Genomic DNA, 144,179 nt, shown 5'->3' with positions numbered 1-144,179 from the left:
CTCCGGTGGCCTGCACAGAGCTTTGACCTCATGATCACTTGGGCCTTCTTACCCAACATCGTCTCAACATTCTCTTGATCTCTATCGAGTTCTCGTAGCCATATTTTCTGCTGTTTACATTTTTATTTAATTACCAAGAGTGCCAATAGCTTTAACGGACGTATCCATGGACGTATTTTGGAAATCCAGCGAGGCGATGTCTGATTCAAAGTACAAATTGTTCACATGGTGTATTTCTGTGTCACACATTTACACTGATCAGCCATAACATTAAAACCAACACTAACTGTCCATTTTATCAGCTCCACTTACCATATAGGAGCACTTCGTAGTTCTACAATTACTGACTGTAGTCCATCTGTTTCTCTGCATGCTTTTTTAATGATCAGGACCCCCACAGAGCTGGTATCATTTAGGTGGTGGATGATTCTCAGCACTGACACTGTTAGTGTGTGTTGTGCTGGTATGAGTGGATCAGACACAGCAGCGCTGCTGGAGTTTATAAATACCGTGTCCACTCACCGTCCACTCTATTAGACACTCCTACCTAGTCGGTCCACCTTGTAGATGTAAAGTCAGAGACGATCGCTCATCTATTGCTGCTGTTTGAGTCGGTCATCTTCTAGACCTTCATCAGTGGTCACAGGACGCTGCCCACTCATACCAGCACCATGTCAGTATCACTGCAGTGCTGAGAATGACCCACCACCCAAATAATACCTACTCTGTGGTTCTGGGAGAGTCCTGACCATTGAAGAACAGCATGAAAGGGGGCTAACAAAGCATTTAGAGAAACAAATGGACTACAGTCAGTAATTGTAGAACTACAAAGTGCTTCTATATGGTAGAAACAAAGGTAGTTTTAATGTTATGGTTGATCAGTGTATATGAACTAAACTGCGTTCCATATTAATGAAGGAAAAGGAACTCTCTCTCACCTCTAACCAAAACTCTATTATTAATATGATTTATTATTATTATTTATTTAATCCTGACCAAGCCAGCTTTCTTTCGGAGATTACTTTACTCTTACAAGCCATACTGAATACTCTATATATAAGGACTATTACTTTGGACCATTTTTATTGTATTATTGTATTTGGTTTTAAAACAGCGAAACCCAATGTACAGAGCCTTCTTTTTTACAGTTTTTATTGTGCAAGCTCGAGGGGGAGGGGGGGGCGTTCCTTTTTTTAAATTATTATTGTTTGTCTGAAATGCCATTATACAAATATAAATTGTGACCTCAGATCGAATTTTTGGTTATTTGTGAATGGCGTACTTGCTTATTATGTGAAGATTAACTAATAAATGCAACCAAAAAAAACTAATAATAATACATTCAGCTTCATTTTTTGATTAAAAAAAACCCAAATCATTGATTTTTCTCTCTGTGTGTGTGTGTGTGTGTGTGTGTGTGTGTGGGTGGGTGGGTGTGTGTGGGTGGGTGGGTGGGTGTGTGTGGGTGGGTGGGTGGGTGGGTGGGTGGGTGGTGTTTCTTTGCATTACCATGAACTTTGCCTGGCTCACTGACATCCAGGCTATTCAACCTAACACATCAGACTTGAGGAATGTCAAACAGTGTGTTTTTTTTTTTTTTTAATCAGGTTTAGTTCACCAAGTAGACAGATTGACTCGACATTCAGAACAAAGAAGGTTTTTTACAGTAGTATCTTATCACAATGGGTGTAGAACGGTCAACATAACCCGGTACTGTACATACATACATAAGTGGGATTTCAATCATTCCTCGCTGCATGGTGTAAGAAGTGGGGATTAAGACAAGTGGAATGAAGGAATACATTTGATATGGGTGGTAATAACCAGGGCCATACTAAATTCTCGAAGAAATGTGCTTAATTTCACAGACTTCACAAGAAAACAGCCACATTTACGGTCATAAATTGAAAGATAAAATAAATTGAAGCTACAATACTGCTTTAACAGTTGAATGTAAACCTAGAACATCTCAAATACGAAAATTCACCCCCCTCTTTGTCCACAGAACTGGCTGGGAGCTGTCACCCGAGTCGTGTTTTTAGCTGCTTTAGCCTTCAACGTCTTGGATGTCAACATTTTGACTAACCTATTGCTAACTGAATTGCCGTAGGATTGCTAGGACCGCCTCATGTTGCAAATTAACCCTTAAACGTAAACGTGGGGTACTTAGGTGCTCAGGTGCTCAGGTTTTCGTCAGTTCGAAACTCAGCTCTGCCATCCGGCTGGGATGGGCAGCTACATGAACAACGATTGGCTTGTTGTTCATACAGGGCGGGAAACCAGATACGGACCTCGTAACTGATGTCGAGCGATAACGTGGACAGGGTGTGGCTCTCCGTACACAAAGCTGATCTACATATGAACTCGCCTTGTGCAGGTAGTCGTTTGATAGAGGTTTCATAAGGTCCTACTTACCTTTAGCCTTTTGGCAGCACTTACTGGACCAATAGTCCAGTATTTTAACCTCCGAGCTACAACTACTGTACTTTCAAGGTGGCTCCTGATGTCAGTAGTAATATGAAGTTTGACTATAATACAGATGTGATTGGCTATGTTCGGTGGGAGGGAGATGAGTCCCCGTCGAGTCTGCGTGATGGATTGGGAGTCCTGTCCTGTCCCGTCCAGTGATTCTGGCTACATCATCTATGAGATAACAGTGAGATAACCCCATCTCAGGTATGGTATGGAATAGAATGTGCAGCTTCAGATTTGGTCCATGATTTATTTGCCATATTGGCGATACAATTTGCTTCTGCTATGAAAGTTGCAAAAATAAATAGGCCAACAGTTCAAGAACAACATTTCTACACACACAATTGCAAGTCTACAATTTACAGTCTACAGTCCATAACATTATTAATAGATTCAGAAAATAAAGAAAATATTTATGCATAAACAGCAAAATTGTTAACAAAGTTCAAAATCAATCTAGATGTCTTTTTATGGATGTGCCAGACAAGCCACATACTTTATAGTAAAAGATCGCAAATGCTCATTTGGCCTGCCTGCAGTCCAGACCTCCCTTACATGTAATGTGGGGCAGTTGTAGCCTAGCGGTCCAGAGGTACTGGACTAGTAATTGAAAGGTGGCTAGTTTAAACCCTCAAGCAAGGCCCTTAACCCTCAATTGCTTAGACAGTATACTGTCACAGTACTGTAAGTCGCTTTGGATAAAAGTGTCTGCTAAATGCCAAAAATGTAATTGTAAAACGTCTGAACAGGGCGACGATCCATGACAATAGTATGGCCGACATCACCCACATAGACGCCCAGTTTTTCTGGGTGTTGCCAGACCTTATGTGACCTTGACCTTCAAGGGGCCGCTCAGGTGGCGCAGCAGTAAAAACACACGCTGCAACCAGAGCTGGGATCTCGAATACATCGTATCGGATCTCAGCTCTGCCTGCCGGCTAAGGCTGAGCGGCCACATGAACAACGACCGGCCTGTTGTTCAGATATGGGCCGGATAGGGTCTCTCTGCTGGCTGATTGATGGCCAGCAGAGATGAGAAAAGAGTGCTCTCAGGGTGTGTCTCTCCGTACACAACGCTGAGCTGCACTCGTCAAAGCGTAGGTGATAAGATGCATACGGCTGCTGCCCACGTGTCGGAGGGGGCGTGGGTTAGCTTCGTTCTTCTCAATCAGAGCAGGGATCGGCATTGGTGGAGAGGAAGCATGACGTTTTAAATAACATCCGTTACTGAGTAAAAAACGCTAAAAAAAAATCGCGGATCTTTTAGCTCGGTTCCTTTTAAAGAGCCGTGTGTATATATATATATATATATATATATATATATATATATATATATATATATAAAACGACTATCAGAAGCGCGACTCGGTTCCTTTGTTTCATTTTAAAGGACCGTTCAATAGAATCGAATCATTCTACGACACATCACTAGTGGTTATACAGTTTGAAAAAGTTTTATGGGACTAAAATTTCACATTATACAGCCCTAAATGTTTTAAATGTTGTATCAACATGTTTTTTTCTATTATATTTTAATTAAAAACAACTATTGTGAGATTTATATCCAATTGCAATATTGTTTGCATTACACAGAAGAGACACGCCCTCCTGCTAAGAAAGTAACTAACGTTTACTCTGAGTACATTTTAAACGAGTTACTTTTTACTTTTTACTTGAGTAGATTTTTAGACTAGTAATTTTACTCGTACTTAAGTAAAAATTCATTAAAGTAATAGTACTTTTACTTGAGTACAATATTTTAGTACTCTTTCCACCTCTGCTTAATCCAAAACACTTATATAATACAGAATATAATACACCAACACACCTTGATCTTAACCATTATTAATGGTATAAATGAACCAAAATTACCACAGTGTGTTTAGTGTTTTTACTACACTCATTTTTGACATGGTGACCCACACTGTAGTGAATGTAAAACCCCTCAGTCCCATCACATGACCCAATTCCATGGCGTTTCCATGGAGGCGCAGGGTACATGTGATTCCCAGAAAGCATGCTGATTTCCCACTAACCCCACAAACCCAGTAAACTGACCAGATTTTAACACAAACATGGTAAACCCGGGGTAATGTGGATGTAGACAGTGCAGTGGGGGTGATTAAGGACAGGACCAAATTCGCAGGAGTGCAGGGGCGGGGAAATGTTTGGTAAGAGAGATTTAGGAATTCAGACCTCACTGTTTCAGAGTAAAATCTGGGTTCGATCAGAGTTTCCCTAAACTTCAGATGAAGTAGGTGCCGCTGGATGAGAACAGCTGCTACGCTGCGGGTTTGATTCTGTTCTGTGTTTAGTGCCGCTTCAGGATGGACGCGACTAACCGGAGTTTTGATCCGAGTTGTGCTCAGCCGCCTCCTCTTGCTATCGACGTGATTCGAAGTAAGTTTGACATTATTTTTATTATTTTAGATAAAATATACACCCCTAACTTCACCCCAGAGAATTTATTTTAATTAGTAATTAATCCGTTTTTATTAATTTATTAATTTTAAATTATATTTCTGTGCATTTGGTTATTTAGTTCTTTTAATTGCGACCTCGCAAAGAATGACATTCCATTAACTGCCTTTAAAAGTGTGCATCATTTCATTCATTCACTGTCTGTTTTACCACCTATTTATTATGGTCAGGGTCGCAGTGGGTCCGATTTATTGGGCGAAAGGGAGGAAACACCCTGGACAGGTCGCCTGTCCATCACACACACACACACACACACACACACACACACTGCGTGGTTTTGAACTTGTGCGAGGAAAGGAAAGTGCAGGGAGAACATGCAAATTTCACACAGGGAATCGAACCCAGGCCCTTTCAATCCGAACTATGCCAATCCAACACGCTTTAAATATAATACACTAACACATTGTCATACACATTGTCATATACAATAATTTATTAGTATGGTGTAGGGCCTCCTTTTGCGGCCAATACAGCGTCAATTCGTCTTGGAAATGACATATACAAGTCCTGCACAGTGGTCAGAGGGATTTTAAGCCATTCTTCTTGCAGGATAGTGGCCAGGTCACTACGTGATGCTGGTGGAGGAAAACGTTTCCTGACTCGCTTCTCCAAAACACCCCAAAGTGGCTCAATAATATTTAGATCTGGTGACTGTGCAGGCCATGGGAGATGTTCAACTTCACTTTCATGTTCATCAAAGCAATCTTTCACCAGTCTTGCTGTGTGTATTGGTGCATTGTCATCCTGATACACGGCACCGCCATTGGATGCACATGGTCCTCCAGAATGGTTCGGTAGTCCTTGGCAGTGACGCGCCCATCTAGCACAAGTATTGGGCCAAGGGAATGCCATGATATGGCAACCCAAACCATCACTGATCCACCCCCATGCTTCACTCTGGGCATGCAACAGTCTGGGTGGTACGCTTCTTTGGGGCTTCTCCACACCGTAACTCTCCCGGATGTGGGGAAAACAGTAAAGGTGGACTCATCAGAGAACAATACATGTTTCACATTGTCCACAGCCCAAGATTTGCGCTCCTTGCACCATTGAAACCGACGTTTGGCATCGGCACGAGTGACCAAAGGTTTGGCTATAGCAGCCCGGCCGTGTATATTGACCCTGTGGAGCTCCCGACGGACAGTTCTGGTGGAAACAGGAGAGTTGAGGTGCACATTTAATTCTGCCGTGATTTGGGCAGCCGTGGTTTTATGTTTTTTGGATACAATCCGGGTTAGCACCCGAACATCCCTTTCAGACAGCTTCCTCTTGCGTCCACAGTTAATCCTGTTGGATGTGGTTTGTCCTTCTTGGTGGTATGCTGACATTACCCTGGATACCGTGGCTCTTGATACATCACAAAGACTTGCTGTCTTGGTCACAGATGCGCCAGCAAGACGTGCACCAACAATTTGTCCTCTTTTGAACTCTGGTATGTCACCCATAATGTTGTGTGCATTGCAATATTTTGAGCAAAACTGTGCTCTTACCCTGCTAATTGAACCTTCACACTCTGCTCTTACTGGTGCAATGTGCAATTAATGAAGATTGGCCACCAGACTGGTCCAATTTAGCCATGAAACCTCCCACACTAAAATGACAGGTGTTTCAGTTATTTTGACCAACCCCTGTACATATTAGTGTCCACTAAGAGTTCATTCTGATCAGTGGCTCTGTGGGTAGCACTGTCCCCTCACAGCAAGAAGGTCCTGGGTTCGATTCCCTGCCCGGACAGCCAGGGTCTTTTCAGTGGGTCCGATTCATTGGGCGAAAGGCAGGAAACACCCCGGACAGGTCGCCAGTCCGTCACACACACACACTTAGACCAGTTGTTAATAGCTCAAACTGACCTGACTGCATGGTTTTGACACAGGGAGAACATGCAAACTCCACACCCAAGTCCTTCTAACTGTGAGACTCACTGCACCACCGTACCTCAATTCAATATACACCCACACACTGTCATATACATAATACGTTGTCCACATCAGTGGTTCGGTGGGTAGCGCTGTCCCCTCACAGCAAGAAGGTCCTGGGTTCGATTCCCTGCCCGGACAGCCAGGGTCTTTTCAGTGGGTCCGATTCATTGGGCGAAAGGCAGGAAACACCCCGGACAGGTCGCCAGTCCATCACACACACACACACTTAGACCAATTGTTAGTAAGAGGTCATCCCGGTCAGGGTTGCTCAAAGCAAGTAGGGGTGGCACAGTGGCTCTGTGGGTAGCAGTCACCTCACAGCAAGAAGGTCCTGGGTTCGATTCCCTGGCCGTCTTTTCTGTGTGTAGTTTGGGTCGCAGTGGGTTCGATTTATTGGGCGAAAGACAGGAAGCACCCTAGTTCGTCAGTCCATCACGCATTCAAATACACACACACACACACACACACACACACACACACACACACACTAAGGCCAGGTTTTAATAGCTCAAATCGACCTGACTGCATGGTTTTGACACAGGGAGAACATGCAAACTCCACACAGAAAATACCCTGGCTGTCCGGGAAGGGAATCGACCCCAGACCACTGTGCCAACTGTACCTCAATTCAACACACTTTAAATAGAATACACCAACACACTGTCATATACATAATACATTGTCCACATCAGTGGCTTGGTGGGTAGCAGTGTCACCTCACAGCAAGAAGGTCCTGGGTTCGATTCCCTGGCCGGAGAGCCAGGGTCGTTTCTGTGTGTGTGTGTGTGTTGGGTCTCAGTGGGTCCGATTTATTGGGCGAAAGGCAGGAAACACCCTGGACAGGTCGCCAGTCCATCACACATTCACACACACAGACCAATTTTTAGTAGCTCCAATTGACCTGACTGCATGGTTTTGACAGGGAGAACATGCAAACTACACACAGAAACTGCAAACAGAAATTCCCTGGTTATCCAGGCAAGTAATCGAACCCAGACCACTGTTCCAACTGTAACTCAATTCAACACACTTTAAATAGAATACACCAACACACTGTCATATACTGTACATAATACATTGTCCACATCAGTGACTTGGTGGGTAGCGCTGTCGCCGCACGGCAAGAAGGTCCTGGGTTCGATTCCCTGTGTGTGGTCTGGGTCACTGGGTCGCAGTGGGTCCGATTCACTGGGCGAAGGTCAGGAAACACCCTGCACAGGTCGCCAGTCCATCACTCATTCACACACTTAGACCAATTGTTAGTAGCTCCAGTTGACCTGACTGCATGTTTTGACACAGGGAGAACATGCAAACTACACACAGAAGGGACTACTGCTCGGCCAGGGAATAGAACCCAGGCCCTTCTTGTGGAGGTACCATTGACATGATGCGTTTAATGGGATTTCACAGAGACAGTACATATGCTGTTTGAAGGGTGCAGTCCAACTAGCCGTATTAACTTGGGCACTGTAAAGTTGCCAGATTTATCAGAAAACCCACAATGAACCAATCATGCGTATCAGTTATTCACTCACAGAGAAAGTATCATCAGGGTAAGCCATTGCCTAGTCGTTAAAATACTGGACTAGTAATCAGAAGGTCGCCGGTTCAAGCCCCACCACTGCCAGGTTGCACTTTGAATGGCTACTTTGACTCCCAACTGTGGCATTGACCGATTGCAAAAGTCGGTGTGTCGCTAAAGGTATTGCTTAACCACGACCAAGATGTTGCATCAAACGGACCTTCTGGACCAGGGGTGTCAAACTCACGGCCCGCGGGCCAGATCCGGCCCGCCACGTCATTTTATGTGGCCCGCGAGAGCTTAAACGACTGTACGATTGTCGTTTTGGTTCGAGTCGTTACAGAGACGCGCTTATAATTTATAAATGCGCCTTTAAGTGCAACTGGCGACATCGTAGTCATGGCAACTAACTTTGACCTCGCTGAGTAGCCATGTGACTTTTACTGCAAAAGAACGCGAAGTAGCGTAGTCAGTAATGTAAACAATAATAAATAAATACAGATAATTATCTTGCAATATAATACCAAAGCATCGTCTGTAAGTAGTGGCGTTTATATTCTCAGTTGTTTGTAAATGTTTAGTGAGTATATCACAGTGCTTTAGTTACAAATTTACCGTAATTAAATACAATTGTTACTGTTACTATAGCAATTAGTATCTTCACACAAAATGCTAACTCGTTAGCGCTATTTTACGTTTGGTTAAAGCTCATATTGTACCAGATGTAACACTTGACTACAGCTGTGTGCTTGTACTGTATTAAGTTCTTTATTGTTTTTATTGTTTGTATTTTTACTTCATTTTGATGCACACAGTGTATCACACAGCTGAGAAGCAAATAAAACCGACTGTATTCTGAAGAGAGCTGTCTGTCTGTCTGTGTCTGTCTGTCTGTCTAGCTGAGAAAGGGGGATAAACTATTAGTGAGGGCAGAATGATTGTCTTAAAAATACACTGTAAAATCCTAAATAAACTGCATCTTTCAAAATGCATGCTGATTTTGTGACCTGCAAAGTGACACAGCCCGCCAGTAGATGATGTTACACATATTTACACATGATCCTAAAATGTACAAGAAGATAAGTAAGAAAATTAAGCATAAGGAGGAAATTTAATGAAAGTGAAAACAAGTTTGTGCTTCAGGAAGAAAAACCGGTGCATCTCTTGTGTTATGAGGCCGTGTCTGTGGTAAAGTAGGACGATATAAATGCAGAATTTAGCCTCCAAGAAAAACAACAGACTGCAATCACAGCAGAATACGTTACAATCGGCCCTTTGAGGGCCACCATAATGCTGATGTGGCCCTCGGTGAAAATGAGTTTGACACCCCTGTTCTGGACTGATGGGAATCTAGCGGCTTACATGGGGTTTTTCCAAGGTACTTCCATTTCTTTTCACCAGTGGGTGGATTGGCTACTTCTAGTGAAATCGTGAGTCTAAGTGTGATTCCCTGAGATGGATTGCAGTATAATGTGGCGTTCCCTCCCCCCACTCCATGACTTGGAATAGTTTCTGGGACTCGACTCTAACCTGTCCCAACTGTTTCTAACTCCCCAAGCCGTTATGTGCGGCTTCTTTTGAACATCATGAAACCCTGCCAGTTTATCCAAACCAGGGTGGACGCGGATGCTTCTGTCCCAGCGGTGAACGCGTTCTCGTAAACGTTCTCGTGAAACAATAGGCGTCTTGCCTCAGAGAAGAACGGTTATCGAGTCACATCTGTAAAAATGTTTTACTGTAAGATTCCAAGGGTAAACAGGAAAGGCTGGCACCGAGTGCCAATTTTTTCTAGGATCTGGAGACAATTGCCGTTTTTCCAAACTTCAGGGCTTGTAAACTTTCCGAGGCTCTGATGTCCTTCCAGCAGGACTTGATTACATCCTTAATGGAATACAGCCGATTCCTGAACCGCTTTGTAGCCCTTTGTGTATTTACTTTCTTCTGTATTTGGATTCCTCTGGAGGGATCAGATTACTTTCAGCATCATGATTACTTGGCATCATGATTACATTTTGTACTTCGAATCCCAGAGGTGCCAAAAAGCTGCCGTCAAGGTTTTGTGTAAGACCGTTGACCCTTAACTGGTCATTCATTATAACCCTAATTCTAAATTTGGTACGGTAGGCTGTGTGTGAATACAAACAACCAGCAATGACACCAAACTCAGGACACACTTTAGCGCCCGTCGATCATCCTCTCACTAATGCTGGTCCCTGCTCCCGATTGTGGAGGACGAGGCTGCTCCACGCCCCCTCCGACACGTGCACAGCAATCGAACATCTTATCACCTACAATTGACCAGTGCAGTGCAGTACAGCGCTGTGTACGGAGAGCCACACCCTCTACCGCACTCCTTTCCCATCACCCTGCAGGCGCCACCGACCAGCCAGCGGCGGTCGTAATCGCACTGGTCTGAGATAGAGTACCCATCCGGCTTTATCCCGCCCCTGTCTGAACAACAGGCCAATCGTTGTTCGTGTGGCCGCTCAGCCTCGATACGATGTATTCGAGATCTCAGCTCTGGTGAACACTTCCAGGTCTCCATCGCCATATTGCACTTCACATCTTTATACTTATTTTTAATTAGAAAGAGATATGGACTGCAGGCAGGCCAGTCTAGTACCTGCACTCTTATACAAGGAAGCCAAGCTCTTACAACATGCAAAATGTGGCTTGACGTCTTACCTAAAATAGCATGGATGCTCCTTTTAAAAAGCTCAGATCTTTTTGAACAAAGGCGTCACCCTCCACAGTCAAGCAAGCTTTACTTTGCCATATGATGCTGTCCAAGAAAGACCCCCCTGCTTTAAAGTTGGTACCCTAAAGCTCTATTGCCAAAGAAATAAGCTTTCCTGAGGAGCGTGTTGCATTTAAATGGAAATTGAGTTAATTGACCACGAAAAAGCCGCTCAGGTGGCACAGCGATAAAAACACGAATACGTCATATCGAGTCTCGGCTCTGCCTGCCAGCTGGGCTGGATAGCGACATGAACAACGACTGGATTGGCCTGTTATTCAGATAGGGGTGGGATATCAAAAAGCCGGATAGGGCGCCTGCACAGAGACGGGAAAAGAGTGCTGTCAGGGTGTGTGTCTCCGTACACAGTGCTGATCCGCACTGCACTCGTCAAAGCGTAGGTGACAAGATGCATACGGCTGCTGCCCACGTGTCTGAGGGGGCGTGGGTTAGCTTCGTTCTCCTCGATCAGAGCGGGGATCGGCATCGGTGGAGAGGAAGCATGATGCATTCGGGATGCAATTGGACGCACTAAAAGGGAGAAAAACGGGAGAGTCACAGTAAAGAATCCACCGCTTGCTGGTGTAAAGAAACCCGCTGTTAAGTGTACGTGTGTCTGAGGGACTGGCTGCCTTCTTCCCCAGTGTGGAAAGTGGTGGAATCGGCAGAGGGATCGAGAAAAGGAAGTAGGAAAAGACTAAATTGGAGGAGGAAATATCAGGGGAAAATATCAGATCTGGCTTGTGGCGGGTCTAAAGCAAACAGGAAGCCCAAATAAAACCTCAGGGATGCAGATGGAATGTGGCAAACTCATAACACACAATGAAGGGAGGTAAGGTTCCAACCCAGGACTATGCCTGCCGTGCCACTGTCGTGAATGTATAAGGTAGAAGGTATATTTGATTTTTTTGAGGCGGTCATGATCCGATGCCATCCATGGCTTAGTCTGATTCTGATTGGTTTTCTCTTCTTTAGGACTCGATGTCTTTGGTATCGTCCTGTACTCGGCCCTGACCTTCATGGCCACAGTTTCCATGCTGGTTTACATCGAGGAGTGTATTTACGTCTACAGGAACGTCTCCTCCAACAAAAAGAGCGCCATCATCTGGGTGAATGGAGCTGCCCCGGTGAGGCTTACTTCAAAATGTAAAGAGCCACGGTTCTTTGTGACCGAATGTATGTGGACATCCCTTTGAAGAGGGTTTGGCTCATTTAGCCACATTATTGTTCAAAGTATTTATAGACAAAATATGGATCAAAGTGGTAAGTGAGGCATCTGTTAGGAACAACATCTCAGGCATGAACAGGAGTGCACTTGAGGGCAGCCCAAAATGAGTTTCTGAAAGCCTGGACTTTTCATTATTTATAACAGTAAGAGGTCCTCCTAGTAGTCCACACCAAACTAAGACTGTAGTATTGAGTAAAAGTTGCCTCACTGTTTAGTACAGTAGTTTGCTGCTTGAGGCAGTATTGGAATCAAGAGCCAGGCCTTATCACCCAAATTGCTGGACTCAAACATGCCAACAGGGCACTGTGGAGTGTTCAGATTCATTGGGCACATCACAATTGACCGTGTTAGAGGGAGGGAGAGTCAAACAAGGTCTTCTCCATTTACGGCTGCGATGTGCAAACCTTCAGGGACTGTTCCAGGCTCCCGAGTGAGTCACAAGGTTTTGTGTTGGAACCAAACACTGGCAGGTGAAAAGAAACTGGGCAGATGTCAGAGAGAACGTGTGATTGCTTAGAATGGAGGTAGTGCCAGCGACAGGAGTTGGAAATGACTAAAATGTCAATTCCACAATAAATATACTGTGTATATGTATAGTGATATATAGTACTATACACCTGTATATATGTATACAGGTGTATAGTACAGTGCAATTTTTTTTTTTTTACTGGGGGTCAAAGCACAGGGTCAGCCATTGTACAGAATCCTTGGAGCAGAGAAGGTTGGGCAGAGATGGGATTCAAACTCTCAACCTTTCGATTGATAGCCCAAGTAGGCTACCACAGTACCACAAAATAAATTTCATATACAGTATATATTCCAAATTTTAGTGGTAGGCCTTTTATATTAGCCTATATATTAGTAATTTTTTTATTTTGTGTATATATATATATTAGGGCTGTCAAACGATTAAAATTTTTTATCGCGATTAATCTCAGAATTTCATATAGTTAATCGCGATTCATCGCATTAAATAAAATCTGTGTAAATGTTATAGAAAACAAGGATTTTTAAGTGAAATGTTACCATTAAAATGGTGAACACATTTTATGCTAAATGTACTTATGTTAAAAACTGCTGGGACAAGAGAAAACTGTAAGGGAGTTTTATTCACTCACATACTAGGCAGTAATACTATCCAGCAGAGACCCTTGACTTCCTATATATGTCAGATTGTAGGTTAAAATTTCTCCATCAGCAAACATTGTAGATCAGAGGTGCTTTAGGTGGGATAAGGCGTAGTTATTGTAACAGACTTTTCTGTGCTTGTATCGTGACAATGGTTTGATGGACGTTTCTACACGAAGTGAGTGTGTTTTGACCCTTTGGGGCTTCCATAGTTCATGGACTAGCGTGCTTGACTCCGGTATTCAGTGCCGTAACAGATTAAGTTAATAAAGTGTTTTGCTCCCGACAACTTGTGAATATACCGTGTATTTATTTCTTTATTATGCAAGTGCATCCCTACGACGCTCAGTTATATTATTTTAACAAACCGCAAATGAACAACGGGGTCAAGTCCGACATTAAAACGTTGGTTCTACCAGTCAAGTCTCAACATGAACTAGAATTTGCGTTAACGGCACTATTTTTTTAAATCGCGTTAAATTGAGATTGCGTTAATGCGTTATTATCGCGTTAACTTCGACAGCCCTAATATATATATAAAAGTCATTTTTTATTTTGTCTATATACAGTGGGGGAAAATAAGTATTTGATCCCCTGCTGATTTTGTAAGTTTACCCCCTTACAAAGACTTGAACAGTCTATAATTTTTATGGAAGGTTTATTGTAACAGAGAGAGACAGAATATCAACAAAAAATCCAGAAAAAAAAAAAAAGTTATAAATTAATTTGTATTTAATTAAGGGAAATAAGTATTTGATCCCCTACCAACCAGCAAGAATTCTGACCCCCACAGACCGGTTATGTGCACAAAAGGCACACAAATTAGTCCTGTCCCTGTATAAAAGACTCCTGTCACAGAATCAGTTTCTTCCATTCAAATCTCTCGACCACCATGGGCAAGACCAAAGAGCTATCAAAGGATGTCAGGGACAAGATTGTAGACCTGCACAAGGCTGGAATGGGCTACAAGACCATCAGCAAGAAGCTTGGTGAGAAAGAGACCACTGTTGGTGCGATAATTCGAAAATGGAAGAAATACAAGATCACAGTCAATCACCCTCACTCTGGAGCTCCATGCAAGATCTCACCTGGTGGGGTAAGAATGATTCTGAGAAAGGTGAGGTCAGTCCAGAATTACACGGGAGGAGCTTATCAATGATCTCAAGGGAGCTGGGAGCAGAGAAATGCTGGATAAGACCCCAAGAACACCATCCCCACCGGGCATTTCTCTGCCTCCAAACACGGCGAGTGGAGTTGATGCCAAAGAGCTCAATTTTGGTCTCATCTGACAATATCACATTCTCCCAAGCTTTCTCTGAATCATTCAGGTGTTCATTGGCAAACTTCAAACTGTACATGAGCCTTCTTGAGCAAAGGGACTTTTGTATATACTGTATATATACAGTATATATGTCATTTTTTATTTTGTTTATATATATATATGTCATTTTTAATTTTTTTATTTTGTCATGTCATTTTTTTATTTTTTTTTATTTATGTGTACAATATATATATACGTATATATATATATATATATTATAAGGTTTTTTTTTTTTTTTTTTTTTTTCCAGACACCACTGATCAGCTGATCTGAATGTCTTTGATCTGACAAAGTGTATACTGTGTTTTGTGCAGGTTATCGGTGCAATGTCATGTTTGGGCATGTGGATTCCCAAAGCTACAATGTTTACAGACATGACTTCAGCCACGTAAGTTGAGGGCAAAGGTGACACTGAAGGAGTCTGGTGGCTCTTTTGGGCTTTGGGGGGTGTTTTGCTAGCATGTGGGTCAACAAATATTAGTGGGAACAGTCACACACTGTAAATCTAAACTGGACACCTGCGTATAACACAGGGGTTCAGCTCCTGGGTTAGAGTCTGAACAAGCCCCGGTTTGGGGCTTAACAGGGACAGTCTCGTGATGATGTCCCCGTCCACAGGGCACAGGGGTCACTGACTTATTGCTAGGTAGAAAAATGAGATGAATCTTCGGCTGTGGCGTTCAGTCAACAGACATCAAACCAATTTATGCCACTTGTTAGAGGTTTTGTACCGATTTAGAAAGCACCCTCCAACATAATCAAAGCACCAATTTACCAATTTTATTGTGGTCCAAAAATAGTCCATTGCTCATTATTTATTAGCAAAAATAATCAATCAAAATCGTTTCACGTTTACGTTTTACAAAACCGTTATTATTAAAAGCCGCATTGTCTCCCCCTGGTGGTAGAAGCTCGCCATTGCATTGATGGAAATTTATTTCGAATTAATTTCATTCTATATCATTAAAATCAGGCATTCATTACCACACCAAGAGAGAAAAAAAGCATCTCCAGTAAGCAGGCAACAAGTATTTAGCTCCATTTGTTATACACTATATGGCTAAAACTATGTTAAGTTCTGAGGCATGTGGGCACCTGCTTGCTGGGGTCTATAAAATTATTGGCAAATGTTTTTTTTTATGTTATATTAGTAGAATTAAATCGACCAAATCATTACTCTTCTGTTTCAGATTTAAAAAATGTTATAATAATTTCATTTCATTTTCATGTTTTAGTATCACTATATTCACATCAGGGCTCAGTCCTATCAGATATAAAGTCAGTTATGTAAAGTACAGGGGTTGGACAAAATAACTGAAACACCTGGTTTTAGACCACAATAATTTATTAGTATGGTGTAGGGCCTCCTTTTGCGGCCAATACAGCGTCAATTCGTCTTGGAAATGACATATACAAGTCCTGCACAGTGGTCAGAGGGATTTTAAGCCATTCTTCTTGCAGGATAGTGGCCACTACGTGATGCTGGTGGAGGAAAACGTTTCCTGACTCGCTTCTCCAAAACACCCCAAAGTGGCTCAATAATATTTAGATCTGGTGACTGTGCAGGCCATGGGAGATGTTCAACTTCACTTTCATGTTCATCAAAGCAATCTTTCACCAGTCTTGCTGTGTGTATTGGTGCATTGTCATCCTGATACACGGCACTGCCATTGGATGCACATGGTCCTCCAGAATGGTTCGGTAGTCCTTGGCAGTGACGCGCCCATCTAGCACAAGTATTGGGCCAAGGGAATGCCATGATATGGCAGCCCAAACCATCACTGATCCACCCCCATGCTTCACTCTGGGCATGCAACAGTCTGGGTGGTACGCTTCTTTGGGGCTTCTCCACACCGTAACTCTCCCGGATGTGGGGAAAACAGTAAAGGTGGACTCATCAGAGAACAATACATGTTTCACATTGTCCACAGCCCAAGATTTGCGCTCCTTGCACCATTGAAACCGACGTTTGGCATTGGCACGAGTGACCAAAGGTTTGGCTATAGGAGCCCGGCCGTGTATATTGACCCTGTGGAGCTCCCGACGGACAGTTCTGGTGGAAACAGGAGAGTTGAGGTGCACATTTAATTCTGCCGTGATTTGGGCAGCCGTGGTTTTATGTTTTTTGGATACAATCCGGGTTAGCACCCGAACATCCCTTTCAGACAGCTTCCTCTTGCGTCCACAGTTAATCCTGTTGGATGTGGTTTGTCCTTCTTGGTGGTATGCTGACATTACCCTGGATACCGTGGCTCTTGATACATCACAAAGACTTGCTGTCTTGGTCACAGATGCGCCAGCAAGACGTGCACCAACAATTTGTCCTCTTTTGAACTCTGGTATGTCACCCATAATGTTGTGTGCATTGCAATATTTTGAGCAAAACTGTGCTCTTACCCTGCTAATTGAACCTTCACACTCTGCTCTTACTGGTGCAATGTGCAATTAATGAAGATTGGCCACCAGACTGGTCCAATTTAGCCATGAAACCTCCCACACTAAAATGACAGGTGTTTCAGTTATTTTGTCCAACCCCTGTATGTGGCTACTGTTTGGGAAAAGCCATTTCCCTTTCCTCCAGTATGACTGTACCTCTGTGCAGAAAGCAAGGTCAATAAAAACATGATCTGATTGGACAAGACTATACAGAGCCCTGACCTGAAAACCTTTGTTTGAAAACCACCGGGATGATTTGGAATGTTGACTGTGAGCAAGGCTTTCTTGTTCATCACAGGTGCCTGACCTCACAAGAAGGCGGTAGGGCTTTCATATGAACGGATTCTTTTGGACATACGGTGTGCATGGATGTAACTGAGCTTATATTAAATCTACCTTGTCGCAGGTACTTCGCGATCGTGGTGTTCAAGTTCCTGATCCTGATGATCGAAGAATGCGGAGGCGACGACGCGTTCTTAAAGCGCTCGGAGAATAAGACCCTACGGATCAGCACGGGGCCGTGTTGCTGCTGCTGCCCCTGCCTGCCGCATGTACCCATCACACGGTAATCAGCTCGCAATGATGATACATAAATCAAAACACATGTCTGGAAAGATAAAGAGAGACCTGAGAAGAGTCCTGAACATCCACACGTTAACAATAATGTGCTTAATAATTCACAGTCATTTAAATTTCACGTTCATTGGTGCAGCAAATGGCTCAGTTTTATTTTTTGCCAGTCACATGAATGGTAATAGTCATTGTACTTTTTTTTAGGCGGTCTCTATTTATGCTGAAACTGGGCTCATTCCAGTTTGCACTGCTCAAGGTGGTCTTCACAATCCTGTCAATCATCCTGTGGACCAATGGCAACTATGATGTGACTGACGTAAGTAGACCAGTTTTGGAAGCACACGTCGTACAGTCCTGGAAATGTATTTGTCACTGTTTTATAAGTGCATTGGACAAAAGTATTGGGACACCTCTTTAACAATTGCTAACAGATGTAAAAATCAATCAATTCTATTAGGAACTATATGCTCCAACAGTTTAGGGAAGGCGCTATAAACCTCTATAAACAGCTTTGGTATGAACTAGAACATCAAATGAGGCTTTTATCACCATCGGTTCCAGCCACGCGAGCGCTCTTTTTGACTATATGGGCACAAATTCCAACAGACATACCTGGAATAAAAAAAGCAAGCAACACAACAGAGCATAAACTCCCATCTTCAGACCTAAAACCAACAGTAAACAACTATATTAGAAACAGATGGCAGGCCGAATGGAATACATACATTGGAAATATGCCTAGATGTCAACACCCAACACACACGATCACAATACACTGTGTTTCCAATGTGTGACGGTCCATCCTGGATGCCTCCGAGCCCAGAGAAATCGACGTCGCTTCTGGACGGGGTTAACGAAAGGCTTCTTTTTCGCGCAGTAAAGTTTAAAGTGGCATTTGTGCATGTTTGCCCAAGTAATCCCTCACCCATGTGGTCATATCAGAACAGTGGTCCATCCTAGATGCCTCCGAGCCCAGAGAAATCGACGTCGCTTCTGGACATGGTTAATATAAGGCTTCTTTTTCACGCAGTAAAGTTTAAAGTGGCATTTGTGCATGTAACTCTGTATTGTAGTGCTCGGCAAAGGTTTGCCCAAGTAATCCCTCACCCATGTGGTCATATCAGCACAGTGGTCCATCCTAGATGCCTCCGAGCCCAGAGAAGTCGACGCCACTTCTGGATATGGTTAAGATAAGACATGTTTTGGATATGGCACCACTTCTGGATATGGTATTTGTGCATGTAACTCTGTATTGTAGTGCTCGACAAAGGTTTGCCCAAGTAATCCCTCACCCATGTGGTCATATCAGCACAATGGTCCATCCTAGATGCCTCCGAGCCCAGAGAAATCGACGTCGCTTCTGGACATGGTTAATATAAGGCTTCTTTTTCACGCAGTAAAGTTTAAAGTGGCATTTGTGCATGTAACTCTGTATTGTAGTGCTCGACAAAGGTTTGTCCAAGTAATCCCTCACCCATGTGGTCATATCAGCACAGTGGTCCATCCTAGATGCCTCCGAGCCCAGAGAAGTCAACGCCACTTCTGGACATGGCTTGTTTTTTGCACAGTAAAGTTTTAAGTGGTATTTGTGCATGTAACTCTGTATTGTAGTGCTCGACAAAGGTTTGCCCAAGTAATCCCTCACCCATGTGGTCATATCAGCTATTGTTGAGTGGCGGTTCTCGATGCAGTGCCGTCTGAGGAATGGAAGATCACGGGCGATCAGCTTAAGCTTGCACCCTTGGCCTTTACACACTAAAATTCCTCCAGATTCCTTGAATTCCTTGATTACAATCACCTGTTTGGAATCACATCATTATTTAGTTCTCTCACCTCATTACTAGCTCTAAATTGCCCCCGTCCCAACTTTTTTGAAATGAAATGTCCAACAAGCTTTTGGTCGGGTGTGAAAATACATTCGACCGTATGGTGTATATGTAAATGCATAGACGATGCCATAATTGTTCCTGTTCCGCAGATGAGCATCACTGGCGCCGCTATCTGGATAAACCCCGGCGTGGGCGTCCTTACCATCATCGCCCTCTGGCCTGTTGCCATCATGTTCATGCATCTGCGCAACACCTTACACAGCCTGAAGATCGTCCCCAAGTATGCCATGTATCAAGTAAGTATCTGCATTGCACTAATCCCTCACCCCTAATACCCCTAAATTCTTTATTAGCCCTATTACCTATTCTTGCCTATGTGTTTAGAACATGCAAACCAGTAATAAGCTAATATGTGTATGTAATTATACTATATGTAGGTCTGCTATAGGTAAGTCACTGGGTGTTTAGGTGGCCAAGTGGTCTATAATGCTGCCTGCCCTACCGTGCACCCTACAGGCACACCTGGTCGTGTTTGGACTAACTTAAGAGTGAATGGGTTGTTTAATAAAGTACATAAAATCTATTAAGTTACACTGTTTTGCCCAAGTAATCCCTCACCCATGTGGTCATATCAGCACAATGGTCCATCCTAGATGCCTCCGAGCCCAGAGAAGTCGACACCATTTCTGTATAACGTTAACATAAGACATGTTCTAGATATGGCACCACTTCTGGATATGGCATTTGTGCATGTACAGTGTATCACAAAAGTGAGTACACCCCTCACATTTCTGCAGATATTTAAGTATATCTTTTCATGGGACAACACTGACAAAATGACACTTTGACACAATGAAAAGTAGTCTGTGTGCAGCTTATATAACAGTGTAAATTTATTCTTCCCTCAAAATAACTCAATATACAGCCATTAATGTCTAAACCACCGGCAACAAAAGTGAGTACACCCCTAAGAGACTACACCCCTAAATGTCCAAATTGAGCACTGCTTGTCATTTTCCCTCCAAAATGTCATGTGATTTGTTAGTGTTACTAGGTCTCAGGTGTGCATAGGGAGCAGGTGTGTTCAATTTAGTAGTACAGCTCTCACACTCTCTCATACTGGTCACTGAAAGTTCCAACATGGCACCTCATGGCAAAGAACTCTCTGAGGATCTTAAAAGACGAATTGTTGCGCTACATGAAGATGGCCAAGGCTACAAGAAGATTGCCAACACCCTGAAACTGAGCTGCAGCACAGTGGCCAAGATCATCCAGCGTTTTAAAAGAGCAGGGTCCACTCAGAACAGACCTCGCGTTGGTCGTCCAAAGAAGCTGAGTGCACGTGCTCAGCGTCACATCCAACTGCTGTCTTTGAAAGATAGGCGCAGGAGTGCTGTCAGCATTGCTGCAGAGATTAAAAAGGTGGGGGGTCAGCCTGTCAGTGCTCAGACCATACGCCGCACACTACATCAAATTGGTCTGCATGGCTGTCACCCCAGAAGGAAGCCTTTTCTGAAGTCTCTACACAAGAAAGCCCGCAAACAGTTTGCTGAAGACATGTCAACAAAGGACATGGATTACTGAAACCATGTCCTATGGTCTGATGAGATTGTTTGGTTCAGATGGTCTCAAGCATGTGTGGCGGCAATCAGGTGAGGAGTACAAAGATAAGTGTGTCATGCCTACAGTCAAGCATGGTGGTGGGAATGCCATAATCTGGGGCTGCATGAGTGCAGCAGGTGTTGGGGAGTTACATTTCATTGAGGGACACATGAACTCCAATATGTACTGTGAAATACTGAAGCAGAGCATGATCCCCTCCCTCCGGAAACTGGGTCGCAGGGCAGTGTTCCAGCATGATAATGACCCCAAACACACCTCTAAGACGGCCACTGCTTTATTGAAGAGGCTGAGGGTAAAGGTGATGGACTGGCCAAGCATGTCTCCAGACCTAAACCCAATAGAACATCTTTGGGGCATCCTCAACCGGAAGGTGGAGGAGCGCAAAGTCTCGAATATCCGCCAGCTCCGTGATGTCGTCATGGAGGAGTGGAAAAGCATTCCAGTGGCAACCTGTGAAGCTCTGGTAAACTCCATGCCCAGGAGAGTTAAGGCAGTTCTGGGAAATAATGGTGGCCACACAAAATATTGACACTTCAGGAACTTTAACTAAGGGGTGTACTCACTTTTGTTGCCGGTGGTTTAGACATTAATGGCTGTATATTGAGTTATTTTGAGGGAAGAATAAATTTACACTGTTATATAAGCTGCACACAGACTACTTTTCATTGTGTCAAAGTGTCATTTTGTCAGTGTTGTCCCATGAAAAGATATACTTAAATATCTGCAGAAATGTGAGGGGTGTACTCACTTTTGTGATACACTGTAACTCTGTATTGTAGTGCTTGACAAAGGTTTGCCCAAGTAATCCCTCACCCATGTGGTCATATCAGCCCAATGGTCCATCCTAGATGCCTCCGAGCCCAGAGAAGTCGACGCCGTTTCTGGTTTGAATCATTTCACAATTAGCGGATAAATTAGTAATTAGTAATGGAGATTGGTCATAGGGCAATTGTAGCCTTGACTAGTAATCAAAAAGTCGCTGGATCAAGCCCCACCACTGCTAGGTTGTCACTGTTGGGCCCTTGAGCAAGGCCCTTAACCCTTAATTGCTTAGACAGTATGTTGTCATAGTACTGTATGTCGCTTTGGATAAAAGCTGAAAATGTAAATGGTCTTTTACTATCTACTGTACATAATAGTGTAAAAAGATTCATGGAATCTAATGAAAACTCAGTATTTATAAATCAAGCCAAGTAACCTCTGATGAATGTGAGTGACCTTCCAGCGCTCAGTGATAAAAAGAGCGAATGGGTTTGGGAGTACTTCAGAAACACACAGTCACCTAACACGGCCCGCCGCTGCATCAGGAAATGCAACCTGAAATCCTATTACAAAAAGAAAGCAGGGTTCTTTTCTTATTGTGACTAAAAAACCTGACCTCTGTCTGGTCAAATAGGGCTCGTACTGCTACCATTACAGGTAGTGGAGGTACACGAAGAATCCACCGCTGGCTGGGTAACAATAAGCTCTACAGCTCTCCTTATCCTATAGGAAACTGGAAATGATTATGCATGTTAAAACCTGATCATTACAGATCTGTATTGATGAAGCTTCTGTGGTTCTTTTCAGCTGATTTTGGTGCTCAGCCAGCTGCAGTCTGCCATCATTAATATTCTGGCCATGAATGGAATCATCGCCTGTGCACCACCGTACTCCTCCCAAACCAGAGGTTACTGTAAGTGCCATTTCAATCGCTTTTCATAATTACGTAACCTAGAATATGTATTCTAACATTTGAAAAGCAAGACCTCTGATTATTTTTGGTTTATCCAGTGATGAGTCAGCAGCTTCTGATTTTGGAGATGTTCATCATCACGCTCGTGACTCGGATGCTGTACCGTCGCAGGTACGACCCGCTACCCGACGAGCAGACCGACGAGGAAAAGAAGATGGTTCTCTCGACCGAATGTCCAGCATGAGAGGAGGAAACGGGTGCTTTATGTACTGATGAGCAAATTATTTTTATATTCATCAACGAGTAGATCTATTACATGGATTGTTTTGTATTTATCCATTAGTGTTTCCAGTATGCGTTGAATATTCACATTTTGTGATGTGAATTATGAAATGTTTTACATGTGTATGGGTTATAAAACCTGTTAACTATATTCAGAACGCACATAAGTGCACATTATAAGCAATAATTGCATAAAAATGATGAAATGTATTACATTTATTATTGTTATCTATATTCTTTTTGCAAAATGTTTAATAAATCTATACAGAACATAATGGTTAATATGTTTTTTTTTTTTTTTTAAATGTTGGGACATTTTGTAATGTAATACAAATACAAAGTAATACAAGAAAAATACAAAGATTTCCAGTGTTTTATATATATATATTTATTTATTTATTTATTTTCCCCCTCTTTTTCCCCCCCCCAATTTTTATCCCTCAGTCTAGTCGTGTCCAATTACCCTGATTGCGTCCTCTATACTGTAATCTATAGTCAGTACAGACCGCATTTTTCACCTGCACGAGTCGAGTTCATACACTTGGCGGGCATTGTGTACTGAGGGCAACACCCCCATCGGCATTATTCCTCAGCCCTGTGCAGGCGGCATCAGTCAGCCAGCGGGGGCCGCAGTCGCGCCAGTTATGAGGACCTATGATCCGACTTTCTTACCCTCTAACCCTGAACAACAGCCGATCGTCGTTCATGCAGCCGCCCAGCCCGGTCGGAAAGGCAGAGCTGAGATTAGATACGATGTATTCGTACTTTACCGCTGCGCCACCTGAGCGGCCCCGATTTCCAGTGTTTTTAATGTATTTCCACTTTAATGTATTTTGTAAATATAAAAAAATTGAATTTGATGCTTCAACACTCCAAAAAGTTGGGACAGATGCATGTTTATCACCGTGTGACATGACATTTCCTATTAATCACTGTTTAATGGTTTGGGAGGATGCTTATTGTTGCAGATTTGCAAGTGGAACCTTTGCCCATTCCTATGCCATCCAAGACTTCAGCTGCTCAACAATCAATAATCAATATGGTCTGATTCTCCTCTTCATGATACATTTTCAATAGGAGACAGATCTGGACTGCAGGCAGGCCGGTCCAGCACATGCACTCTACGACTTCAAAGCCACACTCCTGTAGTGCCCGTGTTTTGGGATCTGAAAATGAAACGGATGCCTAAAAAGGCTATAAACAGATAATTAAGCACTTCCAGTTAGTAATGTGAACTGTCACTATCCATTTTAAGTATCTGCTTTATGGTCAGAGTTGCAGGGAGTCCAGTGCCACCTGGAAGTGTGGGTGCAAGATGTAAGTATGCCCTGGACAAGGTGCCTATCAGTCGCAGGACAACATAGACAAGTTCGAGCAGCCAGATTATCGGAAGAAAACCCAGAAAAACAAGGGGAGAACATACAAAACTCAACAAAAGACAGCCAGACTAGGGTTGAACTCAGGTCCCAGGGATTCATTGTGGTATAATAAGTTGTTGTGATGTTTAAAACAGCCCAGTAAAAGTTTTAGTTGCTATTCGAAATTTCCTCTTGGTTTTGAAAGAGCCCACCTTGACCTTGACCATGACTAAGCTGTTTTTAAAGACAGAATCTAACCGTCGATAATATTATGTCACAACCAGCTGTGGACGTGCGAGCATACATGTGTACCGTCCTGCCTTGAGAAAGCTCTCGTTCCAAACCGATACTATTGTTCTAGGTAGTGTCCCTATATTCATACAAAAGCGTTCTAGTTATGCGTACTATGTAGTATAGTAGTATGTAGATTGCTACACAGCCATACATGTAGCTTTTAGGTTTCAACCAGAGCGGTAGAGAGAACAGAGTGGCGACACTCCCATAGGGAACCGTTGGAAAGGGGGCGGGACATATTTTCTGTGCAGCTTCCGGGTTGTGGAGCTCTGTATAGTTCCAAACATCCCATAGAGCCCCATTCATTTCCACTACTTATCAAGCATTTTTAGCTGTTTGTTGCTTTGTTTTAAAAAAAATAATGAATTTGATGTCATTAATATACGTAATACTGTTATTATTTAGCATTTGCTCAGCACTAAATGTTACATGTTTATCTTAATTAATAGGTATAACTGAATTTAGCTTAGTCAGCTAAGCTAAATTATTGACACTAGAGTCTTTTCACCTAAAATTGATTAATTAAAAGTTGATTAATCAAGAGTCTTGTTACAGAAATGATAATAAAACATCAGAGCCATAATAAATCATTATACTTTTACTTTCATTCTTAGGTACATTTGAAGGTAAATTTAGTTTAGTACTTTAGTGGAGGTAAAGAGTATTTTTACTTTTACTACTACTTTTACTGGAGTAATATGTTACCTTGGATATCTCTACTTCAACTCAACTACATGGTTTGTGTACCTTGTCCACCACTTACATTAGACAAAATGAACTTGTGCATATTCATAATGAATTAATTCATGTATTACATGTAGGAATAAATTATTACTTACTCATGAAATAAGACATGAATTAATGCTATTTCATGTACCTGCACTATAATGTTAAAGGTATTGGTACGGTAGTGTGTTTATGAATCTGTTCATTCAGTGCAGGTAAACCTTATGAATCCAGCCACATGGCTTAGTGTTTAACCAAAATGATTATTATTATGAATCCTCAGGAAAGTGAAGGGAGATTAGTTTATGTAAAAAACAAAACATAAAAAACTGTCTAATCTCTGTACTGTATATTGTCTCTACTACTTAATGATATCGCATGATGTAATGTATGCTAATATAATGTACTGTGTGTTAACAAGAACGACCTATTAAGTCATTATAAACATCAATCTTCCACTTCATATACCAAATTGATATTAAAGCAGATGCAGTAAATGTAAACGCAGTTGAAAATACCCAGAAATTGTACAAATGTTTATTATTTACTGTTTAATATTTCACTCACTGCTGCCTGTCCCATATGAGAACATGACAGCGCCGGGTTTGTTTGGAACTATTGGAGGGTTACATGAACCACGTGACCGCGTAGCGGCGAGATCAAGGAGTGTCGCAACTCTCTCTATCTACGGCTCTGGTTTCAACCTAACATGATTATGAATGGGCTGGTACGATATGCAAATTTTAACCAATCATAGGACAGTCTGGACCAATCCTAGTAACAGAGCGATCCAATCACATTGGGGTACCTCGCTCGCCAGTGTTGCTCGCTTGTGTACGTGATGTCGAGTGTTCAATAGAAGCCGTTACAAATAAGATAAGGTATTGTGTGAGGTATAGGAGCATTTTTAATAGTTTTAATAGTTTTCGCTGTACTAAGTAAGCCGCGGAAACGGAAAATGTACCCGATAATATAGAATACTGTCACGTTTTATAAACGGTTTTATGTCGGTTTTAATGTTAAAAACAATACATTACCTAGACGGCTCGTGAGCGGTTCATCTGAGTCGGTTCACCTGAGTCGGTTCACTTATTCGATTCACAATGAGGCTTTATGCGTATCTTCTGAATTCCTCAGCAAAGATCGAATATTACTCCAGATTTTCACCATCTCCACTTTCCATCAAGCAGTTTCTGGAATTTGGTGAGTATTCATTCAATATGATGATAGAATGATCGATGGTAAGGATGCTATACGTCTCTATAACACATCTGTCATATACAGCTGCACAAGGTTGTTCATTTGGGATGTGATCAGAAAACATTTGGGGTATGATCCGGGCTGTCTTATGATAATACATTATATCAAGGGTTTAGGTTCCCCTTACGTTGTATATACATACACACATTTGCCAGTTTCAGGTAAACCTGTCATTGGAGTATACAATATATGGGTATACAGTTACTGACTGTAGCCCATATTGGCTTCTACTACATACCTGGTGCAGAAGGGCTGCTGGGACCTCGTTGTCACCCCTGGGTAGTTTTGGATGCTCCATTACCAATGGGCTAGATTATTAATCCACTTACTTTTGTGCAGTAGTTGTTGTAGGGCGCAATTACATTTAGATTTGAGTCAAATTATGTAATTTATTTATTTATTTATTAGGATTTTAACGTCATGTTTTACACACTTTGGTCACATTCATGACAGACACGGTAGTTACTCATTACACAAGATTCAGAAACACAAGTCATGGACAATTTTGTATCTTCAATTCGTTTCACTTGCAGTCTTTGGACCGTGGGAGGACACCGGAGCTCCCGGAGGAAACCCACACAGAAACTTCACACAGAAAGGACCCGGAGCGCCCCACCTGGGGATCGAACCCAGGACCTTCTTGCCGTGAGGAGACAGTGCTACCCATATAGGGTAGCAGTAATAAAGGAGTGGATGTTGGATGGTTTTATAGGTTGGATTCCATTACATAATTTGGGCACGGTGGCTCAGCGTGCACGGTAGCACTGTCGCCTCACAGCAAGACGATCAAGAAGGTCCTGAGTCAAGCCGCTCAGGTGGCGCAGCGGTAAAGTACGCTTAGCTCACCAGAGTTGGGTCTCTAGATGCATCGTATCGAAACTCGGCTCTGCCTTTCCGACTGGGTTGGGCGGCAGTACGAACGACGTTTGGCTGTTATTCAGGGGCTTAGGGGTAGAGTCGGAGCACAGGTCCTCATAACTGGTGCGACTGCGGCCCCTGCTGGTTGACTGACGGCGCCTGCACGGGGCTGAGGGATAACATCGAGGGGGGTGTGACCCTCCGTGCGCGGTGTCTCTCGGTGTATGAACTCGGCCCGTGCGGGTGAAAAACGCAGGCTGTACTGACTGCGTGCCGGAGGGGGCGCACGTCAGTTGAGTGGCGTCCTCAGTCAGCGGTAAAAGGGTCGAATCAGTATAGAGGACACAATCAGGGTAATTGGACACGATTAGAATGGGGATAAAAGTTGGGGGGGGGAATAGATAATAAAAAAATAAATAAAAAAAAGGTCCTGAGTCTGGGTCTTTAGATTAGTACGAGAATTAGGCCGCTTCATATTTATACCCCATGGTCATGAAAGACCATGTTTTCCAAGTTATAAGAATGGGAAAATACTTCTCAAGCTTAGATCCTGTGTGACTGGCTAGCTGTTTATCGTCTCAACATCTGATCTGTTTGTACTGGCAGTTTTAAAATTCCCTGCTTAGGAAATACACACAGCTGTGAAACTTAATACCTTTTTTTTTCACGTGGCAGTCAAGCTTGCTACAGAGCGTTCTCCAAGTCACTGATACCGGATCAGTGCGATTTACCATGAGCTACCGCACAATGTACATGGTGTTACATTTCAACTCCTTTGCTTTTGTCTTCCAGGCAGAGACAATGCTTGCGAGAAGACCTCCTATATGTTCCTGCGGAAGGAGCTGCCCGTGCGCCTGGCCAACACCATGCGGGAGGTGAACCTGCTGCCGGACAGGCTGCTCAGCCAACCGTCCGTCAGACTGGTGCAAAAATGGTAAGCGGATTCGCGAGCGTGTGGCGCCGACCTTACGAATGCGGTCATGTGAAACGTCACGTGCTTTCTACCTTCAGGTACATGCAGAGCTTTCTGGAGCTGCTGGAGTACGAAAACAGGAACCCGGATGACCCGCATGCCCTGAACGAGTGAGCACAATCAGTTTCATTTTTACGTTTTTGGCTTGTATTTGATATGAAAGGTCAGCAGTCAGTGATGTGTGATGTCTAGTGGTTTCCTCTTTTGGGTCTTATAACACAAATTCCCACATACACAATACAAAGTCCTGCGAGAAAGCATCTCATACGAGTGGCAGACGAGTTGTTATAGCTGAAATGATCACAAAGAGGTCACTCATCCCATTTTAAACCCGTTTGTTTTTTAAATGGGGTGCCAACAAGCTCATGGTCAGGTGTCCCAATACTTTTGGCCGTCCAATTTGTGCTTGCAGGAGTCAAGTGTGGAGGGTTAAATGCTAAGAAACAGTAAAACACTTGCAAATGACTATGCAAATGTAAGAGTAGGATTTTTATTGCATATTTTATAAAACTGTCTGTCAGCATAATAGGCGTGACACGCCCTGGATTTTACCCCAGTTTCGACATCGCTGAGGGGGATTTGTGAACTGGTACTCTCTGTTACTGGTATTCATTCAGACCAGCACAGAGAATAGATATTTAATAACTGACTTCATCCAAGAACATCATGTGTTCTGTTCGGATAGTCTGTCCTCTTAATGGTTATTTTGTTGTACCATTAATTGAATCCATCCATAAACCATAGTGGACTTTGCCCTGATGTACTCCAGCAACCTGCTCATACAGAGACCAGTGCTAATTTCGAGGTCAGGAACACTTCTAAATAACCAGTAAATAGCAATTCAAATGGTGTAAGGTCAAAAAAATTGATGCCACTGTATACCTAGGGTTATACATATAATTTTCGAGGTCCAGTTGCTTGACACAGGTCATACAGGCTGATGGAATCCTATAGTTACAATGGTTAATTGTTTTCTAAATCAAATTAAACAGCAACATGAGAGTAAAATATGAAGAAAAGTGCTTTATTTGTCATATAGACACACACACACAGAAATGTAATCGTGTAAATTAAAGCAATAAGCCACGAGAGGCTGTGATTTTAGCACGGGGAATGACGTTTTTGGCCTAAAACTTCTTTCCCGTGCTAAAATCATAGCAGTAACGCACGGCCTCTCGTGGCTTATTGCTTTTATAAAACGGCGGTCAACATAAAATACAATAAATACAACAATTTTTAATTCATAAATGTATTCATCGTGTATAAACTTACAATAAAGCGCTCTTCCGCGACGCAAGGTAGTTCGTTTAACAGTGTTGCTAGGCAACATGAAGGCGAACATAACATAAACTTTTTCTTTTCAGTTGCGTATTAATATGGAATGATGTGAGGTGGTCCTAGGTGTGCGTTTATCGGGGATTTTACAACGGCTTCGAACGCGGCTCAGCCAATCAGATTTTAGAACCGGAACTATCCGTTTTATAAAAATATTTTAATCACCACTGATATCTGGGTTTTAATCTCGGCTTGTATCGACACAGACATGATTGAGTTTGTCTATAGGAAGTGACAGAGTTTCATAGAGAGACTTTTTGACTGGTCAGCAGTGGCCACATTTGCAGCAGCATTGAAGAACCCATTCGACCTCCCTCGGGCACAGCCAACTTTCTCTCTCGGATGCCCGGCCCGGTCCATAGCACAGCTGAGATTCTAACCCAAATGTAGTATGTAGTATTCTTCATTCATTTCATTGAATCAATGTTCTATTTTTAGCTTCTTGGAGGCTCTGATCGAGATCAGGAACAGACACAACGACGTGGTACCCACTATGGCTCAGGGAGTGATCGAGTACAAGGAGAAGTTTGGGTTCGATCCGTTCGTCAGCTCTAACATCCAGTATTTCCTGGACCGCTTCTACACCAACCGCATCTCCTTCCGCATGCTCATCAACCAGCACAGTAAGAACCTCAGAATACCTTCGAATATCATTCTGCTTTCAATCTAAACAGCTCCACTCCAGTCTGGTCCCATTTATGTTTTATGCTTATTACAGCTCTCCTGTTCGGCAACGACACGAACCCAGCACACCCGAAACACATCGGCAGCATCGATCCCGCGTGCAGCGTGGCTGACGTGGTCACCGGTACGACGCGTCTTACCCTTCCGGTTGTCATAGGATGTCGTTCTGTGGTCGGTGTTTTCATTCGAAATGTTGTGTTCGGTTTCAGATGCGTATGAGACGGCCAAGATGCTGTGCGAGCAGTACTACCCGTGTGCTCCGAAACTAAACATCAAAGAGTTTAACGGTACATCACATGGCTCTGCAAATAGAACTATAGAAGTAGTTGAATAATGTTCATTCTCTTACTGAAATGATGCTACATGACAAAAACGAACGCTTCCAGTTAGGGCTGTCGCGGTGAAAGAATTTCCCCGTTGGCGAGTTAGCCTGGCTCAACACCGCGGTATGCGATATTACAGGCATGTTTTCTGTTTTTTGAAAATGACTTAATTTATCTGGACTTCAGAGCTATATAAACAAGCTTTATCGTTAGGCTATAATTCTGTATATTATTTAAGCAATAGAACTCGAGAGGGAGTGTGCTATCGCGAATAACATCACGGCTGTGATTTGGTCGCAGGCACGAGCCGAAGGCGATAACACACGACCTCAAGTGTTCTATTGCTTATATACAACAGTTTTTACAAAATAAAGAAAGAAAATAAATCAAAGAAGCCCTGAATTTCATATTAAATATGCTTTAATATTGACAATACCTTCCGCCAAAAAGTAGTTCCACAACGAATATAAAGTTTAACACTACAAAGCAGACATCCCAAGTTGCAAAAATTTTAGGGAGGTAAGAAGAACAAGAAGAAAAAGGCAAGAACCTCTGAAGGGAAAAAAGAAATAAAAAACCTCTCGCACACACCAAAGGATTATGGGTGATAACAGAACTCTTAGGAGCTGCTAACTGGGCTATTAAGCTAACTGTTCGCGTTACAAACACATTAAAGTTCCCTACATAGTGCACTAGATTGTGTATCAGATCGTGGATTTATGTTCCCTACATGGTGCACTAGATTGTGTATCGGATAACGCATCCATGTTCACTACATAGTGCACTAGACAATTGATTTATGTTCCCTACACAGTGCGCTAGATTGTATATCAGATAACGGATTTAAAACGCAATTGGGGGAAAAAGGCTGTGTCGCCTGCGTGCACGTGTGAGAAGACCGTGCTGTTATCACGAATATCAGTCCAGTTAGAACGCTTCTCAACCAATCGGATTGTAAGGTCGGAACTACCTGTTGTATAATGCTTTTTAAATGACAAAGATGAGACAGCTTTAGGACAAATCAAATGCGTGTTTATTGTTAAATACAGAACAGAGCAAGGATGCGCAATAAGAATGCACGGCTTTTAGATATACACTGAAACGAAAAAAAAGCAAACTGTTTAGGCTAAATGGGGGGACCGTGCTTGGCATCCGTGCTCGATTGAGCCGTGCTTCATCCAGGGGAGGGGGGCGTGGCGGAAGCAGCGCTTGGCATATGCTCATCCATATTTAGCGCATCCAATTTCATCCCATCAATCATCCTCTCCCTGCTCCTGATTGGGGCTGACGAGGCCGTTCCACGCCTCCTCCGACACGTGCACAGCCAATCGACCGTCTTATCACCCACACTTGACGAGTGCAGCGCGGCAGGGCGCCGCATGCAGGCGCCACCGACCAGCCAGCAGAGGGCGCAACCGCCCCAGTCCTGAGAGAGTATCCCCTCCGGTCTCAAATCCCGCCCCCCCCCACCTGAACAACAGGCCAATCGTTGTTCATATAGCCGCCCAGCCTCGACCGGTGAAGGCAGAGCTGGATTCGAAACGACTCACCACCTGAGCGGCTTACATACTACATTTTAAGTTATTATTCGTTTCGATACATTTTTATTCAACGAAAAAATACATTTAAATCATTCCAGCAAGAGAATAGTTGCAGGCTGCAATGCCATATTAACTGTCATTAAGTGTTTTAGTACGCCAAGGCTGTTTGAATATAGTCTAAATTACAAGTATTTTATTGAGTGTGAACTCAATTTGATCATTAATAAACTTGCCTATAATTACTGTTGCCATTGTTGCTTGGCATGCCTTGCGGTTGGCTGGTTTATTGCGGTTACCGCGACAGCCCTACTTCCAGTTTTGCCCTGCTTTATAAGTTTGATGTCTGAAGTTTGAAGCAAGGCAGCGCACTAGGTATTCGAACAGACCCAAACAAATCCTGTGTTCCGTGTTCTGTTTGGCTCCTCTGACCTCTTAATGGCTCGTTTTTCGTTCCTTTAATTGTATCCATCCATAAACCAGTAATATTAGAGTGCAGAGATTAAATTTATAGCAGTCTTTATAATAGAATGGTAAGTTAAACGACAAGGGTCTAATATCCGCTTTGCCCTGGTGAACTCTGGCAACCTGCTCATAAAGAGACCAGTGAATAGACCAGTGCTACACTTGCTCGATAGAGCCTACATGGCCTTTTCAGTTCCAGCATGTCCGTGCCCCTGGCACAAAGCAAGGTCCTTTGCGGACATGGGTTATTGAGTTTGGCAGTGGCGTGCACAGAATGCTGTCTTTAACTTGCCACCAGTCAGTCCTTTTTGATAAGAACTTAATGAGCACAATTTCTGACAGGAAGATGTTGGGTGGGTGGTGGAGAACATTTATCCCAATTAATTTGGTACAGGATGTTCTAGTACCAGCTTGTACTCTTGGAAAGTTAATGATTACGACTGCTGATAATGAAATCCCTCGTTTGTTTACAGCGAAGGCACCGACGAAGCCCATCCAAGCCGTCTACGTGCCGTCTCATCTGTTCCACATGCTGTTTGAACTCTTCAAGGTGAGCTGGTTTATAACCGCCGGTTTCTAAATTTAGGCCCAAATGACATTCTTATCAGATCTGCTTCACCAGAGATGTACCAGGCTTCAACCTTTGTCCTGTTAATGATGTTTATTGCAGGGTTTTATAGTGAGGTATTGTTTAATATTGCGTTCGAAACACAGGTTGGGGGTGTCGGGTTGTTCAAATCGCTCATTATTATTACAGAGGCTTTCAGATGGCATGCTGTGCACTATTTAGCCAATCGATCCTAAAGACCCTGTGGGTAATGCGCTTGTTTGACCTATTGGTAGTACTGTCATGTGGCATGTGGTTTGGGACACAGCCAAAATGACCAGCATTCTAGGTGTGTCTAATATAATAGTGTTTTATAAGAATGAGACTTTCATACAACCCATGAAAAAAGGGTAGAAAAAAGGGTAGAAAAAAGGGGGGGGGGGGGGGGGGGTATTCAGGCGCAGGGTACAAGGTTTCCTTTCCTTCTAGCCTTAAACATTGGGAAGGTGTGGACTGGAGGGTAAATACAGGGTGGGCCTATGTGTATGTGGATACACCTACGTTAAAACCAAGCACACCATTGTTTTTCTTGTGAAATTCTCAATAAGTTTGATGTGTCACATGACCCTCTTCCCATTGAAAAAACTAAAGTTGGATCCAAAATGGCCGCCTTCAAAATGGCCGCCATCGTCACCACCCATCTTGAAAAGTTTCCCCCCTCCCATATACTAATGTGCCACAAACAGGAAGTTAATCACCAACCATTCCCATTTTATTTAGGTGTATCCATATAAATGGCCCACCCTGTAGAATGATTTTGATTGGCTAATCCTGTCTGGTTAACCTATTTGTTGAAGAATGGGGAATTCTAAAGAGCTCAGGGAATTCGGGCGTGGTGCTGTAATATGACCCCGCCATGCCAACATCCCTACTAGATATTCCATGATCGACTGTTAGTTGTATGTGTGTATGCTACTATGATGGTATACCAGCAGCAGGGTGGCACTGTGGCTCATTGGGAGGCGCTGTCGCATTACAACAAGATGGTCCTGGGTTCGATTCCCTGGTGGAGCTATTCGGGTCCTTTCTGTGTGGAGTTTGCATGTTCTCCCCGTGTCTGCAGTCCAAAAAACGTGCAAGTGAGTCACATTGGAGATACATGATGATATGTATGGGTGTGTGTGTGTGTGTGTGTGTGTGTATAGAATGCAATGAGAGCTACGGTGGAGCATTATGAAGAAAGTAAGGACGAACTTCCACCTATTAAGGCTAAAGTGACCCTAGGGAAGGAGGATCTCTCTGTAAAGGTCAGTCACACGAACACACGATCAGCCATAACATCAAAACCACCTCCTGGTTCCATTTTATTAGCTCCACTTACCATATAGAAGCACTTTGTTGTTCTACAATTACTGACTGTAGTCCATCTGTTACTCTGCATGCTTTGTTAGCCCCCTTTCACCCTGTTCTTCAATGGTCAGGACCCCCACAGGACCAGTGTGTTGTGCTGGTATGAGTGGATCAGACACAGCATTGCTGATGGAGTTTTTAAACACCTCACTGTCACTGCTGGACTGAGAATAATCCACCAACCAAAAATAACCAGCCAACAGCGCCCCGTGGGCAGCCTCCTGTGACCACTAATGAAGGTCTAGACGATGACCAAGTCCAACAGCAGCAATAGATGAACGATCGTCTATACATCGACTTTACATCTACTGTACAAGGTGGACCAACTAGGTAGGAGTGTACCTACCTAATAGAGTGGACAGTGAGTGGACACGGTATTTAAAAACTCATACCAGCACAACACACACTAACACACCACCACCATGTCAGTGTCACTGCAGTACTGAGAATGATCCACCACCTAAATAATACCTGCTCTGTAACGGTCCTGTGGGGGTCCTGACCATTGAAGAACAGGGTGAAAGCAGGTTAAAAAGGTATGTAGAGAAACAGATGGACTACAGTCAGTAATTGTAGAACTACAGAGTGGTTCTATGTGGTAAGTGGGGCTTATTTAGAGCTAAAGCATGACAGGTACTGTGTTCCAGCTTGCTGTGTTCCAAATGCCACAATAATAATGTTCTGTCTTTACTGTTGCAGATCAGCGACCGGGGTGGAGGAGTACCTCTGCGCAAGATCGACAGGCTGTTCAATTACACCTACTCCACTGCACCGACCCCCAGTTTAAACTCCAAGCGAGTACCACTGGTAAAGAAAAGCCACCGTTATGACCCTGTACATAGGAGCAGCAGTCTGGTCTGTTATGCTAGCCCACCACAGATGGGATCTGGGTTTGAATCTCAGAGGTGCTATCAATCGGCCGGCGTCTGAACAGACATAATCGGTTATATCTCAGGGTGATTTCAAAGCCCTGTCCTGACTTGGCGTCTCCACTGTTCCCCTGTAGATCCTGACCTGACTAATTTGGCAGGTACTAATTTGGTGCACGATTTACACAATGCCTTCTAATATTTTAACACTGGTTGCAAAATTGGTCCACATAGGGCTGCCCAGATGGGGTCCCGCAACCTTATTTGTGTTCTATGTAAGTATATGAGCCAGTAATAATGCAATCCGGTCTAAGAGCCGGGCTCATGTGGGAAAAGAATCCTGTATTATACGAGTTGGTCACAATTGGAGTCAGGTGGGCTTTGATTGATGCATGTTTAATAATACATGTGAACCCTATATATGACAGTCTATGGGTGTGTTCGAAAACCTAGTGAGCTGCCTTGTTGTCTTACTGCCTACACAGGCAGCTGCCTCAGTAGAGAGGATTCTAATAAGTCAATGACTTATAAGTCAGGTTAGCATTTATCATCTTGCCATTAAAACCAATGAATTGAGGTAGCACAGCACGCTAACATGTCAATATAGCCTCCCTTCAGGTACCGATAACGGTTACATTTCCTGACAAGCCCGAACTTGCAAATAAAAACACTCGGTACAAGTTTATACAGGTTAAAAATCAGTAATATTTTATTTACGTTTGATAATAACTCCATTCGTTTCTCCGCCCCGTCAGCCATGTTTATTCTTCTGTGAGAGAAGAGCACCCGTTCACTCGTTCTTGAGCCAAAATAACATTGGAATATTAAGATGCCTCAGTAGTGAGGATATTAAGGCATCTAGGATTTCGAACAGCCTCCTTCTCGGGAGGGTTTTTATTTCTTAGGGTCTTATATGAGCCCAGGCTGTTTAACAATATACACCAATGAGCAGGAACTAATGTTCTGTCAAAACAGCCTGGACACGCCAAGACATGGACTCCACTAGACCTCCTGAAATCCTGTTGTGTGTGATATCAGGACCTTATTGTTTCTGGACGACCCGACTCTCTTCCATATCTCCGTCGTCCAGTTCCGATGCCCGTGTGTCTATTGTGGGTGCTTACAGTGCTGGACAGGTGTTAGAATGGGCACTTGTGACTGGCTTGTGATTACACAGCCCCGTACGCCACCGTGTACCAGACCTACTTCAGCCCACTCGACTGGCTATAACGATTTGGCCTTTATCAAGGTAAATCAGGTCTTTATGCCTGGTCATAAATCCCTGTCAGTCACGGTCCTAATGTTTTGGCTCATCGGCGTATTGTACTCCTGTAAACAAATGTACATGTACATGGTTTAAATGCAGCTACATATGCAAATGAGCAATTCTTATTTACATCCATATTTGTAGGACTACGCACCATATAGTATTGATATTATTTTTTAGTATATCTATATTTATCAATGTGTGGATGTATTATTAGGTAGATGTACCTAATAATAATAGCTTATGTGAACCTTCTTGGTCTCTTTAGGCTGGATTCGGCCACGGTCTGCCCATCTCCAGACTGTACGCTCGCTACTTTCAAGGAGACTTACAGCTCTACTCCATGGAGGGAGTCGGAACGGATGCTGTCATCTACCTAAAAGTCAGTCCGCACTCGCTTCAAGTTCGTCAGAAGTCCCTCTCACTAGTGTGTTTTTCTGATTGTTGCTCTTATCTCTACTCCAGGCTCTCTCCAGCGAGTCGTTCGAGCGCCTGCCGGTCTTCAACAAGTCGGCCTGGAGGCACTATCAGGGAGGCCCGGGGGCAGACGACTGGAGCAACCCCAGCAAAGAGCCGCGGGACACTTCCAAGTACAAGGCGAAGAGATGAACGGCGTCCAGTACCACCAGTGCACCCATTTCTTCCCCCAACACCCACTTAGTCTAGCTTCGATCGCTACGTCGATACGCCACGTGTCCTGTGCTCGTCCGCGTTCCTCGAGCGGGACGTGTTCTCTTTTCATTCTGTACAGTGCGTAATATTTGTCACAGCGCCCCCTTGTGGTGTGGTGATCGGACGTCATAATGAAGCCAGCTGTAGCGCCACATAAAGGGCCCCTGTTTTACCTCGCTAGAGAGAAGGGAAAGTCGGGTGTTTTGGGTGATAAGAGGGAAGTTTCATGTCTGTCAGGGACGTGTCAGTCGGCTGTTTTATTAGTAACCATTCCGCATTGCCATGAAGAATTAGGGGGGAAACGTGAACGAGGGAATTTATTTAATATAATATAAATAATATAAAATTCAGCTGATATTCCGACTTCGCTGCACATTCCTGATTTAGCATTAATAAGGGGTGTAACGAGACACAAATACAAAAAAAAAAACATATACATGTATGCAGAGGCGCCATGACCAGTCGACCTCCCCCCCTTCTTTCAGACACAGCTAAATGTGCCTGATGGATGCCCTCCAGGTTGATAGCACAGCTCAAGTGGGTTAGCACATCAGTCCGCTGTGCCACCTGAGCTCCCCAGGTCTCATTTATATGTACATATAATCAGTTCTTTCATCTCATATCCGCCATTCCATTTGCTATCTAATCTAAGTTTGACTTGCATCAATAACTTTCGATTCAATAGAAATAAATATGAACGTGACACGTTACACCCCTTAACATTCCTGTTAAAATATAATTCATAACTACAGATTAGATCCATGATCAGTCTGTGACCAAAATATTTAGTTTAAATTTGTTTACTATGGTCTTTATGACGGACATGCGGTCCCACTGCTTTACCGTAACTCTGTTTTTTAAAGGCTAAGCGGCAAATCCTCTTACGAAAACGATACGGTTGCTTTGTCGCGTTGACTTGAGCGTGAACACTCAGATTTGCCAGTGTTCCGTATTGTACTTTGACCTGTCAAAGTGTCACTTATAAACGTATACCACTGGTTTATCTGGTGATATTTAATTTTTTATGCAAAAAACAACACATTTGCAGTTTGACACATTTAAAATGGCACTTGCAATCGAGTCCAGCCAACAAATAAAGTGCTTATTATTATTTAAATGCAGTTAGACAGGCTGCCAGACCGGTAAATTACAGTGTAAGTATGAATTGTGACTTGTGCTGGTCGAGTAGTGGAACTGCATGTCTCTTATTTGAAAAATGTGCAGGAAATCTGCACCTAGTTTCTCTATTTCATTTTTTGTTAAAGCGATTCTGGAAATAGACATAATTTAGTGTCAGATTTCTTTATTTATACAAAAAATTTGAAGAAGTAAATGAAGTTATTATAATGTGAAAGCAGTTCGAGATGCTACCAGTCCGGTAAATCACAGTGTGAGTATAAACAGTGACATCTGCCGGTCGAGTAGTGGAACTGCATGTCTGTCCTATTTAAAAACATTGCAGGAAATCTGAACCAAGTTGCTCTATTTAATTTTTTGTTGAGGCGATTCTGAAAATAGACATAATTTGGTGTCAGATTTCATTATTTATATAAAAAATAGAAGTAAAAAGTGCTTATTATTTGAAAGCAGTTTAAGATGCTGACGAACGGTAAATAACTGTATGAATGTGAATAGTGACATCTGCCGGTCGAGTCGTGGAACTGCATGTCTGTTTTATTTTAAAATATTGCAGGAAATCTGCACCTAGTTGCCCTATTTTATTTCTTGTTAAGACAATTCTGGATCTAGACAGAATTTAATGCCACAGGTAAACAATAACTGTATGAGTATCAACAGTGACATCTGCCGGTCGAGTAGTGGAACTGCATGTCCACATGGAAATCTGCACCTACTTGCTCTATTTTATTTCTTGTTGAGGCGATTCTGGACCTAGACAGAATTTAATGCCACATTTAATCATTTACAACCAATTAGAAGCATTACATTGATCATAAAGTATTTATTCGGTTATTATTATTATAACAGACATGCAAATAGAGCTTCGACTGCCATGTCTGCACATTTTGTTATTGTTTTAGAAAAAGTTTTAGTGTATTGCACATGTTTGTAGCAATACTGAGCTTCCCACGCAGTGCTGTTGACACAGCTTTATATTTCCACTATGAAGGACAGTTTACTTTTTGCTGTTTTAAATACAGTATAAGCAACCTGAAGTATAAATCTACAGTGGGGCCAAAAAGTATTTAGTCAGCCACTGACTGTGCAAGTTCTCCTACTTAGATAGATGAGAGAGGTCTGTAATTTTCATCATAGGTGCACTTCAACTATGAGAGACAAAATGAGAAAAAAAAAATCCAGGAAATCACATTGTAGGATTTTTAAAGAATTTATTTGTAAATTATGGTGGAAAATAAGTATTTGGTCAGTAACAAAAGTTTAACTCAATACTTTGTAACATAACCTTTGTTGGCAATGACAGAGGTCAAACGTTTCCTGTAAGTCTTCACCAGGTTTGCACACACTGTAGCTGGTATTTTGGCCCATTCCTCCATGCAGATCTCCTCTAGAGCAGTGATGTTTTGGGGCTGTCGCTGGGCAACACGGACTTTCAACTCCCTCCACAAATTTTCTATGGGGTTGAGGTCTGGAGACTAGGTCTGGCTAGGCCACTCCAGGACCTTGAAATGCTTTTTACGGAGCCACTCCTTCGTTGCCCGAGCGGTGTGTTTGGGATCATTGTCATGCTGGAAGACCCAGCCACGTCCTTCAATGCTCTCACTGATGGAAGGAGGTTTTGGCTTAAAATCTCACGATTCATGGCCTCGTTCATTCTACCCTTAACACAGATCAGTCGTCCTGTCCCCTTTGCAGAAAAACAGCCCCAAAGCATGATGTTTCCACCCCCATGCTTCACAGTAGGTATGGTGTTCTTGGGTTCTTCTTCTTCCTCCAAACACGACGAGTTGAGTTTTTACCAAAAAGTTCCATTTTGGTTTCATCTGACCACATGATATTCTCCCAATCCTCTTCTGGATCATCCATATGCTCTCTGGCAAACTTCAGACGGACCTGGACATGTACTGGCTTAAGCAGGGGGACACGCCTGGCACTGCAGGATTTGAGTCCCTCTCGGCGTAGTGTGTTACTGATGGTAGCCTTTGTTACTTTTGTCCCAGCTCTCTGCAGGTCATTCATCAGGTCCCACCATGTAGTTCTGGGATTTTTGTTCACCGTTCTCATGATCATTTTGACCCCACGGGATGAGATCTTGCGTGGGGCCCCAGATCGAGGGAGATTATCAATGGTCTTGTATGTCTTCCATTTTCTTACAATTGCTCCCACAGTTGATTTATTCACACCAACCTGCTTGCCTATTGTAGATTCACTCTTCCCAGCCTGGTGCAGGTCTACAATTTTCTTCCTGGTGTCCTTCGACAGCTCTTTGGTCTTGGCCATGGTTGAGTTTGGAGTCTGACTGTTTGAGGCTGTGGACAGGTGTCTTTTATACAGATAACGAGGTCAAACAGGTGCCATTAATACAGGTAACGAGTGGAGGACAGAAGAGCTTCTTAAAGAAGAAGTTACAGGTCTGTGAGAGCCAGAAATCTTGCTTGTTTGTGGGTGACCAAATACTTATTTTCCACCATAATTTACAAATAAATTCTTTAAAATCCTACAATGTGATTTCCTGGATTTTTTTTTCTCATTTTGTCTCTCATAGTTGAAGTGTACCTATGATGAAAATTACAGACCTCTCTCATCTTTCTAAGTAGGAGAACCTGAACAATCAGTGGCTGACTAAATACTTTTTGTCCCCACTGTATACAAATCTCATCACCAACCACTACAGTGTAGCACTTCAAAAAAGGCCTTTGAATTAATGAATTATTAGTTTTTTATTTTATTTAAATCAGTGATAGATTTATTTGTGTTCCTCAGGCAGGAATGTATTCGAAACAGGTCAAGAGAGTTTTTTTATTATTATTAATTTTTATGCATTTTATTAAGTTTTCTTTTTTATTTATTTATGTTTTGACTTGTTTTATAAGCTGAATCTCTTACGGCATTATTTTATCCAGATACGCCAAGCTGCGTGGAAACGAGTTCAGTTATCCAGTGGGAAAACCATTAGCATTATACTGACGGGTAGCTTTTCTTTATTTGCATTCAAATTTAGAGCAGAGCCAGACTGGAGCAGCGGTTCAGTCCAAGCCGTTCCCACGCGTACAGACTTGACGTCTGTCAGTTTGAATGGGGCAGGAATACACACTGGAAAGGCTCCACGCAGTTAAACCTAGGGGTGATTTAGAGTAGCCAGTTCACCATATGCATGTTTTGAGGTTTTGGGGTGAAATTAGAGCATTAGAGTAATAATGACATAATTTGGGCCCTCATGCAAGAACACAAACACAAACTACGATCATGTTGCTGTTCGGCACTCAATCTTCCATCGGAGCCGTCAGGTTATTTATAATAGTTTTAGATTGTCGTAGTTGGCTTCAGGTTTATTTCGGAACTCTGGTTGTGATCTGAAGTTGAGGGCAAGATTATAGTACCCAGATCCCTTTTTAAAACATTTGACGTCAGGCGTGAACATACACGAGAAACGTGTTTTATTGCTGTCCTGGGATGTTAATGATTATTTTCTGTGACTTAATGTCCAATACAAATCCTCTGTAAATCTGCTTTGTCAAGATATCCAATCAGTTTACTGTTTTCAAACTTGGTGTGAGACAACTGTTCCATGAACTTTTTATGGGTTTATTTAAAACAGCTCTATTTTGCTGGGGCAGAGAAGTCAATCCTAAGCTTATGTCCAGTAAGCATATGAGAACTACTGTACATTGGAGTGAAAATCCAAGACTGCTATGAGCGTTACTTAATTCCCCTGCAGTATGTACACATGCATTTATCTGTTCCTCTGATTCGCCGGGCATGCTTTTAATCTAGACTAAACGACTTGGACCTGGACATGTACTCAGTATCCGAAAGCTTCGTTCTAGTGTGCAGCTCCTGTTATTGTTATTACACAGTAAGTACAAAAAAAATGGTTTATTGTTTCACATTTGCAATTATTCATTTATACACTCCTATATATGTTTAAATAAGGTTATTAATTTATGAACCACTTCAAACAATAAAACTGTCCTAACCAATATGTCACACATCTTATTTCTATTATTCATTAGTGATGAGTTCGAACCCGGCCTGGTGTCTAGACAGACTCGATTGACTCTGCGATGATTCGGCGCCCAGTCTAGGAAATTCCCACCCTATGTCCAGTGTTACCCGGTGAAACCAGGCCTGCCCTGACCAGGATACAGCGGTTGATGGACGTCAACGTTTTTCATTATGCTTTATTTACACACAGAAGCTATTTCCACTGTGATAGAAAACGATGTGAACAAAACAACAGCTTAGAAATTTTGTACACAGTGCAAGGTTGCAGACAGCGCATTTAATGTGACCTCATCTACTAGAGCATTGCATTAACTTTCACAACCTCAGAGAAACCTCGGAGTGATTATTTTAATAGGGTTTCAGCTAAAGTCAAAGGTTTACATACGCTTGTAAGGAACAAGTAACAAAATAAACCCATAGGCTGCTGAAAGAATGAAGTTTGAAAAAGAATAGCATCTGATCATTTGGACTATTATTTCAGCTTTAGGTGACAGTTTAAGTCTTTGTGTTTCAGTCAAACTAGCCCTATTTATACAGCCGTAAAAAGTCACCACCTATAACCAATCATGATTGCTATAGGAATTACTGGGGCAATCTCTTGATGCATGCTCAATAATCCAGGTACACAAATCCACAAAGTTGAATCAGTCTGAGCTGGTGGTGAATAACCCGATTTGCATAACGACCGATCACCGCCCACTGCATAACAATGGAACCAGTGATCAGGTCCATATGCAAATCACAATGAGCATTAATTACAATGGCCATGTGTGCCTTTCACACAACAAACTTGTGTCCAGATGAACTGATTCAACTTTGTGGAATTACTGGGGCCATGTTTCCACACCACAAAATTCATCAAGTTTCCAGAAAACTTTACGGCAAAGAAGCAAAAGTGTCCGGTCATTCAGTAACAGAACAATTAAAATAGCAGAAATCGTTTAATCAAATCCGGGACTAATGGGTAGCACTGTCGCCTCACAGCAAGAAGGTCCTGGGTTCGATCCCCAGGCCCGGCGGTCCGGGTCCTTTCTGTGCGGGGTTTGCATGTTCTCCCCTTGTCTGCGTAGGTTTCTTCCGGGAGCTCCGGTTTCCTCCCACAGTCCAAAAACATGCAGTCAGGTTAACTGGAGACACTGAATTGCCCTATAAGTGAATGTGTGTGTGTGTATGTCTGCTCTGTGATGGACTGGCGTCCCGTCCAGGGTGTTACTGTGTGCCTTGCGCCCATTGAAAAGCTGGGATAGGCTCCAGCAACCCCTTCGTGACCGTAACTGGATAAGCGGATAAGAACGACCCTTACTGGTGTATGTAAACTTTTGACTTCAGCTGTAAGTTGTGTTGATAGTAGACCATCCATAATGGAATTAAAGGGAGTTACATGTAAACCACACAAACCTCTGCTAAAAAAGACCCTGTTTACACCTGGTCAAACTAGATATAGTTATGATGTAAGGAATTGGGATGTGTCATGATTATGATGTCATTAAGCTGGGTTTTAGTTCTGGTGTTATAGATTAGGATTGGTTTTGATGTATTGGGATGGCTGTGGTTATAATATTGATTATTTGGTTATATTTGGGGTGGGTGTTCATTATGATATATTGGATTTATTTCAGGTTATGATGTAATACGTTTTGGGTTGGGGTGGCATGGTCGCTTAGTGAGTAGCACTGTCGCAGGTATACTGTAGCAATTTCGGTTCCCAGGTGAAGTGGTCCATCGTATCAAATCTCAGCTCTGCCTAGCCGACTGAGGCTGAGCGGCCATGCCACCCCAACCCAAGCGTATTACATCATAACTTGAACTAATTCCAATATATCGTAATGGGGATCGAACCCAGGACCTTCTTGCTGTGAGGCGACAGTGCTAACCACCGTAGCTAGCCCTGTAAAGTGTTAGGAGGGCTTTATTATAATGAAATGTGTTGGCAGGTTATGGTATATTAGTTATAATCTATACATGGGGTGGGGTTTTAATTGTTTAGTTTATAATTCAATTACTTAGGAGTGTTTTTGGCTATAATGTAACATCATGGAAGGGTCTGAGACCGCTGTGTTATCCGTGCCTGAGCGATTCCCCCCCCCCCCCCGTCGTGTCCAATTACCCTGAATGCGTCCTCTATACTGATTCGACCCCTCACCGCTGACTGAGGACGCCTCTCAACCGACATGCGTTTTTCACCCGCACGAGTCGAGTTCATACACTTGACGGGCACTGTGCACGGAGGGCCACACCCCCATCACATTATTCCTCAGCCCTGTGCTGTGCAGGCGCCATCGGTCAGCCAGCAGTCAGCACCAGTTATGAGGACCCATGATCCGACTTTTTACCCCCTAACCCCATGAACAACAGCCGATCGTTGTTCATGCAATGCAGCCGCCCAGCCTAGTCGGAAAGGCAGAGCTTCGATACGATGTCTTCGAAACCCCGACTCTGGTGCGCTAGCGTACTTTACCGCTGCGCCACCTGAGCGGCGACGTGCCTGAGCAATTTTAAGGATGAGGTATTCCAAGTGTTTTTTTATTTTTTTATTTATACTTTGCTATAATGCTTCTTAGACCTCCTAAACAGAGTTGGCTGAATGTACGCCTGCGTATTTATGTGAGGAATTCCAATTCCAACATGATACACTAGGTGTAAACAGGGTCTAAATGAGTGGGTATAGCATTTTTATAGCGAGAGGCTTGATAGGTAGGCAATTTGTACTTAACTGTAATGATACTTTGTGAAAATAGCTCAAATAAATAGGGAATATAATTTTCTGAGAATGGGCTGCACACTTTCTACTGCGCAATTGATTGTTATAGCTTAATGAACTTAAAAAAACGGCCGCTCGGGTGGCGCAGCGGTAAAAACACACGCTGGAACACACAGCCGGATGGGGTCTCTCTCTCTGATTAATGGCGCCTGCACAGAGATGAGAAAAGAGTGCTGTCAGGGTGTGTCTCTCCGTACACAACGCTGAGCTGCACTGCACTCGTCAAAGTGTAGGTGATAAGGCATGCTGCCCACGTGTCGGAGGGGGCGTGGGTTAGCTTCGTTGTCCTCAGTCGGAGCGGGGATCGGCATTGGTGGAGAGGAAGCATGATGCAATCGGGTAATTGGACACGCTAAAAGGGAGAAACTTCAAAAGCTAATTTTGTATTATTTATCAGTTGTTGAACTGGGAAAAGACTAACAATGGACTAACAATGTATCATACATTGAAAAAAAACTCCCAATATATCTATTTGCATTAAATAAATAATTTAACAAGGTTAAAAACAGTGTTTAATGAAGAAAGCGTGTAGCTAAGCAAGGCTAAACTGGTAGCTCTGACACAAATCTCAGACACTAAACATCTCTATGCTAATTGGGTATCGTTCGGGTAAGTAAGAAAGTGTAAATTTAAGGAATTGGCTATTAAAATGAACAGGCCAAAACTTAAGCTGCTTTTTAAAAACACACGCTTGAACCAGAGCCGGGATCTCGAATACATCGTATCGAATCTCAGCTCTGCCTACCGCTAAGGCTGAGCGGCCACACGAACAACGATTGGCCTATTGTTCAGATATGGGCGGGACTAAGCCGGATGGGGCCTCTCTCTCATGACTGGTGCAATTACGACCTCTGCTGGCTGATTGATGGCACCTGCACAGAGATGAGAAAAGAGTGCTCTCAGGGTGTGTCCTCTCCGTACACGATGCTGAGCTGCACTGCACTCGTCAAAAGTGTTGGTGATAAGATGCATACGGCTGCTGCCCATGTGTTGGAGGGGGCGTGGGTTAGCAAAATAAAACAATATACAGTATATATATACTGCAAATAAAACAATGGACAGCTGAGGATGTACATTGCTCTTCATTACACTTCAGTCAAACCTGAGCAAAGGAGGGTCAATCATTCAGACAGTCCTGACCTCCTGTTAACCCCTTCCATTTATATCTACAGTACTCTTTTTAAAGCAGAAGAGGTATGTAATGGCTTTGTTATCTTCTCTACATAACCCGAAAAGCTCAGCAGGACTCGATGGATCCAGTATTGCGTACGATATATATACACGATTCCCATCAGGACGAGTCCTCCCTTCTCGTCCTCACTTCTCGTCCTCGTCGCCTTCGCTCATGCTGCTGATGGAGGCAGAGGCACCTTTCGGAGATAAGGGAGGCGAGGTTCTGGGGACGACCCAGCGCGATGACGGAGAGGGAGAGCGGGATGGAGAGAAGTCCCTCGGAGGACTGCTGCTGGGCGAACCCTGGGGTGAGAAGGTTTGAATCATGCGGCCGCTCCGCTCCTGAAACATCTGCTTCTAAAGGAGTAAAGACGAGGTTAAAGCCAAAATGTCAAAAAGTAGATACCCACTTAGCTGCCGAATCAACCAGTTAACCAATTAATTGACAATTGGGTTTAATTTTACTAGCCACGTCCAGGCAGAATTTTTGCATTTTCTCCCCGTTAGCGTGTCCAATTATCCAATTTTGCATCGTGCTTCCTCTCTGCCTATGACCGAGGAGATCGAAGCTAACCCACATCCCCTCCGAAACATGAGCAGCAAGCCGTATGCCATATCTTGCCACCTACACATTGATGAGTGTTGTGCCACCTAGCGTTGCATGCGGAGAGACACACCCTAAGAGCACTCCTTCCTCATCTCCGTGTAGGCGCCTCTAATCAGCCAGCAGAGGTCAGAATTGCACCATTCTGACAGAGAGAGACCCACATCCGGCTTTTTGTCCCGCCCCCCAACTGAACGACAGGCCAAACGTTGTTCATATTGCCACTCAGCCTCGAGCCGGTAAGGCAGAGCTGGATTTGATACGACGTACTCGAGATCCAGCTCCGGTTGCAGCGTGTGTTTTTTTATTATTAAAAATTAAAATTTAAAATATTAAAAATATTAATAAATAAAAATTATTAGGAATTATTACCAGACCTGTCAAACCTAAACATCACATAAATGGAACCACGCTAGAGGGTTTCAAACAGCATTCAAAATACAGATGCATTCAGAAACACAGGCATTGAAATCTACCAGTCTGGACAGGGTTACAAAACCATTGCTAAGGCTCTGGGACTCTAGCGTACCACAGCGAGAGCTATCATCCAGAAATGTAGAAAACTTTGAACATTGGCTCAATTTCAGAGGTTGGGTATTTGCTTGTAATTCTCCTAGAGATATAAAAAAACGCTGCAACCGGAGCTGGATCTCGAGTACGTCGTATCGAATCCAGCTCTGCCTTACCGACCGAGGCTGGGCGGCTGTATGAACAACGATTGGCCTGTTGTTCAGATGGGCGGGACTAAAGGTCGAAAGTGGGTCTCTCTCTGTGAGAACGGTGCGGTTACGACCTCCGCTGGCTGATTAGAGGCGCCCACACGGAGATGAGGAAGGAGTGCTCTTAGGGTGTGTCTCTCCGCACGCAACGCTAGGTGGCGCAACGCTCGTCAATGAGTGGCAGTGGGTGGCAAGATGCACACGGCTTGCTGCTCACGTGTCGGAGGGGATGGGGGTTAGCTTCGATCTCCTCGGTCAGGGCAGAGAACGGCATCGACAGAGAGGAGGCGTGATGCAAATTGGGCAATTGGACGCGCTAAATTGGACTTACCCACGTCCCATCAGGACCAAAGAGCTCCAAGAAGTTCCCGATAAACTCTCGTGACTTCTCCTCCCATTTCTGAATAAGGTCATGGCTCTTCTCCTCTACCCGGTACACAAAATGCTTGGACTTCTCCTCCACCGTCCGCACCTTCTCCTTCATCCTGTCCACCTGGTTCTGCAGCCTGTACTTCTTCTCCTGCAGGGATAACTCAGGTTAATCATTATAACAGACATGCTATGGTGTTTAAATGTGGTGCAGTCACCGTGGTGAGGCATTTTTACATTGATGTAGCTGACATTCAGCTCCTTGGCTGTGTATCCTCTCTCCAGATTGCGCCTGGCGTAGACGTCGTAGTCCCGCACAATACGGGTGATCAGGTCCGACGTGGAAATCCCTTCTGTCCTTTGAGTGGGTACAAACATACCTGAGACACTCACATGTGTTAGACCGGGCCTGGCACACACACTAACATACACACATGTGATATTAAGGCAGATTTTGGGTTTTAAAGGGAGGGAATCCTTTATTTGTCATTATACATACATGTGTACAGTACAATGAAATAATTTTTTGGGAGCTGGGGTCAGGCTCCCTCTAACAGGTGCCGTGATGAAGAGATAATCAGTGTTATTCACTTCACCTGTCAGTGGTTAAAATGTTATGTCTGGTTGGTATAAATATCTATCTATCTATCTATCTATCTATCTATCTATCTATCTATCTATCTATCTATCTATCTATCTATCTATCTATCTATCTATCTATCTATCTATCTATCTATCTATCTATCTATCTATCTATCTATCTATCTATCTATCTATCTATCTACATACAGTGGGGCCAAAAAGTAATTAGTCAACCACTGATTGTGCAAGTTCTCCTACTTAGAAAGATGAGAGAGGTCTGTAATTTTCATCATAGGTACACTTCAACTATGAGAGACAAAATGAGAAAAAAAATCCAGGAAATCACATTGTAGGATTTTTAAAGAATTTATTTGTAAATTATGGTGGAAAATAAGTATTTGGTCAAGTTCAACTCAATACTTTGTAACATAACCTTTGTTGGCAATGACAGAGGTCAAACGTTTCCTGTAAGTCTTCACCAGGTTTGCACACACTGTAGCTGGTATTTTGGCCCATTCCTCCATGCAGATCTCCTCTAGAGCAGTGATGTTTTGGGGCTGTCGCTGGGCAACACGGACTTTCAACTCCCTCCACAAATTTTCTATGGGGTTGAGGTCTGGAGACTAGGTCTGGCTAGGCCACTCCAGGACCTTGAAATACTTTTTACGGAGCCACTCCTTCGTTGCCCTAGCGGTGTGTTTGGGATCATTGTCATGCTGGAAGACCCAGCCACGTTCCATCTTCAATGCTCTCACTGATGGCTTAAAATCTCACGATTCATGGCCCCGTTCATTCTTCCCTTAACACGGATCAGTCGTCCTGTCCCCTTTGCAGAAAAACAGCCCCAAAGCATGATGTTTCCACCCCCATGCTTCACAGTGGGTATGGTGTTCTTGGGATGCAACTCAGCATTCTTCTTCCTCCAAACACGACGAGTTGAGTTTTTACCAAAAAGTTCCATTTTGGTTTCATCTGACCACATGATATTCTCCCAATCCTCTTCTGGATCATCCATATGCTCTCTGGCAAACTTCAGACGGGCCTGGACATGTACTGGCTTAAGCAGGGGGACACGGCTGGCACTGCAGGATTTGAGTCCCTCTCGGCGTAGTGTGTTACTGATGGTAGCCTTTGTTACTTTGGTCCCAGCTCTCTGCAGGTCATTCATCAGGTCCCTCCGTGTAGTTCTGGGATTTTTGCTCACCGTTCATGATCATTTTGACCCCACGGGATGAGATCTTGCGTGGGGCCCCAGATCGAGGGAGATTATCAATGGTCTTGTATGTCTTCCATTTTCTTACAATTGCTCCCACAGTTGATTTATTCACACCAACCTATTTACCTATTGTAGATTCACTCTTCCCAGCCTGGTGCAGGTCTACAATTTTCTTCCTGGTGTCCTTCGACAGCTCTTTGGTCTTGGCCATGGTTGAGTTTGGAGTCTGACTGTTTGAGGCTGTGGACAGGTGTCTTTTATACAGATAACGAGGTCAAACAGGTGCCATTAATACAGGTAACGAGTGGAGGACAGAAGAGCTTCTTAAAGAAGAAGTTACAGGTCTGTGAGAGCCAGAAATCTTGCTTGTTTGTGGGAGACCAAATACTTATTTTCCACCATAATTTACAAATAAATTCTTTAAAAATCCTACAATGTGATTTCCTGGATTTTTTTTCTCATTTTGTCTCTCATAGTTGAAGTGTACCTATGATGAAAATTACAGACCTCTCTCATCTTTCTAAGTAGGAGAACTTGCACAATCAGTGGCTGACTAAATACTTTTTGGCCCCACTGTATCTATCTATTATATATATATATATATATATATATATATATATATATACACACATACACACATATACTGTATATACATACACACATACAGTGTATCACAAAAGTGAGTACACCCCTCACATTTCTGCAAATATTTTATTATATCTTTTCATGGGACAACACTATAGACATGAAACTTGGATATAACTTAGAGTAGTCAGTGTACAACTTGTATAGCAGTGTAGATTTACTGTCCTCTGAAAATAACTCAACACACAGCCATTAATGTCTAAATGGCTGGCAACATAAGTGAGTACACCCCACAGTGAACATGTCCAAATTGTGCCAAAAGTGTCAATATTTTGTGTGACCACCATTATTATCCAGCACTGCCTTAACCCTCCTGGGCATGGAGTTCACCAGAGCTGCACAGGTTGCTACTGGAATCCTCTTCCACTCCTCCATGATGACATCACGGAGCTGGTGGATGTTAGACACCTTGAACTCCTCCACCTTCCACTTGAGGATGCGCCACAGGTGCTCAATTGGGTTTAGTCCATCACCTTTACCTTCAGCTTCCTCAGCAAGGCAGTTGTCATCTTGGAGGTTGTGTTTGGGGTCGTTATCCTGTTGGAAAACTGCCATGAGGCCCAGTTTTCGAAGGGAGGGGATCATGCTCTGTTTCAGAATGTCACAGTACATGTTGGAATTCATGTTTCCCTCAATGAACTTCAGCTCCCCAGTGCCAGCAACACTCATGCAGCCCAAGACCATGATGCTACCACCACCATGCTTGACTGTAGGCAAGATACAGTTGTCTTGGTACTTCTCACCAGGGAGCCGCCACACATGCTGGACACCATCTGAGCCAAACAAGTTTATCTTGGTCTCGTCAGACCACAGGGCATTCCAGTAATCCATGTTCTTGGACGGCTTGTCTTCAGCAAACTGTTTGCGGGCTTTCTTGTGCGTCAGCTTCCTTCTGGGATGACGACCATGCAGACCGAGTTGATGCAGTGTGCGGCGTATGGTCTGAGCACTGACAGGCTGACCTCCCATGTCTTCAACCTCTGCAGCAATGCTGGCAGCACTCATGTGTCTATTTTTTAAAGCCAACCTCTGGATATGACGCCGAACACGTGGACTCAACTTCTTTGGTCGACCCTGGCGAAGCCTGTTCCGAGTGGAACCTGTCCTGGAAAACTGCTGTATGACCTTGGCCACCATGCTGTAGCTCAGTTTCAGGGTGTTAGCAATCTTCTTATAGCCCAGGCAAAGATATAATAAAATATTTGCAGAAATGTGAGGGGTGTACTCACTTTTGGGATACACTGTATATATACTACAAATGCACACTACAAATGCATCTTACTCTCTCTGTTATGCTCTACAGTTTGGTCCCACTGTGGTTTACAATATGTAACATAAAGCCTCCACAAGGGTGCATTCACATACAAGTTTATTTTGTGTTTACATGCCAATTAAAATTCGTTCATTTAATTATTATTATTTTTCTCTGTGACCCATTTTTTGGCTCACAGGGTTCTTTAAACAACACTTACTTAAAGGCAAGGGGGGGGGGGGTATAAACTGAAACAAATAGTTGTTTTTCTCACCTGCTTCCTTAATATGCTTGTACACATCCTCAGATCCAGCTGAGGAGTACGGAATATCGTCATGTGCCACAAAATCAATCTGACAAAATGTGTCATTTAATTAATAATCAGTCCAGTAAGTATACACACATTTTTAATAGTATAGCTTTCGAGCTGACCTTGTGTTTCTCCAGGAACTCCTGAGTGAGGGTCCAGGGTGCATCACAGACCACCTCATCTACGTAGCGGCAGTGTCTCAGAGCTTCGTACCGCTCCTCCTCGGTCATCACCGTGAAGCCCTTGTACTTGTGAGTGAGCTCATCGCTGCACACTATGCATATAAATGCACATACGAAAACACACATATATCACAATAGGTAAGTACACCGTATAGAAGCACTTTGTAGTTCTACAATTACTGCCTGTAGTCCATCTGTTTCTCTGCATGCTTTGTTAGCCCCCTTTTATGCTGTTCTTCAATAGTCAGGACCACCACAGAGCAGGTATTATTTGGGTGGTGGGTCATTCTCAGCACTGCAGTGACACTGACATGGTGGTGGTGTGTTAGTGTGTGTTGTGCTGGTATGAGTGGATCAGACACAGCAATCCTCACTGTCACTGCTGGACTGAGAATAGTCCACTAACCAAAAATATCCAGCCAACAGCGTCCTGTGACCACTGATGAAGGTCTAGAAGAACCAACTCAAACAGCAGCAATAGATGAGCGATCGTCTCTGACTTTACATCTACAAGGTGGACCAACTAGGTAGGAGTGTCTAATAGAGTGGACAGTGAGTGGACACGGTATTTAAAAACTCATACCAGCACAACACACACTAACACACCACCACCATGTCATTGTCAGTGCAGTGCTGAGAATGATCCACCACCTAAATAATACATGCACTGTAGTGGTCCTGACCATTGAAGAACAGCACGAAAGGGGGCTAACAAAGCATTCCGAGAAACAGATGGACTACAGTCAGTAATTGTAGAACTACAAAGTGCTTCTATATGGTAAGTGGAGCTGATAAAATAGACAGTGAGTGTATGGCTGATGGCAATCACCACGTGTGCTTGTATGACAGGATGTGAAAGCGTACCTCCGACTATGAGGAACGTATTGGGGAAGAGATTCTTGGCCTGCATCAGAGCACGGGCGTGGCCAGAATGGAAAAGATCGAAGATGCCATCTGCGTAGACACGCACCGGCCTGTCCACTGTGAAATTAAAGGCAAGTTTTAATCAACAAAATCAGAGATTAAAGTATTAGTTTGAATTTTATAGGCCAATCTATGTCTCCTGAAGGTGGAGTCCCAATTCACACACTATTTACGCACTATGTTGGACAGAATATTGAAAGAAGCGAATTGAAACACAGCCTGAAAATAACTAGTAAACAATACCCAAGTAAAAAATTCCCAGATAACATCAGTTTAAGGTACAGTTTGTGCCTTGAAAAAAGAATGGGCTGTGTCTGAGGGAGAGAAGGCTGGATGGGGTATCACTTGATTAAAGCATTAGACTGAAGATCTGAAGGTCCGTGGTTTAATCTCGGGTTCAAGCTGCCTGCACAAATGAAAAGAAGAATACTTGAGTGTAGCGTGTTCCTCCACGCATAGGAATTTGTGAGATCCACCTCTGCCAGCGTAGATGTTATGTATGAGGCCGAGGTTGGCCATGCGGTGTGTGGCAGGGTATATCAGACACGTTTAAGGCCATTTCTGCCTCACTAATTCCCAGTTGTATAGACCTTCCCATAACGTCATGTGTGAATAAAGAAACTGGGTCAGTGTCTAAAAGGAAACCCTGTGCCAACACGGCCCCTGAGCTCCTGTCACAATAGTAGGCACAGCCTGACCGAAATCCCTCTCCGTCTGACCCGTAGTGACCCCTAAAACTAAAGCTCTCTGAATGGAAGGAGGAGAGATGAGACACGGCAAAGAAGAGATACTGAAGAAGGAAGAACGATGACTGACCGGGGGTGCCACGTCTGGCCTGTTCAGCCGTGAGTTTCTCATGGGGCGCTCGACACTCGCAGCTCGTCTCCTTGGCGAATAAAGCAGGTTCGGTGACAGTCTAAAGACAGTGGTGATGAGAAAATGTGTGATTAATACCTCTGACGTACAGGTACATTCGGTTCATTACGGTTCATTACATTTTAAATCCAACCTCTATTTATGTCACTTGAGGTTTCATGTGCCGACAAAATAACAAGACACCATTACAGGTATAAAAAAAAGTACACATTTATCCTATCATCAAGAGATCTTAAGTTTGATCCTGATTAGGCACTTAGAGCTAGTCTGTGGCCCATGTTTGCATATTTTTTTACTCCATCTGGCCCCCTGAATTAGACACATTTTAATGGATTGGTAAATTTTTACTATGCGTCCATAATATTATGGACAAAAATCTATTCTGCAGTACACTATACGGCTGCCTGTCCACTATACAGTGTTTGGACACATGACCATGAGCTTGTTGGACATTTCAAAAACATATGGTATTAAAATCAAGTGACTTCTATGGGGCAGTTGTAGCCTAGTGGTTAAGGTACTGGACTAGTAATCAAAAGGTCACTGGTTCACTGCCAGGTTGTCACTGTTGTGCCCTTGAGCAAGGCCTTTAACCCTCAGTTGCTTAGACAATATACTGTCACGGTACTGTAAGTTGCTTTGGATAAAAGTGTCCACTAAATGCTGACAATATAAATGAAAATATAAATATATGTGATCCTTCAGCTATAGCATCTCCTCTGAGAGGGCTTCATACAAGGCTTTGAGGTATGTCTGTGGGAATTTCTGTCCAATCAGTTAAAAGAGCTTCGATCAATTGATGTTCCGGTTCATCATTTCACAGCCGTTCAGTAGGGCTGAGGTCAGGGTTCTGTGCAGACCAGTGGAGTTTCTTTATAACAAGCTGTTCTTCATGTCTTTATAGAGCTTGCTTCGTGCACAGTCTTGCTGGAACAGGAAAGAGCCTACCCTAGACTGTTGCTGCAAAGCTGTAAACATAATTTTTTATATGATTGATTTATTATATCTGTTAGCAATTGTTATGGCTGAAACACATACATTAGAATAAAATAGAAGGACAACCAATACTTTTGTCCATATAATGTCATGACAGCTGGAAATACAGGTCCTATACAGAGCACTTACTCCTACTTGGTTGCTACAGGTCGATACACTGGACATCGATCAGCCCGTTCTCGGGTTCTCCTAAGTAGCTGGTGTCTGAAGACACCATTATTGCAATACATTAGACTGACAAAGCATAGTGCTAATGCTTCACCGGCTGCATAGGCACTATACTTCATATAGAATATGCTCATAATTGGTTGCTAATGAATGAAAAATGAATTGCTTTTTCTGATTTCCTATACATATCCATAATACGATGCAGAGAAGATAAATAAAAACACAAGACGTTTCGATATAGCATCTCTAGGGGTTTTAGTAAGGGTTTGAACAGGCCATTTGGGATTCTGTTGTGAACTTGCTGCTGTTGTATTTTAAAACGTTGTTTTATTGCGTAACCTTTTTACGCTTCAGCTCTAGCTCCTGGACAGATAACCTTCCACTCTCTTAAAGTATGTGGAAATCATCATCAGTGGTCACAGGACGCTGCCCACGGGGCGCTGTTGGCTGGATATATTTTTGGATGGTGGACTATTCTCAGTCCAGCAGTGACAGTGAGGTGTTTAAAAAGTCCAGCAGCACTGCAGTGTCTGTATAAATATACATATACAGTGGCTGCTCACGTATGTCCATGTAGACGACCGACCGGCTGATAGCACTGCTGGGATTTGAACCCTGGATCCCCAAATCTCAGCTGCGCCACCTGAGCGTCAAACTATAATAATAATAATATTAGTATAATAATATCATATTTTTTTTAATTATAATAAAAATTGCCCTACAAATGGCCAATCATCCAGGTCCACAACCATTCTTGTAATCCCTACATTAACAAGGCAGCTCTTCTTGAAGGATGTTAGTGAATAAAAAAAAAAGGCTAAGCTATAAATCTGGCACTACCACACAACATCTGCCACATGCACCAGATTAAAGGGGCTGTCAGGGACAATTGCAGTCCACCATGACATAATAACAGCCTAGATCATGTCAGCTGGGTGCACACACCACTCATTAGAACGCTCAGTGGATTGTTTTTAGCAAAGTTCAACCCCCCTAGAAGAAAACAGCATCCACACAGACCAGTTACATCACCGATCAAAGATCCACAAACATACCCACAAACATTAGCACAACAAACCGCTCCTGTATTACCGTCCTAGGCTGAGGGCAGGTGTGTTCCAGCTCCTCCATCTTCACCGGAGGCTCCAGAGACAAAGGCCCACAGATCCACCTGACTCTGACTCAGCATCAGTGTAGAGCTGCTGGTTTTCCTCCGGCTGATGCTGAAGATCTCAAACACAGACAAAAATCTGTTTGTGCTCCCCGTCTTCTGCCCCGCTTCCTCTAGTTCTGATTTAAGTGACAAAGGATAAATCTGTTCTGTTTCCTTCTATTAAGTGTGCACACACCCTACATCAACCATCACCAACCAGCCAGGAGAAATACTGTGTGTGCTGGAGCAAGGGCACAGCCTGGAAACAGCCAATCAGAAAAGGAGTCTGACTGCTCTATTTGCATACTGGATTGTGATTGGGTGAGCTGGATGTAGCACCATGGCTACCCACTGGTGAGTGTGTTCTTTGAAAGGCATCCCATCAAGCAAGCAGCAATGTTTTATTAAATAATAATAATAATAATAATATGAATGTATACTGCCTGTAGTGTTGATTTATATACAGTATATATATATATATATATATATATATATATATATATATATATATATATATATATATATATATATATACACACACACACTGATCAGCCGTAACATTAAAACCACCTCCTTGTTTCTACACTCACTGTCCATTTATCAGCTCCACTTACCATATAGAAGCACTTTGTAGTTCTACAATTACTGACTGTAGCCTGCTTTCACCCTCCTGTTCTTCAATGCTCAGGACCCCCAAAGGACCACCACAGAGCAGGTATTATTCAGGTGGTGGATCATTCTCAGCACTGTACAGACACTGACATGGTGCTGGTGTGTTAGTGTGTGTTGTGCTGGTATGAGTGGATCAGACACAGCAGCGCTGCTGGAGTTTTTAAATACCGTGTCCACTCTATTACACACTCCTACCTAGTTGGTCCACCTTGTAGATGTAAAGTCAGAGACGATCGCTCATCTATTGCTGCTGTTTGAGTCGGTCATCTTCTAGACCTTCATCAGTGGTCACAGGATGCTGCCCGCTATTGGCTGGATATATTTTTGGTTGGTTGACTGTTCTCAGTCCAGCAGTGACAGTGAGGTGTTTAAAAACTCCATCAGCATTGCTGTGTCTTATCCATAATACCTACTCTGTAGTGGTCCTGTGGGGGTCCTGACCATTAAAGAACAGGGTGAAAGCATGCTAAAAAAGCATGCAGAGAAATAGATGGACTACAGTCAGTAATTGTAGAACTACAAAGTGCTTCTATATGGTAAGTGGAGCTGATAAAATGGACAGTAAGTGTAGAAACAAGGAGGTGGTTTTAATGTTATGGCTGATCAGTGTGTACACACACTATTAAGACTTGACGTAACAGCGGCATCGTGTGGAAGTGAGTGGAAATGCAGCAAGCCTATCTAAATTCTGATTGGCTGTTTGGTTCTGCTACACTTCCCGTGTATGAGTTTTCCCCGGGAAGAGCATTTGGCGCGGATTCTGTTGTTTGGGCTTTTTCCTGTACAGAACTGTTTAAATTTAATAACCACTTAAATTGTAGCACATATGGCACCGGTTTCTAATCCAGAGAAGGATGCAGACGGTGGAGATTATGGTAAATATGAGCAACTCGGTGTTTAGTTTCAGTTATGCGCCTGTGTTGGCAGTTAGCTAACATAGCTTTGAATAGACTGTGCGGAACACCGTGAAATAATGCTAGTTAGCTGTTAGTTATTAACACTTCAGTACGGTTTACTAGCATTGTTTTAAATGGACTGTTTAAAACACAGTGAGCTTGTGGTACTAGTCGGTAGTTGTCTAACACCGTGGTGCCATTCACTAATTGCTTTAAACGGACTGTACGGAACACGGTGACAATACGCTAGTCAGTCAGTCGTTGGTTAACACCGTAAATGGGCTGTACGGATGACAGTTACTAGATAGTTAGCACCGTGCTATACAGTGTTACCGTGACTTTAAACGGACTGTACGGAACACTGTGACAATACGCTAGTCAGTCAGTCGTTGGCTAACTCAAACTCAAAAGAAGCTTTATTGGCATGACAAATAAGGACATTCGTATTGCCAAATCAAGTTAGAGAGAAATAATAAAAATAACAATAAGAAAGAACAAATATATACAAAAGTTACATGTGCGAAAATATAAAATAGAATAAAATATTAATAAAAACAGTGCAAAATAATAACAATAAAAATTATAATATTTACAGTAATGAGGTAGTAATAACGATCAGTGTGTGTGTGTGTAAATGGGCTGTACGGATGACAGTTACTTGATAGTTAGCATTGTGCTATACAGTATTACCGTGACTTTAAACGGACTGTACGGAACACTGTGACCATACGCTAGTCGTAGTTATTAATACGCAGTAAGAAACAGGGTGGCCTTATAGAAGAAGTTGTCAGGTAAATGACATTGTACCAGCATGTACCCTCATCCATATGGGGTACTTATTTGTATAATGTGAATCTTTATAGTGTGTATTATTACTTTTGACCTGTGTGAACTTGCTACTGAGGCTTTAATTTCCTTCAGGATTAATAGAGTCATGTCTATCTATATGATGGGTGTTAATTATACAGTCAGTAAATGTATAAACAAGACAGGTGTTTGGTTATTAGAATTTAGGACCATATTTCACTCTTTGCTTACATTCATGACCGGGCAGGTAGTTTTGTTTCCACATGATTCATCAGTTCAAGTTCAAAGTCAAACACCGTCAAGGCTGCATATCTTTGGACTGTGGGAGGAAACCGGAGCTCCCGGTGGAAACCCAACCACGCAGGGATGACTTGCAAACTCCACACAGAAAGGACCCGGAGCGCTGCACCTCGGAATCAAACCCAGTACCTTCTTGCCAGGCCGTTGTACCGCCACGAAAGTGCTCAGTGTCTCTCTGTCTCAGTCTGCATGTTCTAGATGTTACCTGTGTTTTATTTAATCTGAAATGATCAATACAGAGTTTAATTTAAAACTAGAGAATTAGGGTTGACTGTGAGCATCTGTTATCATATTGTACATGCACCTGCCTAATCTGGGGTTGATGGGATTGACCAAAGTTCTTTTGGGGAAGAGGGGGGCACTTTGTTTCTGAGTTCTAGTCAATCGCAGCCATAAGTAAAGGTTGAAATTGAAATTTGAGTGAAGCCGGTTTGCAGGGCCTCTTGAAATGAACAAAACTGTAATTTAAATGCTGTATTCTTTTGAAGTAAATTATTAAAATAGTAAATCACTGTTTGTTTACACAATTTTGACAAATGTACACTAGTAGAGCAACATATATTCATATTCATATATTCTGTACAATCTTTTATCATCATTAGACTTGTTATTGTAGAACAAAATACAGAAAAACAATTTATTTATGATCCTGGTTAACTGTATGGAGCACTGATCTGTATGTGATATACATTTACATTTACATTTTCGGCATTTAGCAGACGCTTTTATCCAAAGCGACTTACATTACAGTTACAGTATACAGTCTGAGCAATTGAGTGTTAAGGGCCTTGCTCAGGGGCCCAACAGCAGCAACCTGGCAGTGGTGGGGCTTGAAGCAGTGACCTTCTGATTACCAGTCCAGTACCTTAACCACTAGGCTACAGCTTGCCCAGAAAAAGTGTCTTTTTTCCATGACCAAGGCACTGCTGGGATTCGAACAGGCGCTTTAACCAACTGAGCCACAGCACCATATACAGAACATCCCAGGCATTTTGGCCATTCGGACAGATACCTGTCAGTGAGAGGTGTAGGTTGTGCTGGATTATAACAAAACACCTCTTTTACCTCCTCATGCTTTCCCGCAGATGATGGAGCTGCATGTGGACTCGCAGCGTCGCGGTCCAGGCGAGAGAAAAAAGAGAAAGTGGGCCGCAAGTCTGCCCTGGAGCAGCTGAAAAGAGCCAAGAAGGGGGAGAAGCTCAAATATGAGGTGGGTTCTGAGCTGTAATGTACTCTAAATGTATCCACAGAGTTGAATCAGTTCATCTGGACACAAGTTTGTTGTAGAGATACGTTTCGTCACTCAATCCGAATGATTTGTGTACCTGGATTATTGAGCATGCGTCAACAGATACTATAAATGTACATCACCCATACTACAGATATAAACCTTAACTCTGGATTTGTTTTTTTTATAGGTTGAGAAGATCGAGAGTGTATATGAGGAGGTGGATGAGGACCAGTACTCACGGATGGTCAGAGAGAGGCAGGACGACGACTGGATCATTGACGATGGTGAATCATTTACACAGTGTTCAATCTTTCGAATCCAAATCATCCAGTTAAAGGTTTAATGTTTATATTGGCTGTCAGTGATGTGCTTAAAAGAGAACGTTATTTATTTGTCAGATGGAACGGGATACGTAGAGGACGGCAGAGAGATCTTTGATGAAGATCTGGAAAATAATGCATCCGCAAAAGGAGCTAAAGGTACGTAAAGGTTGGCTGATGTTGCAAAATTGGACCTGCAGTTGGGTTTTGTTTATTATATCTCTGACATTTTCTTGTGAACAGGCAAATCGGGTGCTAAAGGAGCCGAGTCGAAGGATGCCAAGAAGAAAGTGTCAGTCAGTAAACCCAACAGTATCAAGAGCATGTTCATGAACAGCAACGTCAAAAAGCCTGCCGAGGTGAGTTACCCAAGACGTTTGAGTTGTAAAATAACCAAATAGACGTGCACCTTAGAGTTGAAATGCTGAGTAAATTGACATTTATTGGGTTGAGACCCATTAATACAGACAGCAAAGTTGGTACATAGCCATGTAATGCCAAGTTCACACTACATGAGTTTCCAAGTCGTCAGGTGGCTGTACAGTTCACACTACGCGACTGGATCTCTTGTAATCGGGAGTCTTTCAAGTCGGTGTGTATTTCACACTACACGACTGATCAGTGATAAGGGGTTTCACACTACACCATCCATCACCAACTGGAATCGCAGGCGAGCTTCTCAGGTCTTCCAAACTACGTTTTGTCATGAAGACAAACGCAGGAAGTGACGAGGCGTCCAAAAATGCACGTCAACAAGTAGCGTGCGATCAATGTTTGTGCGCCGATGTGCAAAAATAAATGAATCTGAGTGGATTTGGCTACGCGAACAGCATAGATTGTTCTATAGTGATTTGGAAATACTGTAAAACTTGTGTGTGTGCTGATGTATTCTGATATAAACTATATTATGCCCCTGTCCCACCTGTTTATAACTCCTTTTATAATGCGTTTCTCCTCACACCGTATCTTCATTGGCTATTTGACATAGCACTCATTGTCAGTTGGGCAACTCTGTCCGGATATGTGACAAGCTAGAAATCTTACCCCGGTCACCGAGTGCTCGGCGAGCGCTCGGCGAGCCGGTCGGCTTGAGTTGTGGAGTAGTTCACACACAGCGATTGAGAACCCGAGTTTCGATTGCCGAGCGAACGCCGAGTTGCTCCCGAGCCGTCAAATCTAGCGCCGACCAATAACAGTGTAGTGTGAACTAGGCATGAGAGACACTGTTGACTAATTGAACTGTTATTTGTAAACATCTGCTCTGCATTTGTACAGCTGTTGTATATTTGGCATTGCCTTGTGGCTTATGTTTGATCATTTTAGTCATGGAATTGTGGATAATAATTATGGGCGGAATTATGGGCGTCACGGTGACTCGGTGGGTAGCACTGCTGCTTCACAGCAAGAAGGTCCTTGGTCCGGGTTCTCTCTGTGTGAAGTTTGCATGTTCTCCCTGTGTCTGCGTGGGTTTCCTCCCACAGTCCAAAAACATACAGTCAGGTTAATTGGAGACACTGAATTGCCCTATAGGTGAATGTGTGTGTGTGTGTATGTGAGTCTGCCCTGCGATGGACTGGCACCTCGTCCAGGGTGTTAACGTGTGCCTTGCGCCCATTGAAAAGCTAAGATTGAGTGAGTGAGTGAATTGTGAATTATTTACCATGGCTGCACTTGGCTTGCAGAAAAATGTGGACCTGTCTAAAGACGACCTGCTGGGAGATATTCTTGAGGATCTACACTCGGAGGTAAAGTGCATCTCATGTTTCTACAGTTGATCCCTGTTTTTTATTATTCAACTAAATTTAATTTGCGTTTTGTTACTTTTAACTCATCTTAAATCCCTAGCTAGCATATTGATCTTCTACATAATATCAGAATGGAATCAAAACTCAAGATTGATTAATCGATGGTTGTTTTGTGTCCTGTACAGAAACCAATGCTTCTCACTCCACCTCCGGTTATTACGCTGAAGAAAAAGAAATCCCTGGGATCACCCATGAACCCTTTTTCTGTGAAACCCCAAACTCCCAGGTCACCCGCAGCTCCAGTTTCCAAGCCCAAGCCTACCGTCCTGCGCCCCCCTTCGACCGATCTCGCACCCGAAGCGGCTTCTAAACCAGCTTCCTCCGTCCAGCCCAAGAAGTCAAAGGTGGAGGAGCCTGAGGAAGGTATTCGCCTATTCGTAATTTCAGATACTGTCATACTATTTGTAATGAGACACCTTAAATATACGTAGGTACTATAATGCCGTTTCTTCGTTCAGCTGCTCATTCGTTAGATTTCGACGAGGTGGACTTTGACGAGCCGATGGATTTGGGTGGCGAGCAGCAGGACGAAGTGGAAGTGGACGTTAAAGCCGAGCCGGAGCCTGAAGTCATACCCAGTGTTGAAGTAGAACCGAAGACCGAACCTCAGGACGAAGTGTTGATGTGAGTCTCTAAGCGAATGCGCCCTGCCAGATGGTTGCTGCCTGTCTTGCGGTTCTGAATGCCGAATGTCGTGTGTTCAGATCTGGCATGGTGGGAGGGTCCTGCTGGGGGAAAATGGAAGAGGACGAGGCTGAGGAAGCAGCCGTGGAGGTGCAGGTGGACTCGAGTCAGCTTCCATTGGTGGAAGGAGCTGACGGAGAAAAGGTTTTCCGCTTTTACTGGCTGGATGCTTTCGAGGACCAGTACAGCCAACCTGGCAAGTGTCACTGTGCTTTTAACTGGTCTGCATACCTAGAGACAAAATGTTTCTGCTTACCCGTGTAGCTGTACATCATTTTGTACTGTAGAACAGAATAATAGTAGAATACCTTTGATCAGAAGTTTGAATTTGAATTGTTGGTCTGGTTGCAGGTGTGGTGTATTTGTTCGGAAAGGTGTGGATTGAGTCGGCCAAGGCTCACGTCAGCTGTTGTGTGGCCGTGAAGAACATTGAGAGAACAATGTACTTCTTGCCACGAGAACGAGTACGTTTTTAGTTTGTCGTTCATGTACGCTGTAAAAAGTATTTTTTAACACGTGTCTTATTCTCAGTTTATGTACCGGTTTCTATACTATGGATGCAAATTTTGCATTTTCCTTTCCTTTTTCTACCAATCTAGTCATGTCCAGTTCCCCGACCGTAGCTTCCTCCAGTGCTGTAGACCCCTGCCCTGATCAAGGATAGCCGCAGACCATCATGTGCCCCATCTGACATGCGTGCACTTGTCCATTTTGGAGTACTTCATGTTTTTATCTGTCTAATAGAAAGTGAACCTGGCGACTGGTGAGGAGACGAACGATCCTGTCGGAATGATGGACGTTTACCAGGAGTTTAACAGCCTTTCTGAAAAGTTTAAAATCATGAGGTTTAAGTCCAAGGTAAGTTCTGCTCCACCTGTGTATATATGTATACACTGATCAGCCATAACATTAAAACCACCTCCTTGCATTTTATCAGCTCCACTTACCATATAGGAGCACTTTGTAGTTCTACAATTACTGACTGCTGTTCTTCAATGGTCAGGACCCCCAAAGGACCACTACAGAGCAGGAATTATTTGGGTACTGGATCATTCTCAGCACCGCAGTGACACTGACATGGTGGTGGTGTGTTAGTGTGTGTTGTGCTGGTATGTGTGGATCAGACACAGCAATGCTGATGGAGTTTTTAAACACCTCACTGTCACTGCTGGACTGAGAATAGTCCACCACCCAATATATCCAGCCAGCAGCGCCCTGTGACCACTGATGAAGGTCTAGAAGATGACCAAGTCAAACAGCAGCAATAGATGAGCGATCGTCTATACATCGACTTTACATCTACAAGGTGGACCAACTAGGTAGGAGTGTCTAATAGAGTCTAATAAACTCCAGCAGCGCTGCTGTATCTGTTCCACTCATACCAGCACAACACACACTAACACACCACCACCATGTCAGTGTCAGTGCAGTGCTGAGGATGATCCACCACCTAAATAATACCTGCTCTGTAGTGGTCCTGTGGGGGTCCTGACCATTAAAGAACAGCATGAAAGGGGGCTAACAAAGCATGCAATTACTACAGTCAGTAATTGTAGAACTACAAAGTGCTCCTATATGGTAAGTGGAGCTGATAAAATGGACAGCGAGTGTAGAAACAAGGAGGTGGTTTTAATGTTATGGCTGATGCATATGTATAGAGAAAGATGCGTTTTGCAGAATGCATTTTTGATAAGACTGTTGTGTATTAACAGAAAGTGGAGAGGAGCTACGCATTTGAGATTCCAGATGTGCCTACACAGTGCGAGTACCTGGAAGTGCGATATTCTGTAAGTGTAAATTAGAATTAAATAATACACAAACCCAAAACAGGTGAGCGTATAAAAGAATCCAGCATAGACGCAGTTTTTGCAAGTGAAGTTGGGGCGTGGCTTTCCACTGTCTGTCTATAGTGCACCAAATATTAGGAAAAGGTTTTGGGAATCCAGAGAAACCTCAGTCTGTGTAGGGCAAAGCTGAAAAACACTGTGGATTTCTTGCAGGACATTTGGGCCTGTATTGAAGCCTCTAAATCGATGCCAATACGAAACTCGCTCGATTGTGGACAGTGTCACATTGTATACATAGCGGCTCCCTGATGCCCGCAAGTCAGATAAAATCTCCCGGAATCTAGAACGAGCGGTCAAGAGCGCGCACACACACACACACACACACACACACACACACACACACACACACACACAGGCGACACAGACTTTATTCCCGAGTGCGTATTATATCCGTTATCTGATATACAATCTAGTGCACTGTGTAGGGAACATAAATCAATTGTCTAATATACTGTCTAGTGCACTATGTAGGGAACATAAATCAATTGTCTAATATACTGTCTAGTGCACTATGTAGGGAACATAATAAATTATGTAATACACTATCTAGTGCACTATGTAGGGAACATAATAAATTATGTAATACACTATCTAGTGCACTATGTAAGGAACATGAATGCGTTATCTAATACACTATCTAGTGCACTATGTAGGGAACATAAATCCGTGATCTGATATACAGTGTAGTGCACTGTGTAGGGAACATAAACCAATTGTCTAAAATACTATCTAGTGCACTACGTAGGAAACATAAATCTGTTATCTGATATATAATTTAGTGCACTATGTAGGGAACCTAAATGCGTTAACTAATACGCTACCTAAAGCATTATGTAAAAAACATAAGTCTATTATCTAGTGCACTATCTAGTGCACTAAGTAAGGAACATGAATTCATTTCTAATATACAATCTAGTGCACTGTGTAGGGAACATTAATGTGTTTGTGACGCGAACAGTTAGCTTAGTAGCTCAGTTAGCAGCTCCTAAAAGTTCTGTTATCACCCATATGCTTTGGTGTGTGCGAGAGGTTTTTTAGCTTTTTTTTTTTTTTTTTGGGTGGGGGTGAGTTTTTGCAACTTGAGATGTCTGTTGTTTGGTGTAGTTTTTGATGTCTGTGGTCAAACTAACCCTATTTATATGTGCACATGAAAATCACTTTTAAAACTTGAATCTGCCGCATGTGCTGTAGGCTGAGATGCCCCAGCTGCCTTCTGATCTGAAGGGTACCACCTTCTCCCATGTCTTCGGCACCAACACCTCCAGTCTGGAGCACTTGCTTCTCAGCAGGAAGATCCGAGGCCCCTGCTGGCTCGACATCAAAACCCCCCGTGAGTCTCTCTTTAACTCCTAATCAAGTATTGGAAAAGAAACTGTATTTACACATCAGTTGATGGAATTGGATCAGGCCGGAAGAGTGTAACAGTTTCCACGTTCCTACCCAGAGCTGAGCAATCAGCCGATGAGCTGGTGTAAAGTGGAGGCCATCGCTCTCAAAAGTGACCTGATCACGGTGGTGAAAGACCTGCCTCTTCCTCCACTGGTCGTCATGTCCATCAGCCTAAAGACCGTTCAGAACCCCAAAACTCATCACAACGAGGTAAGACGATCGACTGTCTTAGGCCTGTTGTAGACGAGCTGTAGATTTTTAACCACTCGCTTTGTGCTTTGCTTTGTGCAGATTGTGTCCTTGGCTGCTTTGATACATTATAAATTTCCTCTGGATAAAGCGCCTCCACGGAACCCTTATCAGACCCATTTCTGTGGTGAGTGTCATGTTAACATTGTTCTGTAATCATCGGCATCCAAGGACATTTTGCTATTCTTGCCTAATGTAGAACTTCAGCTCGACAATCCATGATCTGCTTTGTTAAATATTGTGTTTTGAAAGCTTATGTGGCACCGCTACTCATTCCTCGAGTCTCGCGCCCACACCCACACGGATATAATTGGCTGCTGTAGAGCGGTTATTGCTTCTCCACACCATGCAGACATCCCAAGTCTCCCTGAAGTTCCGGGAGTCTCCCGCATATACATAGCGGCTCCCTGATGCACGCAAGTCAGATAAAATCTCCTGGAATCTAGAACGAGCGGCCAAGAGCAACACACACACACACACACACACAGGCGACACAGACTTTTTCCCCAATCGCATATTAAATCCGTTATCTGATATACAATCTAGCACTTTGTGTAGGGAACATAAATCAATTGTCTAATATACTGTCTAGTGCACTATGTAGGGAACATAAATCAATTGTCTAATATACTGTCTAGTGCACTATGTAGTGAACATAAATCAATTGTCTAATATACTGTCTAGTGCACTATGTAGGGAACATACTTCCCTTATCTGATATACAATTTAGTGCACTATGTAGGGAACATAAATCAATTGTCTAATATACTGTCTAGTGCACTATGTAGGGAACATAAATCAATTGTCTAATATACTGTCTAGTGCACTATGTAGGGAACATACTTCCCTTATCTGATATACAATTTAGTGCACTATGTAGGGAACATAAATCAATTGTCTAATATACTGTCTGGTGCACTATGTAGGGAACATAAATCCGTTATCTGATATACAATCTGGTGCACTATGTAGGGAACATAATTAATTATTTAATACACTATCTAGCACACTATGTAAGGAACACAAATCACCATCTAGTTATACTTTCTTGTGCACTATGTAGTGAACATGAATGCGTTATCTAATACAATATCTAGTGCACTATGTAGTGAACATAAATCCGTGATCTGATATACAATCTAGTGCACTGTGTAGGGAACATAAATTCATATCTAAAATACTATCTAGCGCACTTATGTAGGGAACACAAATCATCTAGTTATACTTTCTAGTGCACTACATAGTGAACATGAATGCGTTATCTAATACAATATCTAGTGCACTGTGTAGGGAACATAAATTCATATCTAAAATACTATCTAGTGCACTATGTAGGGAACCTAAATCTGTTATCTGATATACAATCTAGTGCACTATGTAGGGAACCTAAAGCCGTTAACTAATAAGCTACCTAAAGCATTATGTAGGAAACATGAGTCTGTTATCTAGTACACTATCTAGTGCACTAAGTAAGGAACATAAATTATTTTCTAATATACAATCTAGTGCACTATGTAGGGAAAATAAATCTATTATCTTTCACACTATCTAGTGCACTATGTAGGGAACATTAATGTGTTTGTGACGCGAACAGTTAGCTTAGTAGCTCGGTTAGCAGCTCCTAAAAGTTCTGTTATCACCCATATCCCTTGGTGTGTGCAAGAGGTTTGTAGCCAATTAAATTCATTTGAACTTCTCCTGGTCACTACTGGCCATAGCATAAACAAGTCTACACAGTCATAATGGCTATGTGTTGGGAGGAGGCGTTTGAAGCCCTGTGATGGATTCGCACCCTGGGAGGTGTGTTCCTGCCTTGTGCCCATTGATGTAAATGAAATCCACAGTGGTAGAAATTATTGTATGAAAAGTAATTTCTCTGTGTGCTTTAAATATTATATTTGTATTGTTGTGGTATGGATGGATTTTTGGAAGAAATTGTGGACGTTTCTTATTCACAATGCTTTCCTTACTCTTACAGTGGTGAGTAAGCCCAGCGACTGCATCTACCCCTATGACTTCAAGGAAGCCGTCAGAAAAAAGGTAGGTCTCTTCTAATGTAGGCTTTAATTTAATCACATGACCAGTCTAACGTTTGTTTTAACGTACACTTCTTCACCTAATCAGAATGGAATTGTGGAGCTCGCGGCGACCGAACGCACACTCCTGGGCTTCTTCCTGGCTAAGATGCACAAAATCGACCCTGATGTTTTAGTGGTACGTTGTTCAATCATTAACACATTGACAATCAGATTACGACTACATTGCAGCTCTGGCAGCTTTTATTCTTTTTTTCTTCCCTTTTTGTTTCATTAGGGTCATGACATCCTCGGTTTTGACCTTGAAGTGCTGCTGCAGAGGATCAACTTTTGTAAGGTGCCCTTCTGGTCCAAAATAGGTCGTCTGAGGCGTGCCAACATGCCCAAACTAGGGGTGAGCGAAACCAGACAATTACAGAGTAAACAGTGCTGTAAGTGTACTCTGTTTTATACTTTTTAACTTTATTTTCAGGGGCGTGGCGGGTTTGCAGAGAAGAGTGCCGCCTGTGGCCGGCTAGTGTGTGACGTGGAGATTTCAGCCAAGGAGCTGATTCGCTGTAGGAGTTACAATTTGACCGAGCTGTCCTCGCAGATCCTGAAAATGGAGAGAACTGTGGTGCCCCCAGAGAACATCAGAAACCTCTACAGGTCAGTCCAGAATGTTAGGTTTATAGTTTATACTTATACTATATATAGAAACAAGCTCACGATCAGGTGTCCTAATACTTTTGTCCTGAAGTGTTACTTGAATTATTATTATAATTATTTTTTATATGATTTTTCATTTTGGTGCAAATCTGACACCTGTAATTTTGACATGGGATGTGGTTTGTTATCCCCCAGTGACTCCCCTCACCTGCTGTACCTGTTGGAACTCACCTGGATGGACGCCAAGCTGATCCTGCAGATTATGTGCGAACTTAACGTGCTTCCGTTGGCGCTTCAGATTACCAACATCGCTGGCAACGTCATGGTAAGATCCCTCTTGCGTCCACATGGTCAGATACCAGCATCATGTTTTACCAGCAAAGGCAGCTGAATTACACCACAGGCAGCTTTTGGTTCACTAAATGAGTGGTAACATGGTGTTAATACACATCGAGCTCTAGGCCTGCCATGTCATTATATGCGGCAAGAGCTTAAAAGGTGTCTGATTGTCTTAATACATTGTACAATCGTACATAAACTACACCTTCCACAATGCATGTCAATTTTGTGACCCATGAAGTGACCCGCATCCCACATTCCACCACTAGATGGCAGCGTTTCCACATCGGTGTTCAAACTAAGGTGGTTTTCCAACAAGTGATGTTGAGAAATATCTACAAATAATCCCAAAATTGGCAGCACGGTGGCCCGTCTCACAGCAAAAGAGGTCCTGGGTTCGATTTCCAGGTGAAGCAGTCCGGGTCCTTTCCGTGTGGACTTTGCATGTTCTCCCCGTGTCTCTGTGGGTTTCCTCCGGGAGCTCCGGTTTCCTCCCACAGTCCAAAGACATGCAAGTGAGGTGAATTGGAAATGCAAAATCGTCCGTGACTGTGTTTGACGTTAAACTTGAACTGATATATCTTGTGTAACCAGTAACTACCCGTCCCGTCATGAATGTCTTACACATCTGATCTGTTCTCAAGTCTCGGACGCTGATGGGCGGTCGCTCGGAGAGGAACGAGTACCTGCTGCTTCACGCCTTCAACGAAAGGAACTTCATTGTTCCAGACAAGCAGTTCTTCAAGAAGCCTCAACAAAATCTTGTAAGCTATTATTGTTTAGTGGTGCTTTAAAACTCTTATTTTTATTTTTTTCTCTATTAAATAATAATTTATATTAATTTCTATTATGCATTCTGTCTTAGGGTGAAGATGAGGGTTTGGAAGTGGGGAAAAGCAAGTCTGGGAAAGTGAGGAAGAAGGCTGCTTATGCTGGAGGTCTGGTGCTGGAACCCAAAGTTGGTAAGTGTTCATCTGTTGGTTGCTGAGTTCATTTAGAAGCCACACGTATCATACAGATAAACCTGGTGTGTGCAATCACTGACTGTAGCCTGTGTGTTGCTCTGCACACTCTTTGCACACCCTTCCTTAACTGACCAGATGTTATTTGGGTAGTTTCAATTGGATGTGAAAATACCAACAACACAACTGCACCTGATGCACTGCTGACATTTCACTATGCTTGCATCATTACATTACTGAGGGGTCCATTGCCCAACGTCATCTGGTCATTGGGAGTCCTGTGTGGGTGTGCGAGGATCCTTTTTGATTGATTAATGGAATGAAGTGGGGATGACACGGTCAGTAATTGTATACCCAGTTTATTTGTACATACAAGAACAGTGTTCCTAATACAGTGCTCAGTGAGTGTATAAGACTTTGTGTATATGGGCAGTTGTAGCCTAGTGGTTACGGTACTGGTCCAGTAATCAGAAGCCTCACCACCGCCAGGTTGCCACTGTTGGGCCCCTGAGCAAGGCCCCTAACCCTCAATTGCTTAGACTGTATACTGTCACAGTACTGTAAGTCGATTTGGATAAAAGCGTCTGCTAAATGCCGAAAATGTAAATGTAAATACATATTGTGGGTAATTCCATTCTTTATTTTTTTGAATTTCCACTGTTTTAAGGTTTCTATGACAAGTTTATTCTGCTGCTGGACTTCAACAGTCTGTACCCCTCCATCATCCAGGAGTTCAACATCTGTTTCACCACAATTCAGCGAGAGGCGTCTAACTCGCGCAAAAAGACCGAGGTTTGTGTAGATCATAGTCGTACGTTTACGTTTAGTGAAATACAAAACACCTCTCACCTTTTTACCTTCTGTTTATAATAAATCAATAGGAAGACGACCCAGACGAGATTCCAGAGCTTCCTGATCCTGATCTGGAGATGGGCGTCCTTCCGAAGGAGATCCGCAAGCTTGTGGAGCGCAGGCGACAGGTCAAACAGCTGATGAAGCAGCCTGATCTGAACCCCGATCTTTACATGCAGGTAAGATCAGATCATCCAGATCTGAAGTCTGTATCAATTGTTAAGAAGGCAGATCTCAGGCTTAGGTCGGTAACTCCATTTGGGGTCACCTGAGGTGAAGATAGGGTCATGTTGCATGCATCAAACTTTTGAGTAATTCCATAATTGCATATTTTGATTAGCTTAATCTGTTCACTTGATTTAGAACTCAATCTACACGTATAGCAATGTCACCCTGGTGAAATGCGCCTCGCTTAACTTTTCTTTGCTGGCTGATTTGTTTGGTTGGTTTATAATGAATTGTTAGTCATTCAGTCCTCACTGGGGAATTTGTGATACTGTGCGAACCCACCACAACTGTATTACTCCGCTGACGCGTTGCCAGTAACGACAAGCTCCATGCACACAAACGCGCACGCAGGCGACACCGACTTTATTCCTGATCGCGTTTTAAATCCGTTATCTGATACACAATCTAGTGCACTGTGTAGGGAACATAAATCAATTGTCTAATTCACTATCTAGTGCACTATGTAGGGAACATAAATCCGTGATCTGATATACAATCTAGTGCACTATGTAGGGAACATAAATCAATTGTCTAATTCACTATCTAGTGCACTATGTAGGGAACATAAATCCGTGATCTGATGCACAATCTAGTGCACTATGTAGGGAACATAAATCCGTGATCTGATACACAATCTAGTGCACTATGTAGGGAACATAAATCCGTGATCTGATACACAATCTAGCACACTATGTAGGGAACATAAATCTGTGATCTGATACACAATCTAGTGCACTATGTAGGGAACATAAATCCGTGATCTGATACACAATCTAGTGCACTATGTAGGGAACATAAATCCGTGATCTGATACACAATCTAGTGCACTATGTAGGGAACATAAATCCGCGATCTGATACACAATCTAGTGCACTATGTAGGGAACATAAATCCGCGATCTGATACACAATCTAGTGCACTATGTAGGGAACATAAATCCGCGATCTGATACACAATCTAGTGCACTATGTAGGGAACATAAATCCGTGATCTGATGCACAATCTAGTGCACTATGTAGGGAACATAAATCAATTGTCTAATTCACTATCTAGTGCACTATGTAGGGAACATAAATCCGTGATCTGATGCACAATCTAGTGCACTATGTAGGGAACATAAATCCGTGATCTGATACACAATCTAGTGCACTATGTAGGGAACATAAATCCGTGATCTGATACACAATCTAGCACACTATGTAGGGAACATAAATCTGTGATCTGATACACAATCTAGTGCACTATGTAGGGAACATAAATCCGTGATCTGATACACAATCTAGTGCACTATGTAGGGAACATAAATCCGTGATCTGATACACAATCTAGTGCACTATGTAGGGAACATAAATCCGCGATCTGATACACAATCTAGTGCACTATGTAGGGAACATAAATCCGCGATCTGATACACAATCTAGTGCACTATGTAGGGAACATAAATCCATGATCTGATACACAATCTAGTGCACTATGTAGGAAACATTAATGTGTTTGTAACGCGAACAGTTAGCTTAATAGCCCAGTTAGCAGCTCCTAGAAGTTCTGTTATCACCCATAATCCTTTGGTGTGTGCAAGAGGTTTTTTATTTCTTTTTTTCCCTTCGGAGGTTCTTGCCTTTTTCTTCTTCTTGTTCTTACCTCCCTGAAATGAGTTTTTGCAACTTGGGATGTCTGCTTTGTAGTGTTAAACTTTATATTCGTTGTGGAACTACTTTTTGGCGGAAGGTATTATCAATATTAAAGCATGTTTAATATGAAATTCAGGGCTTCTTTGATTTATTTTCTTTCTTTCTTTTGTAAAAACTGATGATCTACGGCCGTGATGTTATTCGCGATAACACCCTCCCTCTCGTGTTCTACTGCTTAATTAAGAGATGGTGGAATTGTGGACGAGCAATTTGCCCGTACTCGCGATACTGCACTCTATGATGCCCTGTCTGGCAGGTGAAAAGAAGCAGTCGGTGACTGCATGCCATACAGAATGGGATAAACTGCCTAAATACAGGTGTGCTTAGCTAGTCCAGCCAGCCCCCTGTCCTGAAGGAGTTGATGCACTGTGTTGTGTTGTGAACTGTATTTGCCAGGTTTGAAATGAGCTGTAGTATTATTTGAACCGCAGTAGATCTACAATGCCTGGTAATCTCTACCAGGCATCATAGCCTTTAGTTCTGTGTCCTGTGGCAGCCAAAACTTGTTTGCAGTTTGTGGGTTGTACCTTTGGCTGCCTTTATGATCTTTTGCGTCCACCCACACTGTTTGTAACATTGCCTACAGTTCTGACCTTTTATGGTTGGCGCTGGGTTTTTAAAAATAGTCTTAATGTACGCATATAAAAACAACATACTAAACAATGTGGCAAGGGCTATGGACTTTACCCTTCCTGCCGTGAATATGACCATTGTGTAAACACAGAGTAAAACATCTAAATAAATAAGTACTATGGATTTTTTATATAGTACATCTAGAACAAATGAATATTTGTGATATATTTGATTTTCTCTCTGCAGTATGACATTAGACAGAAGGCTTTGAAACTGACCGCTAACAGCATGTATGGATGTCTGGGATTCTCCTTCAGTCGCTTCTATGCCAAACCCCTGGCTGCACTGGTCACTCACAAGGGTCGAGAGGTAAGTAACACTGTCTACTTTTTTGACCGCACAACTACACAGCATTATAGGAACCACAGCTTCATTTTTTAGTTGGAGCCAGAAGGGGGCAGCAAAAGACCTGCCTGAACAACCCTCGTTACCCTTTATAGTTTGGAGTATTAAGTCACAACCAGTTGTTTGAAGGCCTTTTATGGCTTTATCAAATTAATGCTATTTTTAAGGCAACAAAAGCCGTGCTTAAGATCTTCTCAAGTCTGATTCATTCATTCCAGCTGCAGATATGAAATCAACGATAACCTTCCTATGAAAAAAAAAAAAAGATGAACACCTGCCTTGAGCGTACATTTATTGCCCATTTTATGACCTATGCCTACCATAAAGAGGCATTGTGGTTTATATCGTGCCGCCTGTAGTCCATCTGTTGCTCTGTATACTTCGCTTCTCTTTCCTCCCCATCCATAAGTGGAAAAGAACCCCACAGGACCCCCCCACTGACCAGATATTATTTGGATTTGGGTGGTGGGCCACTAATAAAAGACTAGAGCAGGATGAAAAAAATCGTTCTAGTTTCTAACTGTATATTTATACCCAGGGTGAACAGGGCTTGAGTTCCTAATAAGGAAACCTGAGTGTTTTTGAGTGTTTGAGAATCCCACCAACACTACTGTACCTGATGCACTCAAATCGCCCTGTTTTTTGATTGACGGATGGCATTAAGTGGGTTGACGAGTCGTTCATAGCGACAGATAGACTACAGCTAGTAATAGTTTATCCAAACAGTGTGTTTAGATGGTTGGCGTAGCTCTTTAATTGGCTAATAAATGTGCACTTAAGACAGCTGTTGCTATTACATGTCTAATCAGGCATCACAAGCTTGTGACATGTTATTACCCATGAATGAGTAATAAGCAAACATCAAGACCAGTAAATAAAAGAGGCTTAATTTATTTTTAAGCTGCTATATTTCGAGCACGTAGTGGTTTTCGAGGCCCGTCAGTGGCGAGCGAGTGGACAGGATCCGGGCAACTCGTAACACAAACGGTTGGGAAGCTGGCCGGTGTTGAGCCACTCCGCTAATGCTAATACGCAGCTCTCAGTCGGGCTCCATGGCACAAAATTACTTTAATTACTCCCATTATGATACGCGCTCACTGCTGTCAGCTGCCGTCGTGATGGGATTTTTTCTCCCTCGCGCTTTTTTGAACTGCCAGCTAAACCATGTTCATTTGAAATGAATCAGAGTGATGTTAAAGAGATATTCTTGGCACCGTTCACGGCCCTAAATAAAAACCGACCAAATTTATGTGGATCTTGATTATTCGTGCATGCTTTTACATGGTTTTGCACTTTTCTTAGTATTTTACATGTTTACATGTAATAAAAACGGGTTTTATTTATTCTTGGGGACTGAAACAAATAGCTTGAACAATCATTCACCGCACCACTGGCCCTGTGTCCGATAGAAACAGTTAGTCTTGTCTACGCTGGTGGGGAGGCTGGACGGGGTTTCTCCTATCTGCCTTAATACCCAGATCCTTTTGATTGGTGTAGAGAGGGTTGAAAAGTGATGCTCATGTGGAGATTAGCTGTACGTTGCTCAATGTCCATTTTATTAGCTCCACTTACCATATAGAAGCACTTTGTAGTTTTACAATTACTGACTGTAGTTCATCTGTTTCTCTGCATGCTTTGTTAGCCCCCTTTCATGCTGTTCTATAATGGTCAGGACCCCCACAGAGCAGGTATTATTGGGGTGGTGGGTCATTCTCAGCACCGCAGCGACGCTGACATGGTGGTGGTGTGTTAGTGTGTGTTGTGCTGGTACGAGTGGAGTTTTTAAATACCGTGTCCACTCACTGTCCACTCTTAGACACTCCTACCTAGTCGGTCCACCTTGTAGATGTAAAGTCAGAGACGATCGCTCATCTTCTAGACCTTCATCGGTGGTCACGGGGCGCTGTTGGCTGGATATATTTTTGCTTGGTGGACTATTCTCAGTCCAGCAGTGACAGTGAGGTGTTTAAAAACTCCATCAGCGCTGCTGTGTCTGAACCACTCATACCAGCACAACACACACTAACGCACCACCACCATGTCAGTATCACTGCAGTGCTTAGAATGATCCACCACCTAAATAATACCTGCTCTAGGGTGGGCCTGGGAGAGTCCTGACCATTAAAGAACAGCATGAAAGGGGGCTAACGAAGCATTCAGAGAAACAGATGGAGTACAGTCAGTAATTGTAGAACTACAAAGTGCTTCTATGGTAGGTGGAGCTGATTTAAATGGACAGTGAGTGTAGAAACAAGGAGGTGGCTGATCAGTCTATTTTGTCCATGATTTTTACCGCGACCCAGGCAACACAAAGTCACGAACTTTATAAAAATGGTGGCAATCTGGTCCCACTGGGGTTTACAAGATGTAACGTGAAGCCTCCACAAGGGGGCGCACTAGTACAAGTTAATTTCCTGTCATACTGGTTATTTTTCCCTAGTATATTAGACTGTTGTGTTGGCTTGGTGGGTAGCACTGTCGCCTCACAGCAAGGTTCACTTACTAGGTGGAGCGATTTGGGTCCGTTCTGTGTGGTTTGCATGTTCTCCCCGGGAGCTCCGGTTTCCGCCCACAGTCCAAACTTGACATTAAACCGAAGTGTGTAAAACATGACGTTTAAAAGTCCTAACAATTGTATAAATAAGTCTCTAGCACTACCTAAAGATGTCACCGAATGGCGCCGGCGAGCAGGATTCAAGGGTGGAAAAATGAGGAAGTCCCCTTCGAGCCTGCCAGCCAGCGTTCCTCCGGCGCAGCGTTTCGATGAACGGAAGCGAACAGTCGCCGCGAGCACTCCGACCTTTCCGAGGAAACATTTGTTCCGTCCTGACCCCTGCGCCAACCCGGAATGCGGAGTATGGTGTGGCACAGGGCTCAGTGTTACACGCGGAGAGCTCTGCCGTGATTAATGCGCCTCTGTTATATTTCGGGACCTTTGTGCCGGGCCCGTGTGAAGTACAGGGCTGCGGCTGGACGTGGGGTGGGGGGGTTAAACGGAGGAAGCTTTTATGATTTCTGCGACACCGAGCTGCTGATGGTCGCGGAACGTCAGTCAGCTCGACCTCTGCTCTGGCCTTGGTCTGCTCCGAGGGTGTTAAAGTAAGGGGAAAATGATCCCCATTATTGTGTGCTGTAAAACCTGACGATCCTGGCGTCTCGACGAAGGCTCATTTGACTCGTGTCCAGCTGATATGGAAGATATATGACCGGGGTAACGACGGCCTCTTTGGCACGCTGGGATCTCGTACTCGGAACCACGAATGTCATTTTTAACCTTCCTGGAATAAAGCGTAAGCGGCGACCCCGCCCCTCCGGCTTTATTATCGCGTGCACAGTTTGTCCCCTGGACTTTAGAGGATTTTCTCCTGATATTACTGGACTTAACAAATAGTCACAGGAGTGTCAATCTGGTCAGCTTTATTTAGACCGGCTTGATGAGTCCATCAATTTACAGCCGTACAATGAGTGTAATGATGTAGCGTGCTTATTTGGGGGGTGCCGATTTTATTATTTGTTGTTCAGTACACATTTAGATTTTACATGGAACAAGGGAGCAAGTACACCGATCAGCCATAATAGACCACTGAAGTCGTGTCGTCCACGCCATGTTGTTATGCCCATACTTGGTAACCCGGGTCTAAGAGAAATTTTGAATGGGGAAAAATGAATGGAGAATTCGAAAATTGCCTCTCTCGCATCCTGTAGCCATAAAAAATGTTCCAAATCGGTTACGTTTTGTTTTATGGAGGTTCTTCTGTCTATTATCACTGGATCCTCTGAATTACGAAGTCGTTAAAAAGTCAAAATATAGCCGCTCAGGTGGCGCAGCGGTAAAAAGAGACGCGCTTCAACCAGGGCTGGATTCTGAGAAGCGTGGTATCGAATCCAGCCTTGCTTTACCGGTTCGAAGCTGAGTGGCTATATGAGCAACGATTGGCCGGTTGCTCATATGGGGGGTGGGACAAAGAACCGGATGTGGGTCTCTCTCTGTCAGAATGCGATTGCGTTCTCTGCCGGCTGATTGGAGGCGCTTACACAGAGATGAGAGAGGGTGCCCTTAGGGTGTGTCTCTCCGCATGCAACGCTGGGTGGCGCCAAACTCGTCAATGTGTGGGTGGCAAAGATGCATCTGGCTGCTGCTCGTGTTTCGGAGGGGATACGGGTTAGCTTCAATCACCTCCGTCAGGGCAGGGTTCGGCATAGCCAGAGAGGAAGCACGATGCTAACTGAACAATTGGATGCGCTAAAAAAGGGGAGAAAAGGGGGTAAAAAATAAATAAATAAATATCGCTACATGTAAGCTAATGCTACTGCGCACTGAGTTGACGTCACTAGACTGGAAGCCTCTTAAATGAGCGCACGAAGCAGCGCGATTCACCGGTGTAACAGTGCAGTGATATTCACAAGTTTTACTTTATATTTTTAGTAGCTAGCTACATTAAAGTACTGTAGAAAGCGAGGATGGTCGGGTGTTACGCCTTTGGTTGCACTCAACAAACGCGGGCTGCTCATTCCGTCGATTCGATTGGTGTAGTTCAATGACGTCTAATTAATGCGCAGTAGCGTTAGCTTTCGTGTAACATTATTAGTATTACGACCCTTTAAAAACCTCGTAATTTATAGGGTCTCCAAATATGGGCGTAACTAGGACTACAGAATGACGCACGACTTCACCCCCTTGTTTCTACACACACTGTCCATATTATAAGCTCCACTTACCATATATGAGCACTTTGTAGTTCTACAATTACTGACTGTGTGTACTTTTTAACCTCCTTTCATGCTGTTCTTCAATGGTCAGGACCCCCACAGGACCACCACAGAGCAGGTATTATTTGGGTATTGGATCATTCTCAGCACTGCAGTGACACTGACATGGTTGGTTGTGTTAGTGTGTGTTGTGCTGGACTTTTTAAACACCTCACCGTCACTGCTGGACTGAGAATAGTCCACCAACCAAAAATATCCAGCCAACAGCGCCCCGTGTGCAGCGTTTTGTGACCACTGATGATGGTTTACAAGATGACCGACTCAAACAGCAGCAATAGATGAGCGATCGTCTCTGACTTTACATCTACAAGGTGGACAAACTAGCTAGGAGTGGACAGAGAGTGGACACTGTATTTAAAAACTCCAGCAGCGCTGCTGTGTCTGATCCACTCATACCAGCACAACACACACTAACACACCACCACCACGTCAGTGTCACTGCAGTGCTGAGGATGATCCACTTCATGAACCATCAGTCAAATTGATCGAAGCTTAGTTGACATATAGGTCTTGCCGGGTGTCCAACAGGCATATGTTGATGCACATGCTGCCTCTGCTGGCTGGTCGAGGACGTTGCACGAGTGCTGTTCTTCATACACTGTACGGTCAGATGAAATGGAAGAGGAGTCGGAATTGGGAAAATGGGACATTTTATTAATCGAATCTATTTTTATACCCAGTACAGAATGATGTGAGACAGTGTACTATTCCATGTTCCCAACTATTTGTGGAACCGGTCCTGCCTTAATGCCCTTTGGCGCACGTGAGGGAACAGGATCTGATTAATATGTTTGTCTTGGGCTGCCGAGTTTATGCAGGCCGGAGAATGCAGTGATCTTTTGTGCGGCGTTTATACCCCGCTCTAGGGTCGGGTTCCACCTAACCTTCCTCTCCGGCAGCGCCAGCCTCCGGCGATTTCAGGCGGTTGTGTTAAATCAGACGGGGGATTTGTGCAGACATTCGACTCCTGGCCTGGAGTCGAGGTTCCATTAGACAAGTGCTGTGGAATCCGGCTTTTCCAGGTCTGCTTATAGTAGCGTCGTGTCCGTGCGCCGCGGGTTCGCATGACGTCGGCTATACGAGGTGTACATACACTAGGTGTTTACGACGCTGCTCATTCGTCTGTTATGTCTACGTTGTTTAGCGTCTATACGAGTGCAGGATAGAGTGACGACAGCAGGCGTAGATCAACCTGACGGTTCCGGGTGACTCGGGCTATTTCAAGCGGACGACTGTCATCCCCAAAATGCATTTCACAGCCTGCTTTTCAAAACGATCGTCACCAGATACTTTTCATTTACAGGGTTTTTAATGGCCCACTGAGGATTAAAATGCCTGCCGGGGTGGAAACAATAGACCCGAGGGGCTGAGAATGAGTTCTGGACATTAATGGGTTTTATTGCATTACTGACCTGGTGTGGTCGTAATCGTTTTCGTAAGTGCTTTGGTTAGGTGTGCTGGAGGGCATCGGAACCAGATGCGTCCACTGACTGACAATCCAGTCTGTCCAGTTGGAGCTCTGTTCTTTTCACTGGCTTTCTGTAGCTGCCCACATTCAGTTCAAAAACGGACCAGCTCCAAGCTACCCTAGAGCAGGGCTTTTACGACCCTGGGTCGCGATCATTAGGTGGGTGACTGAAGAGGGTCACAACATGTGTGCAATAGCTAAACACTTCTTTTCAGCTGCACTAGGTGGGTTCATATGGATATCCGTATCGTGCACGGAGAGTCACACCCTGATCCCATTATCCCCCGTATATATATATACCCTGGGTCACGATCTTTAGGGTGGGTGACTGACGAGGGTCACACACACGCCCCCTCCAACATGTGTGCAATAGCTAAATACTTCTTTACAGTTGCACTAAGTGGGTTCATATGGATATCCGTATCGTGCACGGAGAGTCACACCCTGATGCCATTATCCCCCGTATATATATATACCCTGGGTCGCGATCTTTAGGTGGGTGACTGACGAGGGTCACACACCCCCTCCAACATGTGTGCAATAGCAAAACACTTCTTTTCAGCTGCACTAGGTGGGTTCATATGGATATCCGTATCGTGCACGGAGAGTCACACCCTGATCCCATTATCCCCCGTATATATATACCCTGGGTCGCGATCTTTAGGTGGGTGACTGAAGAGGGTTACACACACGCCCCCTCCAACATGTGTGCAATAGCTAAACACTTCTTTACAGTTGCACTAAGTGGGTTCATATGGATATCCGTATCGTGCACGGAGAGTCACACCCTGATCCCATTATCCCCCGTATATATGCAAGCGGCATTGATCATCCAGCAGACCCCCGCTCCGAGTTGAGAAGAACAAAGCTAACCCACGTCCCCTCTGACACGCGGGCAGCAGCCGTATGCATTTTTTTCACCCACGTTAAGCGAGTACATATATATGCGAATCAGCCTTGTGTACGGAGAGACACACCCTGATCCGCACTCTCTCCCCGCCTCTGTGCAGGCGGCATCAGTCAGCCAGCAGAGGTTGCTATCCGGCTTAACACCCCACCCCTATATGAACAACAGGCCAATCGTTGTTCATGTGGCCGCTCAGCCCAGCCAGCAGGCAGAGCTAATATTCGATACGATGTATTCGAGATCCCAGCTCTGGTGTGCTAGCGTGTGTTTTTACAGCTGCGCCACCTGAGCGGCTAGATATATTTATTATTAATTCAGATTTACACTATTCATCAACAAAGGTTCGAGACTTAAGAGCGACTTCAGAACTCCATGTTACACTCTGAAGGTTATTGGTCAGTCAGCCAAGAGGAAGCATCAACCCAACTCGATCCTCCCTGCCGGTGCTGCTGTGCAATCCAGCCTGCGATTCACCGACCTGTTTAATTACAGACTGGATCAGTCACCGCTGCATTTCCACCTCAGCTGAGGATCGTCTTCCGTTACCGGCCCAAGATCCTCGTCCTAAGTTGCATCTTTAGAGCCGATTGCTATTTCAGTGGAGCAGCCATAACATTAAAACCACCTCCTTGTTTCTACACTCACTGTCCATTTTATCAGCTCCACTTACCATATAGAAGCACTTTCTTCAATGGTCAGGACCACCACAGGACCACTACAGAGTAGGTATTATTTGGGTGGTGGATCATTCTCAGCACTGCAGTGACACTGACCACACATGGTGGTGGTGTGTTAGTGTGTGTTGTGCTGGTATGAGTAGATAAGACACAGTCACTGCTGGACTGAGAATATTCCACCAACCAAAAATATCCAGCCAACAGCGCCACGTAGGCAGCGTCCTGTGACCACGGATGAAGGTCTAGAAGACGACCGACTCAAACGGCAACAATAGATGATCGATCGTCTCCGACTTTACATCTACAAGGTGGACCAACTAAGTAGGAGTGTCTAATAGAGTGGACAGTGAGTGGACACAGTGTTTAAAAACTCATACCAGCACAACACACACTAACACACCACCACCATGTCAATGCAGTGCTGAGAATGATCCACCACCTAAATAATACCTGCTCTGTGGGGGTCCTGACCACTGAAGAACAGGGTGAAAGCAGGTTAAAAAAGCATGTAGAGGAACAGATGGACTACAGTCAGTAATTGTAGAACTGCAAAGTGCTTCTATATGGTAAGTGGAGCCGATAAGACAGTGATTGTAGAAACAATATAGGGCCAGTGATAGCTCAGTGGTTAAGGTACTAGACTAGTAAACAGAAGGTTGCCGGTTCAAGCCCCGCCACCACCAAGTTGCCACTGTTGGGTCCCTGAGCAAGGCCCTTAACCCTCAATTGCTCATCGTGTTCCGCTCATTGTGTAAGTCGCTTTGGATAAAAGCGTCTGCTAAATGCTGAAAATGAAAATGTATATATATATACTGTGTGTATATATATATATATATATATATATATATATATATATATATATATATATGTGTATATATATATATATATATATATTAGGGCTGTCGAAGTTAACGCGATAATAACGCATTAACGCAATCTCAATTTAACGCGATTTTAAAAAAATAGTGCCGTTAACGCAGATTCTAGTTCATGTTGAGACTTGACTGGTAGAACAAACGTTTTAATGTCGGACTTGCCACCGTTGTTCATTTGCGGTTTGTTAAAATAATATAACTGAGCATCGTAGGGATGCACTTGCATAATAAAGAAATAAATACACGCTATATTCACAAGTTGTCGGGAGCAAAACACTTTATTAACTTAATCTGTTACGGCACTGAATACCGGAGTCAAGCACGCTGATCCATGAACTATGGAAGCCCCAAAAGGGTCAAAACACACTCACTTCGTGTAGAAACGTCCACTTTTCACATTTCACTTAAAAAACCTTGTTTTCTATAACATTTACACAGATTTTATTTAATGCGATTAATCGCGATTAACTATATGAAATTCTGAGATTAATCGCGATTAAAATTTTTAATCGTTTGACAGCCCTAATATATATATATATTAGGGCTGTCGAAGTTAACGCGATAATAACGCATTAACGCGTTCTCAATTTAACGCGATTTAAAAAAATTGTGCCGTTAACGCAAATTCTAGTTCATGTTGAGACTTGACTGGTAGAACCAACGTTTTAATGTCGGACTTGCCACCGTTGTTCATTTGCGGTTTGTTAAAATAATATAACTGAGCGTCGTAGGGATGCACTTGCATAATAAAGAAATAAATACACGGTATATTCACAAGTTGTCGGGAGCAAAACACTTTATTAACTTAATCTGTTACGGCACTGAATACCGGAGTCAAGCACGCTAGTCCATGAACTATGGAAGTCCCAAAGGGTCAAAACACGCTCACTTCGTGTAGAAACGTCCATCAAACCATTGTCACGATACAAGCACAGAAAAGTCTGTTATAATAACTACGCCTTATCCCACCTAAAGCACCGCTGATCTACAATGTTTGCTGATGGAGAAATTCTAACCTACAATCTGACATTTATACGAAGTCAAGGGTCTCTGCTGGATAGTATTACTGCCTAGTATGTGAGTGAATAAAACTCCCTTACAGTTTTCTCTTGTCCCATCAGTTTTTAACATGAGTACATTTAGCATAAAATGTGTTCACCATTTTAATGGTAACATTTCACTTAAAAAAACCTTGTTTTCTATAACATTTACACAGATTTTATTTAATGCGATTAATCGCGATTAACTATATGAAATTCTGAGATTAATCGCGATTAAAAAATTTAATCGTTTGACAGCCCTAATATATATATATATATATATATAGAGAAATAAATTGTATATTCGCAGCACAGACTACACAGAGATGATCACGTGTGTAGAGAAGCACACTTTTCCATTGATTATGGAATCCCCAACAGGACAAAATGCACTCAATACGTAAACACACACATCAAACATTGTCAGCACACTACAGCACAGAAAAGTTTGTTACACTAGCAATCCTACGGCACTTTAGTTAGTAATCGGTTAGTCAAAATGTCCAAGATGTTGAAGTAAAGCAGCTAAAAACACGACTTGGCTAACTGAGTTTGGCCATGTTGATTGTTTGCTGTACTCTAGGCGGTACTGATCATCTATAAACAGTCGTCCGAAGCGATCGGAAGAATCGGTCAAATTCAGTATCTAATTTTAGCCCGCCCCTAATCCAAGCCACCCTTCCCGATTCTTAAAAACACCCGTCTTCGCTTTTGGCGAGGCTCAGCTGGCGCGGGCAGACCGTGGATACGAGGCTCCCCGCGGCGCTGTGTTTAGTCAGACCTGTGATGTGTCGGCTGGTATGCGTTTAAAGATGAGCTCCCGCCCCGCACCATTCCCGAGCCGCGGTCAAATGACTCGTCTTTCACCGGCGTTGTCCCCCTTCTGTCTCCGTCTCGAGCCCGTCCCCGTTGTCATAACATGCCGACGGATAACGTGCGTTCGGGGGGGCGCACGCCGTCAACACTGCCAAGCAACCCCCTTCCCAAAAGCGAATTCTCACGCTTTTTGTTCTCGCTTTAACCACCGAACGAGTTGCGGAGCGGATTTATGAGCCGTGTCCGGCGGTCTCCGAGCGCTCATCAGCGCCGAGACGGATTATTCCGCTGACATGACGGCATTAAAACGAGGCATGTAACACGCGGCCGTAAACCGCTCCGCTGGGTTGCGAACTAACGAGCCGTTCCCCGCTCTAGCGTGTTCCGCGGGTGACCTTGGCTCTGTTCGCTAATGCGCAGGGCTGTTCTGTAATTACTCGAATCTGACCCCTCGCTTCCCCTCGGGAGGCATTCGGCACCTCATAAAGCATGCTTGGGGCCGCTCCGGTTTCAAGGAGTGGAGCCTGCGGGGCTCTGAAATAGCACCGTCCTTGTCCCTGACCGGGGATGAGTAGGGGTGTGGGTGTATGTGTGTAAAGCGTAAGATAAGCGCCGATGGCGGCGGCTCGCTCGATTGCTGTTGACAGGCTGCAGCCCGAGCCCCTTGCTCTGTCCGGCTTTAGACGATTGCCCTTATGCCCACCTGTCAGAGTCCCTCTAGCGTAGAGGTCACCCCTCACGCCTACCGCGTCCGAGTAATTACACGGCTTCTCAAACTTCCACCGTCTCACTTTTTTTTTTTACCACTGTTTATATCCTTTCTTCCCCTCGTTGGCGTTTTTTTTGTTTTGTTCCGTGACAGCTGCAGCTGACGTCGGTTTGGATCTACAGCTGGACACCCCTCCCTCCCGTTCTCTCAGTGGCACGCTCGCTCTCTCCGTCATGCAGGCCACCGGTGATTAAGGCCATTAGGCGTTATTATGACTCGGCTGGTGTGTGGGTTTGGAGCCCCATTTCGGTGCGGCTAATAGCCCTCTTAGCCAATTATCCTCCATTTAAAAGCAAATCACCAAGGCTTTTTCTTTTCCCCATTGCTAAGTGTTGAATTACTAAATAGATTTGCTAATTAAATTCTTTGTGCGCGCCGCTCGTCGCTACGCCGCTTTCCAGCAAGCGTACGTTCGTGGATGTACGCCGGTTTCACTCCGTCGTGTGATTAACAGTCGATTGTTGGAGAAGTGATGATCGACTTGTGTATGCTGGACAATGTCCTGAAAATCAGGCCTTGTCTGTAATGGTTCGGATATTTTGGCAGCTTTTTTCTCCGAGCCCTTAAATCTGTATTTCCGGGGGGCGTCCAGGTGGCACGGCGGAATAATCCCCTAGCTCCCGGATTTGAATCTCGGCTCTGCTACCGGTCGGCTGGGCGCCCTCCGGCAGACAAAGTTGGCCTCCAGTCTGCTGGGTGGGAAAGACCGGGCTAAGGGGAGCTAAGCGGCGTTATCAACGCTATGTAAGGACCTTGGTTGCCCAGGGCGCCTGTACGGAAAGTGGAGGAGAGCAGCGATCGGGGCGTGGCTCTCCGCCTTGTGTATGCTGGACAATGTCCTAAAAAATCAGGCCTTGCAAAACGCTGTCTGTAATGGTTCGGGTATTTTGGCAGCTTGTTTCTCCGAGCCCTTATATCTGTATTTCCGGGGGCGCCCAGGTGGCACGGCGGAATAATCCACTAGCACACCAGCTGAGCTCGAATCTCAGCTCTGCTACCGGTCGGCTGGGTACCTTCTAGCAGGCACAGTTGGCCTCCAGTCTGCTGGGTGGAAAAGACCGGACTAAGGAGTGGGGTTATCAACACTGTGTAAGGACCTCTCAGGGAGACTGTGTGTCAGGCGAATATACACCCTCCTTGGACTCCGCCAGGGTCCCCAGTAGGGATGTAACGATGCACCACAAAACAGTTAATAACCGATTCAAAAGTCACACGATTCAAACCGGGTCGAGATGTAAAATGAATCGATATTTGCTTTAAACAGCAGAGGGCACTGGCGCTATATGCCTGGTTGCCAGGTTCGAGCTTTTCCAGCCAAATTGGGCTTAATTTAAAATTAAATAATAAAAAAAAAATCGTATTTTAAATCATTTAAAATAAAATGTTTGATCTAGCATTTGATCTTTATGCCGTTGACCCTTTTGTATTGTCTTTTTCAGATCCTAATGCATACCAAGGACATGGTTCAAAAGGTGAGTGCCAGTACATATTGAAAGTTAGAACGTTAGAAACTAGAAATCAAAAGATCATTGGTTCAAACCCCTCTGCTGCCAGGTTGTTACTCTTGGTTCCTTAAGCAAGACCCTTAACCCTCAATTACTCAGACTGTGTTCTGTCAGTATTGCAAGTCACTTTGGATAAAGGTTTCTACCAGATGCCAAATATGTAAAATGATTGGTTGCCTACTTGTGCCCCTGGTGATCTACCACAACTTTGCGAGTACATTCATGACGTCTTGCTTGCAGATGAACCTGGACGTGATCTACGGAGACACCGACTCCATTATGATCAACACCAACAGCTCCAACCTGGAGGAGGTCTTCAAACTGGGCAACAAGGTAGCTTTGGTAGCATTTCCACTCACCCCTCTGTGTACGTTCACCGAACCACTGTTGTTTTAATCAGACCGTGTGTGTTTAGGTTAAGAGCGAGGTGAACAAACTGTACAAGCTGCTGGAGCTCGACATTGACGGCGTGTTCAAGTCACTGCTGCTGCTGAAAAAGAAAAAGTACGCCGCCCTGGTGGTGGAGTCGCACGGAGAGGGCCGCTACACCACCAAACAGGAGCTCAAAGGCCTGGACATTGTCCGCAGGGACTGGTGTGATCTCGCCAAGGAGTGCGGCAAGTCAGTGCTCCTCGTCGATCCTTAGTTTCTAATATTGTGTCATTAATTGTTATATTAAAACGTGAAGTTGGAAGAATCGAATCTCGCCAGGCGAATCAATATGTGAAGTTAGAAGAATCGAATCTCGCCAGGTGAATCAATATGTGAAGTTGGAAGAATCGAATCTCGCCAGGCGAATCAATATGTGAAGTTAGAAGAATCGAATCTCGCCAGGTGAATCAATATGTGAAGTTAGAAGAATCGAATCTCGCGAGGTGAATCAAAACGAAGTTAGAAGAATCAAATCTCGCCAGGTGAATCAAAACGTGAAGTTAGAGGAATCAAATCTCACCAGGTGAATCAAAACGTGAAGTTAAAAGAATCGAATCTCACCAGTTGAATCAATATGTGAAGTTAAAAGAGTCGAATCTCGCCAGGTGAATCAAAACGGGAAGTTAGAGGAATCAAATCTCACCAGGTGAATCAAAACGTGAAGTTAAAAGAATCAAATCTCACCAGTTGAATCAATATGTGAAGTTAAAAGAGTCGAATCTCGCCAGGTGAATCAAAACGTGAAGTTAGAGGAATCAAATCTCACCAGGTGAATCAAAACGTGAAGTTAAAAGAATCGAATCTCGCCAGGTGAATCAAAACGTGAAGTTAGAAGAATCAAATCTCACCAGGTGAATCAAAATGTCAAGTTAAAAGAATCGAATCTCACCAAGTTGCCACTGTTGGGTCCCTGAGCAAGAATCGAATCTCGCTAGTTGAATCAAAACGTACCGATGTGTATTATTAAATTGCTGAGCACGTCTCTGTATTCATGTTTTTTTTTTAGCTATGTGAAGGTGAATCAAAACGTGAAGTTAAAAGAATCGAATCTCGCCAGGCGAATCAAAACGTGAAGTTTGAAGAATCGAATCTCGCCAAGTGAATCAAAACGTAAAGGTAGAAGAATCGAATCTCGCCAGGTGAATCAAAACGAGAAGTTAAAAGAATCGAATCTCGCCAGGTGAATCAAAACGTGAAGTTAGAAGAATCGAATCTCGCCAGGTGAATCAAAACGGGAAGTTAGAAGAATCGAATCTCGCCAGGTGAATCAAAACGTGAAGTTTGAAGAATCGAATTTCGCCAAGTGAATCAAAACGTAAAGGTAGAAGAATCGAATCTCGCCAGGTGAATCAAAACGTGAAGTTTGAAGAATCGAATCTCGCCAAGTGAATCAAAACGTAAAGGTAGAAGAATCGAATCTCGCCAGGTGAATCAAAACGAGAAGTTAAAAGAATCGAATCTCGCCAGGCGAATCAAAACGGGAAGTTAAAAGAATCGAATCTCGCCAGGTGAATCAAAACGGGAAGTTAGAAGAATCGAATCTCGCCAGGTGAATCAAAACGTGAAGTTTGAAGAATCGAATCTCGCCAAGTGAATCAAAACGTAAAGGTAGAAGAATCGAATCTCGCCAGGTGAATCAAAACGTGAAGTTAAAAGAATCGAATCTCGCCAGGCGAATCAAAACGTGAAGTTAGAAGAATCAAATCTCGCCAGGTGAATCAAAACGTGAAGTTAGAAGAATCGAATCTCGCCAGGCGAATCAAAACGTGAAGTTAGAAGAATCAAATCTCGCCAGGTGAATCAAAACGTGAAGTTAGAAGAATCGAATCTCGCCAGGCGAATCAAAACGTGAAGTTAGAAGAATCAAATCTCGCCAGGTGAATCAAAACGTGAAGTTTGAAGAATCGAATCTTGCCAGGTGAATCAAAACGTGAAGTTAGAAGAATCGAATCTCGCCAGGTGAATCAAAACGGGAAGTTTGAAGAATCGAATCTCGCCAAGTGAATCAAAACGTAAAGGTAGAAGAATCAAATCTCACCAGGTGAATCAAAACGTAAAGTTAGAAGAATCAAATCTTGCCAGCTGAATCAAAATGTGAAGTCTGAAGAATCGAATCTCGCCAGGTGAATCTAAATGTGAAGTTAAAAGAATCGAATCTCGCCAGGTGAATCAAAATGTGAAGTTAAAAGAATCGAATCTCGCCAGGTGAATCAAAACGTGAAGTTAAAAGAATCGAATCTCGCCAGGCGAATCAAAATGTCAAGTTAAAAGAATCGAATCTCACCAAGTTGCCACTGTTGGGTCCCTGAGCAAGAATCGAATCTCGCTAGTTGAATCAAAACGTACCGATGTGTATTATTAAATTGCTGAGCACGTCTCTGTATTCATGTTTTTTTTTTAGCTACGTCATTGGTCAGATTCTGTCTGACCAGAACCGCGACACCATTCTGGAGAACATTCAGCAGCACCTCATAGAAATGGGGGAGAAAGTGGCCAACGGCAGCGTCCCTCTAAACATGTTCGAGATCCACAAGGTAGCTCCTCTTCCTACCATGGAAAGCTAAATCGTTATTAAACATAGCGACATAGCGACAGATCTGATTTCAGTTGGCTGTTGGACTTTGTTCTTGTGTGCGTGTGTCCATCAGGCTTTGACCAAAGACCCTCAGGACTACCCAGACAAGAAGAGCCTCCCCCACGTCCACGTCGCCCTCTGGATCAACTCTCAAGGAGGCCGGAAGGTCAAAGCGGGCGACACGGTTTCCTACATCATCTGTCAGGTATCCATCTAGCTTTTATTAACCACGCCTATTAACCACGCCCATCTAGCTTTTATTAACCACGCCCATCTAGCTTTTATTAACCACGCCCATCTAGCTTTTACTAACCACGCCCATCTAGCTTTTACTAACCACGCCCATCTAGCTTTTACTAACCACGCCCATCTAGCTTTTACTAACCACGCCCATCTAGCTTTTATTAACCACGCCCATCTAGCTTTTACTAACCACGCCCATCTAGCTTTTACTAACCACGCCCATCTAGCTTTTACTAACCACGCCCATCTAGCTTTTATTAACCACGCCCATCTAGCTTTTATTAACCACGCCCATCTAGCTTTTACTAACCACGCCCATCTAGCTTTTACTAACCACGCCCATCTAGCTTTTACTAACCACGCCCATCTAGCTTTTATTAACCACGCCCATCTAGCTTTTACTAACCACGCCCATCTAGCTTTTACTAACCACGCCCATCTAGCTTTTATTAACCACGCCCATCTAGCTTTTATTAACCACGCCCATATTCTCGGTGTGTTTTGTTTAATTTATCGTTTATTTTAACGTCGCAGGACGGTTCGAACCTGGCAGCCAGTCAGAGAGCCTACGCTCCGGAGCAGCTGCAGAAGCAACCGGGCCTGACCCTGGACACTCAGTACTACCTCTCGCAGCAAGTTCACCCCGTGGTGGGGCGCATATGCGAACCCATCGAGGGTATCGACACCGTACTCATCGCTACTTGGCTGGGTGAGATCTACATCTTATATAGACGAATTGTAGGTATACGATTACTGACTGTAGACTGTCTGTTGCTCTGGTCATCCTGTCATTCCTGTGTTCATTTGGTCAAAAAGTATCCCCACTGACCAGATGTTTGGGCGATGATGAAATCAAATTTTAGCTGTGCTGACGACCCGGGCCGGGTGTGTGTCTGACAGACGTGTGGGGGAGGTGGTCATGTAGAGCCTAGCGTGACTCTCCATACGAGTTGTACAGAGCAACGCACAGTACCCTCACTGACCAGATGTTTGGGCGATGATGAAATCAAATCATAGCTGTGCTTACGACCCATCCGGGTATCCGACAGACGTGTGTAGAGGGGGGGGGGGTGTCATGTAAAGCCTAGCGTGTCTCTCCAAACGAGTTGTACACAAAGCAACACACAGTACCCTCACTGACCAGATGTTTGGGCGATAATGAAAGCTGTGCTGACGACCAAGCCGGGCATCCGACAGACGTGTGTGTGTTTGTGTGTGTGTGTGTGTGTGTGGGGGGGGGGGGGGGTCTTGTAGAGCCTAGTGTGACTCTCCATGCGCAACACAGTTGATTAAGTGTACAGAGCAACACACAGTATCCCCACTGACCAGATGTTTGGCCAATGATGTATGGACATTATAGTGTGTATTCTGCTATGAGCCTAGTAGGTGCAGCAGGGTTGTTGGGATTTAAAAACTCGTACTGCACAAAGTGTGTTAATCCTTGGTGTTTCTTATCAGCGGACACTGTCATCTGTACACTTCATCACGAGGTTTTCGGACACACCCTGGGTATTGCGTGATCCTCCGTACTCTGGTGTTCTAGTATCTGTCTGAAGGGGGGGGGGGGGTACAAGCGGCAGGGGAATCGTCACAGGGAATCTGGGCTGAATGAGGGTGCAATTTAAACACTCCAGAAAAACAGTGCAAAAAACAATAACTGCCATAACTGCCGTTATGGTTATTGTTTTGCATACCATGATCGAATACAGTGAGCTCATATGGGCGTGCAGGTTCTGGCTGCCCCGTGTGTTCTTTGACCCTGCATTGAGGTTCCTGCATGTCTTCCTGCAGATGGCAGCAGCTCCCGAGTCTCCGGTTCTGCCGCTTAATCCCAGTAGCCTTGCAGTCAACACTTTATTTATTTACTCACTTAGCCAAATTACTCAGGGGGACGTCGGCTGTTTTTCCCATGCTCTAACAGTGTTCGCCGTCACCTGGGAATATTAAGTGGATGTTCAGCTGCCACCTCTTAATGATTTGATGATCTCAGCTGCCTTGGAAATATCTGAGCTCTTTTTTCTTTCTTTTTTTATTCGCACCCCGCCTCTGTGCAAAATGTTTATTATTAACGTCACCTCATGCCTTACCAGACATCCCAAGTTGCAAAAACTCATTTCAGGGAGGTACCTCCGGACCCAGACCCCAGCCCCCCCCCCCCCCCCCCCCCCCCCCCCCCCCCCCCCCCCCCCCCCCCACCCACACACACACACACACACACACACACACTAAAAAAACCTCTCGCACACACCTAAGCATATGCGTGATAACAGAACTTTTAGGAGCTGCTAACTGAGCTACTAAGCTAACTGTTCGAAACAAACACATTAATGTGTACTACATAGTGCACCAGATAGTGTTAAGATAATAGATTATTGTTCCCTACATAGTGCACTAGATTGTATATTAGAAAAGAATTGAAGTTCCTTACTTAGTGCACTAGATAGTATATCAGATAACGGATTTATGTTCCCTACATAATGCACTACATTGTATATCAGATCACGGATTTATGTTCCCTACATAGTGCACTAGATTGTATATCAGATAACGGATTTATGTTCCCTACATAGTGCACTAGATTGTATATCAGAAAATAATTTATGTTCCTTACTTAGTGCACTAGGTAGTGAATTAGACAATTGGTTTATGTTCCCTACACAGTGCACTAGATTGTATATCAGATCACGGATTTATGTTCCCTGCATAGTGCACTAGATGGTATATCAGATCACGGATTTATGTTCCCTACATAGTGCACTAGATAGTGTATTACATAATTAATTATGTTCCCTACACAGTGCACTAGATTGTATATCGGATAACGGATTTATGTTCCCTACATAGTGCACTAGATTGTATATCAGATAACGGATTTATGTTCCCTACATAGTGCACTAGACAGTATATTAGACAACTGATTTATGTTCCCTACACAGTGCAGTAGATTGTATATCAGAAAATAATTTATGTTCCCTACTTAGTGCACTAGATAGTGTACTAGATAATAGATTTATGTTTCTTACATAATGCTTTAGGTAGCGTATTATTTAATGGATTTATGTTCCCTACGTAGTGCACTAGATAGTGAATTAGACAATTGGTTTATGTTCCCTACACAGTGCACTAGATTGTATATCAGATCACGGATTTATGTTCCCTACATAGTGCACTAGATAGTATTTTAGATATGAATTTATGTTCCCTTCATAGTGCACTAGATAGTGAATTAGACACTTGATTTATGTTCCCTACACAGTGCGCTAGATTGTATAACAGATTTAATATACGATCAGGAATAAAGTCTGTGTCGCCTGCGTGCGCGTTTGTGTCGCTCTTGGCCGCTCGTTCTAGATTCCGGGAGATTTGATCTGACTTGGGGGCATCAGGGAGCCGCTATGTATATGCGGGAGACTCCCGGAACTTCCGGGAGACTTGGGATGTCTGCCTTACTCATAACCGCGCCTCTCCCGGCCATTCCTCTTTTTAAATTTCTTCTCTTTCCTTATATACGACAATCAAACGTGGTTTATTTCTCATTATTAAAGAAATAGAAGCTGTTATGGAGGAAACACTTTGGCTGGGCATTAAATTTATATTTCAAACTCACTCCATATGTTCAGGATCGGCCGAGACGTGCGTTTGCGTATGGAGGAAAGCTGAGTATTGACAGTCACGTGTATTTATGTTCCTGTCGCACCTCTGTCCTCCAGGTCTGGACCCCACTCAGTTCCGCGCCCAGCAGAGGCAGCAGCGAGAGGAGGAATCCGACAGTTTCGTCGGCGTCCCGGCTCAGCTGACGGACGAGGAACGCTACCGAGACTGCGAGAGGTTTGCCTTCGCCTGTCCCGACTGCGGGACCGAGAACATTTACGACAGCGCGTTTGAGGGAACGGTGAGTAACACGTCATCAGTCAAGTGTGTCGTTGTTTCCTATAGACCACTGAAGTCGTGTCGTCATATTGTAGTCCACGCCATGTTGTTATGCCCATATTTGGTAACCCGGGTCTAAGAGAAATTTTGAATGGGGAAAAATGAATGGAGATTTCGAAAAATTGCCTCTCGCATCCTGTAGTCATAAAAAAATTTCCAGAGCGGTTACGTTTCGTTTTATAGAGAATCTTATCTCAAATTATGAATATTAGGGATGTCCCGATCCGATCAAGGCATTTTTTAACTGATCGGAATCGGCTTTACTAAACCCGATCCTAATCCCGATCTTTTGTTTTACGTCAGCATGTCCGCTGTGTGGAAATAGTTTGAATTGGAAAGCAAAACAAGTCCAACAGCGAAGTGTAACGTCTGCAATGCGAGCGTTTCGCGAGGCGGTGGGAGCAGAGCTGCGTTCATTACTGTAGAATTTTACAGTATTATCGGCCGATGGCCGATAGCCGATTCCGATCGGGGGGGGGGGGGGGGGGGGGGGGATTTAGCAGTAAATAAAGTAAATTAACTTAAAAAGAGCCTCACAGTGAAGATAAACCGGAGCCGTGCGTGTGTGTGTTTGTGCCTTTAGAAGAGACGCTTTGTTCACAGTATCGCTATAAGTGATTCATTGATTCATGAGTCGATTCGTTTTATGTGAAGCGTAAGTTTCTCTTCTCAGTTATCTCTCCGTGTTTACTGTTATTAATTAAATGTTGTGGTTTTAAATAAACACCAGCTACTACAGAACATTGTGTGACTCTCTTACATTAAAAAGCTTCATTAAACTGCTATTACCACAGATCTGTAACCGAGTCAGACTCGTTCCGTCTAAGGAGCTAAAAGTTTAGCAGATGATCCTGAACTAACGAATTTGGTAATGAATAAACTTTTGCCTCTGATTGGCTCTGTAACGTTTTCTGTTCTCATCTACATCACAAGCAAGAACCGCTCACGATTTACCAAAGTGAACCAGGAGTTTATATAACGTGCTGATGGAATCGACTCAGATGTGACCGGATTGAATTTTCTTTTTAAAGTAAATATTACAATCAGCAAAATTACATCGTATGTATGATGCACAACGTTAATGATGTTATTTTAGGTCATGAAGAGCTTTCACGATGGTTTCTGTACGATTGTTGACGAATTTTGATGCCATGGTTGGTGCTTCGTAGCTCAAAGTCTGGATCGATCCACTGAGCTGTTAAGCTTAACGTGATCTTTATATATCACACGATCGGATCGGCTACTTTTAGGAGATATCGGCCGATCGCCGATAGCATATTTTGATAAAAAATCGGCCGATACCGATTAATAGCCGATCGATCGTCCCATCTCTAGTATATTCACATATTGTCGGGAGCAGAACACTTTATTAACTTCTTCTGTTACGGTACCGAATAGCGGACAGCTAGAGTCAAGCACGCGATTCCATGCACTATGGAAGCCCCAAAGGGTCAAAACGCACTCACTTCGCATAGAAACGTCCATCAAACCATTGTCACAATACAAGCACTTTAAGAACTGGCTTTCCTTCATAACAAAAGAGCCTTTCCATTTTATTTTGGTATTCAGGTTTTACTGTAATGCTTTTAAGTAACTTTTTTTCTTATATTCAAGTTAAGCTGCTACACAGATTTCTGCTCATTTTTAGTGTATCACTGCATTAAGCAGATTTTTTTTCTTCGAATGTAAAGTTGAAAGTAAAACTAATTATCTCACTCATTTTGATTGATTTTGTAAAAATACTAAACATTAAGCAATAGCTTGGATGCAGCATTTTTCCCTTCAGCACTGCAGAGCTGTTTAGTTGTTAAACATATACACTGGATTAATTTGAATAACTGTAATGTACTTGAAGTGTGAACAGTGTTATCCAGACAATATCTAGAAAATACAAGTATCGGTTTGAGACTCGGTATCGGATCGGGATCAGAATGAATAATCGGGATCGGTATCGGGAACAAAAAACCGTGATCGGGACATCCCTAATGAATATCGCTACATGTAAGCTAATGCTGCTGCGCACTGAGTTGACGTCACTAGACTGGAAGCCTCTTAAATAACCGCACGAAGCAGCGGGATTCACCGGTGTAACAGTGCAGTGATGTTCACAAGTTTTACTTTATATTTTTAGTAGCTAGCTACATTAAAGTAGAAAGCGAGGATGGTCGGGTGTTACGCCTTTGGTTGTACTCAACAAAAGCGAGCCGCCGGTTGGTGAGTTCAGTGACGCCTAATTAATGCGCAGTAGCGTTAGCTTTCGTGTAGCGTTATTAGTCTTACGATCCTTTAAAAACCTCGTAATTCAGAGGATCCAGTGATGTACAGGAGAAAAACTTACACAGGACAAAACGTACAGAGTTCTGAACATGTTTATTCAGCACAGGATGCGTTAGAGCCGATTTTTTTTTTTCTACAGGAAATGTGACTTAGACCCGGGTCTCCAAATATGGCCATAACGAGGACTACAGAATGACGCACGACTTCAGTGGTCTATGGAGTGTGGCACCGTGCACTCAATTTTTGCACTTTCAGTGCCGCTCCAAGTTCACCTGACTGAACTGCGACCCAGTTTGCCGCTGACGTTTTCAAAGCGCCTCCGATGAGACGAACTGTTTGATATGACACGGTAAAAGCCACTCGGCCGATACGATCGGAACATCGCTTAATGTGACTTATTGTATTAAAACAACGAGCGAGGAATTCCATTGGTGGAGAAAACTTAATAGTAATATCGTTGTAGTATAGCATAGCATTAATAACGGTAGGGGATTGGTCTGGATGCTAGTTCGTTTTCTCAAGGATTTAAGTTTATTTTTCTAAATCCAACTTATCGATCGTAAAGGACTCGAGTGCATGGGGTTCAAGCGCCCAAATCCAAGTCTTATGGGTGCTAATAACAGACGAAATTGTCCCTCTCCAAGAGAGGAGAGGTCAGATGTTGTTTCCACATCAACTCCAGCATCATGAGTGGTGGAGAAACATATACAGTAGAGTATAGTGTGATCCACCACATGCGGTACAATTGTCGGAATCCACCGGTGTGGCTGGTGTCACACATGTCCGAGAGGGTCGGACCTACCTGGTCTGTGGCGCATCCTGTCTGTGGACACCCTAGCGCTGAAAGGCTTGCACGTTAGACCGCTGGGCAACCCGAATGCCCCAGTGTGGCTGGTGCGGTGTAGGTACCCCATACCCATGGATATAATTGGTATAACTGGGCCCTCATAATGCCCCTCATAACCTGCCAGTCTGTATTATACCAATGTGCCCTTACATATCAGTATAAGTAGGAGGAGTTTGCTGACGGTTAGGTTTTGACACCATACCCTATGCACTATGGGAACTGACTGTAAACAATAGTATTAGCAACAATAGGACAGTTTCGGTTTGCACGCACTGTGGTTTTTGTGGTCCTAAATTTTACTCTAGCCCTATTTCAGTGATTTTATTTTATTTTATTGCTTGTCCATGGTGGGGATTGTACGGCAACCTGGCAACCTTCAAACCTGCGCAGAGCTACAACTGCCCAGCTGATCAGTTATGTTTGAATATGGCGCTCATATTTTCCTCACGCCTCAATAGCTCTGTAACTATTCAATCTATCCATGATCTATAACCCGCTTGGGTACGCTTGGTGCCTGGCCGAGAGTGGTTGCCAAATTTAGCACGGGTGCTCGAGTACAGTACGGGTCACTTAGCTACGGAAACACTTGCTAAGAGTGGAATCGAGTACATAGGGCATCGTGTAATGGAAATGGAACATTAAATATTCATATCTATCAGCCATACAGGATCACATGTCCCATGTTTTTTGGTCAATGCAAAATAAAACACCGGTTCCTGGATTTTTCCACCCGGACGCTCAAATCAGACGCCTCGACATCATCGTGGATCCCTGGAGCCCTCGGACCCCACTTTGATTTCCATTGCTCTGAAGTAGGTATTAACACACCGGTCACTCCCTTATTTTTAGCACTCTGATAGAAGTGTTTGGGGTTTTTTGGCATGGCTATCTAGTCATGCCCTCCAGCTTGCGGTCCAGCTGTCTCATTCCATGCCGAGGTCAAGCGGACGAGGGAGCGGGAGGCTTATCTAGCGCTAATTAAGAGTACCGCTAACACACGCTGCAGCGGCGTACAGCTTACTCTCGTCTTTCGGGAACTCATAAAAAGCAGCGCGCGCTCCTCATCAGCCGTGTTCGCAACCCTACCAGCCAGGAACCTACATCTTGAAGATGGTAAAGATTTACCCAAGCACATTGATTTACCATCATGGGTTATAAATGGAAAAGCTGTGTGTAGTCTGCAGTACCTTTCTCTTATAAACACTTTCTCACACACACACACACACTGTCCACCTCACATCCACGGATGCCCGAGCCGCACTGATAAGACCATGTAATAATTAGGAGCGCGGTATTTCAGAGCACGGGCGTAGGAGGATGAAAGGAAGAGCGCCGAGGAAAGCCTTGACTCTCGGACAGGCAGAGCAGGGCCGCAGCGAGCGCTCTTATCAGAATCGGCCGCACGGAGAGGGAGGACGGGAACAGGAATGCAAACACACTTTCCTGGAGCAGACGGAGCCCGCAGGGAGGAAAAAGTATTTGCGTAGAAGCGCTGTACCTCTCAAAGTGCTATTCAATGATGGAGGTAAACATCATAAATGGCCTAATGGTTTACAGCGACTACCGGCGGTCCGGACAAACAGTAACCACACACTTCTGGCCGGTCATAAACCAAAGCCGAGCGCAGGTCTCGACTGGAGAAGGAACGTTTGCGTGATGTGTAATGATGATGCATTAATGCCCCCCCAAGTTGTGCTTATTTGGCTTGTTTGAGCTGCAATGGCGACAACAGACAGCAATAAAGAGCTGAAGTGATTTCCACCTTCTGTTTGATCATCAGTGTTCCCCGACCATATCTTGACAGGACCGTCGCCGGCTTAACACGCAGCCAGACAATCACTAAGTGTGACTTTATTGTTAACCGTTTTATTGATTTCATGATTAATAGGTGTTCTTGAGGAAGCGTGGACGAAGCTAGAATCAAATCTTCTAGCATTAGGGCGCATTCACATGAGAAGCAGCAAAACCGCTTTTGTGCCAGCTGTTTCGTTGTTTCGTATAGAGCGTGGCACCGTGCACTTTTGCCGTGTGGGGCTCGCGATTTTTTGCACTTGCCGTGGTGCTCAAACTTCACCTCAAACTGGGTTAGAGTTCAAAGCGCCTCCAATGAGACAAACTGTTTTATATGACGTGGTAAAAGTGACTCAGCCAGTACGAACAATGCCTTACGTTACTTATTATTCTTAATGAATAATGACCAGTAATAATTAAGAGTGGTTTAGTGTTTCTATTTTTTAATACGATGGTTCTTCAAAAAGTTTCTGCACTTTTTTAACTCTATTAAGAATTTCAAAAACAAATGACATCACTTTTCGACGTAGTCTTCTTCTGATGCATTTTTCCAAGCGTCGTACCAACTTTTTAAGGCCGTCTGCAAAAACTGGTTTTGGTTGAGCGTGTAGCCACTGATGCACCGCTGCTTTCACATCATCATCACGTGAAAATCTTCTTCCCCTTGAAGCTTCTTTGAGCGTCTAAAAAGGTGGAAATCGGACACGATCAATTACTACTCCTCTCTACGCTTCCAACCAAAATATAAAAGTCCGGAATCTTTCTGAAGATCCCTCGTACATTAAACCACGTACATTAGTATAGTCTGTTAGCAGTGGAAGATCTAATTATTGTACTTGACAGTTTAACTATAAACATTGACAGTACATACATTTTAAAGCTGCCTTATTATAAAGATGAACATACGTATCCATAGCAACCATAATGTAAAAGATAGTGAAGGTGATGGTCTAAAGCAGGGGTGTCAAACTCACGGCCCGCGGGCCAGATCCGGCCCGCCACGTCATTTAATGTGGCCCGCGAGAGCTTAAACGACTGTACGATTGTTGTGATGGTTCGAGTCGTTACAGAGACGCAGTTATAATTTAATAGGACACCTGCGCCTTTAAGCCTTTAACTGGTGACATCGTAGTCACGGCAACTAACTTTGACCTTCGCTGAGAAGCCATGTGACTTTTACGGCAAAAGAACGCGGGTAGTAATGTAAACAATAATAATAAATATAAATAATTATCTTGTAATATATTACCAAAGCATCGTCTGTAAGTAGTGGCGTTTATATTCTCAGTTGTTTGTAAATGATTAGTGAGTATATCACAGCGTTTTAGTTACAAATTTACCGTAATTAAATACAATTGTTACCGTTACTATAGCAATTAGTATCTTTACACAAAATGCTAACTCGTTAGCGCTATTTTACGTTTGGTTAAATCTCATATTGTACCAGATGTAACACTTGACTACAGCTGTGTGCTTTTACTGTATTAAGTTCTTTATTGTTTTTATTGTTTGTATTTTTACTTCATTCTGGTGCACACAGTGTATCACACAGCTGGGAAGCAAATAAAACCGACTGTATTCTGAAGAGAGCTGTCTGTCTGTCTGTCTGTCTGTCTGTCTGAGCAAGGGGGATAAACTATTAGTGAGGGCAGAACAATTGTCTTAAAATACACTGTAAAATCCTACGTTAACTGCATCTCTCAAAACGCATGCTGATTTTGTGACCTGCAAAGTGACACAGCCCGCCAGTAGATGATGTTAAGAAATATTTACACATAATCCCAAAAAGAAGATAAGTAAGAAAATTAAGCAGAAGGAGAAAATGTAATGAAAATGAAAACAAGTTTGTGCTTCAGGAAGAGAAACCGGTGCATCTCTTGTGTTATGAGGCCGTGTCTGTGGTAAAGGAGGACAATATAAATGCAGAATTTAACCTCCAAGAAAAACAACAGACTGCAATCACAGCAGAATACGTTACAATCGGCCCTTTGAGGGCCACAATAATGCTGATGTGGCCCTCGGGGAAAATGAGTTTGACACCCCTGGTCTAAAGTTTTGTAAAGAAAACAAGTTTGCTCTTGTTAAATTGTCAGTTATGGAAGTATTTAAACTGTAAAAACCTGTATTAAATGTTGACATGTGGCCATTGCGTAAGCAACAATACGGCCGCCACACCCTCCTGAACTTGGCCGAAGTTACAGGAATCTGCTTTGCATCCTTAATTCCTTTTTCCGTTTCCATTGGCTGTTGTGTCCAAACATCTATCGATTGTAAAGCCGAATAAGAAGACATGTATACATACTAAATGTGAATGTGTTTGTTTCAGGGAAGCGTGATCGAACCGAGTCTGAGGCGCTGCTGTCAGATCTCCTGTAACGGGAGCCCGCTGCGGCACACCGTCCGAATCGGCAACAGACTGCTGCTGGACGTCCGACGCCACGTCCGGAAATACTACAGTGTAAGTGCTAACACACTCTGATTTTGCCTCACACTATACATGTAATATGCAGTTGTCAAGAAACGAAGCATTCTCACTCAACCGCAGGGCAGTAATCAGAAGGTTGCCGGGTCGAGCCCCACCGTCGCCAAGTTGCCACGGTTGGGTCCTTGAGCAAGACCCTCAACCCTCAGTTGCTCAGATTGTATATCGTCACAATTGGAAGTCGTTCTTGATAAAAGCGTCCACTGAATGCTGAACATGTAAATCTTGAGATTAGCAGTCATGTTATTTAAAACAAAATGTACAAAATGTTGAAGGTATAGGACTCCAACAGACCACAGCGAGAGCTCCTATCTTCAATTGGAGGAAACTTGGAGTTAAAATAGCAGGCTGTCATTATCAGATTAATCAAAAACCAAAAAGATAGGATATGCAATAAAACCTGGGCTTCCTCAGCCCATTAGATTGAATGCCGTGAGGCTAACTGTGCTAGCTTAGTAAGCGAAAACTGGGGTGAAGTAGTGCGTCTAATAATCTGCCTCCCAGTTAGGCAGTATGCAGCAAAGCAGCTGACTAGATTTTTGAACAGACCCAAAATGTATAAGGTATAGGATTCCAACGGACCACAGTGAGAGCTCTTATCTCCAAAAAAAGGGAAACTTAGAATTTAAAAAGCACTATATGAGATTATTCAAAATCATTACAGTTAATATTCACTTTTAATTCTCCTGAACTGTCAAAAATACAGTGTTTTTACTAAACAAATTAAATGTGCTCCAAAAATGTTGGGACAGAGGCGTGGTAACCTCCATGTTCCATCACCTTTCTTATTAATTACACTTTTTAATCAGTTGGGAACTAAGGATACTAATTGTTGCAGTTTTGCAAGTTCTCTGATTCTCTTCACGATGCCGTACGGTTTCAAAAGGACTGCAGGCAGGCCAGTCTAGCACACTATCACACTATCTATCAAACATCCTACTGTAGCTCGTGTAGAATTAGGCCTGGGATCGTCTTGCTCAAACAACCATGGACTTCCCTCCCAGTATCACATCTGGCTATCGCGGTCGCATAACGGTTTCTCTGGTACTGGGCTTTGGGGGCCTGGTGTCATGTCTTCCATGGGTACACAGCAGGAAATTGTTGGACATTAGTTGGACCAAATGACCTTATTATCGCTTCAGTGTCCAGTTACAACCATCACATGCACATTGTTTGTGCTTCCGACAGTGGACACGAGTTAACATGGGCACTGTGACCAGCCTGTAAAAGAAAACCATGGTTCTTGAACCGGTTCTGTTCAGGTTTCCACGAGTTTTTGAGAACCAAGCAGCGTCATCAACAGTGGGCGTTCACACTATACGACTGAATCTCCTGCACTCGGGAGTCTTTCAGTCGGTGTGTATTTCACGCTACACGACTGGTCGGCGATAGGGGGTTTCACACTACACCATCCATCACCAACTGGAATCGCAGGCGAGCTTCTCTGGTCTCGCTTTTTTTCTTTCTAAGTGACGAGAAGTTTAATGACACCACGTCCAAAAAAAGGAACGTCAACAAGTAGCGAGAGATCAAAGGGTTTGTGCGCTGATGTGCAGCGTAATATCAAGGAGGAGAAATAAATGAATCTGAGTGGATTTGGCAACACGAACAGTATATGGCTTGTTCTGTAGTAAGTTTTGCAATGCAGCGTGGGTATTATGTTTTGTAGAGGACGATCAAATCAGAAATACTGTAAAACGTGTGCGTGTCGGTGTATCCCGATATAAACTATATTAATTAAGCCCCTGTCCTCTCCTGCGTTTCCCCTCACGCTGTATCCTGCGTTCTCATTGGCTGTTCGAACGCCGAGTTGCTCCCGACCCGGAAAATCAATCGCCGAGCGAAAATCAGGGCGAATATCGTGTAGTGTGAACCAGGCATTGAGCTCCATACGAGACCCCAGCTGACGCCATTGTTACTGTCGCTGTGCTGTACAACACGACACGCCCACAGGTGACGTCACGGTTCGGCCTGAAAAACCAAGTATTCTGTGGGGCCGGATTGGCCCGCTAGTTCGCTGTCCGGAACCTCTTTTTTCCCCCGGTGGAAACACGTGGAACCGGTTCAAAGTCAGGTTCGGGAACCGGAACGCGTCGGTGGAAAAGGGGTATAAGAGTGCAGTGAAGTCATATAATTAAAACCATCCACAATTTGAGCCACTGTGGCACTGATCCCTCCTCTCGCCACGTCAGTGCATTTGAAGTGTTAAGTGTGCAGTCTACCTCGACGGGATATTAAAACGTTAAGGACCGGATCGTTGGCGACGAGGCCGTTCGACTGTGCGCGGATCGTGCTGCCTTTCAGAAACACTCAGACGGAACCAGTGGCGTGGGATTCGCCTGCCACTGCGAGCACTTTGTCCCTGACCGCTCTGTCAGGATTTAACCCGGGCTAATTTGCGCTCACCTCACACATGCCGTTTGTTTATCGCGGCCCTTTATCGGATTACAGACGCGGCCGTTCTTGCAAACGTCGGCGCACCGCGAACCACAAATCGGTTTCGTGGTTTTATTTCCTCGGTTTCCAATTTTTCGTGGAACAAATGTCCAGACCTCAGGACAACTCGACAAGCTTATTTATATATATACTGATCAGCCATAACATTAAAACCACCTCCTTGTTTCTACACTCACTGTCCTTTTTATCAGCTCCACTTACCATATAGAAGCACTTTGTAGTTCTACAATTACTGACTGTAGTCCATCTGTTTCTCTACATGCTTTGTTACCCCCCTTTCATGCTGTTCTTCAATGGTCAGGACTCTCCCAGGACCACTACAGAGCAGGTATTATTTAGGTGGTGGATCATTCTCAGCACTGCAGTGACACTGACATGGTGGTGGTGTGTTAGTGTGTGTTGTGCTGGTATGACTGGATCATACACAGCAATGCTGCTGGAGTTTTTAAATACTGTGTCAACTTACTGCCCACTCTATTAGACACTCCTACCTAGTCGGTCCACCTTGTAGATGTAAAGTCAGAGACGGTCGCTCATCTATTGCTGCTGTTTGAGTCGGTCGTCTTCTGGACCTTCATCAGCGGTCACAGGACGCTGCCCACGTGGCGCTGTTGGCTGGATATTTTTGCTTGGTGGACTATTCTCCGTCCAGCAGTGACAGTGAGGTGTTTAAAAACTCTATCAGCGCTCTGAATGATCCAGTACCCAAATAATACCTGCTCTGTAGTGGTCCTGTGGGGGTCCTGACCATTGAAGAACAGCATGAAAGGGAGCTGATGGACTACAGTCAGTAATTGTAGAACTACAAAGTGCTTCTATATGGTAAGTGGAGCTGATAAAATGGACAGTGAGTGTAGAAACAAGGAGGTGGTTTTAACGTTATGGCTGATCGGTGTATATGTGTGCATATTAATCAAGGTTAATCACACTGTGCATGGGTGAGCACCGGGCTTCGTCTCAAACCAATAGAAGTGTGCTAGGTTTAGGTTGGCGAGGACCTCAAGTCAGGACCTGCTTTATTAAATTTGATATAGACACTGCGAGCGTATCAAATAACAACTGAGTCCTTAATGTCTTATTAATTGTAACCTGCAGACACCCTGATGGGTTGTAACTGCGCAGTCCTGGAATGCGCGTGCCGCACTGACGAATGCGTAACGACGCTTAGATCCGAGAGGCCGATTGAGCTTTTTGGAGCGCCCCATTAGCAGCGATAGAAAGTCCTGAAGCTGAGGATGTGCCGGGTGTTGGGAAGGTGGGTGGGTGGTGGGGGGGTGTGCTGGTAGTCCCTCGACTGCGCTGAAATCAATTAGTCGTGTGAATATAGCCACCTCCCTTGAGCGAGCCCTCCGCCCGGTGGGGGGGGCCCCCATTGTCAGTAGGTGTAAACCAGCTGCTGGCTGTGAATGCTAACACCCCTGTAAGTCCAGGGCCCATGGCATCCCCTCCCACACCGGGAGCAATGAAGAGGGGTAATATTGTGTAATTAAGGATTCCTTTCAGCTCAAGGGAGAGCTCAAATAGAGCTGTTTGTTCGCCGAGAAAGCCCGGCCTGCGTAATGGAGCGGGGGTAAGGGGGGGGGTAGACGGACCGAAGGCTTACATGGTTACAGATTGGAAGTCGGAGGTGTTTGTAGAGCGAGGCGAGCAAAACCCGGGGCATTAATCACGGCCCGGATTACTGGCGCATCCACCTTTTTAAGGCTCCGCCGTCGCCAATAAACCGGCGCTCCGGAGACAAAACAAATACGCGCCGCTCTCCTCGGATCCTGTTGTACACCGACCCCACCCCGCACATTTCTCGCTCGTCAACCATCCTCCGAGTCCTTGTGCGAACGAAATGACAGTATTCTCAACAAACCCCCCCCCCCCCCCCCCCCCCCTCCATCCTTCTTATATTTACTCCCCATTCTGATGCGGGTTGCCGTGGCGTTTAACAAATTATTGCAATTACGCTCGTCACATGGGTCGCCCCTGGTAACTGGTTCCACAGAGAGAACTAAATAAATAAATAAAATAAAGACGGCGGCGGCGGCGGCAGCCGTGGTGGTTCTGGTGGTGGTGGGGTGATAATCCTGTTTTGAACAAAAGGTCAAATTGCTGAATAGAAAAGCCTTGATTAAGGCGAAGATGTACAAAGTGGACGCTTTTTCCCCCCTTTTTTCGCCCATTCAGCTCCTCCGCGGCGCTAAGGCCGCGGCCTGTAAGTACATCTGTTGATTACTGAAGTACAAAGCCCGGGCAAAGCCTCCGTCTCCGAGCCTTTCGCACTCAGCCGCACGTAATCGCCCGTTCCGATGTGATGTAATATATGCAGCTGGATCGAGGGCGCCAGGCGGAGCGAAAACGTCTCGGACCGAGCGTCAAGTGGCAGGTGGATTTTTTTTATTTTATATACAGTGTATCACAAAAGTGAGTACACCCCTTACATTTCTGCAGATATTTAAGTATATCTTTTCATGGGACAACACTGACAAAATGACACTTTGACACAACGAAAAGTAGTCTGTGTGCAGCTTATATAACAGTGTAAATTTATTCTTCCCTCAAAATAACTCAATATACAGCCATTAATGTCTAAACCACCAGCAACAAAAGTGAGTACACCCCTTAGTGAAAGTTCCTGAAGTGTCAATATTTTGTGTGGCCACCATTATTTCCCAGAACTGCCATAACTCTCCTGGGCATGGAGTTTACCAGAGCTTCACAGGTTGCCACTGGAATGCTTTTCCACTCCTCTATGACGACATCACGGAGCTGGCGGATATTCGAGACTTTGCGCTCCTCCACCTTCCGCTTGAGGATGCCCCAAAGATGTTCTATTGGGTTTAGGTCTGGAGACATGCTTGGCCAGTCCATCACCTTTACCCTCAGCCTCTTCAATAAAGCAGTGGTCGTCTTAGAGGTGTGTTTGGGGTCATTATCATGCTGGAACACTGCCCTGCGACCCAGTTTCCGGAGGGAGGGGATCATGCTCTGCTTCAGTATTTCACAGTACATATTGGAGTTCATGTGTCCCTCAATGAAATGTAACTCCCCAACACCTGCTGCACTCATGCAGCCCCAGACCATGGCATTCCCACCACCATGCTTGACTGTAGGCATGACACACTTATCTTTGTACTCCTCACCTGATTGCCGCCACACATGCTTGAGACCATCTGAACCAAACAAATTAATCTTGGTCTCATCAGACCATAGGACATGGTTCCAGTAATCCATGTCCTTTGTTGACATGTCTTCAGCAAACTGTTTGCGGGCTTTCTTGTGTAGAGACTTCAGAAGAGGCTTCCTTCTGGGGTGACAGCCATGCAGACCAATTTGATGTAGTGTGCGGCGTATGGTCTGAGCACTGACAGGCTGACCCCCCACCTTTTCAATCTCTGCAGCAATGCTGACAGCACTCCTGTGCCTATCTTTCAAAGACAGCAGTTGGATGTGACGCTGAGCACGTGCACTCAGCTTCTTTGGACGACCAACGCGAGGTCTGTTCTGAGTGGACCCTGCTCTTTTAAAACGCTGGATGATCTTGGCCACTGTGCTGCAGCTCAGTTTCAGGGTGTTGGCAATCTTCTTGTAGCCTTGGCCATCTTCATGTAGCGCAACAATTCGTCTTTTAAGATCCTCAGAGAGTTCTTTGCCCTGAGGTGCCATGTTGGAACTTTCAGTGACCAGTATGAGAGAGTGTGAGAGCTGTACTACTAAATTGAACACACCTGCTCCCTATGCACACCTGAGACCTAGTAACACTAACGAGTCACATGACATTTTGGAGGAAAAATGACAAGCAGTGCTCAATTTGGACATTTAGGGGTGTAGTCTCTTAGGGGTGTACTCACTTTTGTTGCCGGTGGTTTAGACATTAATGGCTGTATATTGAGTTATTTTGAGGGAAGAATAAATTTACACTGTTATATAAGCTGCACACAGACTACTTTTCATTGTGTCAAAGTGTCATTTTGTCAGTGTTGTCCCATGAAAAGATATACTTAAATATCTGCAGAAATGTGAGGGGTGTACTCACTTTTGTGATACTTTTTTAAAAGAGCAGGGTCCACTCAGAACAGACCTCGCGTTGGTCGTCCAAAGAAGCTGAGTGCACGTGCTCAGCGTCACATCCAACTGCTGTCTTTGAAAGATAGGCGCAGGAGTGCTGTCAGCATTGCTGCAGAGATTGAAAAGGTGGGGGGTCAGCCTGTCAGTGCTCAGACCATACGCCGCACACTACATCAAATTGGTCTGCATGGCTGTCACCCCAGAAGGAAGCTTCTTCTGAAGTCTCTACACAAGAAAGCCCGCAAACAGTTTGCTGAAGACATGTCAACAAAGGACATGGATTACTGGAACCATGTCCTATGGTCTGATGAGACCAAGATTAATTTGTTTGGTTCAGATGGTCTCAAGCATGTGTGGCGGCAATCAGGTGAGGAGTACAAAGATAAGTGTGTCATGCCTACAGTCAAGCATGGTGGTGGGAATGCCATGGTCTGGGGCTGCATGAGTGCAGCAGGTGTTGGGGAGTTACATTTCATTGAGGGACACATGAACTCCAATATGTACTGTGAAATACTGAAGCAGAGCATGATCCCCTCCCTCCGGAAACTGGGTCGCAGGGCAGTGTTCCAGCATGATAATGACCCCAAACACACCTCTAAGACGACCACTGCTTTATTGAAGAGGCTGAGGGTAAAGGTGATGGACTGGCCAAGCATGTCTCCAGACCTAAACCCAATAGAACATCTTTGGGGCATCCTCAAGCGGAAGGTGGAGGAGCGCAAAGTCTCGAATATCCGCCAGCTCCGTGATGTCGTCATGGAGGAGTGGAAAAGCATTCCAGTGGCAACCTGAAGCTCTGGTAAACTCCATGCCCAGGAGAGTTAAGGCAGTTCTGGGAAATAATGGTGGCCACACAAAATATTGACACTTCAGGAACTTTTACTAAGGGGTGTACTCACTTTTGTTGCCAGTGGTTTAGACATTAATGGCTGTATATTGAGTTATTTTGAGGGAAGAATAAATTTACACTGTTATATAAGCTGCACACAGACTACTTTTCATTGTGTCAAAGTGTCATTTTGTCAGTGTTGTCCCATGAAAAGATATACTTAAATATCTGCAGAAATGTGAGGGGTGTACTCACTTTTGTGATACACTGTATATATATATATATATGCAGGAATTCCTCCTGCTAAAGTCCAGGTTTTGATTTAAGTCCATCGAACAAAGAAACAGGTTTAAACACATTATTTTTGTAATGGAGAAGGAGGAGAGAGACGAGCAAGGCTCGAGCTTGCCTTTTTTTTCTTTCTTTTCTTTTTTTTTTACCTTTTCCGCTAGCTTGCGTTGATTCATCGCCCTCAGGTTTAGCCCAGTGTTTGGTTAAATTGTGTGGAACTCATTTGACGTCTGCAGAAGTGGCTGTATTCACTATGTCAGGTATCGACTGGTATAATTATGCAATTATGAGGCTTTATACTGCCTCTCTCTCTCGCTCTATCTCTCCGAGCAGCCGCTTAGTGTTTCAATTAGATGTTTTTCCCCCTTCGCTGAGATTTCCTGATTTTTTTTTTTCTTCTTTCTTTACGACACTGGCTTAAAAAATAAACCGTTTAATTTCGTTTGTATTTTTACTGCAATCTCAATATTGATTGGTTCCTTCTAGTCCAGCCGTTTATCTAAACTGATCCTTTATGGTTGCGTGCACCTACTACTACTACTACTATGAATTTATGGTTTATTTCCACGTTGTGGGCGCACCAGTGGTCGGCAATGCCAGCGCGTTTAATGACTGTCTGCAGCCGTCATACGATCCTACGAATGTTAATTAATTAACATTAATTTTCTCATTTTCTTTCTTTAGTTAATTTTGCAGGGTTTTTTATATATACACCGATCAGCCATAACATTAAAACCACCTCCTTGTTTCTACACTGTCCATTTTATCAGCTCCACTTACCATATAGAAGCACTTTGTAGTTCTATAATTACTGACTGTAGTCCATCTATTTCTCTACATCCTTTTTTTGATTTGCTTTCACCCTGTTTTTTAATGGTCAGGACCACTACAGGACCATTACAGAGCAGGTATTATTTGGGTGATGGATCGTTCTCAGCACTGCAGTGACACTGGGTGGTGTTAGTGTGTGTTGTGCTGGTACAAGTGGATCAGACACAGCAGCGCTGCTGGAGTTTTTAAACACCTCACTGTCACTGCTGGACTGAGAATACTCCACCAACCAAAAATATCCAGCCAACAGCGCCCCGTGGGCAGCGACCTGTGACCACTGATGAAGGTCTAGAAGATGACCGACTCAAACAGCAGCAATAGATGAGCGATCGTCTCTGACTTTACATCTACAAGGTGGACCGACTAGGTAGGAGTGTCTAATAGAGTGGACACGGTATTTAAAAACTCCAGCAGCACTGCTGTGTCTGATCCATGCTGAGAATGATCCACCACCTAAATAATACCTGCTCTGTTGTGTTCCTGTGGGAACACAAGAACAGCATGAAAGGGGACTAACAAAGCATGCAGAGAAACACATGGACTACAGTCAGTAATTGAAGAACTACACAGTGCTTCTATAAACATGGGCAGCTGAGTGGACCCATTTCAAAAAAGTACAAAAAATGGTCTTGGAACCAGAACCGGCTTTCAGAAAAGATGCTCATGAGTCACATTCGTGTCACGACACCCACTAAGAGTGGTCAGCGTCACCCATGTTTCAACAGAGAGCCACCAGCTATAGCTGGACAGTCATGACTGGCATTCTGTTGCCCACTTGGCTCTGAAAAGTGGTTAGCTTCTGATTCATGCCAGTTTTGGACCAAAAAATATGTTTTATTTATGGATTTCAAGAAAATGACCAGTTCTAGAAGTGATTGGAATCACATGGCTGCTCTGACTAACCTTGTAGTTGACACTTAATTCTATCCTGGACTGTCAATGATTAATAAGTGCATTCATTCATTCATTATTTTAAATAAATGCGGCCTATTTTGTTTCGTTTGCTGTGCCCCCCCAATGGTCCGGTACACCGTAGTCTACTTACTGTATGCATTCTTCGCACTCAAGAATGCGCCCCGCACTGTCTTTTCCTGGCCCATGGGAACCGTTCTGTTGGTTTAGTCTTGGGCCTCCCCGAGCACAAAAGGGCTGTAGGGCAAACAGAGGGGTGATAACACAGTCGCTCCGCTCAAAATGAAAACCAAACAGCTCACATATGTCAGGATTCAATTACCTTCCTTGGATTCTTCCCCCCCCCCCCACTTTGTTTTAGAACCAGAGCTTGTCGCTGGTTATTTAAATAACGGCTCACTACACAGGAGATTAATTGAGAAATGAATTAAAAGCGAGTGGTTGATCCTGATTAAGTTGTAAGTCTCGTACAGTGATGGTGTGTGGCACACGTGTTTACCTGCACGTGAAAGTGATAGAGCCCATGTTTGGCTTGATAGTTACCCTCCGAAATGATCAGAGCTCAGGTTGTGAGATTAAATGCTTTATATACAGACTACATGATCGTTCTTATTGATTTTTCTCATGTGTATCGTCCATACTCGACACGTACCAGTACATTATCAACAAATAAGGAGCCGCTCTGTAATACCTTAGAGCTTCATGGCATTTTGAAACGGTCATGTCAACCACAACTGATAAAACGACTGAAAAATGATTCCAGACACTAATTTGAACTATGATTGCAAACGCTGCCCATTTTTTCCCTTTTCCCCCCAATCTAGTCGTATCCAGTTACCCAGTTGTACCTCCTTCGCTGCCACAGACCCCTACCTGACTGAAGTTCCTGATTTGATAGAAAAAGCAACAGAACAATACCAACCCACGTAAACATCCCCAAGAAACAAAAGCCAGCTATGTGTTTGAAAATTGCACATTCAAAAAGCTTTAGATAAATGAACAAAAAAGGTCCTACAAAAGTGCTTTGTGGGATTCCTTAAGTAAATCAACTCGAGCAAATACAGATTGGACGATTATGTAGTACCTGACACCCGCTCCCTTCAAAACGAGCGCGGTTGCCAGTCGTGGGTTCACGCTTAGAATCAGTATAGCGTATGGAGAGTTACGCACTGATCATCATCTTTATCCAGCCAGCCGAGGCCGGCGTTGCAGCAGTAATGGAAAAAAAACCCTTTGGCCCACCTTACCTCAGACATAGCCAATCGTGTCTGTGTAGGCACCCGGCCGGCCGATAGCCACCCACCTTTAAAAGCAGATTTATCTTTAAACTGGGACATGATGCAAAACATCCACATTTTTGTAATAAACATGTGCAGGTCTGCATGTACAAATAGATTCCTCAGTGGGTAGCACCTCATGGCGAGAAGGTTCTGGGTTCGATCCTCAGGTGGGGCTGTCCGGTTCCTTTCTGTGTGGCGTTTGCATGTTCTCCCCCGTCTTAGTGGGGAGTTATCCTAAATAACCAACAGCTTAGTGGTCCTTCCCTCCGACTTCCTCGCAGCTGTGCCACTTCGCCGCGGCTCTGTCATTTCTCCGGCCGGCGGTAACTCGGGCAGCCCTGCTAATGCCCCGCGGGACAGGTGCGAGAGAGAGAGAGCGCTTTATTCGGGGTGAGGGGTTAAGGGGGGGGGCTCAGTCATTAGCTGTGCATTACCCACATTAGCCCCGGCCCCTGCTCTAATCATAGGGCAAAGACAGGCACGGCCAGTGGGGGGTTCCTGCACCTGTCCCAGGCCTCTGAACCCACAGAACCGGCACCGCAGAGGAAAATCCGGGGCTGCCCGCGTCGATGATGATCATTGCTAGGGCCTCCGAGGGGGCAATTGATGGGTGGAAATTGAACAGAATTTTCTTCTCTCTCTAATTATACGCAAGCACGCTCCTCTCCCCCCCTTCCTCGTCTTATTTCGCTTTTCTTTTGCTTTAATTACATTTTATTGACCGTTTTCTTCCCACTGTTGCCAAATTGGGCAAAAGGTGGCGGCAGTCATGCAAATTTAGACTTAAAACACAGTACAGCACAAACGATATATCCTGAACTATATAATCGTCCGATCTGTATCTGCTTGAGTTGATTTACTTAAGGAATCCCACAAAGCTCTTTTGTAGGACCTTTTTTGTTCTTTTGTTCATTTATATAAAGCTTTTTGTATGTGTAGTTTTTAAATCACGCACACACACACACACACACACACACATATATATATGTATATATACCTATAATAACAAAAACACACACTGTAATGTGATTTAATGATACAGCAGTGGCACAGCAGTCTAAAGCACTAGCACCTGGCTGGGCATCCACACAACCCTAATTGCCCGTGTTTGATCGAGGGCAGGTCGGACGGGGTCTCATCTCCATTAGACCATCCTCCATGATGGGGGGGAGGTCACATGGAACATAGTGTGGCTCTCCATACGCGATAGGGCTCTGTGATGGAACCCTACACTAGCAGAATGTGTTTCGGAGGGGCCGTGCGGTGATCCGGCACTCCTTGATCAGGTCAAGGGTCGTGCAAGCAGCAGCGGATTTACAGTCTGGAATTGGAAATGACCAGATTGGATGTAGGATGAATATTTGTATGTCTGATGTTGGCTAAAGTGGCATAATTGACAGGCCTAAAGGCTTGCATTAATTCTAATAGCTTGCTTTTTTGGTACCAAATTTGCTTTAAATGATAAAAACACCGACTAAAAACTTTTGACACCTCAAAATACAAATTTTTGACCACAATTAACGGCAAACTGGAAGGCCGTGTCTCAATTCGCGTACAAGATACTGTACAGTGCGCTCAAAACAGTCGTCTGGGCATTTGACTCAATTGAAATGAGCACTCTATATAGTGTATAGGATGGTATTTGGGATACAGCAGCTCTCCTGCTCTATGTGCAACCTGATACAGCGAGTTTAATGCTGATTTATAATGTGCATTATGCTGCTTATTGTTTATTTCATTTGTTTTAGAACATTTGGCATGTTCACCGTCACTGTTTGGTCACAAATATGCTTATGCTTTATATGCTTTAATGTTCTGAAACATTAAAATAAAAATAGCTTTTTTAATCTAGAAAAAATCAAGGCCCAATAATGTGCTGTTAAATATAATATTATATTATATAATATATATATATATATATATATATATAATATATAATATATTATTATTAATTAATTGTAATAATATTAATATTATATTATATAATATATTATATAACATTATATGCCACCCATAACCCCACTCTTCTCTCTCTCATCAGGGCTGGCTGCTGTGTGAGGACCAGGCCTGTGGGAATCGAACACGCCGCCTACCCATCGCATTCTCCCGCTCAGGCCCTATGTGTCCCGTCTGCTCCAAGTCTACTCTCAGACCCGAGGTATGGTTCTGTCAGTGTAACTTCCACAGTGACACATTCGGCCAGCTGATGGCGCTGTGGAGCCAGTGGACTGATAGGGAATCCTGTCTGGTCTTTATACAGTATGTCTAGTCTTTGTGGTCACTACATGTCATCCAAAGTGGCGTGGGTGGATCCTCCGGGTGGAAAGGTGTCTCACGGCGTCTGATAAGGGCTGCTTTTCCGATCCGGGATCCTGTCAAATAATACGCACTTTGTTCCCGCATCACTTCTTGAGGGAGGATCTCGGATCGCAAAGTTCCGCCCGACCCAGGTGTGACACAATTTTCAACCCGGTGGTGACCTCACGGTTGCATCATGCTTTCACCGCCACCCCCCCACCCCAGTCCCCCTCCGGACGCATCCGGACGCGCCGCCCCCACCCCACCGGCTCCCGATTCCTTGTCTGGTCCTGTGGCGACAGCTTGAAACCCGAAAGGACAATTTCTCTTGTCACCATAGCCACTTAGGCGTCCGCTTCTGTTCCTGGCGAGATGGCAGTTTAAACTGCTGGCTGAATAAAACATTAACTTCCTCACCCCTTTTTTCGGCGTCCCGAGCCTCGCGTCTCTCGCCCGTCAGCCTCGAGTCTCGTCAGCCGCGAGGACATCGACCGCCATTGTATCCAGATTAAATGGAAGCGTAATGGGCACCCTAGACTGATTGGCTGGTAATTTGGTGGAGTTATATACAGGTGCAATTTGTAATATTTTCAGTAAATTAGTTTTTTTTTCTTCTTCTTTCGCTCCATCGTTCGTTTTCTCCTTCAATCACAATCTCTCTCTCTGTGTGTGTGTGTTTCTGCTACCACCCTCCCTCCCTCCTACCCCGTCTCCCCCTCCCTCGGTCTCCGTTTTATTGATGTACGTTCAGGCACCCATTAGGGCTTCCTTTTTTCCCTCTAGTGGAAATTGCAGCATGTTAATTTTCACACAAATTACAGCAATAGCAGGTATCTCTATTTGATACATTATAACGGGACCAATCAGGGATAATTGAGTGCCTTTCAGATGGAGACCGGCGCATTCACTCCAATTCAAAGCCAGTCCATTTATCGCCTAATCGCTCTTTAAACACTGAATTTCTGGGAACAAAAATTCTTGTCATAATTTTGCTTAAGTGTATTTGGAAATCACAGTCCTTTGAGCAAGGATAATTGAAATCAAATCCCTTTCAAGGGAGCTGACATTTCTACATTTCCCCCCAATTGAAATTAATTTCAAAAATTGAGCATGAATATCTTCAAATAGCAGGCAATTATACCTTTCAATGGGGAGAAATTATGCGCACAAAAAAGTGGAGACATCAACCGGCGCTTCAGTTAAATGTCTTTGTTTCCCCACTGTGTTTGCCTTGTAAAGATTTACATATATTGACTCATTATGAAACCTTGTGATGCCGATCGCCTTCCTTTCTCGGCTCGGCCCATTAAAATTAACTCAAATTGGAGCGTTTTTGTGTTAAGCCTCATCAGAACTGGCTTTTTTTTTTTTCTTCAACCACTGCAGCTGCACAGATCTGCATGAATTAAAAAAAAAAGAGGAGCGGTGTGTTTTTTTTTTTTTTTCTACAGTCGTTGGACTGGAGATGAACGTTTTTGTAGGGTCTTTACATCCAGCCTTATGAATTAATGTGTGTTTAATAGTATATATGTAGTTTTACTCAGCGTTTGATACAATTCAGGGGTTGTAGGGTTGCCAGATTTCAGCTGTGGCAAAAAAAACTCCTAAAAATAAAGAGCTTTTATGTGTCGGAGTCGCTGTTGCTCATCCTATTGTGTCTGTAGAGACAAATTTAAATTTACCCTACTAAGCTGTACCTTTTACCCTAAGCGTAGTTTCCCTTTCTGTGTAGAATTAAGGGGGTTGAGGTTTAGTTCTTTTATATGTCGTGCAATTCAGAGTTCGAATCCCAGCTGTGCTATCGACCAGCCAAGCACCTACACAGAGACACGATTGGCTGTGTGTCTAGCAGGTAGGGACAGTAATCAAACAGCAATTACGACTTCTGCCGACCAATCACCGATCGATCACTGAAGGGCTTTATTGAGATCTATATTGAGCTTTGTGAGACCCCGCCCCTGGCAGGTGAAAAGAAGCGGTCTGCGGCTGCATGCGTGTCACATCCTGGATTTGTAAGCAGGGTTGCCAGATTTCAGCTGTGGCAAAAAACTCAAATGTATTCTTAAAAATAAAGAGCTTTTATGTGTCGGAGTCGCTGTTGCTCATCCAGTTGTGTCTGTAAAGTGACCGACAAGATTGTGACCCCACTGAGATGCGAACCCTATTTACTAAATTCACCCTACTAAGCTGTACCTTTTACCCTAAGCATAGTTTCCCTTTCTGTGTTGAATTAGAGGGGTTTGAGTGAAGGGGGTAGGGGCTATGTCGTCCAATTCCGAGTTCGAATCCCAGCAGTGCTATCGACCGACCAAGTGTCTACACAGACGCCCAATTGGCAGGGACAGTAATCAGACAGGGTTCCTCATCGCTGCAGCAATTACGACCTCTGCTGACCAATCGATCACTGAAGGGCTTTATTGAGCTTTGTGAGACCCCGCCCCTGGCAGGTGAAAAGAAGCGGTCTGCAACTGCATGTGTCACATCCTGGATTTGTAAGTAGGGTTGCCAGATTTCAGCTGTGGCAGAATCCACCTAAGAAAAAAAAAACTGACACAAAGAGCTTTAATGCGTGTGGAGAAACCAGACAGTAGGAGTCGCTGTTGCTTGTCCTATTGTGTCTGAGATGCGAACCCTATTTACTAAATTTACCCTACTAAGCCGTACCTTTTTACCCTAAGCATAGTTTCCCTTTCTGTGTTACATTACAGGGGTTGGAGTTTAGGGGGTAGGGGCTCAAGGGACATCCAGGTTTGTGTTAGTTCTTCTATATGTCGTCCAATTCAGTGTTCGAATCCCAGCAGTGCTATCGACCGACCAAGCGTCTACCCAGACTCACGATTGGCTGTGTCTGTAGCAGGAAGGTACAGTAATCAAACACTGAAAATCGCTGCAGCAATTACGACCTCTGCCGACCAATCACCGATCAATCACTGAAGGGCTTTATTGAGTTTTGTGAGACCCCGCCCCTGGCAGGTGAAAAGAAGCGGTCTGCGGCTGCATGTGTGTCACATCCTGGATTTCTAAGTAGGGTTGCCAGATTTTAGCTGTGGCAAAAAACTCAGATATATTCCTAAAACTAAAGAGCTTTTATGTGTATGAAGAAACCAGACAGTAGGAGTCGCTGTTGCTCATTCTATTGTGTCTGTAGAGCGACAGACAAGCTTGTGACCCCACTGAGATGCGAACCCTATTTACAAAATTTACCATACGAAGCTGTACCTTTTACCCTAAGCATAGTTTCCCTTTCTGTGTTGAATTACAGGGGTTGGAGTTTAGGGGGTAGGGCCTCAAAGGACATCCAGGTTTGTGTTAGTTCTTCTATATGTCGTGCAAGTCCAATCCAATTCAGAGTTCAAATCTCAGCTGTGCTATCGACCGACCGAGTGTCTACACAGGCACATAATTGGCTGCCTGTCTATGGGGAGGGACATAGCCGAAGCAGAGATCCTCATCGCTGTGGTCAGGCAAGCAGCCTTAATAGGGGGCGGGTGATCACTGAAGCCTCTTCGCTTTATGCGCTTTGTGAGACCACGCCCCTGGCAGGTGAAAAGAAGCGGTCTGCAGCTGCATGTGTGAGGAAGATAAGCGTCAAGTGGACATTACTAGGTTACTGGGTGAAATAAAGGAAAGAACAAATACAACAGGTCAGTCATGTTTAAGTAAGCACTTTATCCTGGTCAGGGATGCAGTTCTCCTGGAGCTTTTATTACCTGATTCAATGCAAGATATTTAGGACGTTCAAATGGCAATTTCAAGAACATTGGGATATTGGGGAGGACCCCCCACCTTCCTTTTTGTTCTCATTTAGTCATTTCCAATTCTTCTGCTGCTTGCACTATTTCACATTATTTGACACACTGCTTCTTTGACACCAGACCAGTACAGAAAGTCACGCTATGCCTTGCGTGTTCCTCCACCACGATGAGAAGAAACCTGATCTGACCCTCCCTCTATCGAACTACTTAGATCTGTGGCGTTCACGGTGACGGATTAGCACCTCGCGCGTTCGGGCCGGGGCTCTGCATACGGCTTCAGCCGTACACCAAGGGTCGAGGGCAAAGTGCTCAAGCGTGTCCGTCCACGGGGGGGCTGTGGGAAACGGGGGCGATCTCCGGGGAGAGGCAATTTCACAGCTGGTTTGCTCCTTTAGTCAAGTCGGGCCGAAAACGCCGCAGATTTGCGCCGAAGATTGAAACGGTGTCAGTCTGGGAACAAAGCGCCGAGACGGACACGACGAAATGTTCGGAGGGGGGCGAACGAACGTGGGGGGGGGGGTCCAGCGAGACTAAATAGTAAATCGAATAAGGCTCGACACGCCTTTTCGACACCTGTCAGAGAGAAGCTGTTAAATTCTGACTGGTGCGCTTCCCGTCGCGCACCCTCTGTAATAGCGGCCGCACGTGTTTGTTCAGCGGGGAGAGAGCGCGCGTGCCAAGCTATCCGTCCTGGCGCCGGGTACCAGGCCTCCATTACGGGCCGCATTGCTGAATCGACGGGCAGGATTGTTGACCGGCGAGCGCATCGCGGGTCAACAGCTGCCGGCCTCGTCGGAAGCCGCGGAGGGCAATTAAAAGCCGGAGAGAGGCCCTCGGCGGATTCCCTCCGCGCCGCTTTATCGCACATTGCCCGGCTTCTATGGTGACTCAGGGAGACGGCGGCCCAATAACGGCAATTAACATAAAAGTATAATGGCTAATCAAATTGACAGCCAGCGTTGTTCATCAGCTCCACACACAATGCCTTATCAAAACAAACTATTATGAAGTAGGTAATTTCAAGGTAATTTCGGATTTGATCCTCCCTCTCTCTCTCTCTCTCTCTCTTCCCCCTCCCTGTCCCTTCTGTCTCTCTCTCTCTCTCTCTCTATCTCTCTCTCCCGACCTGAGCGCTTCTGGCAGGCGGACACATGGCCCACGGTAATTACAGCAGCATTTACAAACCAAACAAATTGTTTCCTGCTTTTTTGGCACTCGCAGGTAAAAGCGGGGGTTGCGCCAGGCGACAAGGCGCCTGTTTTTTTTCCTCTTTGGCCAATCAGACACATTTGGCAGGTTACACGACTCTAAACGGAGGGCTCGCCCGGGCGACCGTGTTTGCCCCCGACTATACCGGCGGAGAATATGCGACGAGCACTACCCGTCCCTCCGGCTGTAATTAACGCCGGTGATTCTCCAGCTTTCCCCTGATTGAATCGCACCGATCTCTCACTCCCCAGCCAGACGCGGACGGAGGCGCAGACGCCGAAAACACACAAGTAACCCGTGTGAGATAAACATGGGTCTGATCACGCTTAATTGTTTTGGGTTTGGTTTCTTTTCCGTTTCGAAATGAGCGAGCGATTGAGTAATCGGTCGCCGCGGCGTTACTAAACGGTTCGAAGCGCGTTCGAGTGGAAATTCGAGTTTGCGTGTGATCGTCTGCGCATGATGTCGCATTAAAATACCTGTCGCTGAACTAAAGTGACGAGTTCTGGTCTACAGTGGCCGCCGTTTGGGGTCTGTCCGAAAACCTAGTGAGCCCTCTACATCGACGTGCACTCCTGAGGCCCTACTAGAGGCCTCTGCTAGGGGTCGCTCAGGTGTAGAAACACACGCTAGAACGCCAGAGCTGGGATCTTGAATACATCGTATCCAGTCTCAGCTGAGCAGCCACATGAACAACGATTGGCCTGTTGTTCATATAGGGGTGGAATTAAGCCGGATAGGGACTCTCACATGACGGATGCAACCACGACCTCTGCTGGCTGATTGATTGCGCCTGCACCGAGACAAAGAAAGAAAGTGCTGTCGGGGTGTGTCTCTCCGTACACGGTGCTGATCCCCATTGCACTCGTCAAAGTGTAGGTGACAAAATGCATATGGCTGCTGCACACCTGTGGGAGGGGTTGTGGGTTTGCTTTGTTCTCCTCAATCAGAGTGGGGATCAGCATTAGTGGAGAGGAAGCATGACGTAATCGGACGATTGGACCCTAAGGCTGCCTACTAAGGTGCCTTATTTCTAATGAGGTGGGAGCATCTGATGCTTGCTTAGCAATGAAGGCAATCCCAGCATTCAGTGCGGCACAACTTCTCTCACAAAAAAATGACAAATATTGTGGACAAGCGCGATATTCCGCTAGCACACCAGCACCGAGATTCTGAACTCCTCAGGTTCGAAACCGGTTGCCACCTGTAGGCTGGGCGACATCTAGCGGACTTAATCGGCAGTGCCTGAAGCAGACTCTAATCGGCTACCGTGTCTGCTAGGGCGGGATGACCGGACGCCTAAGTAATGCGTCTAAATAATCTGTCTTATGAGTTCAGTGTCTTAGTAGAATCTTCTCTACTTAGGCAGCTGCCCAGGTAGGTTTTCAGAAAGACCCTCGGTTCGGATTTGTGATTTTTTTTTTTTTTTTTTTTTTCTTTTCTTTTCCAGTATTCCGAGAAAGCGCTCTACAACCAGCTGAGCTTCTACAGGTTCATCTTCGATTGGGAATACGCCGTCGCCAAGGTCCTTCAGCCAGACGAGAAACGTAAGCACATATGTTGTGTACATATTGTTTATATTAAAATACATTTGTTTCATCACCGGGTTGTAATACAGTTAACTTACCTCGCAATGGCCCAAAATATAATGACAAGATAAAGTAATACCTATACCGATAAGGCATAACATTATGACCACCTTCCTAACTGTGATGCACTGTGTATTCTGACACCTCTCTATCAGAACCAGCATTAACTCCTTCAGCAATCTGAGCTACATCTACATCTAGCTCGTCTGTTGGATCGGACCACACGGGCCAGCCTTCGCTCCCCACGTGCATCAGTGAGCCTTGGTCGGTTAACCACTGTTCCTTCCTTGGACCACTTTTGATACATACTGACCCCTGCACACTGGGAACACCCCACAAGAGCTGCAGTTTCTGAGATGATCTGACCCAGTCGTCTGTTAAACTTGGCGTTAAAACCCAAATCTGGGGTCTGGGGTCAGATAGGGTTAAGGCCCTTGTTCAAGGGCCCAACAATGACTCCATAGAAAAGCCTGGATTCAAACCAACAGTCTTGCGAATGATAGGCCAGATCTCCACCCACTACGCTACCATTGTCCCTGTATGTCCAGTCTGTCCCAATACTTTATCCTCTTGGATTCACACACACTATATGGACACGCCCTCTAATAAAAGGTCAAAGGTTTCGTCCACAATTGTAATAACTCAGTTATACTTTGCAGCAACAGTTTAGGGAAGGCTTTTCCCGGTTCCAGCATGACCTGATTGTCCCCAAGTGCACAAAGCAAGCTCTATAAAGACATAAACAAAAGCTAGGTTTAAAGAAACCCTACTGAACAGCTCTGGAATGAACCGGAACGTCAAACATCAGAGCCCAGCCGTACAAATACTCCTGACTGAATGGGCACAAATTCCTACAGACATAGACTTGTGGGATCACAAGTCTTGTGAGTAGGCTGGCTAAAGAGTGGCTGCTGTTATGTGGCTGCCTTTGTTGCTAGTGAGCTGCCTTGCTGCCTACTGCCTACCTAGGCAGCTGCCTAATTAGAGAGGATTCTAATAAGACATTAGACTCATAAGGTACCAAAATAGGGCACCTTAGTAGGCAGCATTTTAAGGTATCTAAGAATTCGGACAGCCTGCTCTCTCTATATAGAGAGATCACTAGGTTTTCAGACAGACCCAGACAACAGGCGTTGGGCCGGTTGATAGCACAGCTAGGATTTCAGGCTGGAGATCTTAGCTGCATGAAAAACCTACCATTCACATTGGTGCAAAAAATCTGAACCAGTTCTTGCGGTGTGATATAGCTTCAGACTTGTGGTCGTTTTCCACCCTGACTAGCACAGCGTACACGTTTAAGCCCATCACACAGGTGCGCACACACACACACACAGTGTACACTGCTCACACAAGTCTGGAGGCGGTCAAGGGGTTGGCAGGGGGGGAGAAAAAGGAGGGGGGGGGGCTGGGTTAAGGATGTGCAGCTCCTCGAGTCGACAGCCTTAATTCAGCGACGGATTCAATCACGGCGCAGCGCAGAATGCAAAGCGGTCCAATCAGTCGGAGGGAGCGCGAAAAAGGGAGAAAAGCCTCCTCTCGGGGCCGGCAGGCACTCTGTAATAGCGTCGGCTGTGTTGATTGAAAACAGTTTTTAGATTTTGGAAAATGATAGGGCGAGTAATTGGCAAGAAGGCAAAAGGATAGGCCTTCATAAATAATGGGACATGGAGCATATATTTCCAGCAAGCCCAGCGGAGGATCCAGCCTCTAAGCCCGCCAGCCGTACCGAGGCTACTTATTCTCGGCCTCGGTGATTGATGTCACTTGATTAAAAAGGACCTCTCGGAACGGACTTGTACATTTATTTATTTATTTCCGCATGTGCCGACGAGGTCCGGAGCGAGAGCCAGAGGCGTTGATAAATATAACGCGTAATCAATAGATGACCACTCAGAACACGGAGCAGGCAGCGTGCGTATGAGGGGGAGGGGGGGGGGGGTAACATGATTATAGACCCGGCGTGTCTCTGGAATTTTTATTTCTCTACTTTTCCATACAGTTGATGCTTGGGGTGATTGGCTACAATCTTCCAGTTCTGACCTGTTAGCTTGGCCTCTAATTTTACAAAGAGTTTTTTTTTTTTTTTATATATATATATATAAACCTCTGATTTTGACCAGATGGAAATTAGATGTAAATATTTACAGGTTAGATTGTTCAGAATGGTGTCCAGACATTATAAGGCAAGTAGGTGAATGACAAGGGCATTAAAAAGACATTTTTGGGGATGGGGGGGGATTAGTCCAGACTACTGGGGGTGCTCACAAAAGAGAATAGGACTGTACCTAAATTGGATAGGTCAACTGACCACAGTGTTGTTACTTGTATAGAAGGATCTTAACATGTATGGTAGGAGTTGTGATTGGATGGTTTACCGTTGCTGTAGTGTAGTCATGTGTTACATACATTTGGCATCCATATCACTCAGTGCACCAGCGCCGAGGTTCTGAGCCTTTGAGTTCGAATCTCGGCTCTGATACCGGTCGGCTGGGCACGCTATAACGGGCACAATTGGCCTCCAGTCTGCTGGATGGAAAAGACCGGACTAAGGGGTGGGGCTTGGTTGCCTGTACAGAAAGTGGAGGAGCGTAGACCACACCAGGTATTCACCACACCTGCCTGTAAGCACCCCTTGCTTTTAGGCATATATATCAAACCAGTCATACCACCAATATTTAATATGCTTAATAGTCATCAATAGTCATACACATTTTTAGAAGTGGTCCTAATGTTTTGGCTCGTATGTGTGTCTAGGAACTAATCCTGTATGTCTTCCATAGCTGCTGCAATGCTGTCATTCCCCTCTTCACCATCGCCGTAATTCCACACATTACTGTATTACAGACTGCACAGCACAGCTGGGTCTGGGTGAGAAATTACAGGGCTGGATCACCGGTACTGTCTTTACCTGGTCGATGTCCCGATTTAGACCCCAGGCGGGCGGCTAACGCTGGACGTAGTGGGTCTGTCTGAAAAAACCTAGCGAGCTCTCAACATAGACACGTTGCCTTAAAATGCTGCCTACTGAGGTGCCTTAATTTGAAGATGATCTGACTGAATACTTGTATATCTCCAGTAGTGCCTTAATTCGAAGCTATATTGACTATAGCGTGAACACAGTTTACACAGTATGATTGGCTATGTGTTGGGGGGGGTGTTAGGCAGCTGTTTAGGTAGGCAATAGGCAGCAAGGCAGCTCACTAGGTTTCCAGACAGACCCTTGGATGGTATATCTTCAGTAATGTCTTAATTCGAAGCTATATTGACTATAGCGTGAACACAGTTTACACGGTATGATTGGCTATGTGTTGGGGGTGGGGGTGTTAGGCAGCTGCCTAGGTACGCAATAGGCAGCAAGGCAGCTCACTAGGTTTCCAGATAGACCCTTGGATGGTATATTTCCAGTAGTGCCTTAATTCAAAGCTTTATTGACTATAGCATGAACACAGTTTACACAGTATGATTGGCTATGTGTTGGGGGGGGGTAGGCAGCTGTTTAGGTAGGCAATAGGCAGCAAGGCAGCTCACTAGGTTTACAGACAGACCCTTGGATGGGATATCTCCAGTAGTGCCTTAATTCGAAGTTATAAAGGCTATAGCGTGAACAAGTCTGCACAGTTATGATTGGCTATGCGTTTGGGAGTAGGCAGCTGCCTAGGTAGGCAATAGGCAGCAAGGCAGCTCACTAGGTTTCCAGACAGACCCTTTGGATGGTATATCTCCAGTAGTGCCTTAATTGGAAGCTATATTGACTATAGCGCGAACACAGTTTACACAGTATGATTGGCTATGTGTTGGGGGGGGGGGGGGGGGGGGTGTTAGGCAGCTGCCTAGGTAGGCAATAGGCAGCAAGGCAGCTCATTAGGTTTCCAGACAGACCCTTGGATGGTATATCTTCAGTAGTGCCTTAATTCAAAGCTTTATTGACTAGCATGAACACAGTTTACACAGTATGATTGGCTATGTGTTGGGGGGGGGGTGTTAGGCAGCTGCCTAGGTAGGCAATAGGCAGCAAGGCAGCTCACTAGGTTTCCAGACAGACCCTTGGATGGTATATCTCCAGTAGTGCCTTATTTCGAAGCTATATTGACTAGCGTGAACAAGTCTGCACAGTTATGATTGGCTATGCGTTTGGGAGTAGGCAGCTGCCTTGGTAGGCAATAGGCAGCAAGGCAGCTCACTAGGTTTCCAGACAGACCCTTGGATGGTATATCTCCAGTAGTGCCTTAATTCGAAGCTATATTGACTATAGCGTGAACAAGTCTGCACAGTTATGATTGGCTATGCGTTTGGGGGTAGGCAGCTGCCTAGGTAGGCAATAGGCAGTAAGGCAGCTCACTAGGTTTCCAGACAGACCCTTGTATGGTATATCTCCAGTAGTGCCTTAATTCGAAGCTATATTGACTATAGCGTGAACAAGTCTGCACAGTTATGATTGGCTATGCGTTTGGGGGTAGGCAGCTGTTTAGGTAGGCAATAGGCAGCAAGGCAGCTCATTAGGTTTCCAGACAGACCCTTGGATGGTATATCTCCAGTAGTGCCTTATTTCGAAGCTATATTGACTAGCGTGAACAAGTCTGCACAGTTATGATTGGCTATGCGTTTGGGAGTAGGCAGCTGCCTTGGTAGGCAATAGGCAGCAAGGCAGCTCACTAGGTTTCCAGACAGACCCTTGGATGGTATATCTCCAGTAGTGCCTTAATTCGAAGCTATATTGACTATAGCGTGAACAAGTCTGCACAGTTATGATTGGCTATGCGTTTGGGGGTAGGCAGCTGCCTAGGTAGGCAATAGGCAGTAAGGCAGCTCACTAGGTTTCCAGACAGACCCTTGTATGGTATATCTCCAGTAGTGCCTTAATTCGAAGCTATATTGACTATAGCGTGAACAAGTCTGCACAGTTATGATTGGCTATGCGTTTGGGGGTAGGCAGCTGTTTAGGTAGGCAATAGGCAGCAAGGCAGCTCATTAGGTTTCCAGACAGACCCTTGGATGGTATATCTCCAGTAGTGCCTTAATTCGAAGCTATATTGACTGTAGCGTGAACAAGTCTGCACAGTTATGATTGGCTATGCGTTTGGGGGTAGGCAGCTGCCTTGGTAGGCAATAGGCAGCAAGGCAGCTCACTAGGTTTCCAGACAGACCCTTGTATGGTATATCTCCAGTAGTGCCTTAATTCGAAGCTATATTGACTATAGCGTTAACACAGTTTACACAGTATGATTGGCTGTGTGTTGGAGATGGGGGGTGTTAGGCAGCTTCCTAGGTAGGCAATAGGCAGCAAGGCAGCTCACTAGGTTTCCAGACAGACCCTTGTATTGTATATCTCCAGTAGTGCCTTAATTCGAAGCTATATTGACTATAGCGTGAACACAGTTTACACAGTATGATTGGCTATGTGTTGGGGGGGTGGGGGGTGTTAGGCAGCTGTTAAGGTAGGCAATAGGCAGCAAGGCAGCTCACTAGGTTTCCAGACAGACCCTTGGATGGTATATCTCTTAGAAATGACCACTGGTTTAGGACGTAGCTCAGCTTTAGGTATTATATTTAGCTACTCAGTCTGTAGTCGTTTCTGAATTGTTGTCGAACACCACCACAGATGGAGCAATTTCTCACCTTCGACCCCTCTCGAAGGGGTCTCTTGTCTCGTCTTCCCACGATTCCCTTGTTGGACTTGTTGTTTTGCCCATTCTCTGGGTCTGTTTGGGCCCCCTGTATTTTATCCCCCCTGCAAAGAAGAGTGCAGTGATGATGTATCCTTTACTCCAATCCATTTACTCCAACCAGCAGAGCACAATGGGCAGAAAGCATGAGGTCAAGGCCTGGGCAGAGGGAAAGGCTGGCGCATGGCGGGAACGATGGAATAAAGTGGAGTTCCACAAACTTTCTGCTGCCCTATTTTTCAGTACACACACACACATAAGCACTCGTGCACACACACACACACACACACATGCAATCGTAATTCAACTGAATTCACCCTAAACCCTCCCTTCCCCCAGCCCGGGACGTTTAGTGTCGTATCGTCGCAGATTTTCTGTCTGTCTCTGATGAGCGAGGAATTGCTTTTAAAGTGGGCATTATGCCAGCTCGACGGCACAATAGAAAAACCAATCTCGCCGCCATTCTGACGGCCGCGCCGCCGTTATCGTGCCGCTCTACGGCGCAGGGAGGCGAAGAGGTAGAGAGGAGGGGGGCGGGCTGGACGCAACAGGCCGGAGGTGAGGAAGGTGATCCCGCTGCGGCCTTCGGACTCCGGGCTCGGCGTGAACAATTGAGGTGTTTTAATCGGCGTGGTTTGGCAGGCGACGTTAAACTTAACAGCTGATGAGGTCTGATTGGACGCAGTGTCACTCCCTGCCACGGTTGGCGCTGTACCTATCAGCACTGCGTGTGTACTGCAGAATCGGCACAAATAATACAATACTAATATTTGGCGTTTCCCTCTTCCATTGTTTGTCCAAAGCTAGTCGTGTCTAGTTCCCCTAATGCATGAACCACCCTCGGGCATCTGCCCTGCTTCTTTCCCACCAGCCAGCGGTGGATTTACACGCAATCTCTCCACATAGGATTTTTAATAGCAATGATGAGAAATCACATCTATGGTTGGGCTTTGTGTCAAGATGCTTGTCAATTTAGTTGCCTTTACCGCCTACCGTACATATATTGTAAAAAGATTCAGGGAATTTGTCATGCTACTATAACAAATTGAATTTTCACTGATCAGCCGTAATATTAAAACCATCACCACTTACCATATAGAAGCACTTTGTTGTTCTACAATTACTGACTGTAGACCATCTGTTTCTCTGCATGTTTTGTTAGCCCCCTTTCACCTTGTTCTTCAATGGTCAGGACCTCCACAGGACCACTACAGAGCAGGTATTATTTAGGTGGTGGATCATTCTCAGCCCTGCAGTGACACTGACATGGTGGTGGTGTGTTAGTGTGTGTTGTGCTGGTATGAGTTTTTAAATACCGTGTCCACTCACTGTCCACTCCTACCTAGTTGGTCCACCCTGTAGATGTAAAGTCAGAGACGATCGCTCATCTATTGCTGCTGTTTGAGTCGGTCGTCTTCTAGACCTTCAACAGTGGGTACAGGGCGCTGCAGACAGGACGCTGTTGGCTGGATACTTTTTTGGTTGGTGGACTATTCTCAGTCCAGCAGTGACATTGCTCTGTCTGATCCACTCACACCAGTACAACACACACTAACACACCACCACCATGTCAGTGTCACTGCAGTGCTGAGAATGATCCACCACCTAAATAATACCTGCTCTGTAGTGGTCCTGTGGGGGTCCTGACCATTGAAGAACAGGGTGAAAGCAGGCTAAAAAGGTATGTAGAGAAATAGATGGACTACAGTCAGTAATTGTAGAACTACAAAGTGCTTCTATATGGTAAGTGGAGTGGGTGTGCTTGCCTTGCCTGACCGAGGAGATCGAAGCTAACCCACATCCCCTCCAAAACATGGGCAGCAGCCAGCCGGATGCATTTTTGCCACCCGCACATTGATGGGTTTGGCGCCACCTAGCGTTGCATGCAAAGAGACACCCTAAGGGCACTCTTCCTCATCTCTGTGCAGGCGCCTCTAATCAGCCGGCAGAGGTCATAATCGCATTCTGACAGAGAGAGACCCACATCCGGTTCTTTGTCCCGCCCCTCAACTGAGCAACCGGCCAATCGTTGCTCATACAGCCACTCGGCCTGATCTCGGCCGGGTTGTGTGCACACAGAGGAAGTAGGGCGCGTCTAGAGCGCCAGACGTCTCAGACGCCGGTTCTGATCTACACGTAGACCGGAGTTCTCCCGACTGATTGCAGTAAGCGAGGTGAACGCGGAGGCAATTTCACACCCTGCAGGAGTCGGTCCATAATAAAGCATTTTCTCTGGAGTTTTTTTTTTTTTCCCATCCTAAGAAATATTAGATATCCCGTGTCAATGACTTCCAAATCGTGTTGAACTCGTGATTTCCTTCTTTTCATGAAGAGCAATTTATTTCCTCTTTTTGTCGTCCTTTTTTACTTCTCTTTTGTCGGCCGCTTCTCTCTCTCTCTTTTTTTTCTCTCTCTCGTCTCTTAAGTGTGGGCAGTGTGATTATGCCCGGCCCGTAATGTAATTTCGCCGCATTGATAAAATAAAAATTGTCCTTTATCAGTGTGCAGCTAATGCTCAATTTGCAGGCTATCTCCTCTGCAACCTTTTCAGGGCGCCGAGCTCTCGGCCTCGCCGCCGCCCCTCCTCCCCCGCGCTCTGCCAGCCTCTTTTTTTTTTTTTTTTTTCTTCTTCTTTTTTTTTTTCTCCCGAGCCGCTGCAAATCCACGGGCGCGATTGTCAAATCAATTATTCATTCTGTGCAATTACACTCGCACAAAGAACTTTTCCCTGCTCGCGGTGATGATTAAATTAACAGCTATTCCAGCTGCCTGATAACATCTAATAGAATATTCATAAGCAGCCCAAATGGAATGTATGATCTCCATTAACTTCATCATGCTCACTTAATTACATGCTTGTTATTGTATTTACACCTAGTTAGCGCGCATGGAAGCTGATACACTCTCTTGGACTAGCTTAGCTGCGCTCTGTCACCAGCCAGGCGTGCCACCCCTGCCTGCCGCCTTCATCCCCCGCTTCCTCGTCTTCTCTCCTTCCATCTCCTCTCCCCTGGCCTGCCTGCCTGTCTGTCTGTCTGCCCGCCTGCCTGCCTGGACCGCTTTCTCGGTTCAGCCCGGCCTTCCAGCGCCTTCTTTTTCCCCTTCATCTTCTCTACCTTTTTCTCCGTCTCCATCCCCCCCCCCCCCCCCCCCCCATGCTATTTATTTTAAATACGACCCCTGCCGGGCCGAGTAGGAAAGCGAGCTCTCTGACAACCTTCGTGGCTTTTAAGTTGCTCTTTTTATCCATTCCCTACGCCGTGATTGCGAGGGGGGGGTGCAGGTGGAGGGTTTTGGGATGAAGAAGAGAACGGAGTGAGAAGAAAAAGAATTCTTTTCTCCCACCTTTCAAAAATGATGACATGATTGCTTGCGCTTGATCATGCATCATCTTCTTTCTTCTCCTTCCTCTTCTTATTCTTAGGTAAATAGTATCCCCCCCCCTTCCCCTCGCTATAGTTCATGTCAGCCTTTCGTTCTTTTCTCTTCCTTTATTTTTCTCGTAGTCTCTTTCTTTCTGTTCTCTCTCTGAGGGTGTAATATGTGATAATGCTAGTAGGCGCAGATACAGGGGTTGGACAAAATAACTGAAACACCTGGTTTTAGACCACAATAATTTATTAGTATGGTGTAGGGCCTCCTTTTGCGGCCAATACAGCGTCAATTCGTCTTGGAAATGACATATACAAGTCCTGCACAGTGGTCAGAGGGATTTTAAGCCATTCTTCTTGCAGGATAGTGGCCAGGTCACTACGTGATGCTGGTGGAGGAAAACGTTTCCTGACTCGCTTCTCCAAAACACCCCAAAGTGGCTCAATAATATTTAGATCTGGTGACTGTGCAGGCCATGGGAGATGTTCAACTTCACTTTCATGTTCATCAAACCAATCTTTCACCAGTCTTGCTGTCTGTATTGGTGCATTGTCATCCTGATACACGGCACCGCCATTGGATGCACATGGTCCTCCAGAATGGTTCGGTAGTCCTTGGCAGTGACGCGCCCATCTAGCACAAGTATTGGGCCAAGGGAATGCCATGATATGGCAGCCCAAACCATCACTGATCCACCCCCATGCTTCACTCTGGGCATGCAACAGTCTGGGTGGTACGCTTCTTTGGGGCTTCTCCACACCGTAACTCTCCCGGATGTGGGGAAAACAGTAAAGGTGGACTCATCAGAGAACAATACATGTTTCACATTGTCCACAGCCCAAGATTTGCGCTCCTTGCACCATTGAAACCGACGTTTGGCATTGGCACGAGTGACCAAAGGTTTGGCTATAGCAGCCCGGCCGTGTATATCGACCCTGTGGAGCTCCCGACGGACAGTTCTGGTGGAAACAGGAGAGTTGAGGTGCACATTTAATTCTGCCGTGATTTGGGCAGCCGTGGTTTTATGTTTTTTGGATACAATCCGGGTTAGCACCCGAACATCCCTTTCAGACAGCTTCCTCTTGCGTCCACAGTTAATCCTGTTGGATGTGGTTTGTCCTTCTTGGTGGTATGCTGACATTACCCTGGATACCGTGGCTCTTGATACATCACAAAGACTTGCTGTCTTGGTCACAGATGCGCCAGCAACACGTGCACCAACAATTTGTCCTCTTTTGAACTCTGGTATGTCACCCATAATGTTGTGTGCATTGCAATATTTTGAGCAAAACTGTGCTCTTACCCTGCTAATTGAACCTTCACACTCTGCTCTTACTGGTGCAATGTGCAATTAATGAAGATTGGCCACCAGACTGGTCCAATTTAGCCATGAAACCTCCCACACTAAAATGACAGGTGTTTCAGTTATTTTGTCCAACCCCTGTATGTGTCTGCTTGAAACTTGGCCCCTGTTAGATTTGGCCTACTTGCGCTGGTTGGAATTCTGTCCTTAATATTAGAAGAAGAAGATAGAAGATATACTTTATTTGTCATATATACATATACAGTTGTACAGTACAATGAAATTCTTTCTTCGCATATCCCAGCTTGTTTTGTGAGCTGGGGTCAGAGCGCAGGGTCAGCCACCTTACGGCGCCCCTGGAGAAGACAGAGTTAAGGGTCTTGCTCAGAGCCTGGATTTGAACCGCCAATCTTCTAGTTGATAGCCCAAAGCGCTACCCACTAGGCTACCACTGTCCCACAATATTGGAGTCCTGGTTGGAAACCTGTCCCTTATACTGGAATTCTGGTTGGAATCCCGTCCTTAATATTGGAATCCTGTCTTTAATATTAAAATCATGTCTTAAAATTGGAATCCTGGTTGGAATCCTGTCCATAATATTGCAATCTTGTCCTTAATACTGGAGTATTGTCCTTAATATTGGAATTATTGGAATCCTGTCCTTAATATTGGAATCCTGGTTGGAATCCTGTCCATAATATTGGAATCCTGTCCTTAATATTGGAATCCTGGTTGGAATCTTGTCCCTAATATTGGAATTGTGTCCTTGATATTGGAATCTTGTCCTTAATATTGTAATCTTGTCCTTAATATTGGAATAATGTCCTTAATATTGTAATCTTGTCCTTAATATTGGAGTATTGCCCTTAATATTGGAATTATTGGAATCCTGTCCTTAATGTTGGAATCCTGTTCATAATATTAGAGTTCTGGTTGGAATCCTGTCCTTAATATTGGAATCCTGGTTGGAATCTTGTCCTTGATATTGGAATCTTGTCCTTAGTGTAGAAATCCTGGTTGATATTGCAATCTTGTCCTTAATATTGGAGTATTGTCCTTAATATTGGAATCCTGTCCATAATATTGGAATCCTGTTCATAATATTAGAGTTCTGGTTGGAATCCTGTCCTTAATATTGGAATCCTGGTTGGAATCCTGTCCTTAATATTGGAATCCTGTCCTTAATATTGGAATCCTGGTTGGAATCCTGTCCTTAATATTGAAATTTTGTCCCTAATATTGGAATCCTGTCCCTAAATATTGTCCTGTCCCTTATATTGGAATCCTAGTTGGAATCCTGTCCTTAATATTGGAATCCTGGTTGGAATCCTGTCCTTAATATTGGAATCCTGGTTGGAATCCTGTCCTTAATATTGGAATCCTGTCCTTAATATTGGAATCCTGGTTGGAATCCTGTCCTTAATATTGAAATTTTGTCCCGAATATTGGAATCCTGTCCCTAAATATTGTCCTGTCCCTTATATTGGAATCCTAGTTGGAATCCTGTCCTTAATATTGGAATCCTAGTTGGAATCCTGTCCTTAATATTGGAATCCTAGTTGGAATCCTGTCCTTAATATTGGAATCCTGGTTGGAATCCTGTCCTTAATATTGGAATCCTGGTTGGAATCCTGTCCTTAATATTGGAATCTGTTGAAGTTTAGGGTACAAGGTGTTGACATCAGTCAGTATTTGTATACCCACAAAATTCATCTGTGTGGTAGGTGTGGCTTATAAAATAATCGATGAGCATTTAGACCAGATAGGTGTTCCTAATAAAGTGCTCGGTGAGTGCAGCAATTTTGCAATATAGCAATTTTGCGCTGCGGTGATCGACCGTAGGACCGACCGCTGATTGAAATGGTAGCTTTTCCACCCTGCGGCTCCAGAGCTTCTACATATGCAGATTGCGTTTACTGAAACATTCTGACCATCTCGCCCAGACTTGGGGTCACTACCAGAGTCTTCCTCGACTCAGCTTTACAAAAGACTCTGGTTAAAGCTGTCGACTCGGTCAGTAATTCCAGCTCGGTACCGCCCGCCCGCCTGCCGCCGGCTCCTCCATCATCTCCTCTCACTTACCGATGGCCCTCCCGTCGGGCTAAACGACCCGAGGTATCGACCCGATTGCCTGACCCCAAGGCTCCCCGGCAGCGCGCTCTATTTAGCCTCCAGCCCTCCGCCGACACCTAGCCCCGAGAACCACAGTACGGCCGGCTCGAGCCGCGGATTACCGCTGCATTATCGATTCTCCGAGACGTTCGGTTGAAATGATACTTGATGAAGCACTCCGGCCTTCTGGACAAGAACAGAATTCGATATCATAACTGAAGGCTTTTCACTTCTCCTTTCAATTTTTCAGCCTTGACAGCTGACAGTGTCTTGCTTTTTGCTGCTGTGCTTATTTTAATGAATTTGCGATAAATTATGGATATTTAAATAAATAAATAAATATAATTATAACTTCCAAATTAAAGTGGTTAAGAAGCAACAGGATTTTGAAAAAAAAAAATATTAAAGATTTTATAAAATTATTTAATTACTATTAAATCATTTTTTATTATTTTTTTTAGCTCCTTTTCTTGGTCTGACACCATGTCAATCCATGGCAGGTCTTCTACCACCCCCTCACCTTACAGACATGCATTGATCAGGCACAACATTATGACCACCTTCCTAATATTGTGTTGGTCCCCCTTTTGCTGCCAAAACAGCCCAGCAACTGCGACGCACCGTGTATTCTGACACCTTTCTATATCTGTCTGTCTATCTATCCATCTACCTACTTACCTATCTATCTATCTATCTACCTAGCTACCTATCTGTCTGTCTATCTGTCTATCTATCTATCTATCCACCTACCTGTCTGTCTATCTGTCTATCTATCTATCTATCCACCTACCTGTCTGTCTATCTGTCTATCTATCTGTCTGTCTATCTATATATATATATATATATATATATATATCTGTATATCTGTCTATCTACCTACCTATCTATCTGTCTGTATATCTATCTACCTATCCATCTATCTACCTACCTGTCTGTCTGTCTGTCTGTATATCTATCTATATCTACAGTATCTGTCTATTCATCTACCTACCTACCTATCTGTATATCTGTCTATCTACCTACCTATCTGTATATCTGTCTATCTACCTATCTGTCTATCTATATCTATCTATCTGTCTGTATATCTATCTACCTACCTACCTATCTATCTACCTGTCTGTCTGTATGTATATCTGTATATCTATCTATCTATATCTATCTGTCTGTCTATATCTATCTACCTACATACCTACCTATCTATCTGTCTGTATATCTACCTACCTGTCTGTCTATCCATCTACCTACCTATCTATTTATCTACCTACCTATCTATCTACCTACCTAGCTACCTATCTATCTGTCTGACTATCTGTCTACCTACCTACTTACCTACCTATCTATCTGTCTATCTATCTACCTACTGGTCTGTCTGTCTATCTATATATCCATCTACCCTACCTATCTGTTTATCTGTCTATCTGTCTTTCTACCTACATATCTGTCTACCTACCTTCCTACCTATCTGTCTGTATATCTATATATCTATCTACTTACCTATCTGTCTGTCTGTCTACCTACCTATCTATCTATCTTTCTATCATCTATCTATCTAAGTCATGTTGCTTTGTTGCCCAGCCCTAATCTGTTAAATCCACTCTATCCACAGAGAAACTGAAGAGCGCATCGAATGAAGAGAAAGCAGCGTACACGAAGCTGAAGGCACTACTGGACCGGGTCCTGCTGTCCAGCAGCTACTCCGAGGTCAACCTCGCCAAGCTCTTCCAAGCCTTTACCTCACTGAAGTAGCGACCTCGGGTGTTTTTTAGCTCAGCACGTTAATTTAGGGTTTTTTTTGGACCAGTCATTTTCTGTAATTGTTTTTATGTGTGTTTGTTTGTGTGTAAATATATATAATGATTTTCTTATGCATCATTTTCCAATTGTCTGCTTGTCAACCGAACCCCTGACTTTTGGCAACATCTTTCTTCCGCCGTATCAGTGTCCACCGTGTGCCGATTGTGCTCCGATGGCGAGGCATGATTTAAGGTCACTACGTGCGCCAGTCGGTTCAGGCCTTGATTGGCCGCTCGTCACTCACACAGACCCGTGTCTCTCATCACGTCCATTCAGCCCTCATCCTGCATCCAGGTCTTTAATCGATTCCAATTCAGTGGTAAAATGGACAAGAAGAGGCTTTAAAGACCATCAAAACACCGCCACTCCAGCCCCTCCTTCCCGATCCACCACACACAGAGGCAGGGCTTTAGAGGAACAATCAGGGCTAATAACTTCTCCTCGCCGCCACTGGTCCTTGACAGCGTAGCAATTAGCCAATGATACAGACTTGGCCTGGTGATTTCAGGAGCTGGCAGCGATTGGGCGCTCGTTTGAACGTTATCTCCACTTAAAGGCTGTGTGTTTAGTAAAGATTTGAGGTTGATTGTGGGAGGCTACTGAAATCTGTTGAGCATTAAAAGCTTTTTAGGTCCTGAAATGTTCAACTTAATGTTTTTTATACAATGTCTGTATAATTCAATAAAGGAAGTGATAAAACATGGCATTGTTGTTATTCTTGGCTGCTGTATTTATTTTTATTAAACATGGGAACCATTATCTGTACATTATGTAATGACATGGGTCATTATCTGTAGCCTGTACTAGCCAATAGATAAGGGCAATTGTAGTTTAGAGCTTAAGGTACCAACCAACCAAAAATATCCAGCCAACAGCGCCCCGTGGGCAGCGTCCTGTGACCACTAATGAAGGTCTAGAAGATGACCGACTCGAACAGCAGCAATAGATGAACGACCGTCTCCGACTTTACATCTACAAGGTGGACCAACTAGGTAGGAGTGTCTAATAGAGTGGACAGTGAGTGGACACATTATTTCAAACTCCAGCAGCACACTCAAATACCAGCACCATGTCAGTGTCACTGCAGTGCTGAGAATGATCTACCACCCAGATAATCTGTGGGGGTCCTGACCATTGAAGAACAGGGTAAAAGCAGGCTAAAAAGGTATGTATAGAAACAGATGGACTACAGTCAGTAGTTGTAGAACTACAAAGTGCTTCTATGTGGTAAGTGGAGCTGATAAAATGGACAGTGAGTGTAGAAACAAGGAGGTGGTTTTAATGTTATGGCTGATCAGCGTATCCTGCACTGATTTTATTTTAGGATTACTTTTATAGCATTCACTTGCCTCAGGTGTTTTTAAAGTACAGTAGTTACCAATTAAATGGACTAGTGCATGATGGTCAGCATTCCACCCTCCATAAAAAATCAGTTTGACTATATTAACACTTCTGTTTAGCCCTTACCTGGATGAATAATAATAAGCTATTCAAAGTATAATGCAAAAGCCTAGAGCTATTTTCTTCCTGTTGTCATGCATTGATTTAAAGGCCCAACAACACTTGCATTTACTACATTCATACCTGTACAACACACTATTAGGTCATTACCTTGTTAGTATCATTGCTGGGCTGAGAATGGTCAGCGGGGGTCCCTTTCCATTGATCTATGGGGTAAAGTGGTGACAAACGTACAGAGCGTACAGAGCAATAGATGGACTACAGTGAGTAATTGTATACCCACACAGTGCTTCTATGTGGCAGGTGTAGCTCAAAGAAATGTACATTCAAGACTGATGTTTTAGACTGGCCATTGAGTACCGGTTCAATTCACGGTGGGCTCTGTGTTTGGACAAGAGAAAGGAAAAACATAATCTATCTCCTCGTGGCACAGTTTTTACGCCGGATGCCCTTCCTGACACAACCCTCCCTATTAATCCGGGCTTGGGACCGGCACTACAATGCACTAATTTATGCATCCTAGCGGCTGGGTACGTATAGGACAATTCAATTTCTCCTTCTCTACTGTGGGAGGAAACCGGAGCACCCGGAGGAAACCCAAGCAGACACAGGGATAACATGCAAACTCAGCACAGAAAGGACCCGGATCGAACCCAGGACCTTCTTGCTGTGAGGCAACAGTGCCGTCCAGAAAGGAAAAACATAACAGAATCTGATTTAAGTATCTTAATATTGAAATGTACTTTGGCCCTCAGTGTCCTCTGTGCATGATAATTAGCCAATCATGTAATGATAACAACCTGGAAAGGTTAAACCACATTAGTAATGAGTGCAAAATGGGGAAAGCATTTTAAAAAGTGTAAAGGAGTGGAGAAACAAGAGAAATGCATAAACAGTATGGTTAAAATGCAAAAAAGTAAGAGTTTAGAGATTTATGCTTCATTAGCAAGCTTGCTAAGTTAGGCATTTAGTTCAGCCTGTCGTTTGAGCAGCACATCGGCCCCGTCTCAATTTACTCCTATTACCTACTTATGCCACTATTCAAAAATAACGAGCATTTTAATACACAGTAATTAAACGATATGTTAATTAATTATTAATTGTGTTAATTATGTTAATTAAACTATTGCTTTAACATAGGTTAAATTAGCTTTAGATTAGACATATTGTGCATTATTGAGTGGCGGTTCTGCTATGTCCAACATAGTGCACTACATAGGGCGGAGGAAGGCATTTGAGACGGTGCCATTTAACTTTGCTCCTCAGAAAAAATAGTAGTGTTCTGGCCACGGTTTTAAAATATATTAAAAATACGTTAAAATGTTTAATTTAGAGTGTGAACTTACATTTTTAACACTTAAATTGATTAAAAACAGACTCAGGAGCAAGTTTGGAGTTTACAGAGGAGCATTTGGAGGCTTTAATGCTCATGGCTATATATACTGTATATATATATATATAAAGAGAGAGAGAGACATTTTAATATGAATAGATACAGAAACTTCCAGAAAACGTCTGTTCAGATTTAAAATTACTCCTCTAATAAGGTATGTGTAGTTTGTATTTATTTACTAGTTGCTTGTGTTTTGCTTATTCTAGAGACATGTGAAACATAAGGGGGCGCTAATGAGTGAGTTTGGTATTTTTACTTTGGAGTTGTTGTGATTTTAGGTCTATAAATAAAGACCAGACTTGGTTAAGTGAACTGCAAAACCTATTTCTAGTTACTAGCTACTAGCTGCAACTGGAGCCGGCTTGTTGGGTAGGTATAACATAACATACCCACTCAAAAATAAATAAAAAAATAAAAATGTAATTGCCCCTTCTCGACATTAAACATACCCTTGTTTACATACCCTTCATTATAGCAACAAAAAAGCAACATTTTTGTTTTGTCCACCCAAACAATTCAACTGCCCACCTAAATTTGATCTCCTAGGGTGTGTTCGAAAACCTAGTGAGCTGCCTTGCTGTCTTACTGCCTACACAGGCAGCTGCCTCGCTAGAGAGGATTCTAACAAGTCAATGACTTATAAGTCAGGTTATTCGAACGCGCTACTTGGACAGAGATTCCATCGGGTTTCGCGTTTAGCATCTTGCCATTCAAACCAATGGGATGGGGTGGCACAGCGCGCCAGCATGTCAACTAACATCTCCCTTCGTGTACCGAAAACGGTTACATTCGCTGACAAGCCCGAACTTCCAAATAAAAACACTTGTGCAAGTTTATCCAAGTTAAAAATCAATAATCATTTATTTACGTTTGAAAATGACTCGTTTCGTTTACGTTCGTTTCTCTGTCCTGTCAACCATGTTTTTTTAATTTTTCTGTAAGAGAAGAGCTGCCGGACTGAATGCTGGGATTGCCTTGACCACTAAAGACGCCTCCGATGCTCACTCGTTCTTGAGTCAAAATAACATAAAATTTTTAAGATACCTCACTAGTGAGGATATTAAGGCATCTAGGATTTCGAACAGCCTCCTTCTCGGGAGCGCGCTTAGAATGACGTAAAATGCCGCCTATGTAGAGAGAGAGCTAACTTTTCGAACACACCCCTAGTAACACCTCTGTTGAGTTGCAAGGTGAACGGTCACCTCAATCTGGAGGTTTTCTTCAATTATTTTTCTTATTTCTTTAATTCTTTAATTAATATTTTTCTTTGGCTACGTTCTTCCCTCCCCTGTCCCTAATGCCGAGGAGCACCCCCATATCATAAGCTACCAACCACAGATGGGCTGCTGGGTGGTCAAGATTTATTAACATCTGAAGATGTGAAGGCTTTGGCACCTGGTATGGACCAGCAAAAGGCTACTGTGGTTAAAATTGCTGATATTTTTTTATACTGGTGAGTAGGTCAATGTGTCACAACATTACACAGCACTAAACCCTTTTGAGTATGGAGCTGTAAGAATCCAATGGCCAGTCTAAAATAACTCAAAAAAAGTCTTGTGCAGAGATGTGAGAACCTGTAGGACAAATCAGGCCTCTATGGCAAAGTAGCCAGACAGAGACCACTGGTTACCACCATGTTTCACTGTTCAGATGTTCACTAGGTGATCTGCACTGCCTGTTTTATGTTATGTTGATGTTAAATCTTATCAGACCAGAGTATTTTTTTTTCTCATATTGCCATGTCATTTGGAAAAATCCAACCATGGCTGTCATACTCAACAGTGGCCTCTGTCTTGCTACTTTCTACTGATTTGTAGAGTCCTATTGGTTCTCCTATCTCTACACAAGACTTGTTAAGTTATTTTAGAGTGGCCATTGGATTCTTGCATTTTTACTTTAGTGGCATTCAGCTACACTCAAAAGGGTTTAGTGCATTATGTTGTGATACATTGACCTACTCACTAGTATAAAAATTAGCTGCGGTTTTAACCACAGTAACTTTTTGTTGGCATTCATTAATGGCATTAATGAATCTTGACGGCCCAGGAACCTATCTGTGGTTGGTAGCCTATCCCTCACTGGACCACTATTAGCCCACTGCTTTGTAGATACTTCAACCCATAACAATTTGGCTCATATCAACGTGTATTGATCATATCTGCTGCACTACCATCAGCCCAACATTTAACAATACACAACAGCCAATGGCTGTGACATGCACAATTGTTTTAAGGAGTGGCTTAATGTTTGTGGCATATAATAGTACATGTCCGTTACATATATGCCGTATCGCTCTGATATCAAACTGTCATATTGTCCAGTCTGATCCCATTGCAACCATGTGTTAACCATAAAGTGGATTTTTTGAATTACTCACCAGTATAAAAAAATAGCTGCTATTTTAACCACAGTAACTTTTGGTTGGTCCATTCCAGATGCCAAAGCCTTTGCATTAATGGCACTAATGAATCTTGACGGCCCAGGAACCCATCTGTGGTTGGACCACTATTAGCCCACTGCTTTGTAGTTACGTCGTCAACCCAGTCGTCTGGCCGTAACGATTTGGCTCATATCAAAGCGTATTAGATCTTTATGTCTGATCATATCTGCCCATGGCTGTGACATGCACAATTGTTTTAAGGAGTGGCTTAATGTTTGTGGCATATAAATTGTACATGTCCGTAACATATATGCCGTATCGCTCTGATATCAAACTGTCATATCGTCCAGTCCGAGCCGGTGATCCCATGCAGCCATGTGTTAACCATGAAGAGGAATCGTAAGGGTTTAAAAGGCATGTTGCAGTGTTAAAATGATGCTCGTTCGGTGTGTTTATAATGAATGACAGGTGAACGTTTTTCTCCCCACCTTACACCATTTCAGCATTGCAAATGCCAATTTCCATAAGTACCATGCTTGAGGAATCACTTTAAACGACAGGCACTAATGGCATGGAGCTGAGACACTGTGCACTGAAAGAGCGCCTTTATGGCCGGGCTTTAGTGATCGACAGGGCCGACCGACTTACTTCATATATTTATAATATCACATCATCTGCGAGTCGAGCGAAATGCTTTACAGTTGGAGCTTTTGAAAGGTCCTTTTATTTCTGCTCGCACTTTACAAGGTTAAGTCATCAATGCATGGGCTCGGGTTTCAATGGCGCATTCCTGCTCGGCGCGTCGATCGTGCTGTTTTCAAACTGCGTCGCTCAATGCCGGCCCGGCTTTGCATTCATTTACTCGCTAAGCTAATAAGAACGATTCGGCTTTTTTTTTGTCATGCTAAGCTTTATTGGCCGTCTATCGGACCAGAAATAGTGGTTGTCGAGCAAAGCGGCGGACAAGGTTCCCTTTGATGAGGGAATTAGTGCTCCATTCTCTGGCTATTATTCATAGCGCGGCGGAATATGTAAGTAGGTGTTGGGGCTGAAAGGAAAAGCCGCTCCTGGTGCAAAGTGCGGCCCTTGTTTCTCTCAATGCGCGGCTATGAGATGATAAACCGCTTAATACACCGAACTAATTGGATGAGAGTAAAAGAGACGAGGCGAATTAAGGCGAGCCCGGGGGAGGCAATAGAAAACGGGGTGCTATTGGGGGCCCCCCCCATCATTCATCCAGCCTTTTCAGTGTGATTTTCTTCTCCCTGACTCAAAAAAAAAAGCAGTCGAGAGGTTCATCAAAGCTCCGTTAGGACCTCCTGCTACTCCAGCCTGGCCAATAAATTCACAATCCAGTTGGCTATGATGCATTTTCAGATTTTATTATGACACTTTTGGACATGGGTGTGATGGTGTTTTCTTGTACACAGTCATTATATTCCATCTGTTTTTAATAACTGCATAATGCAACTTCAATAAACAGTCTGTTTAGCAGTGCCAAGCAAGTTTTCTTTCAAGTGTTTCCTTGGCTTTGATTGGGGGTTGACTATTTTATATTTTATTATAGGTCAAGTTCTGTGTCAGTGCATATAGGTTCAAGGTATTATTGTGTAGAGATGTCTAGTTATGAGTATTGCATTGACAGAATGACTGTCAATATTTTTTCATTATATTTAAGAACATCACAACATATACAGTTGTGAACATATACCATCCAAACAATTGATGGTTAAGGGCCCAACAGTGACAGTGGTGGGGTTGAACCAGTGACTTTCCGATTACTAGTCTGCTGAGCTGCACTAAAGGTACCCAAAGCAGAACATGAGTGAATTAGAGAACATTTAAGTCATATAATGAAGAATATTTCCAGCTGTAAATATAATATATAATATATATAATATAATATATAATTTGTATTATATAGGTTAGGGGAAGTATACATTGAGTTTATCTATCTATCTATCTATCTATCTATCTATCTATCTATCTATCTATCTATCTATCTATCTATCTATCTATCTAATTCAGATTTTAAGACAGACTATAAAAAAGTATACAAAATAAAAAATAAATAGGATTTTGTAGTATGATATACTAATAGCAGTTCCTGAAAGCAGATCAAAACATTGATTGTGAAAAATGGGGTTTGAAGAGGGCAAAGTTGGGTAAATAGGGCTACTTTGATATTTAATATTAAAGATCTCGAAATTCATATTACATGGACGGGGTTTCTGTAATGTTTGATTGGAACATTGATTTTACATTTTGATTTAGGTCAAGTTCTATGTCAGTGCATATAGGGTCAAAGTACTGTAGAGGTGTAGAGGTGTCTGGTTATGAGTATTGCATTGACAGAATGACTCAATATACTAAAATATGAGACAAAAACTGGAAAATATTCTCCTAAAGAAAGGGGGTGTATATTATATAGGCTAGGGGAAGTATACCTAAAGTTTACCAGTGCATTTTTGTAATTTCTGTAATTTCTCTGCCAACTTATGAAATGTGTCATTCAGAATTCAGAATTGGTCTTTAAAGTGTAGGAAATATTTTTAATATTAGGCTCTTTGGAGCTAAAAGTCTGACTGGCAGTATTATATACTAATAGCAGTTCTCATAGCGGATCATAACATTATTATTATTATTTTTAGAAATATGTTAAAGCATGGGGGTGTTTTTTAGGAAAACAAATAGTAAATAAGTGGTGTTTGAAGAGGGCAAAGTTAAAGATCTTGAAATTCTTATTAAATTGACAGGGTTCTGTAATGTTGGATCATAGCTTAGAGATTGCTCAACATTTTGGAATAATTAAATTGAGTAAATGAGGTTAAATTAAAGTATTTTATAGCAGTAACTGTAGTTATCTGATCAAGTTCCAACCGTTCAACAGTAGCCTTATTTAGTGAATCTTTTGAATTGTTTACGAAAGTTGAAGTCTTTGAGTGTTGTACAATAGAGATAAATCTACGCTGTCAAACA

At 43.9% G+C, this 144,179-nt stretch overlaps 4 protein-coding genes across 5 annotated transcripts; 3 read left to right on the top strand and 1 right to left on the bottom strand.

Annotated features, from left to right (window-relative positions):
• The first annotated feature begins 4,694 nt into the window (after nucleotides 1-4,694).
• Nucleotides 4,695-23,501, top strand: slc51a (solute carrier family 51 member A). Its single transcript, XM_062985822.1, has 8 exons — nucleotides 4,695-4,872; nucleotides 12,107-12,258; nucleotides 15,123-15,196; nucleotides 17,651-17,809; nucleotides 18,022-18,133; nucleotides 19,796-19,942; nucleotides 22,839-22,944; nucleotides 23,043-23,501. The coding sequence occupies exons 1-8, from the start codon at nucleotides 4,800-4,802 to the stop codon at nucleotides 23,186-23,188; spliced, it is 969 nt and encodes a 322-aa protein (XP_062841892.1). The 5' UTR covers nucleotides 4,695-4,799; the 3' UTR covers nucleotides 23,189-23,501.
• A 2,953-nt stretch (nucleotides 23,502-26,454) lies between these two features.
• pdk3a (pyruvate dehydrogenase kinase, isozyme 3a) lies at nucleotides 26,455-39,506 on the top strand. 2 transcript variants are annotated; one of them, XM_062985465.1, is made up of 11 exons: nucleotides 26,455-26,807; nucleotides 28,515-28,656; nucleotides 28,734-28,805; nucleotides 30,469-30,653; nucleotides 30,749-30,838; nucleotides 30,924-31,001; nucleotides 33,514-33,590; nucleotides 34,793-34,894; nucleotides 35,697-35,804; nucleotides 37,402-37,515; nucleotides 37,599-39,506. In XM_062985465.1, the coding sequence occupies exons 1-11, from the start codon at nucleotides 26,708-26,710 to the stop codon at nucleotides 37,740-37,742; spliced, it is 1,212 nt and encodes a 403-aa protein (XP_062841535.1). In that variant the 5' UTR covers nucleotides 26,455-26,707; the 3' UTR covers nucleotides 37,743-39,506. The 2 variants fall into 2 exon arrangements, with proteins under 2 accessions (XP_062841535.1, XP_062841536.1); XM_062985466.1 differs by having other exon boundaries at nucleotides 35,697-35,791; nucleotides 37,599-37,686.
• Nucleotides 39,507-47,025: 7,519 nt separating this feature from the next.
• pcyt1ba (phosphate cytidylyltransferase 1B, choline a) lies at nucleotides 47,026-56,908 on the bottom strand. The gene is made up of 8 exons (XM_062985455.1): nucleotides 56,817-56,908; nucleotides 54,501-54,600; nucleotides 53,625-53,741; nucleotides 52,701-52,852; nucleotides 52,543-52,621; nucleotides 48,811-48,953; nucleotides 48,536-48,724; nucleotides 47,026-47,238 (listed from the first exon to the last, which is right to left on the bottom strand). Exons 1-8 carry the CDS (start codon nucleotides 56,853-56,855, stop codon nucleotides 47,026-47,028), a joined length of 1,032 nt encoding a protein of 343 aa, XP_062841525.1. The 5' UTR covers nucleotides 56,856-56,908.
• Nucleotides 56,909-58,291: 1,383 nt separating this feature from the next.
• pola1 (polymerase (DNA directed), alpha 1) lies at nucleotides 58,292-136,670 on the top strand. The gene is made up of 36 exons (XM_062985781.1): nucleotides 58,292-58,424; nucleotides 60,638-60,762; nucleotides 60,971-61,067; nucleotides 61,182-61,262; nucleotides 61,347-61,462; nucleotides 62,786-62,848; nucleotides 63,034-63,271; nucleotides 63,367-63,532; nucleotides 63,613-63,788; nucleotides 63,944-64,056; nucleotides 64,337-64,450; nucleotides 65,305-65,379; nucleotides 66,631-66,769; nucleotides 66,884-67,038; nucleotides 67,120-67,204; nucleotides 69,056-69,117; nucleotides 69,202-69,291; nucleotides 69,391-69,507; nucleotides 69,586-69,761; nucleotides 69,957-70,086; nucleotides 70,745-70,864; nucleotides 70,966-71,062; nucleotides 71,730-71,854; nucleotides 71,944-72,093; nucleotides 74,653-74,775; nucleotides 87,573-87,605; nucleotides 87,879-87,971; nucleotides 88,054-88,259; nucleotides 90,472-90,604; nucleotides 90,719-90,850; nucleotides 91,423-91,597; nucleotides 94,599-94,780; nucleotides 102,060-102,191; nucleotides 114,913-115,029; nucleotides 121,584-121,680; nucleotides 135,779-136,670. The coding sequence occupies exons 1-36, from the start codon at nucleotides 58,376-58,378 to the stop codon at nucleotides 135,916-135,918; spliced, it is 4,422 nt and encodes a 1,473-aa protein (XP_062841851.1). The 5' UTR covers nucleotides 58,292-58,375; the 3' UTR covers nucleotides 135,919-136,670.
• The last annotated feature ends 7,509 nt before the right edge of the window (nucleotides 136,671-144,179 follow it).

This window comes from Trichomycterus rosablanca, chromosome 23 (assembly GCF_030014385.1).
Source record: "Trichomycterus rosablanca isolate fTriRos1 chromosome 23, fTriRos1.hap1, whole genome shotgun sequence".
NCBI classification, from domain to species: Eukaryota; Metazoa; Chordata; class Actinopteri; order Siluriformes; family Trichomycteridae; genus Trichomycterus; species Trichomycterus rosablanca.
Note: the sequence above shows the minus strand (reverse complement) of the source record. Positions and strands in the feature narration are given on the sequence as shown.

Coding starts and splice junctions, on each gene's coding strand:
- slc51a (XM_062985822.1), top strand. CDS start 4,800: ATGGACGCGACTAACCGGAGTTTTGATCCGAGTTGTGCTCAGCCGCCT. Junction 18,134..19,795: donor GCAACTATGATGTGACTGAC/GTAAGTAGACCA, acceptor CCTGTTCCGCAG/ATGAGCATCACTGGCGCCGC. Junction 22,945..23,042: donor CTCCCAAACCAGAGGTTACT/GTAAGTGCCATT, acceptor TGGTTTATCCAG/TGATGAGTCAGCAGCTTCTG.
- pdk3a (XM_062985465.1), top strand. CDS start 26,708: ATGAGGCTTTATGCGTATCTTCTGAATTCCTCAGCAAAGATCGAATAT. Junction 28,657..28,733: donor GTCAGACTGGTGCAAAAATG/GTAAGCGGATTC, acceptor TTCTACCTTCAG/GTACATGCAGAGCTTTCTGG. Junction 35,805..37,401: donor ACTCCAAGCGAGTACCACTG/GTAAAGAAAAGC, acceptor TGGTCTCTTTAG/GCTGGATTCGGCCACGGTCT.
- pola1 (XM_062985781.1), top strand. CDS start 58,376: ATGGCACCGGTTTCTAATCCAGAGAAGGATGCAGACGGTGGAGATTAT. Junction 64,451..65,304: donor TCATGAGGTTTAAGTCCAAG/GTAAGTTCTGCT, acceptor GTGTATTAACAG/AAAGTGGAGAGGAGCTACGC. Junction 102,192..114,912: donor ACGTCCGGAAATACTACAGT/GTAAGTGCTAAC, acceptor CTCTCTCATCAG/GGCTGGCTGCTGTGTGAGGA.
- pcyt1ba (XM_062985455.1), bottom strand. CDS start 56,855: ATGGAGGAGCTGGAACACACCTGCCCTCAGCCTAGGACG. Junction 54,601..56,816: donor CCTGCCCTCAGCCTAGGACG/GTAATACAGGAG, acceptor CACTGTCTTTAG/ACTGTCACCGAACCTGCTTT. Junction 52,853..53,624: donor TACGTTCCTCATAGTCGGAG/GTACGCTTTCAC, acceptor TTATATGCATAG/TGTGCAGCGATGAGCTCACT.